Source organism: Vipera berus (genome assembly GCF_964194415.1).
Source record: "Vipera berus genome assembly, chromosome: 2".
In the NCBI taxonomy this organism is placed as follows: Eukaryota; Metazoa; Chordata; class Lepidosauria; order Squamata; family Viperidae; genus Vipera; species Vipera berus.
In genome coordinates this window covers 205,603,273-205,717,893 of record NC_138203.1, presented here as the reverse complement: position 1 = coordinate 205,717,893, position 114,621 = coordinate 205,603,273, and the positions used below count along the sequence as shown (strand labels likewise).

The 114,621-nt window shown below is 39.3% G+C and overlaps 1 protein-coding gene across 2 annotated transcripts; it reads right to left on the bottom strand.

Annotated features, from left to right (window-relative positions):
• Positions 1-20,255: 20,255 nt before the first annotated feature.
• On the bottom strand, positions 20,256-86,149 carry CNOT6 (CCR4-NOT transcription complex subunit 6). Of its 2 annotated transcripts, none has more exons than XM_081317684.1 (12): positions 85,956-86,149; positions 66,753-66,866; positions 61,521-61,707; positions 59,156-59,241; positions 58,624-58,728; positions 58,470-58,538; positions 57,525-57,682; positions 42,750-42,904; positions 40,064-40,218; positions 27,991-28,221; positions 26,331-26,533; positions 20,256-24,245 (listed from the first exon to the last, which is right to left on the bottom strand). In XM_081317684.1, exons 2-12 carry the CDS (start codon positions 66,862-66,864, stop codon positions 24,033-24,035), a joined length of 1,674 nt encoding a protein of 557 aa, XP_081173810.1. In that variant the 5' UTR covers positions 66,865-66,866; positions 85,956-86,149; the 3' UTR covers positions 20,256-24,032. The 2 variants fall into 2 exon arrangements, with proteins under 2 accessions (XP_081173810.1, XP_081173811.1); XM_081317685.1 differs by having other exon boundaries at positions 61,521-61,614.
• Positions 86,150-114,621: the final 28,472 nt, after the last annotated feature.

The following is a 114,621-nucleotide window of genomic DNA, read 5'->3' as shown; positions in this document are numbered from 1 at the left end:
CTTACCCAGTCATGCCCACCTGGCTGCAGTGAGTCGTCCCGTTCCCAGCTGGGTGACCTTGGACCAGCCACTCTTTCTCAGTCTTAGGATGGCAAATCACTTCCAAAATCTTGCCAAAAAAATTGTAGGGACTAGTCCAGGCAGTGTTCAGGCATCAAGACTGACTCAAAGGCAATTCTCTCTCTCTCTCTCTCTCTCTCTCTCTCTCTCTCTCTCTCTCTCTCTCTCTCTCTCTCTCTCTCTCTCTCTCTCTCTCTCTCTCTCTCTCTCTCTCACACACACACACACACACACACACACACACAAAACCTCTACTTTAGTCACATTTTACAATCTAGATGTTTTAACCATTTTCCAGTGACCCTTCTACGTTTACCCAGTGTTGTTCTCTTCCCTAAATTTGTTTTGGGGGATAAGACCTGAAATAGCAACACAATTTCCCTGTGATATGAGTAGGAAAGCACACTGTGAAAAATTTGGTGGAAAGAATTGTCACTTGCCAGTGAGATGGGTGGCATATAAATTTAATAAATACATAAAAATCTCAATTTGGGGGAAGGACCAGAGTGAAAAAATAAACTGTAATTCTGCTTGTAGCTACTGTACTTTCTACACTAGCTTTCAAGAGGCAAGCAATGTCTGAAAAATATTAGCATGCCATCTGGAAGCACATTAGGTTTCTGCATCTTGCCAACCATACTATTTTTACCACCACAATCCTCTTAATTGGCCATTTTCATATTTAATTAAACCATGTTTTATTGAATTAACCTAAGCTCTTCTCATGACATGTTGAACTATAAAATAATCCTATGAGTTGGATTTGCACAACATTCTAAGCTAATTACTCTGCTTTGATAACAGCACCAAAGCTCGCACCTCCTGAAATTTACGCCACTAATCCTGTGACAACCAGCAGCAATAAACAGAGACCTATGCATCCTTTGCAATGTTCATTATCAGTGAAAGATAAAGAAGCTATTGGAAATGTTCTGCCTTGGTTTTTCCACTCTGCCAAACTCCATGGTGTAACTGAGCATGCTGTCATTGCCTTGCCTTCACTGCTGCCATGCCCTACATACAAACTCTGGCTTAAGGAATGGTAAATCAGGGCATTGTCCTGAGCCAGTCCTTGCCACCCAGCCCTAGCAAGTAGAAGGGACCTTGGAGATCTTCTAGTCCAACCCCCTGCTCAAGCATGAAACTCTATACCATTTCAGACAAATGGTTGTTCTGTATCTTCTTGAAATCCTCCAATGTTGGAGCACCCACAACTTCTGGAAGTAACTCATTCCACTGATCAATTGTTCTAACTGTCAGGAAATTTTTCCTTAATTCTAGGATGGTTCTCTCCTTGATTAGTTTCCATCCATTGCTTCTCCTCCTGCCTTCAGGTACTTTGGAAAATAGATGGACCCCCTCTTCCTTGTGCAGGGGAGAATAGATTGATCCCCTCAAATGTTTTATTGGATCCCTGACTTCAGCATGAACTGTGAAAAAAGGTATCTGATCCTTCTGACACCATTAAAGTACTGTACTAAAGTACTGGGCCTGATTCTTCTTCTTCCCTCCCTCCCTCTCTCTTTCTCTCTTCCTCTCCAGCACAACATGAATATGAAAAAAGGGCTCTGTTGATGATCTTCTGGCATACTCCTATCCAGGGCTTTTTTTCTAAAAAAAAAAGGTGCCGGAACTCTCATCTTGTTATTTATTTATATAATTTTATTTATATATTTATTTATATAATTAAACAATTATATATTCAATTCTTAACATACATTTTGTTCCATATATAAATATAAAAGCATGATAGGCTCTGCATTTGTATGATGGCCAATTATCTCAGTGTGCAGAAATGTGGATAACTACAAACAATCCCCTTCATGGATTACTGCCTTGTCGTGGCGAAGGGGCTTGCGTAATTCAATGAAGCTATGAGCTATGCCGTGCAGGGCCACCCAAGATGGAAAGGTCATAGCAGAGAGTTCTGACAAAACGTGATCCACTGGAGAAGGAAATGGCAACCCACTCCAGTATCTTTGCCATGAAAGCCCTATGGACAGTACCAAAAGGCAAAACGATATGACGCTGGAAGTTGAGCCCCTCAGGTCGGAAGGCGTCCAATATGCTACTGGGGAAGAGCAGAGGGCTAGTACTAGTAGCGCCAGAAAGAATGAAGCGACTGGGCCAAAGCCGAAAGGACGCTCAGCTGTGGATGTGTCTGGTGCTGAAAGGAAAGTCCGATGCTGTAAAGATTTTTTCTCCATAGGAACCTGGAATGTAAGATCCATGAATCAAGGAAAGCTGGACGTGGTCAAACAAGAGATGACAAGACTAAACATCGACATCTTAGGTATCAGCGAACTAAAATGGACAGGAATGGGTGAATTTAATTCAGATGACCATCAGGTATACTACTGCGGACAAGAATCCCTCAGAAGAAATGGAGTAGCCTTCATAGTCAATAAAAAAGTAGGAAAAGCAATACTGGGATACAATCCTCAAAATGACAGAATGATCTCAGTTCTAATCCAAGGCAAACCATTCAATATCACAGTAGTCCAAGTCTATGCCCCAACCACCGGTGCTGAAGAGGATGAAATTGACCGGTTCTATGAAGCCCTACAGCACCTTATAGAACTAACACCCAAAAATGATGTCCTTATCGTCATGGGGGATTGGAATGCTAAAGTAGGAAGCCAAAAGATAACTGGAATAACAGGCAAGTTTGGCCTTGGAGTACAAAATGAAGCAGGGCACAGGCTGATAGAATTTTGTCAAGAGAATACGATGGTCATAGCAAACACTCTTTTCCAACAACCCAAGAGACGGCTTTACACATGGACATCACCAGACGGACAACACAGAAATCAGATTGACTATATGCTCTGCAGCCAAAGATGGAGAAGCTCTATACAGTCAGTAAAAACAAGACCAGGAGCTGACTGTGGCTCAGACCATGAGCTTCTTGTTGCAAAGTTTAGGCTTAAATTAAAGAAAGTAGGGAAAAGCGCTAGGCCAGTCAGGTATGAATTAAATCATATCCCTGCTCAATATACAGTAGAGGTGACAAATAGATTTAAGGAATTAGATCTGATAGACAGAGTGCCTGAAGAACTATGGACAGAGGTTCGCAACATTGTACAACAGGTAGCAACCAAAACCATCCCAAAGAAAAAGAAATGCAAGAAAGCAAAATGGCTGTCTGAGGAAGCTTTGCAAATAGCTGAGGAAAGGAGGGAAGCGAAAGGCAAGGGAGAAAAAGAAAGATATGCCCAATTAAATGCAGAATTCCAAAGAATAGCTAGAAGAGATAAGAATGCCTTCTTAAATGAACAGTGCAAAGAAATAGAAGAAAACAATAGAATAGGGAGGACCAGAGATCTTTTCAAGAAAATTGGAGAGATGAAAGGAACGTTTCATGCAAAAATGGGCATGATAAAGGACCAAAATGGCAGGGACCTAACAGAGGCAGAAGAGATTAAGAAGAGATGGCAAAATTACACAGAAGAACTATACAAGAATGAGCTTAACGTCCCTGACAATCGCAATGAGGTGGTCACTGACCTCGAGCCAGACATCCTAGAATGTGAAGTGAAGTGGGCCTTAGAAAAGCTGAGCAACAACAAAGCTAGTGGAGGTGACAGTATTCCAGCTGAGCTATTCAAAATCTTAAAAGACGATGCAGTAAAAGTGCTACACTCAATTTGCCAGCAAATTTGGAAAACTCAACAGTGGCCACAGGATTGGAAAAGATCAGTTTACATTCCAATTCCAAAGAAAGGCAGTGCCAAAGAATGTTCAAACTATCGCACCATAGCACTCATTTCACATGCTAGTAAAGTTATGCTTAAAATTCTACAAGCTAGACTCCAGCAGTATGTGGATCGAGAACTACCAGAAGTACAGGCAGGATTTCGAAGAGGCAGAGGAACTAGAGATCAAATTGCTAACATACGCTGGATCATGGAGAAAGCTAGAGAGTTCCAGAAAAACATCTACTTCTGCTTCATTGACTATGCTAAAGCCTTTGATTGTGTGGATCACAACAAACTCTGGCAAGTCCTTAAAGAGATGGGCATACCAGACCATCTTATTTGTCTCTTGAGAAACCTATATGCGGGCCAAGAAGCAACAGTGAGAACTGGACACGGAACCACTGATTGGTTCAAAATTGGGAAAGGAGTCCGGCAAGGCTGTATACTGTCGCCCTGCCTATTTAACTTATATGCAGAGCACATCATGAGAAAGGCAGGGCTAGATGAATCAAAAGTTGGAATTAAGATTGCCGGAAGAAACATCAACAACCTAAGATATGCAGATGATACCACTCTAATGGCAGAAAGTGAAGAGGAACTAAAGAGCCTCTTGTTGCGAGTGAAGAAGGAGAGTGCAAAACTTGGGTTGAAACTAAACATTAAGAAAACCAAGATCATGGCATCTGGCCCTCTCAATTCCTGGCAAATAGATGGGGAAGAAATGGAGGTAGTGACAGATTTTATTTTCCTGGGCTCCAAGATCACTGCAGATGGGGACTGTAGCCAAGAAATTAAAAGACGCTTGCTCCTTGGGAGGAAAGCCATGGCAAATCTAGACAGCACACTAAAAAGCAGAGACATCACCCTGTCAACAAAAGTGCGTATAGTCAAGGCTATGGTCTTCCCAGTTGCAATGTATGGCAGTGAAAGCTGGACCATAAGAAAGGCTGAGCGCCAAAGAATTGAAGCTTTGAACTCTGGTGCTGGAGAAGACTCCTGCGAGTCCCTTGGACTGCAAGGCGATCAAACCGGTCAGTCCTAGAGGAGATCAACCCTAACTTCTCTTTAGAAGGCCAGATCCTGAAGCTAAGACTCAAATACTTTGGCCACCTAATGAGAAGGAAGGACTCACTGGAGAAGAGCCTAATGCTGGGAAAGATTGAGGGCAATAGAAGAAGGGGACGACAGAGAATGAGGTGGCTGGATGGAGTCACTGAAGCAGTAGGCATGAGCTTAAATGGACTCCAGAAGATGGTAGAGGACAGGAAGGCCTGGAGGAACGTTGTCCATAGGGTCGCGATGGGTCGGACACGACTTCGCAACTAACAACAACAACAACACAAACAGAAGTTGCAACCCCTCTCCTTTTCACTGCATGGGAGTTCAGACCTGCGATGAACTGGGCTGATAGATCTAGAATCTCATATAATTATTTAGTGACAGCAGTCTATTTTATAACTCTGTAATAATATCAGACACAGGTATGTGATATGCTGTCCAATTCAAAGATTAGTTGTGGATTCAAAGAAATAAGAAATACTGTCAGACTATCTATATGGATTCTTTACTGACCCAGATCTGTGTATTTGCATAGTGTGTTTTATCAGTAACTCTGATCACAAGGAAGGAGATGCATGATTCTGCCTCCTGGCCAAGGATTTAGTTTATGAAAAATGAGCATCTGTAAACTCTAGTCTGGCTCTTAAGGCTCCACTCCATGTGGCTTGGATTTCTGTGTTAGATGGCTGCATTTCAGACACCATTCAATAATCTGATTGATACAGGCCATAAAATTAGAAACTGAACACTCCAGAAGGTAGAGGTCAACCAGTAATTTATTGTAATCTAATGTGCTGGGCAGCAGCTCTTTGTGGTCAAGTAACAGGCTGTGTGAGGAAAGGAAGGGTGGGACGATGGAAAGGGATCAACCTGCACTGCTGAGCAAGGCAAGAACTACCCTATTTTTCGGACCATAAGACACACCCAGTTTTTAGAGCAGGAAAACAAGAAAAAAAATATTCTGAACCAAATAGTACCGGTATACTAAAACAGGGCTTTTCAACCTTTTCATCCATTGCACCACTTTTAGGACAAGGCAATGTCCGAGTACCACCAGTCGCCCAGTGACTGTTCAGTTACGACGGCACTGAAAAAAGTGACTTATGACCATTTTTCACACTTATGACCATTGCAGCATCCCCAGGGTCATGTGATTTACATTCGGATGCTTGGCAATCGATTCATATTTATGATGGTCACATTGTTCCAGGGTCATGTGATTGCCTTTTGCAACCTTCTGACAAGCAAAGTTAGTGGGGAAACCAGATTCACTTAACAATCATGTTACTAATTTAATTTCTCTCCCCTTCTCTTTCTCTCCCTCTCTCCCCCTCCCTCTTTCTTTCTCTCTCCTCTCTGTCCCTCTTTCTCTCTCTCTCCCTATTTTTCTCTTTCCCTCTATTTCTCCCTCTTTCTATCTCCATTTCCCTCCCTTTCTTTCTCCTTCTCTCTCTCCCTCTCTCCCTATTTTTCTTTCCCTCTATTTCTCCCTTTCTCTCTCTCCCTCTATTTCCCTCCCTCTTCCTTTCTCCTTGTCTCTCCCTTTCTTTCTTTCTTTCTCTCCCTCTCTTTCCCTCTCCCTTTCTCTCTCTCCCTCTATTTCTCTCCCTTTCTTTCTCCTTCTCTCTCCCTCCCTTTCTCCTTCTCTCTCCCTCTTTCTCTCTCTCTATTTCTCTCTCTCCCTCCCTCTCCCATTGTCCCTTCCTTCTTTCATTCCTGCCTTTCTTCCTTCCCTCCCTCTTTGTCCTTCCCTCTCCACGTTAGAGCAGTACCTGCGGAGGCGGCTTTCTCTTGCAGAAAGCAAGCTTTAACGGAGCAAGGGAGATTGCCAGGAACGCGAATCGGCTGATCTCATGCTCCTGCAATCTCCCTCACTCGGTTTCAGCTTCCCTTGCTACAAGAGAAAGCAGGCTGAAACGAGGGAGATTGCAGCAGCGCCAGATCAGCCGATTTGCATTACTGGCAATCTCCCTCACTCCGTTTCAGCCTGCTTTCTCTTGTAGCAAAGGATCGCGCAAGAGCAGCTCCGGCTGCACAACTCAGAGCTCTCCAAGCGGCTGAGCGCTGCTTGGCATCGCCTCGACACAGCCACTTGGAGAGCTCTGAGTTGTGCAGCCGGAGCTGCTCTTGCGCGATCTGCCGTCGCTGCGCGCACAACCAGACATGATGGCGTTCCATGGGCCGCCCGCTTCACCTCCGGCTGGGCTGTCTAGGGCGGCGGCGAGAACAGCCCACCGCTCAGCCGCTGGCGGGCGCCTCCAGGGTGTAGAAGCCCGCAAACATCTTCCCGGACTACAAATAGCGGCCGGGGCAGAAGAGCCAGGGCAGCCGGGAGCCTGGCGGACACTCCTCCACTTGCCTGCCGTCGGCATCTCCCGGATGGACGCCCGCCTGCGCCGGCTAGGCCAACACACTCCACGATACTGCCGGCCGGGTGGGTGGGGCTGGCCCTGGGCAGCGGCTGCATGATGGGGGCTGCGGCGGCGCCCTGCAGCAGCCTGGTCTACAGCAAGCCAAGCCCCCTGCCTTCCCCACCATGCCAAGGAAGCTGGACACCCGCTGGGGGACTTCCTGGACATTGTGGCTATTTATGGGCTGCAGGACTGCAAGGTGTCTGACACAGACACCCTGGGCTGCCTCCCTGAGCTCCCTCCCCAGCCCCTGGGGTTCAGCTGCGCTGCCCATTTGGTCCCCCTCTAGCAACAATGCCAGCTGCAGCTCCGTGTCTGGGTTTCATCACACAAGGAAGGCACAGCCGGGAAAGACCAACGTGGATATGGTTCGGAGACACACGCTAACTACCCCCCAGGTCCAGCACTGGGTAGGCCACCAGCTGGCTGACAGGTGAGCATAAGGAAGAAGTGCACATGCACTCTGCAAAACCCACCTCCCACTCCTTGCCCTTTCTTATTTACCCAGTTGAGATGGTGCAAAGTTCCTGACAACTAGCCTTCGCTGCAGACAACTTCTTTGTGCAAAGTTTGCTGGCCGGGTTTTTTGGCAGGCTCAGCAGCAATTGGCTTTCAAAATCCAATAGAGCTCCCTCTATTGGATTTTGAAAGCCAATAGGAATTGCTACACAGCTTGTTGAAAAGTTTTTTCCCCCCAAAAAAAGGTGCCGGAACGCCATTCTGAGCATTCTATGAGAAAAAAAGCCCTGCTCCTATCCCCTGAGATGGCAAAAAGACAAGGCAGCCTTTATCAGGTGATTTTTCTTACTGCCCCCTTCCTTAGGCTGTTCCTTTCTCCCCTCCATGCTGATAAGAAGCAGCTGAGCCTGCAGAAGAAATGGGGGCAGGACAAATACTTCATAAGGAATGCCCCTCCCCTTTCTTGGATTATAAAGGTGAGGGGGGAAGAGATTCTGTTAGCATAATCTTACAATAAAGTTAGAGTTAATACTTCTGGATGTGCTTCTTGTCTAGACTACTACACAAGGCTGACACCACTCTCTAAACAAAATAAAATAAACAAAGCTATCTAAGCCCAGGAGTATTTGGAAGGCCTTCCACTTTCTATCAAAAGAAATGCTGACTCCATAAACCAGATGGTTGACTTTGGTGCTGGCTTAGCATGTTATAGAAACCTATCAATATAAATCATAGTTTATGGTTAGTATGGCATAAGTAGCCAAGTTTTGCTTAATCATGATTAAGCAAATATGGAATGAGTTATCTGAAAAAGTAGTAATTCAGACTGCAGCATGGAACATATGGAAATGGAATCTGAACCTTTTTTCATGATACTTACTTAACTATTTAATAATGTATACTTCCTCAGAAATTATATAATCTCACACAGCTCCAAAGAACACAAACCAATCATTTTGTTCTTCACACCTTTTATTAGGAGTAGACATTTCATGGATATTTTGCTAATTGTATTTTGCACATTTTTAGATTTCATTAAATCATTTTGAACAGCATAATTGAGTTTTAGAAAATGTCCAAAATAGCAGGAAGTTGATTTCTATTTTTGTGGTATTCCATATCTCTGAAATCATTTTGATGATTCTATTTATCCTCCTTCTCCTCTGTTGGAGCTGCCTCATTGTTCAGGCAAAAGTATTAAGGGTTTTGTGTGTAATTCTGAATAAAAAAGTAGTATTGGAGCAATGAAAATTCATATTACGAATCCATTATGTCTGCATTTGCAAGCATTGCTAGCTTTAAAAAGGCCACTGAGGTAATGTGATATGCACATAATGATTACAGACTCCTATCAAGAATGCAAAGAGATTCTCTAGAGTGACATTTGACTCTTCTTAGTTTAACAAACTCTCCTAGGATAAAAAAAGCATAAATAATTTCTTAGAAATAATCAAATCCAGTCTGTTCTCCTATTCTGCATACCATCACTTCCTCTCTTTAGCAAAAAGAATATCAAAGATAGGAAGATAGCGTTATGGTAGAAACAGGAGATGTTTTAAGGAGTGAGATTGAAGAAGCTGGAAAGGCAGTCTCGAGACTAGAACAATTAGCAAGTTAATTTTCCTGCATTTACTCTTAGTATATTTCCTTTTGAATAGGGGAACCATAATAGTCTTCTTCCAGTTATCACTGATGTAGCCTTTCAGGTACAATCACATTTGTAATATTTGGTTCAATTCCACTCCTGGAGACATTAACAATATTCTCATGCAGTCTTTAATATCTTTCTTTCAGCATTCTCTCACTCTAGTTTCATCCCAAATCACATCATTGCTTTTATTCTTAATTTCACCCACATTGCCGGAGGCTCCTTATTTTCATCTGCTTACATTTTCCCCCGGTCAGAATTGCTCTATATTTTCTCTGTTCTTTTTAACCATTTCTTGTAATAATAACAACAAAACAACAACAACAATAATAATAATATTGGAGGTCATCTAGTCAAACCCCTGCTCAGGCAGGAAACCCTATACCATTTCAGACAAATTGCTGTGGCTACATTCTTTTGCAGCTATCTTTTTCTCTATGCGCACCTTATATATATTACTTTTCTCTCATCCTCATTTATTGCAGTCTTTTATAGCATTTTTAATTCCTATTCCACATTTCAGAGTATCCTTTTTCATATAATATTACTTACTAGTAATATTATAATTTATATGACATTATAATTTTTTGATCAACCAAATTCGCTTTCACCAAACTAACAAAGTTGTTTAAACTCTGTTGTCAATGTTGTGCCCACCTAGAGGCACCCATTAAAGCTTTCATATAATGTTTTTTTATTTAGAAGGTGGTGTTTAGACCCTAGACTTAATCACACCTCTGCCAGCTGCAGTATTCCCAGCTAGCCTTAAGGACCATCACAATTTTACCCCATTTGGGTGAGGTGTGCTAAAAGCACAAACAAAACTCAGTTTACCTTGAGTATATTCCCTCTATTTTATGCTAGGTAGAATCTCTGATCCAAGGTCTACTTTGCAAATTAATGTAGGCTTCCCCACATCCCACCAACTCCTAGATATATGCAGGAGTACCTATACTCACTCTGGTTACCAAAACAAAAGAGATATTTTGTAAACAGTGGGGCTTGGTATATCTTCCCGTTTAATTAAGGTGGAGAAGAAGAAATGGTTGTAAAGTTCCCATTATCATAAAGCTGGCGAAATACTTTCAAGCACGGTGCCCTCAGAAGCTGAAGCCATGCAGATTTCAGACGGATTCCCACAGAGGTTTGGAGGGGGGGAAGGGCAAAAGAGGTTAAAATGAAATGCATTCCTGGGGACAATTTTAATCAGAATAGCATAAAATGGAAAGGTTGTTATGGCAGTAACATGTCAAATTTCAGAAAAGAATTGATTCAACTTTTGGAGAGTTAGGGTGCAGGAAAACATGTTCTAATCTCTGCTGCCTTTTCAGTTGGCCCCAAATGGGAAATTCCCCCAGCATCCCTATGATAAATACCCCTGATAAGATTGTTCCCGTCCATTACATACTCCCACTTCCCCTTTCTTTTTCCTGCTATATTTTTAATGGAGTGTTTGAAGGGAAAGTGCTAATAGGACCCCTGATTGTTGAACACCTTCTGTCTCTTCCTAATAGACATGGCATTTGAGGTTTCAGATATTTCACCTTATAATAGAATCATTTACTTCAAAGAGGTTGAACAGCTCTGATGAAATCCACTGTAGTAATGACTTCAGCCTTTCTCTGAGCCGATGTACTCTCTTCTCCTTTGCATGTGTATCTCCAAACAATCGTACAATTTCCTTTGCAACTGAACAATTCGCTGGTAGCAAACTTTATTCTGTGACAGCTAATAAATATTCCAATGTTTCTGATGATGGATTACAGGACATGCATTTTGACAGGGATGGCACTGTTTATTAGCCAAATGGTCTAGACATTTTCCCTTATGCTAGATTTCCTCCCATTATGAATATACACATCAATTCTGCCACCTCGTGGTAATGTAGCATTTTGCACAAGGCTATAAGTAATATACATTTTGATGAAAAAATAATTTGCCCCTTCAGTTTTTCTGAAGGGCTTGCATACTTTTACCACTGAACATCATCAGAACTTCACATAAGATCTACTGATATCTAAAGGGAAACTGAATTCTATAATTTGAATGGGACAACAAAGTATAATACGGTATCTAATGCTTTCAAACTTAGTAAGACATTTTTAGTTATTATATTTTATTTATATACTGCCATTATTTTTTATAAACAACTCAAGGTGGTAAACATGTCTAATATTAATAACACAAGCTTCTATCTTATTAATTTTGGTTTACATGTTACACAAAATCCAAACTCCTAATTTGATTTTTAGAAAACACGCAGAAATATAAAATATGAACAAACTGAATCTCATACAAATTATTAGCTTAGATATCAATATCTTAAGCAATGCCTTAAGTCCATATGCAATATTGTGTTCCCCAGGTGTAGACAGCTTTTAAAACATTGTCACTCATCAGTTTTGGATGGGTAATTAGTAAGCTGGATGTGATGCCTCCCCTTCATGGATTACTGCCTTGTCGTGGCAAAAGGGCTTGCGTAATTCAATGAAGCTATGAGCTATGCCGTGCAGGGCCACCCAAGATGGACAGGTCATAGCAGAGAGTTGTGACAAAACATGATCCACTGGAGAAGGAAATGGCAACCCACTCCAGTATCTTTGCCATGAAAACCCTATGGACAGTACCAAAAGGCAAAACGATATGACGCTGGAAGATGAGCACCTCTGGTCGGAAGACGTCCAATATGCTACTGGGGAAGAGCAGAGGGCTAGTACTAGTAGCGCCAGAAAGAATGAAGCGACTGGGCCAAAACCGAAAGGACGCTCAGCTGTGGATGTGTCTGGTGGTGAAAGGAAAGTCCGATGCTGCAAAGATTTTTTCTCCATAGGAACCTAGAATGTAAGATCCATGAATCAAGGAAAGCTGGACGTGGTCAGACAAGAGATGACAAGACTGAACATCGACATCTTAGGTATCAGCGAACTAAAATGGACAGGAATGGGTGAATTTAATTCAGATGACCATCAGGTATACTACTGCGGGCAAGAATCCCTCAGAAGAAATGGAGTAGCCTTCATAGTCAATAAAAGAGTAGGAAAAGCAATACTGGGATACAATCCTCAAAATGACAGAATGGTCTCAGTTCGAATCCAAGGCAAACCATTCAATATCACAGTAGTCCAAGTCTATGCCCCAACCACCAGTGCTGAAGAGGATGAAATTGACCGGTTCTATGAAGCCCTACAGCACCTTATAGAACTAACACCAAAAAATGATGTCCTTATCATCATGGGGGATTGGAATGCTAAAGTAGGAAGCCAAAAGATAAGCGGAATAACAGGCAAGTTTGGCCTTGGACTACAAAATGAAGCAGGACACAGGCTGATAGAATTTTGTCAAGAGAATACAATGGTGATAGCAAACAACCCAAGAGACGGCTCTACACATGGACATCACCAGACGGTCAACACAGAAATCAGATTGACTATATGCTCTGCAGCCAAAGACGGAGAAGCTCTATACAGTCAGTAAAAACAAGACCAGGAGCTGACTGTGGCTCAGACCATGAGCTTCTCATTGCAAAAATTAGGCTTAAACTGAAGAAAGTAGGGGAAAGCACTAGGCCACTCAGGTATGAATTAAATCTTATCCCTGTTGAATATACAGTAGAGGTGACAAATAGATTTAAAGAATTAGATCTGATAGACAGAGTGCCTGAAGAACTATGGACAGAGGTTCACAACATTGTAGAACAGGTAGCAACCAAAACCATCCCAAAGAAAAAGAAATGAAAGAAAGCAAAATGGCTGTCTGAGGAAGCTTGGCAAATAATTGAGGAAAGGAGGGAAGCGAAAGGCAAGGGAGAAAAAGAAAGATACGCCCAACTGAATGCAGAATTCCAGAGAATAGCTAGAAGAGATAAGAATGCCTTCTTAAATGAACAGTGCAAAGAAATAGAAGAAAAAAATAGAATAGGGAGGACCAGAGATCTTTTCAAGAAAATTGGAGAGATGAAGGGAACGTTTAATGCAAAAATGGGCATGATAAAGGACCAAAATGGCAGGGACCTAACAGAGGCAGAAGAGATTAAGAAGAGATAGCAAAATTACACAAAAGAACTATACAAGAATGAGCTTAATCACAATGAGGTGGTCACTGACCTCGAGCCAGACATCCTAGAATGTCAAGTGAAGTGAGCCTTAGAAAAGCTGAGCAACAACAAAGCCAGTGGAGGTGACAGTGTTCCAGCTGAGCTATTCAAAATCTTAAAAAGACAATGCAGTAAAAGTGCTACGCTCAATTTGCCAGCAAATTTGGAAAACTCAACAGTGGCCACAGGATTGGAAAAGATCAGTTTACATTCCAATTCCAAAGAAAGGAAGTGCCAAAGAATGTTCAAACTATCGCACCATTGCACTCATTTCTCATGCTAGTAAAGTTATGCTTAAAATCCTACAAGCTAGACTCCAGCAGTATGTGGATCGAGAACTACCAGAAGTACAGGCAGGATTTCAAAGAGGCAGAGGAACTAGAGATTAAATTGCCAACATACGCTGGATCATGGAGAAAGCTAGAGAGTTCCAGAAAAACATCTACTTCTGCTTCATTGACTATGCTAAAGACTTTGATTGTGTGGATCATAACAAACTGTGGCAAGTTCTTAAAGAGATGGGCGTACCAGACCATCTTATTTGTCTCTTGACAAACCTATATGTGGGCCAAGAAGCAACAGTGAGAACTGGACACAGAACCACTGATTGGTTCAAAATTGGGAAAGGAGTCCAGCAAGGCTGCATACTGTCGCCCTGCCTATTTAACCTATATGCAGAGCACATCATGAGAAAGGCAGGGCTAGATGAATCAAAAGTTGGAATTAAGATTGCCGGAAGAAATATCAACAACCTAAGATATGCAGATGATACCACTCTAATGGCAGAAAGTGAAGAACTAAAGAGCCTCCTGTTGCGGTTGAAGAAGGAGAGTGCAAAACTTGGGTTGAAACTTAACATTAAGAAAACCAAGATCATGGCATCTGGCCCTCTCAATTCCTGGCAAATAGATGGGGAAGAAATGGAGGTAGTATTTTCCTGGGCTCCAAGATCACTGCGCCTTTGGCATCTAGTCATGCTGGCCACATGACCACGGAGACGTCTTCGGACAAGCACTGGCTCTTCGGCTTTGAAACAGAGATGAGCACCGGTCCCTAGAGTTGGAAACGACTAGCACGCATGTGTGGGGGAACCTTTACCTTTACGTTTAAGATCACTGCAGATGGGGACTGTAGCCAAGAAATTAAAAGACGCTTGCTCCTTGGGAGGAAAGCCATGGCAAATCTAGACAGCACACTAAAAAGCAGAGACCTCACCCTGTCAACAAAAGTGCGTATAGTCAAGGCTATGGTCTTCCCAGTTGCAATGTATGGCAGTGAAAGTTGGACCATAAAAAAGGCTGAGCGCCAAAGAATTGAGGCCTTTGAACTATGGTGCTGGAGTCCCTTGGACTGCAAGGCGATCAAACTGGTCAATCCTAGAGGAGATCAACCCTGACTGCTCTTTAGAAGGCCAGATCCTGAAGCTAAAACTCAAAATACTTTGGCCACCTAATGAGAAGGAAGGACTCACTGGAGAAGAGCCTAATGCTGGGAAAGATTGAGGGCAAGAGAAGAAGGGGACGACAGAGAATGAGGTGGCTGGATGGAGTCACTGAAGCAGTAGGCGTGAGCTTAAATGGACTCCAGAAGATGGTAGAGGACAGGAAGGCCTGAAGGAACGTTGTCCATAGGGTCGGGATGGGTCGGACACGACTTCACAGCTAACGTGATGCCTATAAAACTGAATTTCAGGAAGATTAAGAGTTTGGTGAAAATGTTTGCAGCACAGACAGCTCAATAAATGATAGTACTGTCACAGGTGTTTCCATAATTAAATTATGATGGTTCCCCCTTGTTACTGGTTTTATAGCAAGATGATAAAAAATAGGGTGCAAAAATACAAAAAAGAAACAATGAAACGCCAAACCCAATTAATAAATGGCCACCACCTCCCTTATGAGGGTATTTTTAATATGATGGATAACTAACCATGGTTGGAAAATATTTGCTATTTTTTTGCCAAGTACCCTAATCTGCATTCCTCAGTGACTTTAAAAAGTAGAAATAAAATGTTAATATTCTCTTGTCTATTGATAAGGGGATTTAATACATTTTATTTTCTTGATGTGAAAAAGTATGAGGTTTTGCTAAGTATTTTAAATATTAGGCTCCTTTTTCAGAACACGCTTGGAAAAGTAAGAGTTGTGTGTTGTTGCTAGTGGATTGATTTAATAGTTCTGACGCAAATCTCGGAAGCATAATATTCCAAATTGAAGAAAATAAATACCCATATCTTTAAAATGCCAAGCATTTTTCATAACTGTTATTCTGCAGATACTTAAGGCTGTGAAAGCTAGCCCAATTATTAATTAGGAAGTGAAGCAGATTATTTATATTGTTGCTGTTGTTACAAACAATTAAACAAATACAAAAAGAACGCAATATAATTTTAAAAAACTAGAAACAATATAAAAGCCTATTTGAACGGCATTGTAAGATACATAAAAGAGCTCATATTCTCATTCATCAAATTCAGTATAGCATAACCACGAGCATAGCCACACTCCTGGGTTCCTGTCTTCAAGGTTCTTCACAAAGCCATCAGGGCAGGGCCCATCAGATCTCCAGGGGGAAGATGTTTCACTTGGTGGATGTTTGAGCAAAAAAGGCTATCTTCCTGGATCCCACCGGATGACATTCTCTGGCTCATGGGACCCGCATTATGGTCCTCCTGCCAGATCTGACGAGATGGGTAGATGTAACTTGAGAAAGGTGGTCCTTCAAGTAATTCAAATGTATACTTGCTACATTCAGATGAAGGAAAAACTTTCTTAATTTGTGAACTGAACTCTGTCCCTAATAGCTTTGATTTCTAATAATAAAACTGTTAAAATGCTATTTCATCCCATCAGGAATTGAAAAACCTTATCTGTAGTGTATGAAGCATTTTCTATTCTAACTGAAGTTGGCTCCAAGTCTAATTTGTTCATGAGTTAAATGTGATGTGATTTGCTTTGATTTTTAAGTAACGTATTCCTAGGAACAGACAATAATTTTGCTTCCCTGGATGATCTATGTCAGGACCTGGATGGAGATTGTGCATCTCCCTAGGTACTTTAACCATAATATCATACTGGATTACCTATGAGGTTTGAAGATTGAATAGAATGGCTCCCCCTTTTTCTCAGTAAATAGTTCCAGCCTATTGTAATGGGGGATGAGTAACAGGCCTGGTAGTCTATAACTTATTGAATGCCATATGTAGTCTTCAGTCCTTCTGTGCGTACCGGCATCTCGGGATATTCAGAATATTCCATCTCTTTCTATGGGGGGTATTACCCCCCGTAGATAGGGCTCGCAACTTGGGAGTCCTCCTAGATTCACAGCTTTCTTTAGATTAGAAGACCATATAGCAAATGTGACTAGAGGGGCCTTCGCCCAGGTTCGCCTGGCGCGCCAGTTGCGGCCCTATCTAGACCGGGAGGTCTTGCGCACGGTCACTCATGCACTCGTGACCTCTCGTTTGGACTACTGCAACGCTCTCTACGTGGGGCTGCCCTTGAGGACCACTCGGAGGCTTCAACTGGTACAGAATGCAGCCGCGAGAGTTGTGTTGGGAGTTTCCCGATACTCCCATGTTACACCCTTGCTCCGCGAGCTGTATTGGCTCCCAGTTGTCTTCCGTGTGAGATTCAAGGTGCTGGTAATGACCTACAAAGCCCTTCATGGCATGGGTCTGGAATACCTCAAGGAGCACCTGCGGCCGGCATCAACTTCCCTCCGCCCAGTGCGCTCCCACAGAGAGGGCCTCCTCAGGGTGCCACCGGTCAAAGAATGTCGACTGGTGGCCCCCAGGGGGAGGGCGTTCTCTGTGGGCACGCCGGATTTATGGAACCATCTTCCAGTTGAGCTCCGGATGGCACCCGACCTTCGCTCCTTCCGGCGCGATCTAAAGACCTACCTGTTTGAACAAGCCGGCCTGGCTTGATGGGTGATGGGTTTGGGTTTTATTGCTTTTTATGTATTTTAACTTATTGTTATAATTTTGGGGCATCTTGTTTAATCTCTTTTAATTTTTGTATTCTTGTCTTTTAACATGTATTGCCCTGTTCACAGCCCTGAGTCCTTCGGGAGAAGGGCGGTATACAAATAAAATTATTATTATTATTATTATTATTATTATTATTATTATTATTATTATTATTATTATTATTATTCTTTTAACATCTATATGAAACTGTTGGAGGAAATAATTTGACATGCTAGTCTGATACTAGGGTTCTGCACTGGTTACCATTTCTAATCCAGGTACAATTAAAAGTGCTGGGTTTTGCCTATAAAGGCTTTTATAACTTGGCACATGGGTAACTGCAAGATTGCTTTCTTGCATCATCATAACCTGTTAGAGCAATAAGGGAAAAATTCTTTGTGGTCCAACATCTGTGGAAGGTAAGGAGAGGTGAAACTAGAATGTGCTGTTTCTCAGGGCTATGCTGCTTAACAATTTAGCTTTTTGAGTGATGCTCTCCTACTGTACCATATTTTACTTTTCATTTTTATGCTACACACAGTAGCATCATTTTATTAGTTTTTCTTTTAACCAGACCACGATTATTATTTTTTTGGCTTATCTTGTAAATTGCCATTTTAAGACTGAATTTGTTTTTCGTAATTGTTACAAATTTTCTCATCATAGTCTAGCTCTCCTGGCCACATTTTTTATTCTGCTTTAAAAAAACCTATAGAATAGAATAGAATAGAATAGAATAGAATAGAATAGAATAGAATAGAATAGAATAGAATAGAATAGAATAGAATAGAATAGAATAGAATAGAATAGAATAGGAATAGCAGAGTTGGAAGGGACCTTGGAGGTCATCTAGTCCAACCCACAGCTGAGGCAGGAAACCCTATACCATTTCAGACAAATGGTTATCCAATCTCTTCTTAAAAACCTCCAGTGTTGGAGCATTCACAATTTCTGGAGGCAAGTTGTTCCACTGATTAATTATTCTACTGTAACTGTCAGGAAATTTCTTCTTAGTTCTAGGTTGCTTCTCTTCTTGATTAGTTTCCATCCACTTGACCTTATCACAATGCAAAATACCCCAACTTCCGAAAACAGTACCATGACAAATGGAATATTTCTGAAGAAAGAGCAGTCACTCTACACAGGAGATATTTAGAGCACTTTTGCCTCATGGGGGTTGCACCAGAGAAAAGGCATGGATACATCTTTCCATTTGTCAGAAAAATAAAAGTAGGTAACATTCCCCCTTTTAGGTTTAACTTTTAAAATACAGTACTCTTAAGTGTTCTCAAACTATAAGAATTCCAGTCCTTGTTTTAAAATCATTTTTAATATTCCCACAGATTCAATAAATATTTTTGAAGTATTTAATGCAATTTAGATCACTAGCCGGTAGCTTTTTGTATCTTTGCCACAGATCTACAGTAACTGTAGATCTCTAGAATCAGGACCCTTTTATCACTGAAATGCTCCTGTTATTTCTTGAAAAAGACAGGCACATATTTATAAGCAATCTGTTATTCTATATTTTGTTCATATTAAGTTTTAAGCTCCTTAATATTTCATTGACTTGTGTGTCTCACTGCAATAGTATACACTACCTCTGCACCCAAGTGTAGCAGGTTGGCCCTTCTGGAATATACTAAACTTTCCCTCACAATCTCTGCTGTTGGAATCACCACAATTTTGAAGTGTTGCTACTGCTTTCACACTCTGGAAGCGAGTGGAAAATCCTCCTGCTTATTATTCCTTTCATTCTCTTCTATAGCATCAGTAGTGCAAGGTGTTCGTTTTCTTCCTTGGCAGAAGGAGTCAGGATAATAAGATGCTTTAAGATTTATTGTCTAGTAACTGTTAAGGAACCAGTTTAGAATTAAAAAAGACAAAGGAGAACAAGGAAATGAGGATTCCTGTCCAAAACAGGACTGTATGCAGCAGGTACACAAAGAAAAGTGTAGTTTAATCTACGGTATAATACACATTGCTAGAAGAATCATCATTGGATCTAGTTCCATATTTTCCCAGAGGATGAATTTCTTCTGATTTTCCAATCCTCATTCCGGGATTGGACAATTGGTTTTCCCTTGGGAAAAGCAAGCCAGGAGAGGTTCCCTCTTCTTGATGGGAAGATACAATATAGGACAAAGGTCTAATAGGGTCCATTTTCCATCTTCCAAAATTAATCTGTGAAGAGCTTTCTTGCTCCTAATCGGTTGCTTACAGTTGGGCTTTGCTGGACTGCACCCACTATCTAGGTTGATAAATTTATGTTTTAATTCTTTTGTATCTGAATATTTTCCTCTTCACTGCATCATCTAGAGTTACATCCACTAAGGCTTCGGAACCACTGATTTAAATCTTCCCAGCAATGTAAACAAAATGAAATTATTTTATTAGGACTTTGACCAGCTTTACAAATAAGAGAAAGGAAACAAGATTGCCACAGCAAACCCATTAGCAAGAAATCATAAAACAATAGAACAGTACATCTAAGTCAAGGTTTTACACAGCTATATGGCTCAGTAAAGGTATTTGGCAACTTGGAATATGAGTGAAAACCTAACATGCTGTAAAAAATTACCACACAACTTAAAAAATGTAATTCCCTGTTTAAATGGCAAAAATGAAAGGCAAAATCAAACAAAATAGAAAGGCCATTTGTTTCTGATAGAAATCCAAGGATTCAAAGTGCACCCACTTGCATTTTCAGTCTCAATTGCTCTTGTCAATTAAAAGGAATTATGACCTGTCAGAGACCTTCCTTAATACAAAGATTCACCCTTACCGTAAAAACTGAACAATCAAATGAAATTAGATATATTCATACACAAATGAAATATGAAAATTAGACTTCAAGGAGATTTGAAACAGATATTGAATTTATTGGTCAGCTATGAGTAGGAAAATACATTGGTAAAGAAAAAAAAGACAACCCTGTATATAAATATAATACTAGCTAGTTAAAATTTGACCAAGAAGAAAGTTCCACTGAAGAGAACAGTAAAAGCCCTTGTTTACCATCAGACCATATTCAATTTCCCATTTATCATATTGAAGAGCTGCCTATGGACAAATGCAACATTCTTTGAGCTTAGTGCAGATGATGTGCTGGTTTTTTTTTGTTACACATATGGTAAACAAGAGTTAGTCCAGTGCATTACACGTTATACAGAAGTACTGTGAATAGAGACTATCTAAAATTTAGACACTACTTAAACATACCAAGATACCTACATTTTAAAGAAGCTTACACAACTGAAAAGTATATCAGGAGTTAACATATATGAAAATACTGTGTCAGGCTGGATGGGAAAATAAAACAGACTCACTATTATAAGCAGTAAATTTGACTTGGAAATTTGCAGTGATTAACTCTGTTGAAAAATGGTAGTGCAATTATTTTGTCTTTGAGTTCTTTGTCCTATGGATGAAGTGAGAACGTGACATCTGAACCTACTATTCTATGTTTAAGCCACAGCAAAATTCATATAATTTTATCAGAGATTTACATAAGTGGGTGCAAGTCTGCATTTTGAATGGTGAGTTTTACAATGGAGACTTGTATGTTTTAAACCCACAAATAAACAGGGACAAAATAATTACACACACATCCTCGATATTATTCTTGGTGATCTTAACATTTCAAAATCCCTAACATTTATATTTTCCATTTAAGTTCTGTAACATCTGAATGTATGCACATTTCAGAACCAAATAGACATATGTAGTTCTTTTTCTTAAACTAGGGGATAGGGACATGACACTTCATGCCCAGCAATGCTCTATGCTTTTGACTTAATATATGTGATTACATTAATAAGAAATACTGAACATATATTATGGCAACATCCAAAGCCACCTTAAGTAAATAAAGTGTTAAAGGTTACTGGAAATTAGCATTTTGTGAAGACATAGTTTATTGCATTTATTTATTAAATATCTGAATTTGATGCAGAAATGATTTAAAAATAGTATTACACTCCTTGGTGTAATTAATGTATCGTTCAGTAAAGTTGCAGAATATTTCCTTGAAGTGAGCTTCAATTCATTGCTGCAGGATCTGACCAAATGTCCACTGATGCCAAAGGGGCTCTATTGTTTCTGGTGAGATTTCATTCTTCATCTTCTTATCCAAACATAGAAAATTAAATTGAGCAGCTCAGAGACTGCAATACGTCCAGGCAAGAATAGAAGAGCACCTGAATAGGCTTCTAAGCACTGAATATGCTACCACAAATTCATACAGATATGTATTTAAGACTGAACAACTAAAGGTGAAAAAGGATTTGTAAAGCTTAAACCTTTAAGATTTACCAAGTGCACTCAAGCTCCAATTTAAATGGAAAAAAAATCAACTCCTTCCAAGAAATATAAAATGTATAAGTGCTTCCCTTCTATAAAGCTTTCTGGACATACTACTAAATAATCCAGATGATCAGGAAACAAAAGAGTTGCAAAATATGACAAGCTAAATTGGTTCCACTGTCATAGAAAATTGTCATGACATACATTACCAACACATTGTTAAGGAAAGATGAGTAAAACACCTTTTATTCACACTTTTACAAAATAACCCCAACCAAAAAATAAGAACAAAAGAACAAAAAAACCATCACTACTTATTGGATCTACTACATCAATTGTTACCAGCATTCCGATGTACTGATTATAAACTGGACATGTTTGGTATTTGAATAACTAAAAAAAAAAACAACCAAAACCCCCCCCCCAAAAAACAAAAACCCCACAACAACAACGACAAAAGAAAAAAAATCAGGTCCTAGACAAGGATTCAAGATCTCCCCTTTTTATACTGAAACTTTAAAATGTTTTAAACATGAATTCATTGCAAATTTATTGTTCTCTTCAAAACAAAATGGTTAAGCACTTCTAAGTGCAGATAATTTCCTCTTTATAAAATATTCAATTATTAAGATCCATTTTAAGTCATTATTTTCAGAATCTCAATACAAGAGCGAGCTTTTATTTCTCTGCCTGCAGTTGAAACAAAAGCAGTTTGACCAAGTTCTTTCTTTATATAAGGTAATATTGAAAGTATGCTTACTAAGGATTCGATAAAATTCCCCTTTAGAACACATTGTGTGTGTGTATACAAAAAGTGTCTTTGTATACACACATACAAAATACACACACACACACACACACACACACACACACACACACGGCTTTCAAACACTAATGGCACTATGTGGGTACACAATTTAATTTTTGTTGACACTTTACAGAAAAGGACTTGGTCACTTTTAATGATTGATCTGAAATGTTGTCTAGGGAACCTGTACTGAAAAAGCATTTCTAATTACACTGCTTCATAAAATAGAAGACGGTATACTTAATCTTCAAGGAATGGTGACTGAGGAATACAGTTAAATTGAAAAGGAATTCACATGATGGTATTTAGTGGGGGAGCGAGGCTAGGAAAGAAACAGCGGTTATGCAATAACATGGAAAGAAGCAGTGCAGGGGTATCAGAAGCTTAGAATTTGTGTACCCACCATCTGAGCATGTTCATAAAAGTGATATTCCAACGCTTCACAAAAGGAAAACAAAATAGATGCCATAGCTTATACAAAAGTATCTTCATAAAATTTTCACAAAATGTTAACATTATTTTTAAAAATAAAAGAGGATGCCCAGGTTCCCTCTGCATGCACAGGCAGTGCTAATTGAGAACAAAATCAAGCAGGCACAGTGGAGATAGGAAATTGGTGACTCAACACAGAAACTAAAGAGCTGTACACAATGTTCTGCCCAACCCACTTCTGACAGAAAAATGCTACAGTGATCATACTGATGAGTGCTATCCATCCACAAAAGCCTAATCAGACACTGCTTAGCTTCTCTGTTCCAAAAACAAGTGAAAGTTGCCACTTAAGTTAAAAGAAAGAAAGAAACGGATGCACGTTAACTATGAATTTACCAAATTCAGATTTAAAAGCGCTGTTCTCAATTTTAAAAAATGAAGTAGTACATCATGGGCTAAAAGCCCTAACAGTGCAAATCATTAGCAGAGAAAATCTGGTGCAACTTCTTTTACAAGCTGGCCTTTATAACACATGAAACAGATAAAAATTTAGCCTTAGTTTACAATACAATCATTTTCCAAATCTGATTTTTTTTTAAAGTACAAAATCTCATAAATCAGGTTTTCTGTTGTTCATATACAATCAATAAAGGCTAAATTCAAATTCTATTATTTTACAAACAAACAAGTCTGAAAAAGAAGGGAGTGAAGTATGGAAGAATGGTCTTTTGATTTTTAACTACTGGCCTCAAAAAGTAGTGCTACAGATATCTGTGCAAAAGAGAATTTATTATAGTAATTCCCTATTTTCAAGGCATGAAATATTACATTGGATAAAACAAACAGATTATTGGTAACAAATCTAAGAAAGGTGCCCATGCACCAATCCCTGTCTAACAGTATATAAAGCATGTTGGGCTCAGAATTGTGTGTCTGATAGCACCTGGCTTTTACTATTTCTTTAACAAATTATTAGATTTAAAATTAAGATCATTAAGAAAGATCCCTGTTGGCCATACCTCACTCCTCTATATTCAGATTTTACAATTTTACAAATTACACTGAGGTTGTCCTCTAAAATGTACTTGACTACCTCCTGCTAGGCAGATGGATTCCATTTACCGGGGGCAGGAAAGGCAGCACCAGCTCCAGTTGTGCAAAAAGTGAGAAGTGGTCAGAAGGAATGAGCGGGTGTGGACAGCCACTTATATTGTTCTCTATTAGCCAATGATGATCCAAAGGTCCTAAGATGCCAAGAATATTCAGCTGAGGTTTAGAGTAGAAGATGTAATCAATAATACCCTAAAAAAAGGGAAGGAGAAAGGAACTGCATAAATATTTTCACAATAAAAAACTATAGGTTTGTACAGACACATTAATTTCATCTTAAAATACCTACTGGTGTGTTTTTAGATGGCCAGCCTATGCAGACTTCTCAATACATATAAAAATGCCTGTTCCAAAATACATTTTCCTATAGTTTGAAATCAATTGCTTCCATAGACAGAACAGAAATCTTCATGCTACTGGCCTAGAAGAAGTTCAATTCTACTTCTTAGGACAGAATAAGACGGTATAAAAATACTTAGAACATAGCTCTGGCTGTGATGGTTGGGATCAGAGTGCTAAGCTATGAACAATTCTAGATAATGAAACTAGGGTGGCTGAACTAATTCCCCATTTGTCAGGCATCCTGCATAATACACTAGTACCAATAGTTCTTGAAAAATGTCAATAATTTAGCCAACATACATAGTAAGAATATTGCTTTGATCCAAAACAGTACAAAAAAACATTCATCTTATGATGCAGATACCTCGCTGAGCCAAGGATTTTTTTCCAAAATCAAAATCAATGTAAGAAAGACAAGAGACATGACAGAAGCATCAATGAGATAATAAGTAAGACTATTAGCTATAAATAGATTTCCTAATCTGGAGTTTATGTATTCAAAAAATTAATATACTCTCATCTACTTAATGGCTCTGGGCAGCTTACAAAGGTGTGATAAAAACAAACAAACAAAAAAAACATTGTAGCAGAGCCAATCTAATATGGAGGAACGATGTTTCAAAGGGTGGGTGCCACAGCAAAAAAGGCTCTCTGGCTGAGGAATTCTGGGAGTTGAAGTCCACAAGTCATAAAAGGGCCAAGTTTGAAGACTCCTGAGCTAAGAAGAATTGGCTGGGAGGGGCCCAAGAGAGACTTTTTTGCTGTGGCACCCACCCTTTGAAAAATCATTCCTCCATATTAGATTGGCTCTGGCCCTCTTGGCTTTTTGTAAAGCCTTGAAATCTTGGCTCTGTTCCATAGCCTGGTGCCTGGGCATGTAACCTATCACTTGGCTGTGTGAATGACTGGTTAGATTACGCTGACTGCTATGACTTTTTTTATATTGAACATTTTATGCATTTTGTTTTATTGCAAGCTGCCTAGAGTCACATAAAAGTGAGACACACAGCTATATAAATTGAAGAAATAACGTGCTTTGGTCATTTCTTTGTGTTCTCCCCCCCCCCCAAAAAAAACCAACTCCTCCCTTTTTGAGCATTCCACCCTATTTTTAAAAGCAAATAAAAACTCAGGTATTTTCCAAGCCCCCTCTAAGCTGTCATAATAAGAAAGCAGCTTGCTTCATCTCCTGAGGCCATCTGTTATATCTAGAGAAAGCAGAATTAATCGCTGGTGTCAGATGCATCTCTGGCAAGATAAGTGGTAAGTGCCTCTTTTGAGGCCAAGAGGAGATGAGTCACCAAAGCCAGGTCTCCCTCACCAGGCAGGAACATGTCTGATTTATCAGATGAAAATGATGAAAGATCCACACGGTCACCAATGTTGTATGATTGTTCCTTCATCAATGATGAATAAAATAGAATAACACTACTCTGCCCCTGATACTTAAGAATAAAAGCCACCCCTCTCCACTCATCATAGGTGTTTCTTCAAAATTGTTGAATCCATCTCCCATATTTAGTAACAAACATGTCTGTTCCTGGTTTAGTTTCAGTTTGTTCTCCCAAACAACCTAGAAATATCAGGATTTTATAAGATGTCCTGAATTTACAGAACAATAAAAATAAACAACGTATTAGCAACAGCTAGTTCTAATCCTGTGATGATCCTTTCCAGAAACTTCATATACATATGAAATAACAAAACCTTAGGGGACACTTCTAGATAATTACAACAGGAAATTATTTCTTTCTTTTCAATTTCCCAAACCCTACACATTCTCAGCCTGTACATGCCTAATTTTTACCATAACTGACTTCACATTTCATAATGTTTCCAGATTGGGTTTTCCACACTAAACTATATAAACCTTAAAGCAACATTAGTGCAATGGGAATTTAAGGAGTCATAATCTCTGTGTAAAATCAAGCTTACCTTGAAATCAAATGTGTAATTTGTGTAAGGCATTAAACCATTCTCATAGGCACTCTTCAACTTGAAACCATGAGTAATCCTTCCATTGGTAGTTCCATTTTTTCCATTATAACTGAAGTTAGTGAGACTTTCATTATATCTCAGTTCCTTAAAATCTTTATGATTTGTTTCTACGCCACCAGTGCTCAAATATTCAACCACACCTATTACAATGTGAATAAACAAAAGAACTATTATTAAGAAACCAAATTTGTTCATTTCATACTATTGTTCCATCATGGCCAAAGGAGAAGATTACCATACATTTTATTTTTATACTGCTTTTATTGACCAAGAAGCTGGAAATATTTACCATAGTTTTTGTTGTCTATACAACAATAAGCATTAAGTATGATTTGGACCAAATCAACTAACGTAAAGACACTGTGATGTTCTACATTTTTGTAAGCCAAAGATTAATAATACAAGCCTAACTCCACTACTGGTAGTCCATGACTTACAACCATTCATTGAGTGACCGTTTGCAGTTACAAAGGTACTGAAAAAAGTGATTATACTACTGTAGCATCCCCATGGTCACACAATCAAAATTTGGATGATTGGCAACTGGCATGTATTGTGATAGCTGCAGTGAACCAGGGTTATGTGATCACCTATTGCAATCTTCTAACAAACAAAGTCAATAGAGAAGCCAAGATGGACAGTTGTTAAGTTACCATGTTTACTAACTTAACTGTAGTAATTCACTTAACAGCTGTGACAAAAAAGGTCATAAAATGGGGCAAAACTCACTTAACAACTATTTTGCTTAGCAATGTAAATTTTGGGCTCAATTGCAATCATAAATCAAGCACTACCTATACTTAATATTCATATCAAATTTCAGTCTTCGAAATTCTTCCATTTCACCAATAGTGTAATGCTTTATTGAAGGTCAGTATTATTCCAGGGTACGTATGGGAGATTAGAAAAATATCCAGCTGGTGCAGCGAGACTGAATTGAAATTAAATTTATTAGATGTACTAGTTAAGGTGCTGGACTAGGACTTGAGAGATCTACATTCAAGTCACCCTCGGTCATGGAAGCTCATTAGGTCACTTTGGGCTAGTCATTTGATGTCACCAAATTAACTGACAATATTATTACTGTGGAGAAAACTGAAGGGAGGAATGGTATGTATGTCATTTTGAATATCTGGAGGAAAAGTGGAACAAAAATTGAATACAAACGCTAAATCCATAAAAATCTTTACACACCCATCCTCAATTAAATGCCCAATTAACTCAGAAACTGAACAAGTGATGGCCAAGCAGAGAATTTAGAGTGCTTTGGATCTCTGCTGCTCTCATAGTCTTGAATTTTGAACCATATATAACGACTTGGACACCTTTGACATTTTAATTTTGTACTCCACCCTCTGCCTTTTATTTTTTAGAAGGCACTAATTGAGCCTGAATTCAGAAGTGATCATTTCTGCACAATAGTGTGCTCAGGAATACCGTAGCAGCTTCAGGTTTCTGAAGTTCTAACAGCAAGGAATCTATCCTATACCTTTAGAGGTATTTCAGTAAATAAAATGTAAACTCTTTTAGACTGTACAAAAAAATTAATCAATAATATCATTGTTCTAATAATTAATTAGTATATGTATCTGCTTACCAGAATCTGGCAAGGAATTCAAATCTGCACACAGTACAAGTGGAATTGTTACATGTTCCCCCGAAGCACTAGGCCTGAGATTCCGTGAGGCTTTGTCAATTATGTTCTTTACTTCAGAAAGGAACATCATTGTCTGGACCAGCTTCACATCAGAATATTCTGGGTCCCAGTGCATGTGTGCATTTGCTACCAGAACCAGCTGTTTATCCATTACAGAGTGTGGCTTGCCAGCTAAAATAAAAAAAACATAACATAACAATGCGGCAAGAATGGAACTGAACTGAATGGACCTTAATGGTTAGTTCACTCTAGCCTACTTCTGGGCAACTAAATTGAGACTGTCAATGGAAATTAACCAGGATTCATTAGCCTAGCTAGCCATTTTACCTCTTAAGAAAAATTAGCTCAGTATCATTTTTTTTTAGCATTACATTACTAACACTAGAACAGGGGTGTCAAACTGCAGGCCGAATGTGTCATGCCGAAACTGCGCCCACACCACTGCTGGCAATGGAAAAAAAAGTTGCGACACGTCATGTGACATTGTGAATTTGACACCCCTGCACTAGAACAAAAAGCCATGGTGATAATCTGCACACAAATTGTGTTGCTTTAAAACAACTGCTGCTGCTATCTATAACTATGAAGCCAATACACTGTCTGCTCAGAAAATCAGAGGCAACACATATGATAATTCTGTAAATGGAAAAAAAACAAAGAAATTTAGGCCTACCCAGTAATTATACCCTCTCTAAGGGACAGTAGCAATAAAAAAGGACTATAGCATATCTTTAACCTGACTCTCATTGTTGCTTCAATTTTCTGTCTTCCAATATAACTTTTACATTTTCTCTTCATAGAGGCTCCCTACATGACCAGAAATATGAGCATATCAGATCTCTTAAGTCACACAGGGACTCCCATGAATAGACAATGGTTTCCCTTGCAGAAGAGATACCTTAATGAATAAAAAAGAAAGTGCCATGTTACTTAGAGGCAGGACTAAATGCTAATAAACTGTTCTACAAGTTTTTATTCAAGTTGCCCCTTTGTGTGAATAACTAAAGAATCTGTTGTAGAAGAGAAAACAGCAATATGTATTATTAAAAGAAGAATTTGGAAAGTTAGAATTAGAATTGCAAAGGAATCCACAAAAAAAAGACTTTAAAAAGAGAAATGGACATAATAAAACATAAATTAAATTTGTTAAGACTCACAAAAAGTGGCAGAGAAGATAAAAAGAGCGAAACAATTTTTTTTTGAAAATGCCCTTAAGCCGGGAAGATGGTTAGCTTATAAACTTAAACAACAGAAAGAAAAAAAAGATACATAATTTACTTGATGGGAAAGGTTATTTACAATATAAAAATGAGGAAATAAAGAAGATAGTTAAAAGAATTTTATAAGGAATTGTATGATAAGGAGGAGACTTCAAGAGAGAAAACTGTAAAATATCTGGAAAAAAGTAATCTTCCAAAGATTTCAGAGACATTTAAAAATATGTTAGATGAAGGGGTTACAAAGATGGAAATAACAGAGGCCATAAAGAGACAAAAAAAAATGGGAAAACACCAGGTCCAGATGGACTTCCGGCGGAGTTACCGTGTATACTTGAGTATAAGCCGACTCGAGTATAAGCTGAGACCCCCAATTTCACCCCCAAAAACTGGAAAAAGTTGTTGACTCGAGTATAAGCCGATCCGCCGTTCTGCAAGCCTCTGCCGCCAGCAGAGGCTCGATCCGCCATTTTGCAAGCCTGAATACACAGGAATACCCTGTGTGGCCTTGGCTCTCCGGGAAGCCCTGGCTGTCCGCTTCCTCGCTCCACGCTGCTATTTGGGGCCCGCGCATTCCCCCGGGCAAATCGCGGCGCCCAGCAGGCGAGGAAACACGCCCGCTCCAGTCGCCCCCCCTTCCCTCAGGAGATGCGAAGCAAGTGACCGCCCGGAGCTTACCGAGGACTTGCTTCGGTGCTTCCAGGATCGCGCGCACCTCTCCCAAGCCGCCGCCGTCCGGAGACCTGCCGAAGTTTGGGGAGGTTTGGGGAGGTGCGCGCGCACCTCCCCAAACCTCCCCAAACGTCGGCAGGTCTCCGGACCTCTGCGCCCTGCCTGCCTGCTTCTTTCCGCTGTGGAAAGAAGCAGGCAGGCAGGGCGCAGAGGAACGGAGACCCGGCGACGTTTGGGGAGGTTTGGGTGCCTCCCCAAATATCCCCAAACGTCGCCGGGTCTCCGTTCCTCTGCGCCCTGCCTGCCTGCTTCTTTCCACAGCGGAAAGAAGCAGGCAGGCAGGGGGCGGAGGAACGGAGACCCGGCGACGTTTGGGGAGGTTTGGGCGCCTCCCCAAATATCCCCAAACGTCGCCGGGTCTCCGTTCCTCTGCGCCCTGCCTGCCTGCTTCTTTCCACAGCGGAAAGAAGCAGGCAGGCAGGGGGCGGAGGAACGGAGACCCGGCGACGTTTGGGGAGGTTTGGGCGCCTCCCCAAATATCCCCAAACGTCGCCGGGTCTCCGTTCCTCTGCGCCCTGCCTGCCTGCTTCTTTCCACAGCGGAAAGAAGCAGGCAGGCAGGGGGCGGAGGAACGGAGACCCGGCGACGTTTGGGGAGGTTTGGGCGCCTCCCCAAATATCCCCAAACGTCGCCGGGTCTCCGTTCCTCTGCGCCCTGCCTGCCTGCTTCTTTCCACAGCGGAAAGAAGCAGGCAGGCAGGGGGCGGAGGAACGGAGACCCGGCGACGTTTGGGGAGGTTTGGGCGCCTCCCCAAATATCCCCAAACGTCGCCGGGTCTCCGTTCCTCTGCGCCCTGCCTGCCTGCTTCTTTCCACAGCGGAAAGAAGCAGGCAGGCAGGGGGCGGAGGAACGGAGACCCGGCGACGTTTGGGGAGGTTTGGGCGCCTCCCCAAATATCCCCAAACGTCGCCGGGTCTCCGTTCCTCTGCGCCCTGCCTGCCTGCTTCTTTCCACAGCGGAAAGAAGCAGGCAGGCAGGGGGCGGAGGAACGGAGACCCGGCGACGTTTGGGGAGGTTTGGGCGCCTCCCCAAATATCCCCAAACGTCACCGGGTCTCCGTTCCTCTGCGCCCTGCCTGCCTGCTTCTTTCCACAGCGGAAAGAAGCAGGCAGGCAGGGGGCGGAGGAACGGAGACCCGGCGACGTTTGGGGAGGTTTGGGCGCCTCCCCAAATATCCCCAAACGTCGCCGGGTCTCCGTTCCTCTGCGCCCTGCCTGCCTGCTTCTTTCCACAGCGGAAAGAAGCAGGCAGGCAGGGCTCGGAGGAACGGAGACCCGGCGACGTTTCGGGAGGTTTGGGCGCCTCCCCAAATATCCCCAAACGTCGCCGGGTCTCCGTTCCTCTGCGCCCTGCCTGCCTGCTTCTTTCCACAGCGGAAAGAAGCAGGCAGGCAGGGGGCGGAGGAACGGAGACCCGGTGACGTTTGGGGAGGTTTGGGCGCCTCCCCAAATATCCCCAAACGTCGCCGGGTCTCCGTTCCTCTGCGCCCTGCCTGCCTGCTTCTTTCCACAGCGGAAAGAAGCAGGCAGGCAGGGCTCGGAGGAACGGAGACCCGGCGACGTTTGGGGAGGTTTGGGCGCCTCCCCAAATATCCCCAAACGTCGCCGGGTCTCCGTTCCTCTGCGCCCTGCCTGCCTGCTTCTTTCCACAGCGGAAAGAAGCAGGCAGGCAGGGGGCGGAGGAACGGAGACCCGGCAACGTTTGGGGAGGTTTGGGCGCCTCCCCAAATATCCCCAAACGTCGCCGGGTCTCCGTTCCTCTGCGCCCTGCCTGCCTGCTTCTTTCCACAGCGGAAAGAAGCAGGCAGGCAGGGGGCGGAGGAACGGAGACCCGGCGACGTTTGGGGAGGTTTGGGGAGGCGCCCAAACCTCCCCAAAAGTCGCCGGGTCTCCGTTCCTCCGAGCCCTGCCTGCCTGCTTCTTTCCGCTGTGGAAAGAAGCAGGCAGGCAGGGCGCAGAGGAACGGAGACCCGGTGACGTTTGGGGAGGTTTGGGGAGGCGCCCAAACCTCCCCAAACGTCGCCGGGTCTCCGTTCCTCCGAGCCCTGCCTGCCTGCTTCTTTCCGCTGTGGAAAGAAGCAGGCAGGCAGGGCGCAGAGGAACGGAGACCCGGCGACGTTTGGGGATATTTGGGGAGGCGCCCAAACCTCCCCAAACGTCGCCGGGTCTCCGTTCCTCCGCCCCCTGCCTGCCTGCTTCTTTCCGCTGTGGAAAGAAGCAGGCAGGCAGGGCGCAGAGGAACGGAGACCCGGCGACGTTTGGGGATATTTGGGGAGGCGCCCAAACCTCCCCAAACGTTGCCGGGTCTCCGTTCCTCCGCCCCCTGCCTGCCTGCTTCTTTCCGCTGTGGAAAGAAGCAGGCAGGCAGGGCGCAGAGGAACGGAGACCCGGCAACGTTTGGGGATATTTGGGGAGGCGCCCAAACCTCCCCAAACGTCGCCGGGTCTCCGTTCCTCCGCCCCCTGCCTGCCTGCTTCTTTCCGCTGTGGAAAGAAGCAGGCAGGCAGGGCGCAGAGGAACGGAGACCCGGCGACGTTTGGGGAGGTTTGGGGAGGTGCGCGCGCACCTCCCCAAACCTCCCCAAACTTCGGCAGGTCTCCGGACGGCGGTGGCTTGGGAGAGGTGCGCGCGATCCCGGAAGCACCAAAGCCTCGGCCGCGCACAAGTCCTCGGTAAGTTTTTTTTGTTGACTGGAGTATAAGCCGAAGTGGAATTTTTCAGCCCAAAAAGTGGGCTGAAAAATTCAGCTTATACTCAAGTATATACGGTATATAAGAACATACAAGAGATATTAAGCAAACTGTTGAAAGACCTTTGCAATGGACTTTTATTAGAAGCTAAAATGCCAATGACGTGGATTGAGGCAAATATTACTTTAATACCAAAAGAAGATTTGGATTTGACCCAGATTAAGAACTATAGACCGATCTCATTGCTCAGTGTGGATTATAAAAATTTTACTTCAATAATGGCGGAGAGATTGAAAAAATATTTAGTTGAATTTATACACCCAGATCAAAATGGCTTTTTACCTAAGAGACAAATTAAAAATAACTTAAGAGTGATAACAGATGTATTAGAATACTATGAGCTACATCCAGGGAAACAAATGGCATTAATATTCTTAGACGCTCAAAAGGCATTTGATAATCTTTCATGGCAATTTATGATTCATCAATTACAAATAATGGACTTTGGACAGAATTTTATAAACATGGTAAAAACAATACATAACAAACAAACAGCCAAAGTGATTGTGAATGGAGATTGTACTGAGAGCTTTGAAATAAGGAAAGGCACAAGGCAAGGATGCCCTTTATCCCCTCTGTTATTCGTTTTCACTTTGGAAGTTTTAAATCGAAATATAAGACAAGATACAGAAATGAGAGGGTTGGGGATAAAGGGTGAAACATATAAGTTACAAGCATTTGCTGATGATTTAGTATTTATTTTGGAAGAATCCTTGGAGATCATCCCAAAATTGTGGAGGAAGATAGAACAATATGGAGAAATAGTGGGACTAAAAATAAATAAAGAAAAAACTAAGATAATAGTTAAGAATTTTATGGATAAGCAAAAAAGCCGATTTTCAGAAGCAATAGAGGTACAGATAGTGAAAAAGGTTAAATATTTGGGTACCGTATATACTTGAGTATAAGCCGAATTTTTCAGCCCACTTTTTGGGCTGAAAAATTCCACTTCGGCTTATACTCCAGTCAACAAAAAACTTACCGAGGACTTGTGCGCGGCCGAGGCTTTGGTGCTTCCGGGATCGCCCGCACCTCTCCCAAGCCACCGCCGTCCGAGACCTGCCGAAGTTTGGGGAGGTTTGGGGAGGTGCGCGCGCACCTCCCCAAACTCCGCGCCTTGCCTGCCTGCTTCTTTCCGCAGCGGAAAGAAGCAGGCAGGCAGGGCGCGGAGGAACGGAGACTTGCCGACGTTTGGGGAGGTTTGGGCGCCTCCCCAAACCTCGGCAGGTCTCCGTTCCTCCGCGCAGACCTGCCGACGTTTGGGGAGGTTTGGGCGCCTCCCCAAACCTCCCCAAACCTCGGCAGGTCTCCGTTCCTCCTGCCGACCTTTGGGGAGGTTTGGGCGCCTCCCCAAACCTCCCCAAACCTCGGCAGGTCTCCGTTCCTCCTGCCGACCTTTGGGGAGGTTTGGGCGCCTCCCCAAACCTCCCCAAACCTCGGCAGGTCTCCGTTCCTCCTGCCGACCTTTGGGGAGGTTTGGGCGCCTCCCCAAACCTCGGCAGGTCTCCGTTCCTCCGCGCAGACCTGCCAACGTTTGGGGAGGTTTGGGCGCCTCCCCAAACCTCGGCAGGTCTCCGTTCCTGTTTGGGGAGGTTTGGGCGCCTCCCCAAACCTCGGCAGGTCTCCGTTCTTCCTGCCGACCTTTGGGGAGGTTTGGGCGCCTCCCCAAACCTCCCCAAACCTCGGCAGGTCTCCGTTCCTGTTTGGGGAGGTTTGGGCGCCTCCCCAAACCTCCCCAAACCTCGGCAGGTCTCCGTTCCTCCGCGCAGACCTGCCGACGTTTGGGGAGGTTTGGGCGCCTCCCCAAACCTCCCCAAACCTCGGCAGGTCTCCGTTCCTGTTTGGGGAGGTTTGGGCGCCTCCCCAAACCTCCCCAAACCTCGGCAGGTCTCCGTTCCTCCGCGCAGACCTGCCGACGTTTGGGGAGGTTTGGGCGCCTCCCCAAACCTCCCCAAACCTCGGCAGGTCTCCGTTCCTGTTTGGGGAGGTTTGGGCGCCTCCCCAAACCTCGGCAGGTCTCCGTTCCTCCGCGCAGACCTGCCGACCTTTGGGGAGGTTTGGGCGCCTCCCCAAACGTCCCCAAACCTCGGCAGGTCTCCGTTCCTGTTTGGGGAGGTTTGGGCGCCTCCCCAAACCTCCCCAAACCTCGGCAGGTCTCCGTTCCTCCGCGCAGACCTGCCGACGTTTGGGGAGGTTTGGGCGCCTCCCCAAACCTCCCCAAACCTCGGCAGGTCTCCGTTCCTGTTTGGGGAGGTTTGGGCGCCTCCCCAAACCTCCCCAAACCTCGGCAGGTCTCCGTTCCTCCGCGCAGACCTGCCGACGTTTGGGGAGGTTTGGGCGCCTCCCCAAACCTCCCCAAACCTCGGCAGGTCTCCGTTCCTCCGCGCAGACCTGCCGACGTTTGGGGAGGTTTGGGCGCCTCCCCAAACCTCCCCAAACCTCGGCAGGTCTCCGTTCCTGTTTGGGGAGGTTTGGGCGCCTCCCCAAACCTCCCCAAACCTCGGCAGGTCTCCGTTCCTCCGCGCAGACCTGCCGACCTTTGGGGAGGTTTGGGCGCCTCCCCAAACCTCCCCAAACCTCGGCAGGTCTCCGTTCTTCCTGCTGACCTTTGGGGAGGTTTGGGCGCCTCCCCAAACCTCCCCAAACGTCGGCAGGTCTGCGCGGAGGAACGGAGACCTGCCGAGGTTTGGGGAGGTTTGGGGAGGCGCCCAAACCTCCCCAAACAGGAACGGAGACCTGCCGAGGTTTGGGGAGGTTTGGGGAGGCGCCCAAACCTCCCCAAAGGTCGGCAGGTCTGCGCGGAGGAACGGAGACCTGCCGAGGTTTGGGGAGGTTTGGGGAGGCGCCCAAACCTCCCCAAACAGGAACGGAGACCTGCCGAGGTTTGGGGAGGTTTGGGGAGGCGCCCAAACCTCCCCAAACGTCGGCAGGTCTGCGCGGAGGAACAGAGACCTGCCGAGGTTTGGGGAGGTTTGGGGAGGCGCCCAAACCTCCCCAAACAGGAACGGAGACCTGCCGAGGTTTGGGGACGTTTGGGGAGGCGCCCAAACCTCCCCAAAGGTCGGCAGGTCTGCGCGGAGGAACGGAGACCTGCCGAGGTTTGGGGAGGCGCCCAAACCTCCCCAAACAGGAACGGAGACCTGCCGAGGTTTGGGGAGGTTTGGGGAGGCGCCCAAACCTCCCCAAAGGTCGGCAGGAAGAACGGAGACCTGCCGAGGTTTGGGGAGGTTTGGGGAGGCGCCCAAACCTCCCCAAAGGTCGGCAGGAGGAACGGAGACCTGCCGAGGTTTGGGGAGGCGCCCAAACCTCCCCAAAGGTCGGCAGGAAGAACGGAGACCTGCCGAGGTTTGGGGAGGTTTGGGGAGGCGCCCAAACCTCCCCAAAGGTCGGCAGGAGGAACGGAGACCTGCCGAGGTTTGGGGAGGTTTGGGGAGGCGCCCAAACCTCCCCAAAGGTCGGCAGGAGGAACGGAGACCTGCCGAGGTTTGGGGAGGTTTGGGGAGGCGCCCAAACCTCCCCAAAGGTCGGCAGGTCTGCGCGGAGGAACGGAGACCTGCAGAGGTTTGGGGAGGTTTGGGGAGGCGCCCAAACCTCCCCAAAGGTCGGCAGGAGGAACGGAGACCTGCCGAGGTTTGGGGAGGTTTGGGGAGGCGCCCAAACCTCCCCAAAGGTCGGCAGGAGGAACGGAGACCTGCCGAGGTTTGGGGAGGCACCCAAACCTCCCCAAAGGTCGCCAGGTCTGCGCGGAGGAACGGAGACCTGCCGAGGTTTGGGGAGGCGCCCAAACCTCCCCAAAGGTCGGCAGGAGGAACGGAGACCTGCCGAGGTTTGGGGAGGTTTGGGGAGGCGCCCAAACCTCCCCAAAGGTCGGCAGGAGGAACGGAGACCTGCCGAGGTTTGGGGAGGCGCCCAAACCTCCCCAAAGGTCGGCAGGAGGAACGGAGACCTGCCGAGGTTTGGGGAGGCGCCCAAACCTCCCCAAAGGTCGGCAGGAGGAACGGAGACCTGCCGAGGTTTGGGGAGGTTTGGGGAGGCGCCCAAACCTCCCCAAAGGTCGGCAGGAGGAACGGAGACCTGCCGAGGTTTGGGGAGGCGCCCAAACCTCCCCAAAGGTCGGCAGGTCTGCGCGGAGGAACGGAGACCTGCAGAGGTTTGGGGAGGCGCCCAAACCTCCCCAAAGGTCGGCAGGAGGAACGGAGACCTGCCGAGGTTTGGGGAGGCGCCCAAACCTCCCCAAAGGTCGGCAGGAGGAACGGAGACCTGCCGAGGTTTGGGGAGGCGCCCAAACCTCCCCAAAGGTCGGCAGGAGGAACGGAGACCTGCCGAGGTTTGGGGAGGTTTGGGGAGGCGCCCAAACCTCCCCAAAGGTCGGCAGGAGGAACGGAGACCTGCCGAGGTTTGGGGAGGTTTGGGGAGGCGCCCAAACCTCCCCAAAGGTCGGCAGGTCTGCGCGGAGGAACAGAGACCTGCCGACGTTTGGGGAGGTTTGGGGAGGCGCCCAAACCTCCCCAAAGGTCGGCAGGAGGAACGGAGACCTGCCGAGGTTTGGGGAGGTTTGGGGAGGCGCCCAAACCTCCCCAAAGGTCGGCAGGTCTGCGCGGAGGAACGGAGACCTGCCGACGTTTGGGGAGGTTTGGGGAGGCGCCCAAACCTCCCCAAAGGTCGGCAGGAGGAACGGAGACCTGCCGACGAGCCGCGGCCACACAGGGTATTCCTGTGTATTCAGGCTTGCAAAATGGCGGATCGAGCCTCTGCTGGCGGCAGAGGCTTGCAGAACGGCGGATCGGCTTATACTCGAGTCAATAACTTTTTCCAGTTTTTGGGGGTGAAATTGGGGGTCTCGGCTTATACTCGAGTCGGCTTATACTCAAGTATATACGGTATATATTTATCAGTAAAATGCTCAACAACAAAAGAAGACAATTATATAAGGCTATTGAAACAAATAAAGCTAGACTTGGAAAAGTGGAAGAATTTACAATTGTCATTATTAGGAAGAATTGCTATAGTTAAAATGAATATATTGCCTAAGATTTTATTCTTATTTCAAACAATTCCGATAAAACTTGGGAAAAAATTCTTCCAAGAGTTGAATTCATTAATTTTGAAGTTTGTATGGCAAGGAAAGAAAGCTAGAATAAAGACGAAAACGTTGCAAGACGCTAAGGAAAATGCAGGTTTTGGTCTACCCGAGTGGGCTTTGATTATCAAGCATCTGTATTAACATGGGTGAAAGAATGGATAATGCTTAGGAATAAAAGATTGTTATATTTGGAGGGACATGACTTACAATTGGGGTGGCACGCTTTTCTGTGGTACGGGAAAAACAAAATTCATAAGTATTTTCAAAATCACTGTATTAGAAATGCTTTGATAACAGTATGGGAAAAAATTAAAACTAAAATATATGTAAAAATTCCAGGGTGGTTATCAACGACAGAAGCTTTCTCACACCCAAATTTGTTAGATTTTGAAAAAAATTTGGGTATATAGAGATATTTTGAATACTGATGGGACATTAAAATCGAAACAAGAGCTGGAAAATCAGGGCATTAACATGTCACGGTGGACATTGTTTCAAATACAAAATAGATATGAAAAAGATGTGAAATTGTATGGATTTTATAAAGAACAAACTGTATTTGATAAGATATTGTTAACTTCTGATGAGAAACTAATTAAGAAAATGTATAATTTTTTATTAATTTTAGAGATGGAAAGTGAACAAACTAAAGAGACAATGACAAGGTGGGCGAAAAACTTTGGTCATAATATAGAATTAGAAAAATGGCAAAATTATGGGAGAGAAATTATAAATTGACAATGTCAACTGCGTATAAAGAAAATTTATATAAAATGTTTTATAGATGGCACTTGCCACCAGCAAGATTAGCAAAAATGTTTTAAAATGTGTCAGATAAATGTTGGAAATGTAAACATAATTCAGGTACATACTATTATATCTGGTGGACATGTGATAAAGTAAAGGTCTTTTGGGGGAAAAATACATGCTTGGTTAGAAAAAATATTAGGAGAACACGTAGTATTTAATCCTGAATTTTTTTTGTTAGGTATAATATCAGAAAAGATTAATAAGCAAAATTTATATTTGGTTCTACATATTATAACGGCAGCAAGAATAACCTATGCGCGATGTTGGAAGAATGAACGAATACCATCAGAGGAAGAAGTAATTAAAAAAATACTGGAATGCGCTGAGATGGACAGACTGACTATGAGGCTAAAAGACAAAGAAGAAACAGAATATTACCAAAGCTGGAATTTATTCTACAAATGGTTAGAGGAAAGAACCAAAGAGTAGGACTTGATTATGTATTAGCATTTTATGAACCCAGGTCACATGCTGATTGAAAAATTAACATATGTATGTAGAGGGGAAAAAACAATAAAAAGCTTACTATGGGGGGGGGAAGAAACTGTTGTAGCACCACCAAAGAAATCTGTTCTGCTTTGACAGCACAAGGGATCAGCATTTTTTATAAAGCAATTCAAAAGTGTCATCGTTACATGGTTACATGAAATACTGTATATATGTCCATTTTTAATATGGAATATATGATCTAATTTTCACTAAACATTAACAAAAGATACCCCAAAATATAAAAAGATGACATGAAAAGCAAGCTGCACTAACTCATAGGAATATTCATGTTAGATTTTTACTTTCAATTTCCTGACTTCAACGGGTCTTTTGTATTGCCAAAATTAGAGGTAGAGCCACCTCTTGTGTACTAGGTAACATTATCAGTTGTAGCTTGGTCAGATAAAATATTTTTCTTTGCTACAAAAATTGAAGGTTTGCTCTTTTAGTAATGTTCAAAGCTAGGGAATTCTGATATATGAATAACAGGTTTTGTTTTTTTCACTTCCAACTAGCCATGTTGTAAATAGCAGTACAGGTAGTCCTCATTTAGTAATTGCCTTGTTTAGTGACTGTTCACAATTACAACAGTGATGAAAAAAGTTTCTAGACATTCACAGGTCTAGAAAGAAACAAAAAAAGCAAAAGATTGTAAGCACAAATGCAGTTTCATTTTAAAAAATGCTTTGCTGAATGACTGATTTGCTAGTCGCAATTGTGATTGCCAAACGAAGACTACCTGTAAAGGCCGGAAAAGTATTATAAAAATACATTTTCATTCTTAAATCAATCACAACACAGAAAGCTTCAAAGCATCACTGATTAGTCATTAATCTTTTTGTTTTTTTACAGCCTTTCTGAATGATTTTTCCCTCCCAAAATAGGGTATATGAAATGAGTCGGTCCAATCTACTACTAGATTAACACACTTACATGACATTTCTAATAACTCCTTTCGCAGTTCTAACAGCACAGCAACCCCAATGTTGTCTTTTGTCATGACTCTGTTCAGCATTGCTTCAGATCCTTCGGAGTTTGCCATGGCCAATTGGTTAAATTCAACAGTATGTTTTTGAACCAAGGTGAACCTTAAAAGAACATAGCAGAAACAAAGTATAAATTTCGTTTTTTGAAATTTATACCTGACGCATCTTATTTACTCAAGAACAGGCTTTTTAAAATATAGAAACGATACGGTGGAATGTGTCTATGTAATACAGATAATGCAATGAAGTGATAGTTAAATGTATTTAATATAGACAGAGCAATGAAATGATAGCTTATGCAATATATAAGTAAAGATCACTCAGGCTAAATTTCTGATTAGGCAAAAAAAAAAAGAGCGATTCATTGGCAGAATGAAACAAATAACCAGGTTATATGAACTGAGATGTCAGCACTTGGCTGCTAGCATTCATTTTCAATCTACAGAAATTTTCAAAGGAGTTTTATGCCAATGTATGCTGCAAATAGCCTATATATAAGGAAGTGTAGGGTTCTGCTCAAATTCAGTAAAGTTAATAAAGTAAAACAAAAAACAAGTAATGTAGTGGAAAACCAGTTCCATATTGTGGCCAATAAAACAACTTGGATATTTCAAGTACTATGAGATCATTAGGAGTTGAAGAATACACTGCTTTACTTATTCCTACTAAAAGACAACCAAACTAAATTGTAGTCTAATCCAAACTAAAAAATGCTACGTTTACACAATTGCTTTAGTTAATTGCAACAGCTGATGTATATATAGTCTTCTTTAAAAATAGAAACACTTCATTTTGCAAATAATGTTATCTTGCCTTCATTGAGAACCAAGTAAATTTTAAAATGTTACAGAATTATTTTAGTGAATCCCTGAATATAATACTTAATGAATGCCAATGCTTCAGTGCTGTACAATGCAGTAGGCTGAATATATTAATTCATTTAAAATTTACTATTTAGAGTTTCATAACCAAGATAATTTAGTGATTTGGAAATTTATTAGCTTAGCTATTATACCAAAAGTTCTTTTTATAATCTGTTGCATTTTGCCAAAAGAAATAGCATTTAAATATAAAGAATATTTCATACAGCTTATTTATTAAGATTTATAGGCTGCCTTTTGATCAGGAACTTAAAGTAGCAAACACGTTTCCTTGCATCATTTTTCCAACAATCACAACCTTCCAGGATAGATTGGACCCAAAGAATCTCCAGGGCTAAGGATGGTCTTCACCGGATCTTCCAGATCCTGATTTGATATATTTTAAACAGTACAGGTGGTCCTCGACTTACAACAGTTCATTTAGTGACCACTCAAAGTTACAATGGCACTGAAAATGTGACTTATGACCATTTTTCACACTTGATTGTGACATGATCAAAATTGAGCTACTTGGCAACTGGCATGTATTTATGATGGTTGCAGTGTCTGGAAATCATGTGATCTATTATGATTATGATTATGACCTTCTGACAAACAAAGTCAATGGGGAAAAATTCACTTAACAATCATTTCACTAACTTCACAACTGCAGCAATTCACTTGAACAACTCTGGCAAGAAAGGTCGTCAAATGGGGCAACATTCACTTAACAAATGTCTCACTTAGCAACAGAAATGTTGGGCTCAATTGTGGTCGTAAGTCAAGGACCACCCGTAAACATTGGGTTTTTATTAAAATTGACAGAAAATAAAAACCGTAACATCATAAACTTTATGTCTCATATTGTACATGTAGAGTGATGTTGACAGTGAAAGGGAAGACAACTGCTCAAGATTGGCTGGCGAGCTTACAGTAGAGAGTTTTTATATTTATTTATTTGTGTGTTTGTTTGTATCCCACCTTTATTATTTTTACAAATAATTCAAAGCGGCAAAAAAGATGCCTCAATTCATGTAACTCAAAGTTTCCACCCTACACCAGTACTCTTACGGTGCAACTTCAACACAGGTATCTAAAATGAGTATTAACATTCTTTCAGCTACAAATACACATTCATGTCAAACACAAAGAAAACAAAAAAACTGCTTTCAAACAGTATACTAAACAATTCTAAACTTCTGAAGCCATATGAAAAAAATCAATACTGACTCTTCAATAGCAATCAAATCTCCTTTCTATTAGGAAAATAATGCTGAGGAAACTGGTGTGCAAAATATCTGACGCCAACAGTTTCAAGCGCCAAACTCATTAAAATATGAAATGCTGCATCCTGAATGGAAAACAGGCTGTTTTGTATAGCTCTGAAGTATTTTGAGCTCAAATTCTGTTCTCTTGTTTGCAACATTCCCCAAACACTTGAAACTGCCCATCTCATACAACAAACAGGTATTTCATAACCTTGCGAGGGCTACTTTGCACACAACATGGGCATTTCAGATTTGAGGCAATTCAGTTTGAAATGTATTTCAGATTCTTACTTTAAAATCCACAGCCTCTTTTCTTCAGATCTCATTAATGAACAGTTCTGCTGTTAATGGCTGGGGTATTACAAGATTCTTACATCAATAACTTATAAAAAGAACTTTCAATGCAAAGTAATTAAAGCTAAAGAAATAGCTTTTGTTGCAAGAGAACAACTGACTTTGTTACACAACTTAATGCATGTGAGCCAGGGAAAAAGCATTTGCTTACTTTTCTGTCTTAAAAAATATTGCACAACCATCAACATGCTTTCTTTCTTGTTCAGACATTGTTCTAGCTCTGGATTTTGGACTAAAGAATCCATTGTACCCACGTTCTTTCAATTCTGCTAGGAAAAAACTGTAGTACTGCTCAGTTTCAACCTCCTAAAATATAAGAAAGCAGATAATTAGTTGAATACAAGATATAGTGTAATAATGTGTAATTATTACAGAGATTTGTACATCACCCAATCCAAGTTAGTTTACAACGTAATAATGAAAACATAACATTCAAAAATCCCTGAGACCCACAAAACCAAGAAAAATCACATTAACTGCAAACTGTTGACTGAAAACAGGCAAAACATTAAAATATACCTGCCTCCCAAAAGGCAGTCCAATACCAATATGAATGGCTTTGTGAAAGCAAGCTGTTCTATAAACCTGGGAATGCCATGATCAAAGACCACTTGTCAAGTACAGGAAATCGGGAATCCAGGCAGTTCAAATGGTTTATTGTAAACTAATGCTCTCTACAAGAATCTGAACTATTAACAGTCAAAGCAAATTGGTGGTAGGTAAGAGTCAATGGAATTCAAGGTGGACTCAAGACTGATGACATGCTTGACTTCTCCCACGGGCTCAATCTGGTCACCTCCTACATCGCCTCTTTATCTCCTGTAGAGACTATAAGCATGTATTCCTGGATGAATAGACAGAATGGTCTGATTCTTGCCAGAATAAATGGTTGTGAAAATACATGAAAACTGAATCATGAAGGATTTTATAGGCTGAAGACTAAAGTATGAATTGGAACTGGAAGTCTACTAGTAAACACTGAAGTTATGGAAACATCAGATGTTATAGTCCTAAAGTTACTAGATTTCACCAACTGCTGTTTTCAGCCAACTGCAGGTGCTGAATTCTCTTCAAACAGAGCCATTGTAATAGTCTAAATATAACATTATAACTTAACCTAAGCTTCAGTAACTCAGAAACTACCACAGAAGCGCCAGCCAAAGCTGGGCAAAGGCTCCCATGACCATGGCCTCCTTATTTGCTACTCAAGCAGAAGTTGAGAGTTTAGGAAATCCCTCAAGTCACAGGCCTGTTCCTCCAGATCTAGACAGATTACCCACAGTATCCAACAGATTCACTTATTTGAGGGTGGGGGTTTCTTTTTGTCCCATTCAGTCTCTAGACACCAAGTCTGAACTCCACTCCATCTCCAACTTGGGATGGTGATGCATACTGATGACTTCTCATCCAAATGGCTGACCATACCTATTCATTTTATGTAGATGTTTCAGATAGGTGAAAAAGCTGATTCCTATATTACCCCACAACACAGCAACTGTGACTGGATTATTCCTTCTCCACGATCACTGATTAGAATCACCCGCTAAGGAAAGTATGGAACTAGTAATTCAAAGCAGCATAGAGATAGGGCGATAGGCAGATGAAGGGTGGTTAGATAGAAACCGATTGCCAGAAAAAGCCAGTCAAGCCAGTTTCCTTTACATAGCCCTACTACCAGTTTAATTCATTTGCTGAGCCATCATGCTTCTTTATTTCAAGTAGATGATGTGATTCCATTTCCTCTTGTCTTTGTAAACTGTGTAATGTTGTTGGGCCTTACCTAGCTCAGATTCTAAATCAGCTGACTCAACTTACACTGTCTCCCCAGGTATACTGTCTTTAGTTAGTTACTGTGATGCAGGTTGAGGCTCAGTCAGGTCAAACTTCAGTTTCTGAATTTGAAGTTTCGGACTAATCCTCAACACTATCTTTGCTTCTAAGCCTATTTCTACAATGGGGGTGGGGGGGGTGTTTGGGATTCAGGAAATACTATAGGTGAAACTAACAGGGTGCATGTACTTTGTCTGCATGTTCCCAGGACTGCTCCTCAGGCCCATATCCTTTTCAGTCAATGAGATACAGGAGCTTTCTCCCGTATTCTCATACTCTGGCTCATTCTAGACCATGACAAGAGGTGAAGCGCACATGATCCATATCAGGAATGCAGCAGCAACTAGCAAGGATTTATTGAATACTATGTGAACGTTCAGGTACGAACAGAGCTTTGAACAGCAGGGTATTCAATTGACCATGGGCAAAATGGGAAAAGCTCCCATTGTACTGTCAGATTCTTGGAGGAGTGTTCTGAAATCTGATGATAACCAGACCAACTGAAAGAGCGGGACCAAGTTGTGTCAAGTCAGCAAAATTTTTGCATATTTCCTTGTTTGATCCTTAAGCACCTGATGCACCCCTTGAACTTCCAGTTGTGTAGATTCGAAGGGTGGCTCTAATGCTTTAAAATAGGCAAACGATAAAAAAGTTTAGCCAGTTTGGAAAATAAGGTGTTATTCATGTGGATGTATGTTACGTTTACATTGGTAGCCCATAGAATTTTTTGTTGTTAATAGCAAAGTAGTCTAGCCTTTTTACCATATACTGGATTTGGGGCTAGTGTCCCAGAAAAAGGGTTGACTTAAGAACTAGTATGCAAAAATCTGGCCAGGAACAAGCAGTTTTTCCAGTCTTCTCGGACTGAAAGAGTGACCTAAAGTTACCCCGATCATGCCCGAGGCAGAATCCGGTGCCTTTAACCATTATAGCAAACTGGCTTTCATGTGAATGGGGTTTCATGTTCCAAAATAAAATGTCTGTGCAATGCATAAAGCTAGGGAAAGTGGTTTAGGAAGTTGAGCTAATCTGTTACCAAGCCTGAGGAAGGTTTAAAATGTACCATTTTAGGAAAAAGGTCAACACTTTTGTCCAACATCTTAGGCCAGGGGTCGGCAACCTGAAAAAGCAAAAGAGCCACTGGAAACCGGTTCCATCACACATAAAAAAAGTGGGAGCTGCGCGCGTGCATCCACGCACGTGCATGCGCATAAAAAACATTTTGCGCATGCGCAAAACATTGTTTTTTGCGCATGCGCGGATACACGCACATGGTTCCACTTTTTTTTATGTGGACGCACCTGCACGCCAGCAGCGACGGGTCTCCGTGGTGACAGGCGCTGGGTTGTGGTGCCTTCAGCCCGGGCGCCGCTGGAGCCACCCCCGGGACCTCCAAACTGCCGCCCGAACACCCGTTTGGAGACCTGCTGGTGCCGGTTTAGAAAGCTGCTGCGGGCCACGGCAGCTTTTTATACCGGCACCAGCAGGTCTCCAAACCGCACCTCCGCCCGAACACCAGCAGGTCTCCAAACGGGTGTTCAGGCGGAGGTGCGCGCGCACCTCCACCCGAACACCCATTTGGAGACCTGCTGGTGCTGGTTTAGAAAGCTGCTGCGGGCCGCGGCAGCTTTCCAAACCGGCACCAGCAGGTCTCCAAACAGGTACCGCCGCTGCCCGTTCCGAGAGGTGCGTGCGCAGCTCTCCAAACCTTTGGAGTGGTGTGCGTGCACCTCCTCCCATTCGGAGTGGTGCGCGCGCACCTCCACCTGTTCCGAGAGGTGCGTGCACAGCTCTCCAAACCTTTGGAGTGGTGCGCGCGCACCTCCTCCCGTTCAGAGTGGTGCACGCGCACCTCCGCCCATTCGGAGAGGTGCGCGCGCACCGGGTGACTGGGAGCTGCAGGAGACGGCTCAAAGAGCTGCATGCGGCTACGGAGCCGCGGGTTGCCGACCCATGTCTTAGGCTTTGATAAGTCAATCATGAAGACCAGATACACTTTTCCAGAGGCTAGGTAGCATAGGTACTAGAAATAAAAGCCTTGTGCATTTCCTGGGTTGGTCTCTGGCAACAGCTAGCAGCACTTCTGAACAGCTTGTAAGTATTGAAAGTTACAGTGATCAGTTAGTTCCTACTTCAACAGGATTTTGAGCTTCTTCCAGTAAATGCCTCCAAGTGTCAAAGGCTATCTACATAGCTAAGAGTTTCTTATCCCACACACTATTTTTGATAAATTTAATTTTATTTAGTTATAGGCACAGGGAAGCAAGGTTTCTATTTTTACTGCAGCTCATAGCCGATTAACCTTTGGAGTCCTTGGAGCTCTCTCAGCTTGGTTGTTGGCTTGCAAATGTTTGTTTTTATTATTATTATTATTAGTTTTCCAATATTACAATAGTATCTTTAAAAAGCAACGTGGTGTCTGGGTTACAATAGTTCCATTTCAGACAAATACATATTATTACAGATCTCCAAATTGTTGTAACCAATACTTCCTCTCTCTTTTTTCCTTTAATACATACTATCTAAATTAACATACTTCTCATTGCTATCCATCAGTCATTTAATAGTTTTCTTATATTTGTCAATACTTTGGTATATTTTATATTTTAACATTCCATCTTTAAAACATCAAACACCTTATATATTTTTGTAGCTTTAATTTTACATTGATATTAAAATTAAATGTTTAAAATTTCTCATTTTCATATTGCTAAATAACCTCCTTTCCCTTTACACAATTTTCTCCAATACCTAGTAATGTAATACACTTCTTATTTATCTCATTTCCATATCAATATTAGTAGTACAATATTTGAATAGTAGTCATTAGAATAACAATTGCAAGGAGGAGAAAGAGGACAATATAATATTCTTGTTTCTCATTTATAGTTTCCACATCATCTGAGTTAGCTCGGGAGTTCATGGCTTCCATGACGGCCATGGACCTGACACAAGTAATTTATGGACCGACTCATGTGGGAGGCCACACCCTTGACATGGTTTTCTTATCTGGACGTTGGTTAGATGATCTTGGTGGGGGCTCCCCAATTGTTATGCCCCTGCCATGGACCGATCATCATCTCCTGCGGCTGGTCTTCCGTTTTGCTACTCCCCGCCGGGGGTGTGTGGAGCCAATTAGATGGTATCGCCCCAGGAGCTTAATGGACCCTGATAGGTTCCAGGCAGCGCTGGGGTCCCCACCTGCCTCCGTTGCTCACAACTCGGCGGATGCCTTAGTGGAAGCCTGGGAAAGGGCAGCCACTGAGGCACTTGACCAAGTTGTACCCTTGCGGCCCCTGACCCGGTGCAGATCCCAGTGAGCTCCATGGTTTTCCATGGAGCTTCGGGAGATGAAGCGTCAGAGACAGGGCCTAGAGAGCTGTTGGAGATCCAGCCGATCCGAATCCGACCGATTGCGACTAAGAACCTATATTAGGTCTTATCTCGCAGCGATAAGGGCGGCGAGGTCTAATCACTTCGCTACCCTTATCGCGTCCGGAGATAACCGCCCGGCCGCCCTGTTTAGGGTGACCCACTCCCTCCTTAATCAGGAGGTGAGGGAGGAACCCTTGCAGGGTCGTGCCGAGGAGTTTAGTCAACATCTGTCGGACAAAATTGCTCGGATTTGGACCGGTCTGGACTCTGACTGGGCAGAGTCTGACGATCAGGATGCGGGCGGTCTTGTCGATATTATCTGGGAGGAGTTTGATTCTGTGACTCCGGAGGAAGTGGACAGGATTATGGGGAGATTGAGCTCCACCACATGTTTATTGGACCCGTGCCCCTCCTGGCTGGTTTATGCGGCTCAGGAGGGGACACGAGGCTGGTTCCAGGCGGTTATATCTGCCTCTTTGAGTGAGGGTAGTTTCCCCGCCGTCTTGAAGGAGGCGGTGGTGAGACCTCTCCTCAAGAAGCCTGCCTTGGACCCAGCTGTGTTAAATAACTTTCGTCCGGTCTCCAACCTTCACTTTCTTGCGAAGGTTGTTGAGTGTGTGGTGGCGCATCAGCTCCCTCTGGTCCTGGATGAAGCGGATTATCTAGACCCGTACCAATCGGGTTTCAGGCCCGGGTACAGCACGGAGACGGCATTGGTCGCTCTGGTGATCTCTGGAGGGCCCGGGACAGGGGACATTCCTCTGTCCTAGTCCTATTAGACCTCTCAGCGGCGTTCGATACCATCGACCATGGTATCCTGCTGCGGCGTCTCAGGGGATTGGGAGTGGGAGGCACAGTTTTTCAGTGGTTCTCCTCCTATCTCCTGGGACGCTCGCAGTCGGTGTTGGCAGGGGGGCAGAGGTCGACCGCGAGGCCTCTCGCTTGTGGAGTTCCTCAGGGGTCAGTCCTCTCGCCTCTCCTGTTCAACATCTACATGAAACCGCTGGGTGAGATCATTCGTGGTTTTGGAGTTGGGTATCATCAGTACGCTGATGATACCCAACTTTTTATTTCGACCCCAAACCACCCCAGTGATGCCCTCGACGTGATGTCCCGTTGCCTGGAAGCGGTTCGGGTCTGGATGGGGAGGAACAGACTTCAACTCAACCCCGACAAGACTGAGTGGCTGTGCATACCGGCATCCCGGGATATTCAGAATATCCCATCTCTTTCTATGGGGGGTGAGCTATTACCCCCCGTAGATAGGGCTCGCAACTTGGGAGTCCTCCTAGATTCACGGCTTACTTTGGAAGATCACATAGTGGCCGTGACTAGGGGGGCCTTCGCCCAGGTTCGCCTGGTGCGCCAGTTGCGGCCCTATCTAGACCGGGATGCCCTGCGTACGGTCACTCATGCGCTCGTGACCTCTCGTTTAGACTACTGCAACGCTCTCTACATGGGGCTGCCCTTGAAGACCACTCGGAGGCTCCAACTGGTACAGAATGCAGCCGCGAGAGTCGTGTTGGGAGTCTCCCGATACTCCCATGTTACACCTCTACTCCGTGAGCTGCATTGGCTCCCAGTTGTCTTCCGAGTGAGATTCAAGGTACTGGTAATGGTGTTTAAGGCCCTACATGGCATGGGTCCGGAGTACCTTAGGGAGCACCTGCTGCTGGCATCAACTTCCCTCCGCCCTGTGCGTTCCCACAGAGAGGGCCTCCTCAGGGTGCCACCGATCAGAGAATGTCGATTGGTGGCCCCCAGGGGGAGGTCCTTCTCTGTGGGCGCCCCGGAGCTATGGAATCAGTTGCCGGTTGAGCTCCGGATGGCGCCCGACCTCCACTCCTTCCGACGCGATCTGAAAACGCATTTGTTTGGCCTGATGGGGGGTGGGTTGGGTTTTTTATTGTTCTTAATATTTGTATTTATTGTTTTTTACCTCAGGCATTATGTTTAATTCTTTTTAACTTTTGTATTTTTTGTATTTTATACATCTGCCCTGTTCACCGCCCTGAGTCCTTCGGGAGAAGGGCGGTATATAAATAAAATTAAATAAATAAAATTAAATAAATAAATAAAAATATTAAAAATTAACCAAAATTTCTTCCGTTTCAACATTTAACACATCCTCTCATGTCACTATATCCAAGTATATTAGTTACATTCTATCATTTTTAACATATATACATCTTAATCCATATCATTTAAGGAACTCAACATTTCAATGTTAGTATTCATATATCTGTGTTTTATTTTTATTTTAATTAGTATTTTTATTTACTCATCAAAACAATCTCTCGTACTCCAAGTACAATCCTGTCTATTTTGGTATTATCTATTTCAGGCCTCTTAAGAATGTCCATATTTCTTCAATCTTATTCTTGCTTTCTTCCTTTGCCATGTCATTTTTCGCTTCTTTGCCTCAGGGTCATCAAAGCATTCTTGTGTTGTTATATCATATTGAAGTGGCCCTCCAGTCTCCACTTTTGAAGGATTGAGGAGTCTGTTAACAGCACCAAATCTTCTCATTATTTTCGCCTCTTGATATAATTGTCCTGGTATGAATAAGACTTTTTTCCACCTGTTTTCCATTATAATCTTCAAAAGTCTGTATTTGTTGAATATTTAATTCTTCTGCCAATGTATTTGATTGTTCAATTTCTTCTGTTCTGTCCCAATAAAATATTAGTTGTAGTCACAGTTTGAGTTTGTTTCTTTGAGATGCTTTCTAGTTCTTTTCCAAAAGCTCTTATTTCATCACCAGCTGAAGAAGGAACTGATAAATTTGGTAAGATATTTCCCACATAGCATAGATTTGTTTTTGAAACTCTTCCATAGTGAAGTTTCACATCTGGTGTTCAAGGTTAATCTTATCTTGTTTTTCTTAAACATTTTCTTGATTTTTTTAAAGAGAAAGTCAGATTGCAATTTCAGGTTTAGCCACTGGGTGTCCCCCAAGTACTTTGAAAATTCTTTTCTTTTAATCCATTTCTTTTTTCAACTGGGAAGGTACTTAGCAGCTTATTTAGGTGAAAAGAAGAAGATTAAGGTATAAGAGAGGAATCTTACCCCTGTCTCTTCCATGCTGCTTTAATGTTGCCTGATGGTAAGTTTGACTTTGGCTGTCTGAAGCCTAGTAACTGGCCATATTACTATGGCCAGTCTTTCGTCCGCCAGTACGAAGGGAATGCAGGCACCAACAGGGGGGGTGCAGCTCCCCCATGTTTCTGCAAAAGCCCCTTCTATCTGGTCGCCCCTCCAAGGCGACTCTTCGGCCCTTTTAGGACCCCCCAGCAATGCGAAACTGGACGTGGAAGATGAGAGCCGTCCTCCAGATGTCTATGTCGGCTGACTTGGCAAACCGGAAGCCTGCTTGCAAATGTTTCATTACCTATCTAGGTAACACCATCAGTTCTTAGTGACGTTACCTAGTTGGGTAAAGAAATGTCTGCCAGCAAACAACCAAGCTCAGAGAGCACCAAGGACTCCACAATTCAACCCTGAGCTACATATATTCCCTTCTAGTTGAAATAACCTTTGTTGTGATATCAGCAACATTAGGATGCTGGAAGATAGGCTAGGTGGAGAAGAATTTATTTAGTTCTTGGAACTGGCTGGGGCATACCATCTGGATGGTGCACTTTTTCAGAGAAGGTAAGTTAAAGTAGTTGAGAGTTCTGAAAAGTTCAAAAGGAAGGTTCAGCAAATGTGAGGTCAGTGAAATTCCTAAAGGATCCAGAAACAATCATGGCTTGAGTCTGAATCTTAATAGACAGACTGATTCCTAACACTAAAGGACTCTAATAGGACTTGGGCAGGTGTGATCTCTTCACTGAAGTCTGTACAAGTTCATCAGTCAGAACAGTCTTGGTCTCGTGTCCAAGTCTGAATCTTGATTCTAAGGGTTCCAGTCAATCCACTTTACCTAGAACAATTTACAATTGAAACCCCATCAAAATTTTCCCCTAAAGGAAGTTGATTTAATATGACCAATTGAGAGAGGACCTCTTAAGGAACAGGCAATCACTTACTTCCTCTATCAAAGAGACATTAATAATATCCTGGATTCATTTCCCCGCACCTCACTCCTGGTTGCCTAAAGTATCTAAGGGTTATGGATTCATCCCACAGATGTCATAGCTCACAGCGCCAAGTATCTTATACACTTTCTTATGGTCCATAAGTTCAAAAGATAATATTGCCAAGACAGTGCTAGCTACAATATCATCTGCATACGGTCTGGGAAATACTGACAGCCTACAAATTCTTAGATCAAATACTGCTGTTGCATAGTTCACCAGCAACCGCCCCAAAGTGTGCCCAACTTCAGATATAGACACTGACATTCAGGTTACTGCCAAATTGAAATAAAATCCCTAGCAGCACAAATCTTCTATTTTTAAGTATTCTGACCATGTGAAATAATGAAACTCTGGGGCTTGTTTCTGTTTCCCCATGGTTCCAAAGTAGATGGAACAGATTTCTGTGCTGAATGCTACCTACTATTAAAAGTGCAAAAAAAAGGGGCCTATTCAATATTATTAATAGCATAAATTCCTGCAGGAAACAATGGAAATATTGCTCTTATCTAACTGAAAAATTAGATTAAATTAGAATGTACTATCAAAACTGACAGTTGTCTTTTCAAGTTCTTTAAATAAACCTCTTCAGTTAATAGGATACTGAAAGTGCTCGACTCTTTAAAATGTCTTTCAATTAATTAATCCGCACTATGATTTGTGTTTTTTTTAAAATAATCCCCTTATCTGATTTTAACAGTTACAGTTCCTTCCTCCCTACTTTCCTTCCATAGCCTTATACCACATGCAAGCTTAACAAAAGGAACTTTGTTGTCCTGATTGCTGGCTGCAGAAATAATTGAACAAGTATCATTAACTTTACAAGATATCAAAATATGCACAGCACATCCAGGTACATCAAGATTAAACAAACTAAAACACTGTCTATACGTCAAGACTACTAATATGAACATTTGTGTATAAAATACATGCACACATAAACCTTTGCATTACTTATCTGCAAAACAAATCAGAGCTCTCCCTCCTACATGAACTCTAATTTCCCCATAGCAAAGTCGCTTTTTTTTTTAATGGCAGGAACTTGGTAGGCTGCCAGGCATGAAGCTTCGAGCAGGTTTTTTCTGTCTGATCATGTGTTTAACTGTATTCCCCCCCCCCTTTGAGTCTAAAGCATAAGTAGCTAGGACATGACTGGAAGATGGCTGAAAAAAATAACCAATTAACAACACAAAACTATTGCCCAATTGTACTGCTCTGAACAGTCAAACCCCCCTAAAACTAGCTCTTGAAGCCACAAAATTTGCAATTAAACAATTTTGCACATCTCTAGTGACAACCTCTGAGGAAAATGAAGTTATATTGGGCTGTTCCAATAGACAAATTCTTCAGCAAATTGCTTTGTGTGCGTGTGGTTTTTTTAATGTTTTGGCACTATTCAAATAACTGAGAACCTAAGAATGTAGAAATATTTAAATTTCACATAAATTGCTATAAGGAAATGATATATAACTGTCCCAAAATTAAGTCATTACAACATGGTTTAAGCCAGAGGCATCCAGAACTTTCATCAAAATGACAAAAACTGTCATACTGTATGCACTATTCCTTTCATGCAACATATATACAAAAGGTCAGCGCTGGTTTCGTATCAGTGCTTCGACCCTTCCCCTAGTCCCCCCCAGATGCTTTTAGTTTAAACCAAACATGAGCCCTAAGAGTGATGGAATAACTGAAATTACATATAGACTGATGGAATAAGCCTAGCCATGAAAAGCACTGTCAGAATAGTTCTCCTGTCTAACTAGAGAACAGGTCTGCAACCCGCGGCTCCGGAGTCACACGCGGCTCTTTCAACCGTCTCCTGCGGCTCCCAGTCCTCTGCTATGTGTAGTCCAAAAAAAAAAAGTGGGACTAAAAAAGTTCAACCAATCAATTCAAATATGCAGGGTAGGTGCATATCTTGCCTTGGCTCCACTCTTCAGTCAAACCCTGTTCTGTGCATGCGCGCATGTACGCGCATGCGCACACATTTTTTTGCGGCTCCCAGTTTTTCCTTTTGTGAGGGAACCGGTTCCGAGTGGCTCTTTCACTGTTTCAGGTTGCTGAGCCCTGAACTAGAGCAAAGCAAGATACAAGAGTAGACTACAGGGTGGAAGGAAGTAGGAAGGCTGGAGGAGAAAAGGAGGAGAAATGGGAGAGGAGTGGTGAAGGAAAGAGGAGAGGAGAGGAAGAAGAGGGAAGCAGGGAAGAAAGAGAAGAAAAGGAGAAAGAAGGTAGAGAAGAGGGAAGAGAGAGAAGGAGTGTGGATACAGTGAAAGGGGAAATGGACGAGCAGCACCAAAATTTATGTGTATGTATTTATTTTATTAAAAGTATCTGATAGATAAGAATGTAAAAAGAATGTATGTTAATACTTGATAAAATATTACGGTATATTTATTGATATGTATGAGGGAGAGTTGGAAAAAATTAAAAAAACTTTCAAAAAAAAAAGAGTAGACTACTGTAGGAATATATATAGTCCTCATTTGCATTCATTTAGTGACCATTGGCAATTACAATAGCACTGAAAAAAATTGTTTGTTACAAATTTAGAACGCAGCTGTTTTTTTCTTCAAATCTTTCATCCTTACCTAGCTCATGTACCTGATGTTATTGGTTTACAAATGATGAGATCATGTCAGAGGAGTACTGAGAAGGAAGCAGAAATTAAGCACGCAGCTAAACAGAAAGGGACTGCCTAGAAGGTTGTGCCGTTTTTAAAAATTTCTTTCCAATGGGCAAATTAAAGTTTATGTAAATGGTAAATGCTTTGCTGAGTCTTTCTCTGCATGAAGGTAACTCAAATATGCGTTTGCATATTTTTTTTAAAATTCCATTTATATCCCACTCTTCTCCGAAGACTCAGGGCGGCTTACAAGCTTAGCAGTAGCCTTCATTCTATGTATATGCCTGCTTATTAGGGCTTTCACACACCCCTCCAAGCGGCATTATTACAAAGTCAGCTTATTGCCCCCAACAATCTGGGTCCTCATTTTACCTACCTCGGAAGGATGGAAGGCTGAGTCAACCTTGAGCCTGGTGGGACTCGAACCTGCACTAATTGCAGGCAGCTGGTGTTACTTAAGGAGGCATTAGCCCACTGCTCCACCAAGGCTATTGCTAGTGATATTGAGCTAGTGTAAATGCAAAAAAGACTACTACTCCAGTAGAGTGTTGGTTTGTTAAGCTTGGGTACATTTGAGCAACCTGTGCATGCTCTTTTGCCTCCCTGCTATATTGGGGTTCCAAAATATTTAAAAACGCCAGAACAGAGACAATGTTCTTTGGTGGCCTGCAGTGAGCTTTTCTTTTCTGTGTTGCTAGGCTTCTGCCCAGTTTAATTTTTCTTGACTTGAGCCCTATATATGTGTGACTATTCTTTGTCTTGTTGTGAGCTTTTCATTATTTCTTGCTGGCAAAAGAATAGCTTATTTTATGGCGCTGTGCAATCTCTCTTTCCCTAATCGACATACCTTTGTATGAGAATTATTAAGGGCACTGCTAAGTTGCAGTGCAATAATTTCAAAGCAATTTTTGTAATATCAAAACAATGCATCATAGACAATACAACATATCTGTACTGGGTAACCAGGCTTCTTCTGGTCTTTCCAGAGGTACAGTAGGCCTGCTTAAAGAACTAAATGTTTAACTGGGTGCCGATAGACTGTCAATGAGCGATTAGCTCCCTTTGTTCTCTGCGAGCTGGCTGTATGTCTCAGGGGTTTATTTAACAATACAAAGATGACACTCTCTGCCGTGAAGAGGAGGTTCCAATTCAATCTGCTTTAATATGGGCCTCTTTTGTACTAAGCTTGAAATGAAGCACTATCTATCTAAAGCACACAGGTGCAGATCTAATTAAACTAATTGCAATAATAACTGACTGAATAGTCTAAAACTTCAAAAAGGTAAGGGTATCAGTCAGCGATAGAATAACTATTGAAATGAAAAATAAAATTGGAAGATAAATATATTAGAGAAGGAAGAACAATACAATGTACAAAAACAATTAATACATAGGATTTGTAACATCTTATGGTAGTCCCTAACTAAACTATCTTTGCAAAAAAATTATTTTGTTAGTTCAGCCAATCAAGAATTTAGTTTAGAGTCCACTGAACTTACAAAAGATCAAGTTGAATGGCAGCTAGACCCCAAAATTCATGAGCTCAATTCTAAGCAATTCTTTTTGATTTTGTTGTTGTTAGTTGCGAAGTCGTGTCCGACCCATCGCGACCCTATGGACAACATTCCTCCAGGCTTTCCTGTCCTCTACCATCTTCTGGAGTCCATTTAAGCTCATGCCTACTGCTTCAGTGACTCCATCCATCCACCTCATTCTCTGTCGTCCCGTTCTTCTATTGCCCTCAATCTTTCCCAGCATTAGGCTCTTCTCCAGTGTGTCCTTCCTTCTCATTAGGTGGCCAAAGTATTTGAGTTTTAGCTTCAGGATCTGGCCTTCTAAAGAGCAGTCAGGGTTGATCTCCTCTAGGACTGACCGGTTTGATCGCCTTGCAGTCCAAGGGACTCGCAGGAGTCTTCTCCAGCACCAGAGTTCAAAGGCCTCAATTCTTTTTGATTTAGCACATTACTAACTGCAATAATTTGTATTTGTTCACTGCTAGTGATGCATCAAGTACTTGAATATACAAATATACAGCTATAAAAGCTTGTATACTTATGGAGCAGCATATCGGCCTTTGACAATGAGCATTTTTCAAGATTAGAAAAATCCAGACCGATAAAGAATAGCTCTTAAGAAACTTGAGACCCATAATATGTAGTTTCCTCAATAAACTAGGAGACAAAGAAGTATCATAAAGGAGAGTTATTATTTATGCCAGAATTCTAGTGGTAAGTGCATCACATAAAAGATAAGATTAAAAATATTAACTACCTATCCAAAAATCTGTTCATAATAGTAAGAAAAAAACTAGGTCACAATGAAATAACTACACATTTGAAGAAAAGACAGGATTAGAAATCTAGACAATTTTTGCCCATTTAATTACTCTTTAGAAAGCATCCAATTTATATCTATTGATGGACACTTTAAACTCATGAGATGACAAGCTATAATATAACATAAACCCATGAGATGACATGCTATAATAGAATATAAACTCATGAGATGACAAGCTACATTTAACACAAAAAACAAATTAGCATTTCCCTGGCTTGGTGAAGTGTGTGCTAGCCAGCCGGGTTGACTCTAAATCTTGTTTTCTGCTTCAAGGCCCATGTAATCCCTAGCAGAGAAGCTCTGCAACTTTTTTTTCAATACATCTGTTAGTTTGGCACATCATCTGTGACCATGTAGCCCATCCTTAAAACAGATGGGAAGGCAACTGAATCACAACAGATGAATGATAAATCAGGAAATGACTTTCATGTGCCTCTCACTATGGGGTGGGGGTAGAAAATATTTAAGCTTCATAGTTCTTGTTTACTATTGCTCTATTCATTTGTCTGTGATTACCTCCAAAGAGTTCACAAGCAGAAACTAAGGGCTCATTTTAGTGATAAAAGCAGTCAGGGGATATTACAGATGACAAAAATGCATTGTAACATGTATATACACAGCATTAACAGGTTTAAAAGGTGATTATCGTATTATAGAAGGAAATACAGTTTCTTACCTGAAGACTTATGATGTCAGCATTACAACTCAAAATTTCCTGCATTATAGCTTTTTTCCTGTATTCCCAGTTCAGTGCCCATGATGGGCAGTATCCATATAGCTGCCGAGTAGCATATTTATCACACAGAACATTGTAACACATGACAGAGAACAGAGCTAGAGACAAAAAAAAGTTTCACCTAGACCATTTCAATAAATAAATAAATAAATATTCTAATAAATATAATTGTAAATATTTTTTTTCTAAATTTTACTCGTTTGTATTTGAAAATCAAGTATTCCTGGATATCAAACAGACAGCAAACCTTCTGCCCCTACACACATTGATGCTTCTCCCGCCCATCTTTAAATCTCACATTACTGTGTTTTCATTGTTTATTTCATTGTTTCATTATTTTACTACTATTATGTCTACACTTCTTCTTTTTTCTCTGTTTTTTATTGTTGTAAGCTTCCAAGGTGAAGTAGGCAGGACATAACCAAACAAATACTAAATTATGGAATACAGTTCATATTCTATGTTTTGGTTTAACTGTTGACTAAACCTTCTAAGTTAATTACTTTATATCATAGCTTTTATGAATTGTTATTTTAAAACATCATCAATTTTTTTAATCAGAAGATAATATTTTTTTTTAATCTAAGTAAAAGCACACATAAACATACACCAACCCCCTTTGGCATTTAAATTTCTACTGTTACACAAATGTCTTTAGAAGAAATTGCAAAATTTTGCAAAATATTTTTTTCTAACAGCCAATCCAAGGTCACTTTATATTAAGAACTAAAGGAAAGTTTTCTAGAAAAAAGGTAAGTAAAATAATTGAAGTTTTATTTCATGATTAACCTCAAGCTACCAAATGCATATGCATCTCTAAAATGGAAGAACACGACTGAAGAAATTGCTTAAGCGAAGCTATTAAAAAGATCACTTCACCATTACCTGTTGGCCTTGTCCTATCAGGTTCTTGCAGCATAATCCAAGATCTGGGAGGAGGCTGTTCTGTTGAAACTAATGAGGAAAACAAAAATATCTCAATAATAAAATAGTATTTATGATAAAGAACACATATATGTATTTGGAAAGTACTACTTACTTCTTTTTGCAGTACCTGCCAGATTATCAAGCAAATAATTCAGTAGCCTTCTTGTTCCATCTGGTTCCTGATAAAGATTCAGAATATCCTGTGTAAGTGGGTTTCCTGTAGAAATGTTTAGACAAAAGGAAGAATGAAAGCTCAACAACACAGATTTAAGTGTTTCATTATTACAGCTAGTATCTGGGAAATTCAGTTCAAAATACCAGAAGTAATTACTGAAAACCTGAGGTTCTCACTTCATAAAATTATCAGTAAACCAGATTGGATTCAGCAAAGGGGGCGGGGGGGGGGGGGAGAGAAGAAATTCAAACACTACTTTTTGTTCAGGCAAAAAAAAAATAAGACTGATTTAGTGCCCTAAAAAGGGAAAATCTTAAAACAGAAATAGAATGCAGTACAAAGATATTTACGAATATAATTTAAAGCTGCTTGAATCTGGTCTTATTTAATATCAGACAGAAAGTGATGGATGCTGGAAATAAAACAAAATTAAAAAATGGAGAAAAAGTACAAAAGGAAAAATGCATACCTTTCAAACCCAAGGTCTGTAACTGGAACAGTTTTCCCAGCTCAAATGGTAGAACTCGTAACAGGTTGTTATTTAAATGGAGTTCCCTGGTGTTAAGTCACATAAAGACAAAAGTGGTATGATAATATAGTTAATTAAACTAAACATTTCAGTGAAAAATAGAAACAATATTAAAGCACACAGCAAAAAGACAAGAAGCTTGAACCATAATGATTAGAAATATTGGACACTACAGAATATAATGATTAATAAAATAATACTAAACATGATGAGTTAAAACAAACCCGCTAGTGTTCTAAACATAATCCTATTAAACTATTAAGAAAGTAAAACAATGAACCAATAATTCCTAAGCCAGCATTACTAATCAAAATTATTTAAGGAGCTAATACATTAAATAGTTCTTAAATGGTAGCCAAAAGACAATGAGTAGCTTAAGGTCAACTCAGAGGATTTCGTGACTGAGTGGGACTTTGAATTCCGATCTCCTAGTGCTAATCTAATGAACACACATTATAACTCAAAAATTCTTATTCAAAACTGTATGAAATTAGTTTTGGTCACCACAATGTAGTTTTGGTCACCACGATGTAAAAAAGATGTCGAGTGCAGAGAAGAGCAACAAAGATGAATAGCGGACTGGAGGCTAAAACATATAAGGAATGGTTGCTGGAATTGGGTATGTCTAGTTTAATGTAAAGAAGGACAAGGGGGGACATGATAGCAGTTTTCCAATATCTCAGGGGCTGCCGCAAAGAAGAGGGAGTCAAGCTATTCTCCAAAGCACCTGAAGGCAGGACAAAAAGCAATGGATGGAAACTAATCAAGGAGAAAAGCAGTCTAGAACTAAGGAGAAATTTTCTGTCAGTTAGAACAATTAACCAGTTGAACAAACTGCCTCCAGAAGCCGTGAATGCTCCAACACTGGAAGTTTTTAAGAAGAGACTGGACAGCCATTTGTCTGAAATAGTATAGGGTTTCCTCCATGAGCAGGTGGTTGGACTAGACCTCCAAGGTCCCTTCCAACTCTATTATTGTTGTTGTTGTTGGTGGTGGTGTTAAAATTCATAAACATCATTCCTTACTTTAAAAGGAGTAAATTAGATCTTTACACAAAACCAGAATATTTAACTCGTTTTTCACCCATTGCTTTACTTCAGACATGTCAAACTCGCGACGTCACGTGACGTTGCACAATGTATCGAAGCCTTTTTGCCATTGCCAGCAATGGGGTGGGCGCGGCTTCTGGATGACACATCCGGCCGGTGAACCGGCAGTTTGACACTCCTTCTCTACTTGAAGGAACAACATTATTTGTATCCATTTATAGACTACTAAGTCTCATTTCATTTATCTGTTTGTAACCTTAAGTTAGTCAAATGGTGCGTGATATCACAACAATTTTTGAATCAAGGTACCTAAAATCCTCCTTTACGTTAAAGAATGCTTTAAAAATCTAACTCCTGTGGAATTCAAATTTCTACAGTGTTCAGATCAATTTTATTTGCAAAACTGTGACCACTGCAGGGTTTTTGTGGTCATGAGATTATGATTTCCAATGCCCTCTGTCAGCTTCTCACAAGCAAAGTCAATGGGAAAGCCAGCAGAGGCTTGGACATCACTCTCATTCCCACCATTTTGCCCACCTGTGCCCATTCTGTTTATCTATTTAGGTAAGAACTTTAGGACTTGCTATTAAAGTTTGTTTGCCATTGCAATTATTTTTGTATGTACGCTATATATGATAAGATCATAGGATCATCATCCAGCACTGGGGTAAAAAAAAATTGGTCAGCCTAAAATGTCATTCTGGTCACATTACCCTACCTTTCTCTCAAAGGATTAGCCCAGTGGATCACAAGGTTATCTAGTACTGTTTGAAAAGGAAAAGACTGAACTCATTTTTATCCCAAGTATTCCAATTAAATTCATTCCAAGCAACAATAACATTGTAAGTGATTTAATATATATATATATTCAGTATTGATGGAACATGTTGCATCCAGACTTTTATTACAGAACCAACCGAAATCAAGTAGGGCTAATTACTACTGCACTGCTCATAGTGCAACCTGCAACACAGCTCCAAAGATAAAACAGGAAAAAACAAAACTAGGTATTATGTGGATAGATAGTGGATAGGACTATATTTGTGGACATGTGCATCAATAAAGATAACTAACTGGGGAAGATTAGTAAGCACAAGGAAACTGAAATCTCCAAAAAAAATACAAATGCTTTAGCTTTGACTCGATGTATATTTTCATGGCAATTGAACTTGAAGCTTTCTGCAAAATCACAATGCAAGACGACAAAGAATCTGAAATGATTTCACAATAGTCTTGCTAATAAAACTATCATTTACCTGAGTGACACCATGTTTCCGAGCTCAGCTGGTAAACTGCGAATCTTATTAGATGACAGATCCAAATATATCAGATTATGAAGCTTGGCAATATCTGAAGGAATACGGGATAAGGAATTGTCACTGAGATGCAAAGCTGTCAAGTGGGTCAGTGACCACAAGGATGAACTCAAGCTTCTGACTTTTCCTAAAAAACAAAAAGGATACGGCTATTTTAGATCACTTCCACTTCTAAAACTTGAGGCAAAGTGGCCTCCAGATGTTATTAATTGACAAGCTCTAGCTTCCTTTACCATTGGCTAGGCTAGTTGAGGCTGCTGAGAACTGTAGTTCAGCAGTGCTCGGAGCAATCAAATGATTTTTCAAAGCAAAATTACAAAGGAAAGCAAATTTGAGCATAAAATTTTAAGTGGGCATGTCATACCTGGTTAACACAGCCCCAGGAGGTAATAAAAAAAATATTTTTTTAAAAAAAGTAAAAGACGTTTGTTGTTTACATACAGGCAGTCCACAACTCGCAACCACAACTGAGCCCAACATTTCTGTTGCTAAGTGAGAGTTTTGTTAAGTGAGTTTTGCCCTATTTCACAACCTTGCTTGTCACAGTTGTTAAGTGAATCACTGTGGTTGTGAAGTTAGTAACAGGGTTGTTAAGTAAATCTGATCTCCCCACTGACTTCATTGGTCAGGTGAAAAAAAAAGTGATCACATGACCCCAGGACACTGCAACCGTCATAAATATGAGTCAGTTGCCAAGCATCTGGATTTTGATTGCATAAGAATGGAGATGCTCACTTTTTTCAGTATTGTTGTAACTCAGGTCACGAAACAAACTCAAACAAACTCAAGGACTACCTGTATTAGCTGCCCAGAGTTGCCCTTTGGAAGTTACCCTGTCTCACTTAGTAACAGAAATCCTGAGCTCAATTGTGGTTGTAAGTTAAGGACTACTTGTATTACAAATGAGTATATCACATGTCTCCAGTTCACTGGTACAGCACCCAACATGGATAGATGAAAAGAAGGTTTACTCCAGTTCCCAAAGAAATGCATATTGAACATTTTGCTAGTCACAAGCATGTGCCTATACTTTGACATGGTCATTTATATATTCCATATCAGAATTTCAGGTTTGCTGGATAACAACCGGTAGCTAGCATCAAAAAGGTCACTGAGCTTTTCAAACTGATTTTTCTGAAACATCCAAAAAGAAATGGAAACACTTGGCTTAAGATGGCACAGTAGTCAGAGACAATGGTATAACAGTACTTTCCTGATTCGTCACCCTAGAGGTAAGGAAAACATTAGAAACGACTGTAGAGAGTTCAATTCGATTGGTGGCCCCCAGGGGGAGAGCCTTCTCTGTGGGCGCACCAGACCTATGGAACCGCTTGCCGGTTGAGCTCCGGACGGCCCCCGACCTTCGCTCCTTCCGGCGCGACCTCAAAACCTTCCTTTTTGAACAATCCGGCCTGGCCTGATGGGATGGGGTTGGGTTTTAAAAATTGGTCTTAACTTTTAATGTGTATTAATTTATTTACGGGCATTGCTGTTTAATTACTTTTTAATTTTTGTATCCTGTTTTTATTATGTATTGCCCTGTTCACCGCCCTGAGTCCTTCGGGAGAAGGGCGGTATACAAATTAAATTATTATTATTATTAATTACAATCACTTGGAAAAACTAATGAGTCACAAAGAAATGGTACAAAAAGGGCATATTAAACCCAATTCTCCATGGATGGAAAGTGGCAGTAGCACAACTGCCAGCTGGAGATGTTGGACTAGAGGTGGCTGTTCTAAGGAGAGATAGGGTGTGCAATACCATCACGATCTCTCCTGTTGCTGGCTGAGAAAAGGGTCAGCGCTAACTGGAGTGGTAATCAGCAAAAACAGATAATTACCAAAAAATCATCACTCTGCCTTCCTCAATCAGAGAGTTCTACTGAATGCTATTTTCCCCTGACAAAATGAGCCCTCGATATACAACAATTCATTTAGTGACTATTTGAAATTACAATAGCACTGGAAAAAAATGACCATTTTTCACCCTTATGACCGTTGCGGCATCCCCATGGTCACGCAATCAAAATTCAGATGCTGGGCAACTGGTATGTACGGTTGTGACGGTTAGAGTGTCTCAGGGTCATGTGAAAGTCAATGGGGAAGCCAGATTCACTTAACAACCGTGGAACTAACTTAACAACTGCAGTGGCAAGTAAGATCATACGATGGGGCAAAACTCACTTAACAACCATCTTACTTAGCAATGGAAATTTTGCTCTCAATTGTTGTGGTCATAAGTCGAGAGCCACTTGTATTTGGAAAGGGTCTGCAAATAAAATTACTGAATGTAATGCCCTGGAAAGGCAGGCAGGCAGTTTATTAGAAAACTATGAAAGTATGAATAAAGAAGAATAAACAGAAAACAAATAATGAAATATTAAATGTTAAATCTTTAGAGAGGAAAAGCTTGAATATCAAAGAATTTAAATGCAAAATTACTGTGATACTAAAAACATAGTAACTAAAACTACTCTTCTTCCTAGAAGATGGAAGTACTGTGAATGGAAGAAGCACAGATTCCTTAATATTTAATCCTGGTAACTAGTGGGAAAGATTTTTATATTAAGTAGAAATAGCTCAAGAACATTCAGTAGCTCAAGAACATTCAGCATGATTTCTGCAAAGGGAAGTTTCTTCAACACACTTTTCTAATTTTTTTTTATCACTAACAACCCTGTGGATAAAAGGAATCCAGCAAATATTAGGAGCCAAATCCAGAGATTACATGAAAACAAAGAATCCAAAGAAATAAACAAACAGAAACACTACAATTCATTTCAGAAGTATTAAACAAAAAGATAGGTAACTTAATTCATATTTTTAGAATAAGCCGAAACAAAATAGTGGCATAGGAAATAACTTGTGGCATTCTAGAAGTTACTCATTAGTAACCTCCATGATCCCTATGAAGGCTAGGGAATGACAGATGCTAGGAGCTGTGTTTAAGCAATATCTGGTACAAGCTTTGTAGGAAAACACAGTATACAGATGACATTTGTGCAAAGGTATAAAAAAATTAGGATCTAGAGACTTTCAGTAAGATCAGAAGAGAATCACCCTCTCTGCAAAAAAAAAAGCATTCTTCACTAACTTGGTTGCTTTTTAAAAGGAATTAAATTCTTGGATGATAAATGTATAAAGAAAATGGAAAATCTACAAGCAGAAATGTAAGCCTTGGAGTACTGTAGGGCTTAATATCCTGTAGAGAGACAGATGGGTCATTGCTAGATAACCTGTTTATCTGACTGAACAGGGCTTTCACTAAAGTATATTAGGGAAGGTCAACATAAAATATCAAAAGATGGGATGCCTTTTTCTGCTCTCTTTGTCCTCTAGCTAAGATACTGAACAAAAGCACTTATGATTCAGAATTTTCTAGAAGCAATGTCAAAGACTGTCAGTAAGAAACCATTTCCACAGCACACATTTCTCTCTTTATCGTCCTCCAATTTTCCACTTTCATTCAATACAAGTTATTTTTATTCTTGCTTTAACATATAAATAACAGAAGATGACAATGGGGGCATTCACTAATATCTATTTTGTTTCTCCTGTGAAGTAGGTGGAGGGAGGGAACAAAGCAGGACTGGATCAGACCCAGAGTTTTTTTTATAGTTATACCATATGCAAGCTCCAATAAGATTTATACATAATGTTTGGAATTATAAAGATAGTCCTCGACTTACAAAAATTGGGACCAACATTTCCATTAAGTGATGAGGTCATAATGTGTGACATCATGTGACTACATCACTTATGTGGCAATCCCAGAATTCCCAGTCACCACTGCAGCTCTGGACACGTGGGTCATTAAGCAGAAAGCAAAGGGACTACCAGGTAAGGAGGGAAGGAGTGTGCAGGCCATGCATGAGTTTGGGGTGGGGGTGGGAGAGGCAATGCAGTGTGAACTCAGGAGGCCAGCAAAAAAGCATGCGGAGTAAGTGCATTTATGCAAGTGAGAGAGAGGCTGGGGAAAGAATACTGTGTGGCTTTTCTTAGAAGGGGCATTGTCTTACCTGAATGCCTTTTCTCAGCATGATGATGGAGAATCCACAGATGGGGTCACGACTTAGTCTCTAGGGCAGAAAGGCAAGATCAACCCATCTGTGGATTCACCACTCGTCATGCTGGAGAACCACAGGGCGGTGTGAAGATGCAGCCACCTCTGGAAGCTTTGGCTGTTCCAATCCAGCCCAGCACATACCCACTACACTCTGGGAAACCCCAGTGGTTGAAAGCTTAGTGCAACAGGCTGCTCACAGGACTTTTTGACCCACCACAGCTCTCGGGCTCAAGAAGCAGCAGCCCAGTGCAAAGCCAAGTCCAGCAGTGTAGTGCAAGGGGCTTCTTAGCATTCCATGGCCCTGGGGTTAGAAGAAGCCTCTGAGCTGTAACACAGCACGAAGTTGTAGCTGTCCCAGCCCATTCCCAGATGCCCTTGCCTCTGCACTCTGAGGTTCCTGCCACCCTGTGCTCCATCATGCCACCTGACCTATGGACCTCTTGTTCCCACTGCTGTTAAGATGTGCCTAGGCTGGTCCTTTGCAAGGCAGCTGCTGGACACAGGCGGCCATGTTCTCCAGGTCTTGTAAGGAAACCACCATTTGTAATCTAGGGAAGAAAGTCTTATGCAGCCAGCAGCTGCTTTGCAAAGGAACTGGTCAGACAAGCTTAGTAAGCATGGGGGGGGGAATAGAAAAGGAAAAGGTCAGCTAAGGACAACAGGGACCATAGAGTGCAGGGTGTCAAAAGGGCCTAGATAAGGGGGGAAAGAGGCAGTTGGGGAAGCTGAAGCAAACTGGTGGTCTTAAGTGTGGGAAGGCTGAATTCTGTGAAGTGCCTGAATTCTGATCACTTGACCTTGAGGACACTGCAATGGCCATAACTTTGGGGACCAATTGTAAGTCCTTACATTCAGTGCCACCATAACTAAGGGTCATAAGTTGAGGATTACCTATATTCTTTAATAAAGTACAGTAGCCTGTTTAATCCAGGTGAAGAATTTAATTCCAAGTTTGAAATTAATATGAGCATATTACATTCATTTCAAACTACATTAAATTTTAATACGTTTACTATAACTGATGTTATCATGAAGAGGTCAGACTTGTCAATAACTAATCCAAAATCAATTTTTTGCCATGGACCCACAATTTTTTTCTCTTACCACTTATTTCCAACTCTGCCCAGTGTGATTTTTTCCCATTGGCTGCTTCTTCTGAGGACATAATTGTGTACATCCTCCGTGGATCAGGTGGATCGTACTTTTCTTTGGGCATTCCTGAAAAAAAAATGCATAGTGCTGAATCCGAACTGTTTATACAAAAACAAACTTTGTGAGAAGTATTTCAAAAGCATGTGGCCTATGTCAGGGTCATTCCATGTTTTTATTAAGGCAATGATCACTATTATTTTCAGTCAGGAAAAGTGGCATCAGTCATGACAATGTACAGATAACAGCTAATGTTCCATAAAAATCAGTTACAAAAGTTACATTCAACATCAGATCTACTAATTTAATAATTTGGCATATATTTCCCTGTACAATAAATTCCAAATTTCCCCAGCCCTTTGACCGACAGTTTCCGAAAGCTAAAAAAAAGGGAGTCGTCACATATCAAATCCATAACGTAACAATTTCTAGTGTATGATGACAAATTGTACACAGGTGTTTTAAAATTTTAGGCTTTAAAAGACCTAAGAAGTAAAGCAATGAAGATCAGCTCAATAAGAATAAGTTAAAAATCATGTAAGACCCATGCAAGAACCCTGTAGATATCTGTGTGTATACAATATTTTACATTGGTTTGTGCTATTTAATGCTATTGTTTTCATTATTTCACATTTCAAATGTTTTCATTTTGCTTTGTCTTTATTTTTTTAATTTGTCAAAATGTGGGTTTGGGATGAATTAGAACTTTAACAACAGCAAACAATCTTATTTAGTTTCATAAATATATTCCTATTAACAATCTAAATACGTGGTAACGAACAGAATATTTCAGTAAATTGTTTGTAAGAAACTTTCATAGATTAAATTTCCAACAGTAAAACTAGCCATAGAGAGTCAAGTGGATGAAGAGTTCTGAGCTTTGCATTTTATAAACCAAACTAAAAACAAAATGCTAAGGTTTATAATTTCCAAATCACTATTATATGTTCTTCTTCAATGGAAAAAAATAAGGTATTTTTCTTAGATGTCTTTGACAACTTCTAAGAAAAACAGATTCAGGCTGTTCTTTCCAAGTCTACACAGGAAGAAAATATATGCTATATTATGTGTTTCAAGTCACACACAAACATTTCTGTATTTCCAAGTACCTACTAGATTTAGAAGCCACTTTGAAGCTGATCTCATGAATTCTAATAGAAGAATCTGTTTCTATGAAAGAACACCGCCTATGTAACTAAAAAGGTTTCTAAACATACCTTTATAAATCAGTCGCAATAAGTCTTTTTAACAAGGCTACATGGCTGAAAGCATTCAGTTTAGAGGGAAAATGAAACACTCTCATATATTATATAAGTGCTAAAAGAATTCAAGGTAGGGGCTAACAGCCTGCTCTGCTCTTAAATTCTTTAGCACTATGAAAGCACAGCAAGGAAAGATTTCAGAAAGCTCAGAATGAAAGACAAAAGATCTAATCTAGAGTAATCAAAATTATTGGTAAAATAAATGATATCAGTTAATTCTAGTATTGTCCACGCAGCTCTCTTTCTTTTGTTAATTAATGCATTCTGCTTCAGAGTTAATACTAATATTAAATTGCTCCATTTCATCTCCTTAATCCTGCTAGTTTTAATGTCATTCTTAACATAGGCCTGCTGTGACCCATCAAACAGAACAGAGTCGCAGGCATATCCTGTGCCTCATCAGGGGGTTGCTAAACCTATTACCTTTGGCTGCCTGGGATTGCTGACACTACCAGGCCTTAATATTTGACTGGTGATTGGGACTGGGTTTGATGAATTGCATATTATGAAGAATTTCTGTCCTATAGGTAATTAATGAGCTTGTTCCTTCATTTTGGTAAGAAAGAAATTGTTCCAAAATTCAAATGCATATTGAAGGTTATCAAAACCCTCAAGATAATATGTATTGATTCATTTTTGTAATTTGCAATACTACTTATATTTTGTGATTCTGAGAGTTGATTTGCTCTACTGGTTAAGGCAATGGGCTAAAAACCAAGAGACTGTTGAGTTCTAGGCAAGAAAGCTGCCCGGGTGACTTTGGACCAGTCATTATCGCCCAGCCCATGACATCAGACTCAGGCAACAAGCTGATTGGTCAATTCCAGTTGCAACCAATGAATCAACAGTTAGTTGATCTGAAAAAAGTGGTCTCTGTATTTGTGGGGAAAAACTAGGAAGAAAAGTTTTTGTGATTCTATACTTTCTGTATTTGTATTTTTCATCTTTTTTCCCCTTTCTTCCAACTGTGCTGTCAACCCTTAACACTAGTTCTGAATGTTCTACAGCTCAAACTGTGAAAATATACTTCTGAAAATGGGAATTTCCTTTCACTGCTTGCAGAATAAAGCAGTTTGTCCTCTTTTATTTCTATTTTACAACTGCCTCAACAAATGAAGCTGAAGGGTTGCAGCAGAATGGCTGAAGGTCTCCTTTATTAAAAGTCTCCTGCATTATGTAAATTAGAAAAAAAACTCTTGACATGCTCATATTATTACTGCAATATATAAATAGCAAACAGAAAGTTTTCTTCAGTTTAAATTTTGCAGTACTGCGTTCTGTTGTTCGAAACAATCTACCTGTAGCCTTTGCATCTTAGCGGTTGAAGATAAATCCATAAATATAAATTTATAAATTTAGTTACATAGATGATAAAAAGGAGGAGAGGGGGAGAGGGAAGGAAGGAGGGAGAGAATGAATGAATTAGCTTTTCAGGTACACCTTGCTGGCTTATTTTTTCTGAAGCAGCATAAAAAAACTCTCCAAGAATGCTAGGGTGTGGTATGAGAGCTTAAAAATGAAGACCAACCCTGCTGCTAGTTAAATGTATTACCTAAGAGTGCTTTGTAAATATTAAATTTTAATTCTAAGATCTTACAGATCTGCACACTTGCTTCTCTGACTGCTGCTCTAACTAAATGGAGTATAGATAAGAAAAAGCTATGAATCATAACTGATATTATCCGCATATGATTGATAAATATGTGGTTTACTTTTCAGTCTATCATCAGGAAAATTTAAATCCATGTGACATGGATTTAAATTACCAAACTGTGCTTTCAATGAAAGTGCCAAATGTGACAGCATATTAAGCAATTTACTCCACAGCCAAAATTTATAACATAAATTGCCATTTGCAAGCCATTTATTTCAAACAATTCTATACCACTAACCGTTAACATTAATTAATAAATAAACATATAATATTTAATACTTTATATGTTGGAACCTATGAGGTTGGGAACGTAAAACATCATCATCCAATATCACAGTAGAGCCAGGAAGTAATAAGCAAAGGGATGATTGAAAATGTCAGTATGAAATTTTATTGACAATATGACATTCCCTTTACCAACTGGCAGAGAATATTTTTCTACTCTCTTACCATGGGATGTCTGTTATATGCTTTATAATTTCTTTCCTAAGCTATATATTTATTGTCATTATTTATGTTAATTTAGTAATTCAACAGAATTTTACATGTGAAAAATAGTTTATATATATATATATATATATATATATATATATATATATATATATATATATATATATATATATATATATATATATATATATATATATATATATATATATATATATATATATATATATATATAGTATTAATATAGTATATATTATTTAATAACAATAGCAGTTTGCATTCCTATAGTGATTTTAGATAAGGGCTTCCTTCTAAAAGGCTCAGATAATTTTAAAAAAATTAGTCAAGTCAAAAAAAAATCCATCCTAATATATCCAATGACCTTATTTACAGCAGTTATATAAAATGTTGCTGCATAAAATCAGAATTTATTCTCTAGGGTATTCTCAACTTCTTTTTCAGATATCAAGTCCACGAGGAATGCAGTTATCCTTACATTTTAGATGCCTACATTCTCAAATGCAAATTGATCTAATCTGTGTCAAATCTAAATTGTGGAACAAATATAAATCTCAGCACAGATGGGTAAAAAAGGAAAAGGCTTTTGTTCTGGTGGGTGTAACTTGTATCCATCAGTAAAACAAGTGACAGAATAAAAATTAAATTCTTGCATTCATCAATTTATGACCCCCAATCCCATTTTTCAGCTAACTGGCTAAACCTGATATATATTCTGACACGTCCAATACAATATTTCTTTTTAAAAAAAATGCCTGTGCAAATGAAGTTAAAGCTCTGTACTTTTAATTAGATTAAAAAATAATAGCAATTATTCTGGTGTTAAATTTAATTTTCTGTAGACAGGTAAAGGTATAGATTAGTTGTTTGCCTTTTCCAGTTAACCTTCTTTAAAAAAGGAAGAAGGGAAGGAAGAAGCAAGTGTTATAACTCTCATAATCATTCCCTACCATCCACACCACACTGAATGACAACTCAATTTACATGGATCCTGAAAACTACTGAAATGGGGAAAATCTCAGACACTGATAGAAGTTTTGTATGCTCTCCTTGTACTTTTTTACTTTTATAACTCTGTTTCATATTCCATTTTTTCAGGCATATAAAGTAATAGATAAATCAACAAGATTGTAATAAAACAAATCCTGAAGTGTGTGTGTGTGTGTGTGTGTGTGTGTGTGTACAGAACAGATTAAAAATCTCTATGAATCAGTTCAAATATCCCTAAATGAAAGAGGAAAGAATTCTCTCCCCCCACCCCGATCTCTTTTTCTGTAGCCCCTGTGTATCTATGAATTTGCTCCAGAGCATTTCAACACCCTTTGGAAAAAAATTCAGATAGAGGAAAGGGTCATAAACAAAAAGGAGAAATTGCAAATGTGAACTCATGGAAGCCTCCACAAAATCAAAAGCTTTCTGTAAATGAATTATAGGTAGTCGACTTACGGCCATAATTGGACCCAAAATTTCTGCTGTTAAGTGAGACATTTGTTAAGTGAATTTTGCCCTGTTTTAAGATTTCTCTTGCCAGTTGTTAAGCGACTAACTGTAGTTGTTAAGTTAGTAAAAGGGTTGTGAAGAAAATCTGGCTTCCCCATTGATTTTGCTTGTCAAAAGGTCACAAAAGGTGATCACATGAACTTGGGATACAAGCAAGGGTCGTAAGTATGAACCAGTTGTCAAGCATCTGAACTTTGATTACATGATCATGGGGATGCTACAAAGGTCGTAAGTGTGAAAAATGGTCATATGTCACTTTTTTCAGTGATGTTGTAACTTTGAACTGTCACTAAATGAACTGTTGTAAGTCGAGGACTACCAGCACTTGATAAAATACATGTAAAATGGTGGGAAAACTATAAAAATATAGCTATATCTATTTTAAGCTCAGAAAAGCAAATGTATTATATTTCTAGCACCTTGTACCCACCCCAATATATGATCAATGCTATCAACCTCAAGAAACCACTAGAATGAGCACAGAGGATAGAGCGTATAACCTGCCCTGGGAGGCTTCACAGCAAAAATTACAGGCCATTCTCCTATGCTTATGATTCACTGGATTAGGGTTAACAAATGAGGCTTAATTTGAGTGGTCTGAGGCTCAACAACAAAAGGTTGTCCGTGCCCAAAAAAATAAAAACACATAGGGCTAGACTGAAAAGTTGTCTCTTAAGTACCTAGCATTTATGCAATTACTGGATTCTGTTTTAAATTTAATGAATATGAAGACAGGTTTTTCTAAATTGGGTGCAAAATACCACATAATACAGAAGCAGTAAAAATAGCTGCAACAAAATCCTTTTTACAAGATTTTAATTTTTAAGGCAAGAAATCAAAACAGAGACCATTTACATTTCATTATCTAAAATGTAGTCAGAGTAGCTGATATTTCTTTAATTGTCTATGTTTGAATAGCCCACTATATAATTTGATACATAGTGAAATCATGTGACATAACTGGGATTCAGATTTTATCAATTTGCATGTTTACTGCTGTAATATTTCACTAACATTGACTTGTTAGGCAATGTGATTTGTTGTTTCAAAAAACAAAAAGCAACTTTGATTAAATCCAAGACTACATGTCTCTCTATGTAATTTCTTCACAACTCTCTTACTTTCCATCCTAACAGGAAGCAAAACAGACTGATTAGTTCACTTGTAGGACTTCCTGTACTTTGTAGTTTCTGTTGCAGATCTGACTTTGGAGAACTGAACAACATTAGCTATCTATATATTTATGTATTTCTTTAACTATATCATCTAGGAAAAAAATCATGAAGCTATGCACTTCAGACATTAAATCTGGCTTTTAAAATCTTCAGGTTATTAAAAACCGATAGACATTTGTGGATTATCTGTTTCACGACATAAACAAATTCCCTTTTTCATTTCATTTCAGACTTTACAAATCATGTATCCGTAAACATGATTAAACAGCCATATTAATGTAGCCAAATAAGTTTTTTGTATTTTTCATTTTCTGCCTAATTTTAATATAATTTTTTCTTCCTTTACTCAATTTTGTAACTTACTAAATGATTCCACATCATCACAATTTCTAGATATCTTCTACTAGCAAGATTCATCCATACACTCAGGTGAAGTTTTTTTTAACACAATTCCACATTTCTGATCTACAAAATATACAGGAAAGTTCACATAATGTGGTTAAATCCCTTCAAGTATTGAGCTACCTGAAAACTCAAGTACTTAAAATCTTCAATTGTATTTTAGATTTACATATTTACATGTTACAGTACTATTTATTCAGTTGTTTGTATATTCTAAACAATCACCAATTCGTAGATCTAAATTAGATGGAAGAAATACTAAAATTTTTCACTATAAAGTTAAAAGAAGTATTATTAATGACCCTGTTTCATAAATTCAGTCAATTTAATAAGGCCTCATCCATATCAGATATTCAGTAAGCAATGAGGTGAGTTTAACTCTTATTTTATCTTATTCTGTATACACAAACTAAAATGGATGAGGAAACTGAAAAATAACAGGAAAAAACAAAAAAAAACTTATTAGTTTTTGGAAGTTCACTAGCCAGGATTGCCCTAAAAACAAATCATAGTTAAATTGCAATGTACAGTATCAGAAGCATAAGGAAGATTAATAGATACCAGGATATATGTAATTCAATGCACCAAGAATCAGAAGAAGAAGAAGAAGAAGAAGAAGAAGAAGAAGAAGAAGAAGAAGAAGAAGAAGAAGAAGAAGAAGAAGAAGAAGAAGAAGAAGAAGAAGAAGAAGTAGTTTGAAGGGACCTTGAAGGTCTTCTAGTCCAACCCCCTGCTCAGGCAGGAAACCCTATACCATTTCAGACAAATGGCTGGCCAGTCTCTTCTTAAAAACTTCCAGGGTTGGAACATTCACAGCTTCTGGAGGCAGGCTGTTCCACTGGTTAATTGTTCTAACTGTCAGGAAATTTCTCCTTAGTTCTAGGTTGCTTCTCTCTTTGGTTAGTTTCCATCGGTTGCCTCTCATCCTGCCCTCAGGTGCTCCGGAGAACAACCTGACTCCCTCTTCTTTGTGGCAACTCCTGAGATATTGGAAGACTGCTATCATGTCACCCCCTAGTCCTTCTCTTCATTAAACTAGACATACCCAGTTCCAGCAACCCTTCCTTATATTTTTTTAGCCTCCAGTCCCCTAATTCATCTTTGTTGCTCTTCTCTGTACAATTTCTAGAGTCTCAACATCTTTTTTTACATCGTGGTAACCCTATTTTAGGTTATAATAAATCATGATTGATTAAATATAGTCTTAATTCTGGTCATTGCAGTCCCAAGAGTATGACAATTCCAGTTTGGTGAAAGTTGTATTTGGAAATATCTCCCAAATATGCAACCACTATATTTTAAATAAATTAGCTCTATGTCAGCAAATTTCAGATGTAAATACTAAATTCCAAAGCAAGTACAATATAGACATATGCTTGCAAAGAGAAACAAAGAGCTCATTCAAACAGCTCAGCAAATTCCTAGCTATCTTCAATTTTAAAAATAGATGCAATGATTGAGAGACATTAGATGTTTAGCACCCATTAACTTTTTATGAAAGTGATTCTTATGTGCTATCATAAAGCTCTTATTTGTTCACTTTAGTAAGTCCAAACAGAATCCTATTAGAGCACTAGCTTCCTGAAAAGAAACTTTTTTAAAATGTAATAGAGACACTGGGAATGTTATACCATATAATAGCCTGGAATGAATGTTTTAAAAGATATATTTTTGAAAATAATTATTTGCTTTGAATATAAAGAATGAAGATGTCAAGCATCAAGTCTCTAAACGTGCAGGCTTAGCTGCTTGGTATCTTAGGTATATTTACAGTATCCTATGATTTTTCAAACAAAGATTTTCTCACTGATGTCCTATCACCCAAATGATGTAAAGCTTCCAATTTTACAGAATATTTACCAGTAAAAGTGTGCTAGAATATTAAGGAAATTTCACACTTCTCTGGAGTTTACATCCCCTGATGTTAGATTTGCAGTCTAATCCACACTGGAAACTGCATAGGTCTGATCACTAGAATTTCAAAACATATTAAGAAGGAGAGAAAACCCAGTTAGAGTAATGTTCTTATTTGGAATAAAAGGAATTTGAGCAAATATGCTAAAAAGTGGACACCTTAAGAGCTTATACTGTCTTAAGGCAGAATATTTGAATTCCTATCATTTTTACTGCTAAATACCAAACGTTTTCAAATAATTCATATTTATTGGTAAAGTAATTTAAGCCTTCTTAGAAAATAAACTATATATACTCAGATATTTGAAAGTCAAGATCACCATCTCTAACATTTTCAAGAAGTGGAACTCACTAGGATGCACTATTTTTACAATAAAGCCTGTTGAATTAAAATTATGTAATGCTTCATTTTCTTTTTAGTTCTTAAATCAGAGTTAAAATCCTGTTGTTATGAGCCTTATAATTCAATCACTTAATGATCTCATTTGTGAGGAGGAGATTGCATTATTCCAGATAAAATACTTAACACAATATGGATATTGATGTTAGCAATGAAGAAAGAAAAATGAATTGGATCACTAAGATGTGGAAGAATAGGACCATGAGCTGGATCCAAGGCAAACAAGAAAAGGAAATGGAGGTGATACAGAATGCCTGAAATAGCAATCCGATTTGCACAACATATTAGGCCATAAGTTATCTTGGTTTAGCATGGTATGTGAACCTCATTGTTGGTAAAATGTAATTTATGGCTTAACAATAACCTTCCCAAACTGTGGCTTATACATTAAATCATGGGTTAGGCAAACCATGCTTTGCATATGTAAATCTAGTCAAAACCTTCACACAATAACAGAAGCCAAAAACTAGCAAACCACCTTATAAATTAGCATGATGCATGAACTCAGCATGATGCATTAGGCAGCCTGTCTAGATGAGGTAAAAAACAATGATTTCTCTAGGAACCATAAAGTTCCTTCTGTCATTTTTAACTTTAAATCTCACCAGGTCACTTAGGAAAACAGTTAACAAGAAAGGTGGAAATACCAAACAAGTGATAAGTTGAATTGATCTATTACACATTAGATCAATAGGTGAACCAATCCAACTTTGGCACATCAGATCATGCAGTAGCCTAGTAAGAGGTTGAGAGCTGAAACCAAGAATTCATATATGGCAACAATACAAAGAACACAGGGTGAAACAAGAATTAGCTTCTTGGGTCAGTCATTATATGGCATATGTAATTTCTAATATGCAAACATGTGTAGAATGCAAGTATTTCAGATAACAATATAGACAGTTCATCCTAACAGCTCTCCTATACCAACATTCTTTGAAATGTGCTTCTTAAGTTTCATCACTGCTATTCACTACACCCCATACTATCCTATCCTTAGATTAGCATCTGATATCTGCTAAAATAGCTTTTCTTTCTCTGTCTCTACCTTCCCCAGTTGCATAATACAGTACTCATCTGGCAATTGTTCACATTCTCAAATGCATTTTCTCTGAAAACTATTTTAAGTTTCTTATCATTTTACATATCACAAAAAATATAATGCTACGAGGAAAATTAGCATATTATTCTACATACACTGACTGCATTCTCAGTCTTTAAAAGTGTTAATATATAAGAAGAAATTCTTTTAATCAAAACAGGGTTGTTGTTTTTTCTTAGTGTGTTTCTTGCTTGGTTATACAGGTGACTTGACTTGCATTGTGCCCATTTTCAGTGAAGCTTATCTATGCATGGTGCAATGAGGAATTTTGATTCAGCCAGCTTAATGCAGTGCCTGACACCAACTGGGATGAGAGGGAGTAACTATGCCAAGATCATCCAGCTGGCTTCCATGCCTAAGGGAGGAGTAGAACCTGTCTTTATATCAAGCACATTAACCATTATGCCATGCTAGGTCTCATGTTTCCAATCAGAATATTAGGAGGAACTGGGTCTACAAAAACAAATAGATTTTCTTAACACAGTTACCCACTGAAAAAGCACAGGGAGTATGTCAATATAGGAGATTCCTAAAAAGAAAAACACTTTTCTATTCCATTAGACATAAAAAACTTGTGCCTTTATTTCTATAGATAGAACTTTTGAATACAGTTTCCCAAAGATCAAAAAGTTGCATGGAACTTAGATAAATTCTATGGGACCACATCTCCTTGAAAACTAGTTTTCTTTAATTAGACCTGCAAAAACAGGTTGCCAAACAATCTAAAACAATTATAAACTATAGAACTAGAAGATGGTTTGACCATGAGTATGTGATGTCTAAAAGTGCTCTAGTCAGTGTTTGTAAATTGTTTCAACAATACAATGTACAAATATCTTTCATCAAGTTAGGAGTCAAGCTGGAAATTAGTCTGGAACTTTTACAAAGGACAAGAGGGCAAGGTCTGATACCACACCCCCTTGAATGCCATTGAACTTTATCTAGTCTGGCCCAGATGCAAATCATCAGTCTGTGAAGATTTCTGTAAAATAGGCATGAGCAATAAAGTACTGTTTATTGAACTCTTTACTTATTAAACTCTTCATGTGTGGATCTGGTTGTTCACACCTGACATTTGCTGATTTTTAATTGGCATTTTATTTGATTTCAAGGCCTCTCCTATGGGCCAAACTCAAATGTTTTGGTATTGTCTTGAGATTACTGTTTCTCAGAGAGAGATTATACAATGACTCCGGGATTAGACTATAACATCTAAGCCAATTTCAGCACACAGAAATGTTGGGCATTGATGTATCATTGTGCCTACCCTATTTAATATATGCATGAACCCATTGCTAAGGAACTCTAAGACCCAGATTTTCATCCCCCCAGAACTGCACATGTGAATGTTCTTTAGTATTTAATGCAGATGATGCAGTCATTATTTCCCCATTGCAGCTGGCCTTAAACACACTCTTAACACCTTAGTGTGCTACTACAGGGAATATCAATTTGTGATTAACTGCTAGAAGACCAAAATAACAGTCTTTGCTAAAACATTTTGGAATCTCCACTGGATACCAGAAGGCCAAGAGACTGAGCAGGAGAATGTTTTTGAATACTTAGGTATGATCTTCAAGACATAGGATCATGGAGTGAATATTAGCCATTCTATAGTTCTTTTAAACTAAAGATAAAGAATGTATCCCTGTGGCTATAAAACTATTAACAGCTAAATCTCTGGCTCAGCTGCTTTATAGTTACCAGCTAAGTCCTTACCCCAAATTATAGCTAAATGGAAATGGTGCAAACTAAGTTTATCAGAATTCTGTTCCATGTCTCAAAATACATATCTAAAAGTAGGTTAAGAGCTTGGTTATTAATTATTAATTACTGGGTCAAGTGCCACTATGTTCCAGTGGCTTCCATTGATTCCATCCATCCTATCTTTAAACTACATGATCAAAAAATCCGTCTTCCCTGTGGCTTTTCTTATGAATTCTCACATCTTTTTAAATTTATTCAGACTAAGAAAGTAATTAGAGAATGGCTCCTGGACATTATCAGAATAAGAAAGATCTTATTCCTAAATCTATATAAGTTCAGTTTAATTATTTCAGAGGGTAATCAGCCAATTATATAAATTCATTAATCTCCCATCATAATTAAAGTTCTTTTTAAGAGCCAAATTCAACAGCTCTATGTGGGAAATTTAATAAAATTATATGCCTAGCTCAATCAACTCTTGTGATGAGGGTTCAACTGAACCCATCTTGCATGTACTGTTACACTATGATATTCAAAGAAGTCTAATCTTTCCTCTGTCATCCTATGTTCCAGGTTGGCCTGAGGAATTTTAAGGCAGTTTTCTTCTGTTATATAGAAAATTCCAACCAAATGGACTTGTAACTAAGTTTTGTATTATAGCCGTGCATGTGCATAAACAACTGGTCACCAACTTATGTTAGTAATTATTTTTATATTTGTATCTTATAATTCTCGTAGATGCTGTGATTTATATTTTTTTTAAAAAAATTAATAGGATGATTTATGCCTTTGGTTAAATTATAAGTTGAATCCCTTATGAGATCTAATTTTCATTCAAGAATTTTAGTTTAAGAATATGCACTGTTGTATCACTTGTTTACTCATAACATATTTGTACACTTAGTTTTATTGCACTCTCTCTCTCCCACTTTTTAAAATTTGGATTGATCATCAACTGAAATAAATTATTAAATAAATCTTGGTCTTTAAGAAGAAAACTTCACCAAAATGCAAGCGTTTTTTGGATAAACTACAAAAATAAACAGTATTTTTTTTAAAAAAAAAATACAGAAATCCTGAATTTGGTTAAAGATAACAATACCTTTCGATACAATGGTACATAGTAATATGACTTAGGTCTATGAGGCCTAGCCTATTGTAATTTAAGATGGTAAAACACTGAAGATTTTTTTTTACTATTGTGGTTTATGTGGAATCTTTGACATTATATTTCCAATAATTAGCTGAAATGGAAAAGAAAACTAAAACAGAAAAGTGTAAATAGAAATTTTGGACATAATGAAAACCAGTTAACAGAAATAGATCAGCCATGTGTTAAGAAGACATGACATTCCACAAGTCAAGCTGGCTTTCACTAGCTTCAATGAACCTACATAAAAATGGCTCCATGGTAGAGATCATGTAACACTGAAAAGTTTAGTTCAAAAAGAAGGAGAACATATTATATTGAAGCCCCTAAATCTTAGAAGAAAAGAGCATACTATACATATTCAAGCATACAATCATTTCCAATCATAAGTAGTAGAAACAAATGATAGAAAATGAGGAACTGATACTTGAGTAAACAGATGTTGTGTTAATAAACAAGAAAGCTATATTCAGTGCACAACATAAGTGAATGTAGTTTTCTAGCAAAATACAGCCCCAGTTAAGCTTCTTTCCAGACCTAATTATGTTATAAGTGGACTGTGCTTCAAGCAATTAAGAGAGACAAATAGTATTGGTAGGTAAGCGGATGCTGGACAACAGATTGTCCACATGGGCATTTGTGTTTGTGCACCTATTACAAAAACAAAACTGGGTAAATGAAATTAGCATTTGGTTTAAGACTCATGTAACAACTGATTTTTTTTCAGAGTAATTAAGAAACTTCATATTGTACCATGCAATTTCTCTCTTAAAGAAGAGAATATTTCCCCCATTCAAATTCTGTATTAACGAATGTGATTTATTATACCTGTGATTCTGAAACCTTGTTACACACACATTATAAAATATCCTAATCATACAATTTATTACTGGTGTCAATAGACAATATAGAGAAGCAAGGATGAGTTAGTGACTTCTCAATTAATTTGACTTCTCCTGCAGCAAATACCAGTGCTACACATTTTTTTTGCAATTTATGTAAATACAGCAAAACACAACAGCTACTGTATTAGAGTTCTGGGGTTCAGTAACCTAGGTGCCATGCAACAATTTTAACAACTGACCCCTACATTGTAGAAAAGACTTTATATTGCATAAAAAGATGCAATTCCTGTAATCTATTATGTCTGTAGACTACCAGGGATTACAATATTAAAACAGAGTTCTACACTGTCCATTAGTTTTACTTTCAGTGACAGCAGGAAAAACCTTGTTTGTTAAATGTTTAATTATATCAGACCATGATTCATTTTGCCAAGGAAAAATGTTTTACTTATTTGTGGTTTTACATTAGTGCAGATTCTGCAAGGCATTTAAATAAAAATGCAAGCTGTTTTCTATTCAGTATTAGCATAAGCGATTCCCTAAGCTTTACATAAACTTTGCTATATCAGTTTATATGAGGAAATAAAACTGAAAAAATAGGGATTCAAATGACTAATTTCTTATCGTGTATCCAAATGCAAGTGTATGAGGAAAAACTGACTTAGAATCCTAGCGTTACATGATAGCAATGTTCCAATATCTCAGGGGTGGCCACATAAAAGAGGGAGTCAAGCTATCCTCCAAAGCATCTCAAGGCAAGACAAGAAGCAATGGATGGAAACTAATCGAGGAGAGAAACAATCTAGAACTAAGGAAAAATTTCCTGTTAGAACAATTAATCAGTGGAACAACTTGTGAATGCTCCAACACCGGAAGTTTTTAAGAAGAGATTGGACAACCATTTGTCTGAAATGATATAGGTTTCCTGCCTGAGCAGGGGGTTGGACTAGAACAGAGGTCCCTAACCTTTAGGACATCAGGGACCGGTTAAGTGGAGACAGGGATTTTCTGCGGACTGGAGGGGGTGTGGTTTTGTGTGCTGCCTGCATCCTGCAGATGGGGCTTTGCTTGTTTGTGCGGACTGATTGCTGGCATGCCGTGGCCTGGTACCGGTCCACAGACTGGGGGTTGGGGACCCCTAGACTAGAAGACCTCCAAGGTCCCTTCCAACTCTGTTAATTCTGTTATTCTGTAACCAGATTGTCTGGAGTATTTTAAGCAGAATGCTCTGACAATATAAGCTAATGTAACTTTTTGCACCAAGAAATTGTGTGGCTGTTAGATTTGCGTTATATGTGAATCACATCACTATAAATGTGTAAACTATAGATTAAATGCAACATATGACTCACTCTCCTGGCTGCAATAAATGTTTCATCTAGTTGAGCGAGATTACTAAAAGAGGGCTGGAATGCTTTGCCCCTGACGGTTCATTGTGTTTCTGTTTAAATGAGGTAAAACCAAAATCTCATTCATCACAGAAAATAGAAGAGTTCAGGCAATAGTATGAAGCATTTCATCCATCCCTATTTACCAATCTGCTATGTTTCCATTTTGGGCATAGATGATGTAAAAGTCGAATGTATTTATTTGTCTAAGTAAGACCCATGGAGTTGGTAGCAAAGCTTACACAGGATTATGCCTTTCCTCTGCTACCAGCATGAGGTATTGCTATATTAAACACACAGATAGTGAATTTTGGGGGCACATATAAATATAGTAACTGCTGGTCTTGCATGAACAAACTTTTTTAAAAAATTCAATACTGTACAAAGATGTAGCAGTTTGTGAGAAAGGGAAGCTGCACTCTTCCTTCCATCTTGCTTTGTAATTTATGATGCCTGAGTAAGATAGTACTTAAAATCATTGGTTAAGGAAAGAACAAAAAGGTTCACAATGGAAGCCGGACCAAAGGAAGGAGGTCTGGTTTTTATTCATGAGAAAAAATGTTTTTTTCTGTAAATATACTGCAAATAGCAAGAAAAAGACCTGCAAAAGAAGTGTGATCACTTCAACTCATCACCACTAGTGAAAGCCTCTTCCAGGTACAAGTGTAAATCGCCACATACTGTTCCTTCCTATCCTATGGGATGTTTCACTAGACTAATTTTTATTCATAAATGTTGACAAAGAACAGACCAAAAGTTCCATACATCTATCATTACCAAAACAAAATAAGGAGTTATAGTTTGAAGGCCAGTAACTTTATAAAATTGAAAATCATCCTATTGTTCTGCCATTTAGTTCAACTGTTACAACTGCAGTTCATAACATCATGCCCCATACTCATATCAGCTAAAATAACCTTTTGCACATACGCTTATGGATTTCATGAACAAATGTACACCCCGTCAGTGCAGCATCTACAAAACAAAAATTAAAATGTACAAAATCACACAACTTGCATTGGCCACATAGTAATTGGAATATGATCCTCCAAATCCTGCATTCGGAAACTGAATCTCAACATATGGCTATGGCATTTAAACCATATCTATTTCACATTCAATGAACAAAATTTAATATAGACAAATTCATTTCTTTTAGGAACATTCTGTATTGCCAACTTAACTAACTTTTCCACCACAGAAAATTATCATACAATAGTGTCACTGAGTTTAGTTTTTCTTTTACAATAAGAACTGCAAAAGTTTATCATTATGTAAACTATAATCTCAAGGAATCAAAATAGACAAAATGAAGACATAAAATACTAAAAAAGGTTATTTTTGTATTTATTTTAATATGTCCTTTCTCAATGATTCATACATTTAACAGCTGAACTTATCATGAGTGTTCAAAAGTTCAAGAACATGATACATATCAGTCACCTTTATAAAAATGAACTGATCCAAGATTTAGATGAAAAAGAAATAAAGCTTTAACCTACATGTAGATGATTTCAAGAATAATATGAATAAATCTCAAGAGGAGCTTTATTTCTAGCAGCACACTCCAGAGTCCATTCAAATCAATAGGGAGAACACAAGGCGAATGGGTAATTCTGTAAAATTACCCTAGTGAAAATGTTGATAAATCCCCAATTATGACATTTGCTCTAGCATAAAAACAAATGCAAAATACAATACAATCACCAATGCAAACCTTTCCTACAAAAGATTAATCCTCTTGAGTTTTAAGTTAGTTATCAACCTGATCACATAATTTTGAAATGTATCAAATGCTGCCAAAATATATAACTATTTAGAACACAGTTCACATCTTCATTGGAATTTAACACATTCACATGAACACAAAGAATTAAGAGTATAATCATATCATTACCTAGTTTATTAAGATAATATTGAAAAATCCTGAAATGATCCAGATATTAACATTTCCAATATTTTGGAAAATGTTATCAACTCTCTTGCCACACACCAGATAAGATTAATAATTAGACTGTTGCAACAGACAACAGGTAACTTATTCATAAGTTATCACAAAAGTTTATTAGCAAACATTTACAGATTAAATTCTTACATATTCAAAATGGCCAATATGAAAATAACACTGCATATGGAAATATCACATAAAACATGGCTTCCAAAAGTGCAATTTACTATTTTTGTTGCCCAAGTAGGCTTTTCCTTTATTCCCAACCATAAGTAAGTTCAGGTTTCTCAGCAACATACTAGCTGTTTACTAAACAACCTTCTCTACTCAAAGAACAGCCTTATTTGTATACCCTAGCCTTGATCATTTGCATTTCAATTCTTCAGTTTACCCCTATATGTGGGGTTTGCTGTCTCAGTAGGCCAGCTGTCTTTCTACACATAAACTCAACTCCTGGCCTTGTTTTACTTCATTGGCTAGCATAGCTGCCAATCATTTCAGCTAATGCTCTTTCCTTTCTATTTCAGACTTTTGTCACATCCGTATTATCAGCTAGCTGCTAGGCCTTTCAGCAACACATAGTGCAAGCAAGCTTCAATTTATCATAAACTAGGGATCCTGTTCCTAGCAATCAGGCTTATTTGTCTATATATTTCATTAAAGTCGTAATATTTGTTTGTTTTTTTTGAGATGGCAGAGAAAAGAGACACTGTTTTAGTGGTGGAATCCCTCTTTTCCTTTACTTATTCCTAAATAGCCCCAAAGAGTTCCAGCCTTCCGTTTTGTTAAACCAGTTTCATCTCGTATCATTATTTCCTTCTTTCTTTCTTTTTTTAGTATATACGGATACTAAAAGGATATTGGAACAAGCGTCCCTCTTTTTGGCAGACCAAGTTACTAAGGAGCTTCCTAAACCTAAGAAAACGTCAAGGGAAAAGCTTCTATTTCCCCCCTCCCCCTCCGCCCCAACCACCCCAGCTCTTGTCAACAAGGACTGAGCACGTCACTTCCTCCAGAACCTTCCCATAGCTTCCAGGAAGGCTCACCCGCCCCTTTTAGTGTAAAACACCCATCCTCTTTCGCAGAATCAAACTTTTTTTCTTCTTAGGGACTCGGGACAGTTCCTGCCAACCCCTTAGACGGCTCCTCGCCTCCCCTAAAAAAAAGCCCAGCTTTCTGGATCCATTCTGTCAGCTCTAAAGCTCCCATATCGCCATCACCACCACTGCTCTCTCTCTCACACACACACACACACACACTCACGCATACACATACACACCCCCCGTAAAGATTTAGAGCAGGGGTCTTCAAACTTGGCCCTTTTATGACTTGTGGACTTCAACTCCCAGAATTCCTCAGCCAGCTTCGCTGGCTGAGGAATTCTGGGAGTTGAAGTCCACAAGTCATAAAAGGGCCAAGTTTGAAGACCCCTGATTTAGAGACCTCGTACACAACCCTCCCCCGACGGCGATAGATAGATCCCTTTCCAGCGAATGCTCACCAAGCCCGTTTCCTTCCGGGAGTGCTGGAAGCCCCCCACCCACCCCACGGCCGAAGCCGCCCCCCCCTCCATCTTCTTCAGAATTCCTCACCAACCGCTCCGCCCAGTTAATGCCCCTCACCCTCTCCCGGCTGGCTGGCTGGCTGGGGGGGGGGAATCCCGCGTTCGCTCCATTCCCATCCCCTCTCCCCCTCTTTTCCTCCCCGGAGAACAACACCTCTCTTACTCTCCGGAGTAGTAATTCTCGCTTCCTCTTCTTCCCCACCCGCACTTACTATTACGCTGGCTCTCCCGGGCCCCACGAATACACACACACACACACACACCCCTCCTCGGACCAGCGGGCGCTCACCGTCTGCTGCCCTGACCTCCAACAGCACCCATCGTTCCCCACCCCCGACATCCCCCGTCCCACGGTCGGTTTCCTCGCTCCTTCCCCAGCTCTGGGATATCGGCGCCGCTCTCCCTTCCCCCCCCCACCCCACCACCACCACCACCCCCCCCGCAGCAGATCTTTCTGCCTCCCAGCAGACTCACTTCGGCAGTCATTAACTCAGCGGAGCCCTTGACCGTTTCCCTCCTGCTCTGTTGCCCACCTCCGCCCCCTCCCGTCTGTCCCCAGGCCAGCGCCCCCCCCCCGCGCGCCCGATCGATCCTCCGGGGGGGGGGACGGAGGGAGGGAGCGGAATAGCCTCGCCGGCGCCTCCCCCTCCCTCGCCTCCCCCCCCCTCCAGCTCCCCCGTACCTGTAACTGCAGCATCCCCGTCTCTGAGCTGCCGGCCTGGCTCTTTGTTTCCTGCCGCGGGCCGGACAGGAGAACTGGCTCCCCCCGCCTCCTTCGCCTCCTCCTCCTCCTTTTCCTCCTCCGCCTCCTTCTCACACTCATTGAAAGCAAACAAGCATCATGGCGGCAGAGGCGACGACTTGCACGGGGAGCGCCTAAGCCCGGCCCCCATCGCTCGGCTCGGCCGCCCACTCCTCGTCGCGATTGGACGGCCGGCGCGAGGCAGGCTCGGCGCGGGGGGGGGGGGGGCTATGTCTGCGCCGAGCCAGAGGGACGCGGGCGGAGACGGGGCGGGCTGGCCCTTCTTTAGAGGGAACCCGGGGAAGAAGTCGCGTCCGCAGCGCCGCCGGAGAGGAGCGGGGCCGAGTCGAGGCATTTGCCCGTCGCGGGAGAGAACTCCGCGGGGCTCAGTAGTGCAGGTGTGGGGCCCGAATGGTTGGAGAGACTGTCAATCAGGATATCTCAGGGCTGTATTGAGTAGACTTGGAAACTCTGGCCTATAGACGCAGGGGCAATAATATTTACTTACTCTAGTCTAGCAAGCAGGAGGCGTGTAATTCACTTGCCAACGGTTGCAGTAATGGGAGCCAGATTATTTATTTATTTATTTATTTATTTATTTATTTATTTATTTATTTATTTATTTATTTATTTATTCATTCATTCATTCATTCATTCATTCATTCATTCGGTTTCTATAGATTAGATGGTTTTGAAAAAGACTGATTAGGAGGATGAGTGACCGTAGTTTGTGCCTTCAATCATTGGCAGCATGCCTTAAACAGTAGTTGCTGCGAAGTGAGCTGCCAGGGGACTGTCACTCCTGCACCAAATCAGCAAATCTTGTAAAGGTCTCCCCAGATATTAGGTTTTTAAAAATCCAGGAAGAAAATGATGATTAATTATTGTATAGGTAGTCCTCCATTTACAACAGTTCATTTACTGACCAGAGTTACAACAGCACTGAAAAAGTGACATTTTCCCCATACTTATGACCACTGCAGTATCCCCATGGTCACATGGTCAAAATTCAGATCCTTGACAACTGACTCATATTCAGGATAGTTAATTGGGATCATCCCCTTTTGTGACCTGACAAGCAAAGTCAATGAGGAAGCTACATTCATTTCATTTCATTTCATTTCATTTATTGGATTTCTATACCGCCCTTCTCCCTAGGGACTCAGGGCGGTTATTCACTTAATAACTGTTATTAACATCTGCAGTGATTCACTTAACAATGTTCCATGGAAGGTCATAAAATGGGGCAAAATTAACTGTCCCAGCAACCGACATTTTTTGCTCAGTGGAGGGTTACCTATATTTACTCACTTAGTTGGAAAAATATTAAAACCATTAATTTCTTTTAATGTAACCGAGATGACTGTCTCAATGTTTATCTTAACATTTTTAAAAGAAAATTTAAGAAGACTAAAAATATAAATGTAAATGTTTGGGGACTTGTTTTAAAAACCATTATTGTGCAACTTTTCATTAAAAATGGAACTAAATTTCTTATTGTATTAAAAAACCAAATGTAGATATTTCATAATTTATGAATTATTAGTATTATTATTATTAATGTTCCTTACTTAATCCAGTAACTGGAAAAATCAGAGTCCTTTTTAAAAAAATCTTATCTGTGTAATTGTTTACATTATGCTACAAGTACGGTAAATTCAACTGTAAGGTCAATAGTATGCAACATAATTTCTAGTTTTCTGAATTTGGAGATTGTACTGTTCAGAGTTTTGAAAATACTGAATTTATTTCATTTAAGCATTTTAGTTGGACCTTGTTGTTAGAAGATGTCATACATTTATGGGATAGAGTGGGTATTGCAAGGTAATACTAGAAGGCTTTTTAATTGAAAAGTACCTGGTACCTGTGAATCTATTTTGTTGCATATATTTACTGAAATAATGCAAATATTTTTGTATGTAATTAGTGGAAGGAATAGGTCTCTGGTTTATACACTGAATAGAATCTGACTAATTGCCTTTTCAAGTAAAATTAATCTTGTCAAACCTTACCAAAAGAATAATCTTTACTGGTCTTGTGATCTTGCTTGGTAATGTGTTAATGCACTTACTAATTACTTATTAGTAATAATGGTTATCCTACTTGGGATATGTAAAAGATACAGAAAAACCTAACCCTTTGCTATCATCTAGTGGTTTTCTTAGCTTTTTCCACCAACTTAATCAAGCCGCTATCCTCATCAGGAAACTAATTATCAAAAGGAAAAATACGCATACAGTATTAGAAATATAATGTAACCTCAAATTTAGTTATCAGCAAAATAAAATAAAGGACAAGGTATGAAAAATTATGGTGATTCTGTTATAAATAGAAAACTTCAAAAGAATTTCAACAACATGATCCTTAATTCAACTGTTGATAATTACATGTATCAATAAATTTTTACTGCAAATCTATAATTACAATATTGCATAATCATTCTTTTAGCCAGTTCTCATCCCTAAAAATCTGTAGTTCTTGATTCCAAATCAAATGTCAATCCTTCCCAAGAAGAGAATATACATATTTAATACAAAGTGCTTTTGCTAGTCTTATTTCCACTCAAAATATAGCAAACTGATAGTGTTTCTGTACCAATTCCTGAGTTACCTCCAATAGTAAGAGAATTGCAACTAATCCTTACAGTATTAAATATGTTTTAAGATAACAAATATACAGAAAGCATTCTTTGCTATATTAGCTTCATATTAAGGTTACAGGAAGCTACTTTAATTCCTTAAAGCAACCCTTCACTGACATTTAACCTCTTTCTTCCAGAGAACATGTAAATAATATTAGAACTATTTCCTGTAAAAAGGTTACTGATTTATTTACTTCCTTGATTTAAGAATGTTCAAACTTTTCTTTCTGCTGCTTTAGACTTCTATGATTTTCCCTTCTTTGAATGATTGTCATTAGTACTACTACTCTTCTCTTTTAAGTACAGTATTATGTTTAATTTGCTGTAGTGTTATTTAAAAAGAAACTCAAAAATGAAAAGTAAGAAATAATATGGACATCTCTATATCATAACCGGGGATCAAACTACACTTAAGCAAAACCTCTCTTTTTTCTTAAGTAACTGACAGAAAATTAGATCAAAGCTGAGAATCTCATGCCATATCTTTGCAGATCCTCCTACATGAAACCTCTTTCTCCCTGCAATAGAAGGAGTGTGGATTTGTGAAGGGACTAAGATCATGAAGCCACTAGGGGTGAAGATAATTTAACTCAAGTATGTCCAATCTGTGACCCATGGCCTGCATGTGGCCCTGGACAGTTAGTAATGCAACCCCACAATATAATTAAAAATATTAACTAGAAGAAGTTTGTTATTTATATACATACATAAAATTTATTATATATTTTATATGTAGCCCAAGACAATTCCTGTTCACTTAATGTGGCTCAGGCAAGCCAAAAGATTGGACAACCTTGATTTAACCTTTGATCTGGGTTTTATTCTTCACCTTGGCATAAATCTAAAATAATTTCTGTCTTATTCTATTGCCCTCACATCTTTAACATGAAACGATTATTACATAATATAGTTTAATATAAGCTTCATTCTAGACCTTGCTTATAGATGTATGTTAGTTTTATAAATGTGTTTTAACTCTCGTAAATTTTATTTTGTTTATCATCTGTTAAGATAGAATATATATATTCATATTCATTTATGGAGCATAGAGTCTGTCACCACAATTAACTGAATTGAATTGATTGGCCAGCATGAGAAAATCAGTATTTAAATGTTATTGTTTTCCTGTTAGGGATGAAAGCAAGATTGTGTGTACTTATTTAGAAATTTTATATGGCTACCTTTCTTATACCTATCTTACATGATAATGTAAGACATGAAATTCTAGGCAGCTCACATTGGAATCCAATAAAACAATAAAGGTAATCAACTAAACCATACAACACCATCATATATCCCTACCATAACACCACAACTTTCCAACAACTCAATATACATTTGCTGGGCTCACTTCCATACTAATATGTTTCTTTTAGAACGTATCCTCTGTCAACTGGGGAGAGCATGCTTGGGACTACTGAAATGTGTCAATCAGAAGTGTGGAAGCAGGAAAAAAGCTCCTTCCCTAATGCTGAAGCTCATAGTTAAAACCAATTATGAAACTGGAGAAAGAAAATTGAAGAATGATGAGAGGTGCTAAATGTGTGACACAATTTAGTAGTATTAAGAGTGTAACTTGGGAAGAAATGGACTTGAAGAAAAGGAAACAAGTACAAATCCTGTATGAAGATTATGAGAGGATCTATTAATTTCCACATAGGAAAGAGCATATGAAAGCTCTTTAAAACAGTAAAAATAATTATGCACTATAGAAGTCAATGTGGTTATAATAATCAAAAGTATGGAAAAGGTTTGATAAAATGAAAAAGGCTGAGGAAGATAAAAAATTGTATATAATAGAATGTAGCGAATGAAATTGAGAGAAAGATACAATTTACTCAGAAAAGGTGTTTTATACAATGCAATCACAGAAGAGAAATTGTTAAAGTTAAAAGAAATGTAGAGATTTTTATATAAATTAAAAATAGATTGGGAAGTATGAAAAAGGCTAAACAAAGTGGATTATTTCAATTATTCTCTTTGTAACGTCTGGATCCTACCTAATTAATTTTAATTTAATTTTAATTTATTAATATTTCTATACCGCCCTTCTCCCGGAGGACTCAGGGCGGTGTACAGGGCAAGAATAAAATACAGAAATTTACAAAAACTAAAAGATAATTAAATGCATGCCCGATTAAAATACAATTGATACATAGTAAAAACCCCAATAAAAATGATAAAAACCCCACCAATCCCCCCTCAGGCCAGGCCGGCTTGCTCGAACAAGTATGTTTTCAGATCGCGGCGAAAGGAGCGCAGATCGGGCGCCGTCCGGAGCTCAACCGGTAACTGGTTCCATAGCTCCGGGGCGCCCACAGAGAAGGATCTCCCCCTGGGGGCCACCAGTCGGCATTCTCTGACCGGTGGCACCCTGAGGAGGCCCTCTCTGTGGGAACGCACAGGGCGCAGGGAGCTTGATGCCGGCAGCAGATGTTCCCTGAGGTACTCCGGCCCCATGCCATGGAGGGCTTTGAACACCATTACTAGCACCTTGAATCTCACCCGGAAGACAACTGGCAACCAATGCAGCTCACGGAGCAGAGGTGTCACATGGGAGTATCGGGAGACTCCCAACACAACCCTCGCGGCTGCATTCTGTACCAGTTGGAGCCTCCGGGTGGTCCTCAAGGGAAGCCCCATGTAGAGAGCGTTGCAGTAGTCTAGACGAGAGGTCACGAGCGCGTGAGTGACCGTGCATAAATCATCCCGGCTTAGATAGGGCCGCAACTGGCGCACCAGGCGAACCTGGGCGAAAGCCCCCCTAGTCACAGCCACCATGTGATCTTCCAAGGTAAGCCGCGAATCTAGGAGGACTCCCAAGTTGCGAGCCCTATCTACGGGGGGTAATAATTCACCCCCCATAGAAAGAGATGGAATATCCGAATAGACCCGGGATGAAGGTATGCAAAGCCACTCGGTCTTGTCGGGGTTGAGTTGAAGTCTGTTCCTCCCCATCCAGACCCGAACCGCCTCCAGGCAACGGGACATCACGTTGAGGGCATCACTGGGGTGGTTTGGGGTAGAAAGAAAAAGCTGGGTATCATCAGCGTACTGATGATACCCAACTCCAAAGCCACGAATGATCTCACCCAGCGGTTTCATATAGATGTTGAACAGGAGAGGCGAGAGAACCGACCCCTGAGGAACTCCACAAACGAGAGACCTCGCGGTCGACCTCTGCCCTCCTGTCAACACCGACTGCGAGCGTCCCTGGAGATAGGAGGAGAACCACTGTAAAACCGTGCCTCCCACTCCCAATCCCCTGAGACGCCGCAGCAGGATACCATGGTCGATGGTATCGAAAGCCGCTGAGAGGTCTAATAGGACTAGAACAGAGGAATGACCCCTGTCCCGAGCCCTCCAGAGATCATTCACCAGCGCGACCAATGCCGTCTCCGTGCTGTGCCCGGGCCTGAAACCCGATTGGTACGGGTCTAGATAATCCGCTTCATCCAGGACCAAAGGGAGCTGATGCGCCACCACACTCTCAACAACCTTCGCAAGAAAGCGAAGGTTGGAGACCGGACGAAAGTTGTTCAATAGAGCTGGGTCCAAGGCAGGCTTCTTGAGGAGGGGCCTCACCACCGCCTCTTTCAAGACGGCAGGGAAGCTGCCCTCACTCAAAGAAGCTGATATAACTGCCTGGAACCAGCTGCGTGTCCTCTCCCGGGCTGCATAAACCAGCCAGGAAGGGCACGGGTCCAATAAACATGTGGTGGAGCTCAGTCTCCCCATAATCCTGTCCACTTCCTCCGGAGTTACAGAATCAAACTCCTCCCAAGTGATATCGACAAGACCACCCGCGTCCTGATCGCCAGACTCTGCCCAGTCAGAGTCCAGACCGGTCCGAATCCGAGTGATTTTGTCCGACAGATAATTGTTAAACTCCTCGGCACGACCCTGCAAGGGTTCCTCCCTCACCTCCTGATTAAGGAGGGAGCGAGTCACCCTAAACAGAGCGGCCGGGCGATTATCTGCGGACGCGATAAGGGTAGCGAAGTGATTAGACCTCGCCACCCTTATCGCAGCGAGATAAGACCTAATATGGGTTCTTAGTCGCAATCGGTCGGATTCGGATCGGCTGGACCTCCAACCGCTCTCTAGGCCCCGTCTCCGGCGCTTCATCTCCCGGAGCTCCGCGGAAAACCATGGAGCTCGACGGGATCTGCATCGGGTCAGGGGCCGCAAGGGTACAACTCGGTCAAGAGCCTCAGTGGCTGCCCTTTCCCAAGCTTCCACTAAGGCATCTGCCGAGCTGTGAGTGGGGGAGGCAGGTGGGGACCCCAGCGCTGCCTGGAATCTCGCGGAATCCATTAAGCGTCTGGGGCGGTACCATCTAACCATCTAATTAAAATGAAATCTGAAATCTGAACAAAATAATACAGATTTAGGAATTAATAACACAACGAGCACTTGATACTATTCACATACAACCACTTTTTCAGACAGTTTTAATTAAGGGCCCAGGTTGGGGAAAAGGAAAAAGAAATGTACAATTGGAATACTGCACTTGCTCCATTATTAAAGTGTTGAAGAAACCTATTTGGATTGAATGTAATAATAATGCATTTTTTACACAGGAGAACATTCTGGGGGAATTGTATCCATTTTAAATGTTAACTACAAAACAACTAGTAGCTAAAAACATATCCAAAATAGTGTTGATAACTATATTTTTCTTTAATCTTATTAATAATGACTTGTGTGGTTTATCACAGGGTTTGTTGAATGTCTTCCTCAATGTTCCTTATAATATGCTGCCTAAATATTTCCAGATGTTTTGATTTCTTCATTTCAAAGCAAATTAGAAAAATTTGTATGCAGTATATGTTACAGAAAGCTAGAACTGTAAGCATCTATAAGCCACTTATCATTGCTTAAATTCAGTCACCAAGAGGGTCTGAATCACTACCTTCAAAGTTAATTCTATGAAGTTTTGTAGATTCTCATTTCCTCAAAGGCGTATATCCCTAAAATTACTCCCAAACCTGTAGCTCACTTATGTTGTTCTGCAACTCCTACCACTGTAGGTAGTTTGGAATAGCAAATTACAATGTGTGTGTATGTTGGGAAAGCAACTGAGATCAAAGTGTGCCATTCCATACACAGAAGATGATTGGAGTTGTTAATGAAGTAGCTTTATATTGCAACCCAGTAAGTTTTGTGGGAGGTTAAAATATGCAGCCTTAAAGATAACAACATAGAAGAATTAGGGGAAAAATCAAAATTCAAAAATTCAAAATAAGGCATAATATTTGTTAGTCAAAAACATAAAATCTGATGTCATTTTATCTTGTAGCTTATATTTCATCTTTTACCAAATTTGTGCAGCTTGCGTAGGGGTAAACATACACAGGATGCAGTAAGCAGAGAAAAACTGTAGTAATAGTGTGAGAATGAATGATAGAGAAAACTCTTAACAAAAACAGGTACAGAAAATTATCCTGCTTGGAGAGTCTGCTGGCTTCACTTCAGTGTTCTATTTGCTCTCTTACATCCTGATTACTGCGTAGCTTTTCCAACCTCAAGGCTAGATTTAGAGATGATGAAGCCCTCAGCTTAAGTGAAGCTGTAGAAGCTTTATTGGCAGATACTAACAGAAAATAAAGTTATGTAACATCTGAACTTGGCAAGAATGTCCTGCAGATGCATAACAACTCTGTGATAAAAGCCCTCTTTGAACAGAAAGTATGAAGGCACACAGAAACCAAGCATATCTTAATCAAATAATAGGAATCGCGTGAGTCGTACAGGAGTGCTTAATTTATGGTATTGTTCATACACTGAAAGTATAATAAAAGGATAACAAATGAGAAAAATAATGGACATTTTGAGAGGCCCCTTCAGACTGTGAAACTCTAGGCTATAGTGTAATCCTTATGTCTAAATCTGGGCAATCTAGTTTCCTTTAGCTTTGCTTGGATTATCATTTTTACCCAGCTCAGTGAAGAGGTTTCTGATTTCTTCATGTATGAGATCTATAGTTTCACTAGGAGTGGAGAATGAGTTTTGTCTCTCCTAAAACAGCAATGTTGCACCTTCCACCATTTTTGCTGTAGATTTTCTTTTTGCTGTAGATTTGAAGTTGTATATTTAAAGCTATTATGAGTGATCTGAAAGTTGGCATACCTCTTCTTTTTCTAGTGGCAGAATTTTTTCAGCTTGCATTATATAATTACGTATAGAATTGAAACTGTTTTCTGTAGCAGCACATTATACTTTATACTTTTTCTGTTGTATTTTATTTTTTAAGCATTTTATTTTTTTAATTAAAAGTTTATGCCAAGGACTAAATATTAGGATGATAGACACTGTAGTAACCAATAGCCATATATTATTGCTAAAGGTAAATGCTGGATTCTCAAAAGGTAAAGACCTATTAACTGGTGGGTTAGGAGCAATTATTGGTTCACAAATAAATGGTCTCCTAGCTCTGAAATTAATAAAGCAAATTGCCCTAGGTTTTAAATCTAAAGATATCCAAAGCACATATCACAGTACTCGATTAAATACTACTTTTGCATAACTTCATAGACCTATGTAGTTGCCCAGATTAGAAAAGGAAAACCCAATTGGGACGGTGTGGGTGTGGGAGTCTTAAAGAAACTGTATTTTCTCCTGGGTTCACTTAACAACAGGAAGAGACATTATGAATTTAAGGAGGTACAAAGAAGAGTGTACATCCCAAACCAGTGTTTTCTCTATAAATCTGGATCATTGTTGAACTCCATACTGTATTTTGTATATATCACCTCAGAGTAGAAATGTACTCTATATTTGTCTAGTTTAATGAAGAATAGAAGTAAACATCCAAATGCCATCTTTTATAACGCTTCTTCACAGAGATTCCAGTGTGTGCCACTAGAGGCTACTGTTTTCCTTTTCACAAAAACAAGCATCTTTGCTCATTTTATTATTTATTGTTGAACCAGTCAATACAGGGAAAAAATGAAATAGATTTAATTTCATTTTAAAAGAAATTCAAGGGTGAGAAATGTGGATTTAAATTAAGAACTTATCCTGGTTTTTATTTTCTGACTGGATGATCCATAGTCATTGCGATGTTTGATAATAACCTTTTCCTAAGATTATTCTCATGCAGCATTTAAAAATGCCTTTGAAATGTGAAAGTTGTCATTTCACTTCAGTTTCAGATGCTGGACCCTGCATGTCATCGCAGTGTATTAGAATATGTAAAATAGAAAAATTAATTAGGACATTAAGACAAGTTTAGAATTGGATATTTTCTACAAAAGGATTTTTAACACTGCATAGTGATTAATCACAGTTCTGTCATGGTTTAAAGATGCAGAAAGACTCCAATTTGGTCCTGACGTTACCAGTTGAAAGGTTGCGTGGTAAATAGGGAATAGCTTGAATTACATAGACAAATGGACTGATAATATAAAAAAAGTATATCTTCACATGAAATACAAACAAACTGTTTGCCACAATACAGCTTAATTTAATGACAGTGGAGCCCTTGGTGTTCTTTCAGCTATATTTGCATTACTTGACTAGGTAAGATCATCAGTACACTGTTACATGCTGCTGATGTTTCCTAGTTGGGTAATAAAACAGCAATATACATTTTATTCTATTGATAATTTAATACAATAGCTGTTTGTTAGCCTGGTGATAATGTTTCTGCTAAAGTTTATATGGAGATGATATTTGTCATGGTACAATATTTTGATTATATGCTAATGCAGTGCCTTGAATAGAGGTAAATCTGGAGGTCCTCTGGGGTAATGATAAAATCCAGCTATCATATGTCTGCATTTATGGGTTATTCAATCTGATCAGATTATGTGATCAAGGTTTATTCACAGAAGAGCATGATTGCTTTGGGGACTCTGACTGAACTTTGGAAATATTTTGGTAGCAGACTGCAGAGTACAAAACCAAAACTGCGTCATGATCTTCTGTGAATAAGACAGAAGTGTCGCAATTGCATTATTTCTATAGCAACCTGGGCTATAATAAAGCAAACAAATTTTAAGAAAACTAGCAAAGTTAACTATTTAGAAACAATTTTTAAAAGTTGCATAAATGAAAGGTAGTAATGATTAATAATAAAAGAAAGAACATCTGTTAACTACTGATGATTCCCATCTGTTGGGAATGTTAAATAGCAATGTTAAATATGTAGTGTTAAGATCAAATTAATGAACCTTCAGTATTTATATTCTGCACAATAACAATAGAAATGAAATTATGAATTAAGTTCAGTAGTCACACTATTGAAAACTTTAAAAATCTCAGAATTAGACAAATAGTAACCTTTAATTTGATGCCAAAGATATTATGAGAGCAAAGCCTCATCTCTCATAATGACATAGTATCTATTTCCCCAAAATTCTATGTACGAAGGAGGAGGAGGAAATTTTGAAATTCAGATAGAACATATGCATACCTGAAAGAAGCAGAAGATAACTTAAATATATATTTACTTTATTCAGATATTTTTAGTAAATGTCTTTTATTATTTTTTTCCAAATTCCTAACAAATTAAATCTTAACCAGTGTTGTTTTTACATTTCATATTACTGTGCTTCATAAAATCTGGTCAGTACAAGCATTCAGAGCAGATGGTAAAACTAAGAATCCCTCTCAACTCCAAATACAGGAAGTCCTCGACTTATGATCACAACTGAGTCCAAAATTTTTGTTGCTAAGTGAGACATTTATTAAGTGAGTTTTGCCCCATTTTATAACCTTTTTGCCACAGCTGTTGGCAAACTGAATCAGGCTTCCCAAGTGACTTTGCCTGTCAGAAGGTCACAAAAGATGATCATATGATCCCAGGACACAGCAACAGTCATAAATATGAACCATTGCCAAGTGTCTGAATTTTTATCACAGGTACAGGGAGATGCTCCAAAGGTCATAACTCTGAAAAATGTTCATAAGCCACTTATTTCAGTGTTGTTGTAACATTGAATAATCACCAAATGAACTGTTGTAAATCGAGGACTACCTGTATACTGAGATTGAGTTGGCCAACACTGGCTTAATCATAAGAATGTCGGACATTCTATAGAGCTTGAAAAATGGGAAAAGTTATGGGACAGAAATATTAAGACTAACTAAAGCTGTATCATATAAAGAAAATTTGTATAAAATGTTCTATAGATGGCACATGACACCAGTGAGATTAGTGAAAATGTTTAAAAATACCTCAAATGTTTGTTGGAAATGTAGTCAAAGACCTGGTACTTATTATCATATCTGGTGGACATCTCCTAAAGCTAAAAGATTTTGGTTTAAGATACATTTATGGTTGAAGAAGATGATTAAAAAACAAATAGAATATAAACCAGAATTGTTCCTGCTCGGAATGATAGGTTCTAACTATGACAAGGAGAGCACTTATTTAATATTACATGTATTAACAGCAGCGAGAATTATCTATGCTCAATACTGGAAAAATGAAAAATTATCCACTGAAGAAGTATTAATAAAGAAAATACTAGATTGTGCCGAAATGGATAGATTAACCTTAGAGATTAATGAGAAAGAGGATTCAGTTTACTATAGAACTTGGGCTAAATTTTATCAATGGCTAGATAACTGAATTAGAGAGAAAGGAAGGTGATATGTATTTTTGAATGTATTCTAGTAAGAAAAATATTATGGATTGAAAACTTAATATTTTTATTACAATTTACTATATTTATTATTGCTATCAATCATTAACTCTAATATTCTCATTTATATATATGTACCCAGACAACCTGCTGTTTGCCAAACATTGAATGTTATCGGGGGAAACCCAATCCCTATCCCAACCTTCCCTGTATTCCAACCCCAATCCCCACCCCTCCTTTCTCCTTCCCATCCTTATAAAAACCAATAAAACATTTTTTTAAAAAGAAAAGAATCACTCTGATCCTCTACCTGCTTCCACTTTGGGAGAAATCATGGAATTCAATACTTAACTCCCTTCTTCATCAGGTTTATATAAATACTCAATCCCCACCTCCCCCACCTCTTTGCACATTGCCTCTGAAAAAAACAGAATTTGGGCTAGAATCTTTTTGAAGGTCATGTATCAAAACAGGAATTCTATCTTCCCTGACTTGGAGAATGAAAATCTGTTCTGAATTACACACTTTACCTCATGATCCAAGATTCAACTAAGTCCAATGTAATTCAAATGTTTTTTGAACTGAGTACAGTCAATAAAAAATTGGGAGATATATAGCAAAGAAGTATTTTCCTCAACTAAATAGCAAGAATAAAATATGTTTGTTTTGAAAACCATCTTCCTTTTTCCCCTTGTAATTAATTTGCTTGCAATTTGTAATAAAATTTGTTTCTTGAGAAAACCATATTTAAAATCTATAGTTGGAAGGATCATTTAGGATACATATGTAATGTTTCTTGGGCAATAGCTATATGGTCTTTTATATGAGACCTATTTGTATTGGGGCTGGGCAGTATTTCAGATTTGTCAAATGAGATTGAAAAATACATATAGGGATGTAAAAATAGACTTCATTATGAATAAAAGGCAAAAATGTATGTCAGAGATGATAATCACTGTCATAAGTTGTGGGTACTTATGAAAATAGAATATGTTGGTGATAGCTGCATATTACATTACAGTGAGTAGTGATAACCAGGAATAAGTTTGGGGGAAACTACACCATTCTGAATATGATCTGGGGGAGAATTTATTCTGCTAGATGACAGGAATTGAACCATTAATGGGAACAAGATGAGTTTTAAAAAAGTGATTGGGTCATTTGGAGACCTGAGAATGAATGAGAATAGTAGCTGACGAGATTCTATTCTATTCTATTCTATTCTATTCTATTCTATTCTATTCTATTCTATTCTATTCTATTCTATTCTATTCTATTCTATTCTACCCTGCCCTACCCTACCCTACCCTACCCTACCCTACCTTGTGTGCTATTCAATAAATGTAATGAATAGAAATTTAAAATCACTGATTGTGATTTGATGATTTTTCATGAAAAACTGAGAGAATTAAGAGAAATACACCAATAGAAAATAATCATAAGTAAAAGTCATGTGGAAGCTGCTTAAAATAGAACAGAAAAATGTGTTACAGAGTATTACAGAAGTATATAGATTTTCAGTAATGGGTGGTACAAAATGTATTTTTGGTGGAATGATGGGATGGTGAAGTGGCTCAGATTAAAAAAAATGCATTTAAAAGAATGATAAAAAATCAGAAGAAGATACTATGTGTATAGAAAAAAAGATAGTTAAAGAATGTCATCAAAGAGCAAGAAACATTTAAGATTAAAAGATGCAAAAAATATAGAGTAACTTTGAGGTTTATATTTAAATTAAAAAATATTTGGAAGTGGTAAAGTGTGCTAACCATGGAGTCTTCAGCAGAATGAGCTTAATTAAAAACAAAAGTGATGAAATTATTTGGAAAGAAAAAGAAGTGAGGGAAAGCTAGAAAGAGTGTTTTGGAGATTCGTATGGGGATGACATTGATACATTGAAGAATATAATTCTAGCAAATGTTATAAATGTTAAAGAGTCCAAGAAAAATTGTGAAAAAGTAATAAAAGTGCTGTCAGAATGGTACAGCAGCAGAAGTTGATTTCTCACTGTATTTGTTACTTCTTTTTTGCCCTTTGCATCATGTTGTTTAACCCAAAAGGGAATAGTGTGATCTAAATGTATGTATGGGTACAGTTACATAGTTTAAATACACTTTCTAATTATAGCAGTGAATTAGTTTAACTTCTCACATTGTCTTGAAAGAAAACCATATACTTCTTAGATTCTGAATGACTCCTTGATCTCTTAATGTGGTGGATGCACAACAGGCAACCCTCCAGATATTGCTGAATCTCTGAATTGGCATTCAGAAATAGTTGGAAGGCTGCCTATTATTATGTATCCAATAAATACAAAAATTAGCAATACCAGAAATTTTATCTGGCATAGTTATTTGCTGTGTTTATTAGATTAATTATGCTTTAAAAAAAAGGCTGCTGTCTGATTTCCTGGGATTTCAGGACTCAGATCTATAAGCTTGGCTGAGGATAAAAGTAACAATAAAGCAATGGTAAATCACTTACATATTCATGCCACAAATCTACATGTCCCTGTGATCACTAGAACTGAGTTCAATTCAGGGAGACTTTATTTACATATATTTTAAAACTTGACATGGTTTGTGGGAGTTTGTAGCTTTTACCTTTTTTGTTGAGTTCGGTTAGTTGGTTTTTTTTAAAAAAAATAGTCTCTTTTTCAAACTGAAACTCTGAGGAGAGAAAAAAGGATCAATTTGATATAAGATGTTCACTGTTAAATATTGGAACTTTTTTCCAGCCTTGAAGAAAGCATGAGAGGAGATCCTAGAAAGAGAGAAGAAAGTACTTCCAAGTAATGCTTAAGAAACTATTTGTAAAAATCTAGATACAATAGTGTTTGGTGGTGGAAGAGGACATGGTGTGGCTTGGAAAGACTTGTGTCAGAAACAGAAGTGGTTGTGGCTGAAAGTTCTCTGGAATTTCTCCACCAAAGGAAGGCTGGAAAGAGGGAAATAGAAGAGACTCTACCAACTTTCCTCCGATTAGGGAGTACAGTGCTCTTTCAGAATTTATGGGCCTGTTTTATATAAAACGACAGTGTAAAGCAAAAACTGAAAAAAGGCAAGCTTCCATGTGTTGGGAAAGTGAATTCTGAGGAATCATAAAAGTGAAAAGACAAGATTGGTTTTTAAAAAAATGTTCTAAGATCTGTGGGCCAAACATGTGTCCTTAGTCACAGGGGTGTTTCTTATTTCAAAGAGGAACAAATTCTGTCATTACAAATTGCTGTCTAGCAGAAAGAAGCGTTTGTCTCATATTACTGTGTACGTTTTAATGTTTACTATACACATAATCCTACACAGTGTTCTGCATGTTAAACGATGCACAGGATTATATGCCAAGCCCCATCTGATGCTAGTCTCAGGACTCAACCCAAGAAGCAGTTGGGCTCTTGTTCTCTCCTGTTACAGAATTCCACTCTTTCATTAGCCACAACGATTTGCATTGCTCTGGAAAATGTACTTAGATAACAGTATAGTACAAGTAGGAAATTCCTGGTAAATATTGTATTACTCAAAAACTTGCTAGGTGTTCTCAACTAGGCATTATGTGGAATATACAGTATGTGAAGTTGCCTTAGCTGTATTTTTTTAATGCTCTGTTAATAGGTGATACTTCTCTTAACGGGAATATGCTTTTGGAAATGTCAACAAAAACTAGGCTCCCTGCTTGTTCCCAAGCATAGTTCAAAGAACCCATTAATCCTGGAAAGCCTTATGACTGGGCTCCTGGAAGTCTAGCTCCTTACTCAAATCATGTGACCATGTTCAACTATCATGTCTTTTTCCATCAAAAGCTATGGAAGAAAAGTATTTTCATAGTACCTGTAAGAGTCTTCCCTGGAGGTTCTTTCAAGGTGTCAATTAGTCAAAGTTACTTTTATTTATTAAATTGGACTCTAGATATTTTGACCACTCTCTTGAAATTGCTTTGAATTGGTGCTTTCTACTGCTTTATCGATCTGTGTTGGATTTCATTTCTGTACTATTTGGCTTTAAATTTCCCAGGCAGTTTCCACTGAAGCAATAAAGTTTTTCTCACACTTCATAATTTCATTTATTCATTTCTTCTCATAAAAGGTTTAAGAAGTAAGTTAGGCTGTCATTATTTAGTGTCCAAAAGTCTTCTAGCAAACTAGGATTGCTGGAATCTAGCTGAACTGGGATTTAAACTTCAGCCTCTCCATCTTAATCCCAGTATTTCCGATGTCAGCACCCATGTGAGGATAGAGTTACACCCAAGACCTATTGTGTGATTTCTCTTCTCGTATAATTTGATTTTTGAAAGAAAAAATTCATTCACAGACAGAATTTATCTCTTTGGACTGAAAGGCAGCGCCTGCTTTAAGACTGATTGATGGGCTCAGTTGAATGCATTGGAATCTTCTGAGATTTATCCCTAAGGGCCAGGGTTCAAACTCTCACTGAAGGATTATCTGCACTGATGTGATGCTTGGCACAATCCTGACTGGCTTGTATGTATCTTGGCTAAGTTTGCATGGATAAACATATTTAAAAAAACATGATTAGCAGCTACTGACTTCATCCTTGCAGCCTTCACCACACCCCCTTTTTTTCTCCCAACACACAGATAGAAATACTACTGCTAAAAGGCTTTAGATGAAATCTGTCACATTCATAACAAATGCAAACTATGCACCATTTGCTTTTTTACATAATAATTGTTATTCTGCAATAATAGTATCACTCATATTATGCAATAAAGATAAAGCCTGCTACAAATGCTCTTTCATTTTATCAGGAGCAGTACAGATAAAAGGGGTTTGTTTTCAGCAGATCTTTGCACTTCTAGTCTTACCTACAGTACTGGGAATTCATGTAGTTTCTTATCCTGCATGGCTCCTGAGCCAGGACAAGATCACTGGCTGAGGAACAATACAAGATGATTGACATCAAATTGGAATCTACTTAGTAATTTTTTGGGATGAATGTTCAGCAATACAGTCCTACACATTTTAAATTTCTGAAGTAAAATTAATCAGTATAATGATGTGAATATTATGTATTGTATAGTGTTGTCATTATTTATTTTAATTTATAAGTGAATGCAAGTATTCAGTGATAATCATATTAAGTGTATATAGATTTTAATAAATGTAGCAGTCTTTTTGATGTGCTTAATACAATCCCATTTACTTGATTAACTTTATTTTTAATCATGAAATAAAACTACAAACAAATATAAAAAAATGTTGATAAACAGTGGGGAAAAGGGGTATATTAATTAATTATATTAGGTGATTGAAAGTAAACTAAATGTGACCAAAAATGAGAGGAGGCTAATAATATTCAAAGAATATTCTAATTGTTCAAGGTCTAGTTACCATAGTTTAAATATTGCTGCTACAAATGTTTGATATGAGATTTCTGGCATATAACAAAAGTGTATCTTAAATCATTTTTTTCAGTGTATAAGATTAGAGTTTATGAATCCCTTTGCTGAGGCAAAAGATAATAAAATCTGGATGGATATCTTAAACACATTTTAGAAAATTAATATACAATCTCTTTTTAAAAAAAAATCCTCTGATATATGCCACGAAAGGAGAATTTATTTATGTATTAATTTGCAAGATTTATTTGGTCATCCATCTTGTAAAACACAACTTTGGGTGGCTTAGAACAATAATAAGACCAAAACCAAGTACTGTAAACTGGGCACTTACTTCTCTAGAATAATTTGATTCCAACCTGGCCTTTGAGTCTACCAAGGGTGTACTATCACCATGGTAATTCAACCAGTTGAATTAGGGTACCAGTTGACTTCTTTTGTTCTTTCAACCTTTTCTACCATTATGAACTTCTCCGGAGAGCTGGGTCTTTGCATAATGTGCCCCAAATGCAATAATCTGAACTTGGTCATTTGTGCCTTGAGTGAGAATTCTGATTGATTTGTTCTATGATCCATTTCTTTGCTTTCTTGAGTATAAATGGTATTCTCAACACCAAGTTCAAAAGTGTCAATGCTTTATCCTGCTTGTTCAAAGACTGACTTTTGCCACCATAGAATGTCAAAATAAAATCATTTCCAGTCTTTGCCATAGACATGCAATGGCATCTAAATATCTTTTCACTACTCTACCATGGGTAGCTTGAGGCACATTTCTTGACTGTGGTTCATTTACTGTTGATAGTCGATCTTAGAAGATATGCAGTACCTTAGTGTCTTAATGTGGGACGCGGTGGCTCAGTGGGTTAGGACGCTGAGCTTGTCGATCAGAAGGTCGGCAGTTTGGCGGGTCGAATCCTGAGTGCCGTGTAACTGAGCGCCTGTTACTCGTCCTAGCTTCTGCCAACCTAGCAGTTCGAAAGCATGTAAAAATGCAAGTAGAAAAATAGGGACCACTACGGTGGGAAGGTAACAGCGTTCTGTGCGCCTTTGGCATCTAGTCATGCCAGCCACATGACCACGGAGACGTCCTCGGACAAGCGATGGCTCTTCAGCTTTGAAATGGAGATGAGCACCGGCCCCTAGAGTCAGAAACGACTAGCACACATGTGCAGGGGAACCTTTACCTTTACCTTAATTATTAATTATCAATTAACTTTTGTCTTAATTATCAATTCTAAAACTGAGTTTTGTATGTGTTGTCATTACTTTGGTCTTGTTCATATTTAATATAGTCCTCTATACAGATAGTTCTCAACTTACAATAGTTCATTTAGTGACCACTCAAAGTTACAACAGCACTGAAAAAAGTGACATGATCATTTTTCACACTTACAAATACTGTAGCATCCTCATGGTTATGTGATCAAAATTCAGCCGCTTGGCAACTGATTCATGTTTATGATGGTTGCAGTGCCCTGGGGACATGTTATCATCTTTTGTAACCTTCTGACAAGCAAAGTCAATGGGGAAACAGATTCACTTAACAGCTGTGTTACTAATTTGAAAACTACAGTGATCCACTTAACAAATGTAGTAAGAAAAGTTGCAAAGTGGGGCAAAACTCACTTAACAAATTTCTTGCTTAGCAGCATAAATTTTGAGCTCATTTGTGGTCATAAGTTGAGAACTACCTGTATTGTCTATCTTATGCTAGATAGTCCAAGATTACAGGACAAAGAAGGAAGGTATTCAGGATGCATTATGAACCCTAATTGTTCTTATTTGTGGTTGACTCTTCTTTTGCATACAGAGGAGTTCATTTCAAAGCTATTCCAAACAGGTCTTGCTTCTTCACATCTATTGTTTTATTTCCTCATTCACAGGCTCTTTCATGTGGCACATTTTGCAATAGTCTTTGCTTCCATAATACCAGCTAAATGCTAGAATTAATGATGTAGGTTTCCCAAATAAGTGCTTTGCTGCCAACTATTCATAGTGTCCCAACAAAACCACAAACAGAGTTTCCTTAAAGGATGGATAGATTTACAAGCATACTTGATGACAGAGTGTTTAGTCAAGGATTTGAACTAACCGTGTCTATCTATTCATGCAGCATAATGTCTTGTTCTTGCAATGTGTGATCGCATCCAAAATAAAGAATGTATTTTATATATTCCAATTTGTATAGTACTTACTTTAACTGATTTTTATTAACTGCTTGTTAACCCTTAAAGGCACATTTTTAAAATGTACATCTTATCTGAATCTAGCATGGCAAAACAACACCCAGGTTTGATTCAGATGTGCAATCTGGTCTGATAAATAAAATATTTATTTTTAAAAAATAAATAAAATATTTAATCAAACATTTAAATGAATTGCCATCTTTTAAAAAATCTTGCAACTTTATTCACTGACTGTGCTTCAGTGCTATAGTACTACAGTATAGGTTTCTAGTTCTTCTGTTACTCATTGTGGGAGAAGGTTGCTTTATTAAATATACATTTCTTTGATCCAGTAAAAGGCTCTTTTTACATTCTTTGGAATCTTGCTGCATCTGGCCAATTGAATGATAGTTTCTGTAAGACTTTTGTTGCCAATTATGTAGAAATGCATAAACCAGAGAGGATTTAATTTTAAAGTTATCTGTTCTATTTCACTCCCCTTCACCTCCCTGTTCCCAATGAAATCTGCACTGTTTTAAATTTGCAAAGCATACACACTTGGTGTGTGAATTATACACCATAGCATTATGAATTTCCATTCTCTCCTCAGGCAAAGGATGGCAGGGGACAAAAAGAAGTGCAAAGGGTTTGAGGAAAGAGAAAATTTGGCACATGGTTGATCTGTACTTTCGAGTTTGTTATTCTTCAGACACTTCTAACTCTGTGACCATGTAGACATCATGGTACCCGGAATGTAATTAACTGAGTTTTTGAGTTGTTGTTAGCTCTTCCTTGTATTATTTGTGATAATATCTGATCACCTTGTCTTCAGTTCCCTTCATTTTTTCCAACCATAAGGGTTTTCCCCAGTGATTCTTGATTTTGCATTATATGTCCAAAATGTTTAAATTTAGCTGCCAGTGAGCAGTTTCACTTTATCTTTGTTGTTGTTAATTGTGAAGTCGTGTCCAACCCATCGTGACCTCATGGGGGTTGAACAATTAATTTGGGGGAATGGGGTGGGGTTCCAGGATATTCTGAACACTTTTATCTAGCATCCAAATGCACAGGTTTTTTTCCTTTATGTTGTGTAGCCGGTTCTTTGCAGGTATTGAACAAGATGGGAGGTTCAAACAGCAACTGGCTTTATTGAATTTTTTTTCTTGGCCTATTTGCATTGACATATTCTTACTATTTTTTAAATATTGAGCAACAAACTGGCTTTTGCAGTCTCATCTTAAATCTTAGATACTTCTAAACACTGAAGTATTATCACTAGCATTATGAGATTAGTGTTTTCCCCCCAACAATTTCAGTTCCAATTTCTAATATTTCTAGTGCATTTCTCATATATTCAGCATATAAGTTTAATAAAAGAGATAGTTTGCAAATTTGGCACGCTCTTTTTCCAGTTGTAAACAATTTAATTGTTCCATAACCATTCTAACTGCTGTTTTATTTGATCGACAGATAATATATCTACGCTTTAAAGGATATCCACTTAAAAATTTATTGCAATCTATATAGCCAACAAGCTTAATATAAGCAAATGTAGACATCTTTTTGGAAGTGTCTTGGCATTTCTGTTGTCCATCAGAAGCTTGTATGAAGTTAGGTATCCCATCCTCTTCTGAATCCAGCTTATATATCTAGCAGTATTGCTAGCAGCATGTATTGCTGAAGTCTGTATTGTAAAATCTTGAGCATTATCTTGCTAGCATGTAAGAAAAATGTCATTTCATTTCAAATTTTAGAATGAGTTAGAATAGAATAGAGCTGGAAGGGATATTGGAGGTCTTCTAGTCCAGCCCCCCCTCCTCTGCTCAAGCAGGAGAACCTATACCATCTCAGACAAGTGACTGTCCCATCTCTTCTTAAAAATATCGAGTGATGAAGCGCTCATGATTTCTGGAGGAAAGCTGTTCCACTGGTTAATTGTCCTCACTGTAAGGAACTTTCTTCTTCATTCCAGGTTGCTTCTCCCTTTGATCAGTTTCCAACCATTGTTTCTTGTCCTGCCCTCTGGTGCTTTGGAGAATAATTTGACACCTTCTTCCTTGTGGCAGCCTCTCAAATACTGGAATACTGCTATCATGTCACCCCTAATAAACAAACAAACAAATAAATAAATTTCTTTATTTATTGTGATTTATATGGCTCCCACCTCACAAATGCAACTGGGTGGCTAACAATGTTTTAAAAACCATATATCAAAGGGTAAAACCTACACGGTGGATGAAACCACTCACCACTTCATACAAGATTACTACAAAAGCTAGCAATAAGCAAACACAGCTGCACAGAAGTGTTTTCTCCTTTATTTTAATGGTGACCACCTTTTTCTTCAAATGGCAGATGATTAACTCAGAGGCTTAATATCCCAGCTTTATGAGATTCATAAACATTAGGTGAAATATTCTTCCATTCTAGATATGGCTAGGGCAATAAAGTACGGAAAGAGTGAAAGGAGAAGATGGAGCTGTTACATTTCCTTTATAATGGGCTACAGTTTCCTCTCTAGTTTTCTCTTTCAGTTTAGGGAGGCCAGATAATACTTGTTCCTAGGAATATGTCCTCACTACTGCTCTTAAGTGTCATGCTGGCTAGGAAAAGTAGTCCCAACACATCTGGAATGAATTGGATTGGGGAAAATGGATATTAGTCAGTTAAAGGAACAATTCTGATAAACTGAAACAGACCTTGAGTGGATTTATAATAATGAAAATGTTTACATTTGTCTTATTCAGTGCCTCTTATTTTTACCCCTTACGCTCACTTCATTAAGTGGTGGGAGGAGGGGAAGGGGTGCAGTTGACCTCAGACATGGAATAATGCTTCTGATAGGCCCTGTGAAATAGAGTGGATTTATTTAACTTCTGTATGTGTTTATTTTAATCTGTGATTATGGTTAGACATTTATTACTGAGCAATTTCCAAGTGTGTGCATGAGAGTAAAGGGAAAAGAGAGAGAGGGAGGGAGAGGCTTCAGGAAGTTCAGCATCTGGAAACAATTGCTCTCTCATGATGGAGTCATTCTATATTGACATGGATTCTGAAGATAAAAAGTTTTAGAGCTGACTCCTCTAAATATTTTATTCCTGTTTCAGAGTATCTCTGAAAAGAAACCTTTTGACAATCTTGCCTCAATCATTGGGCATAAAATGTCAATTGGCCACACTAATGAATGGGCTGGCCATAATATAATTATATAAAGTTCAGACCTGTCTTCATCAGTGATGGTTATTTTTGTAAAAGCATCATTTTGTATATTCTAAGAAATAAGGTCAACCCTCCAATTAATCCTTGAATAATGCAAATAAATGAACAAAAAGAATTAAAAATTGCAAAATAATTAAAAAGCTTCAGATTTTCCTTTCCACACTGACTTTATGGAAATATCAATACCAAATAGCAGCACTGATCATGGAACAATATTATCTAAAAGACAATAAAGAGAAAGCTTACTGAGAACTGAGCTATTACTATATAGATTAGACTATGGACTGAACATTCATCAGATGCTATTAAACAGAAGGCAGTTTTTCAAATGCTTACTGTAAATCTTATAGGATCTTCTTGATTTAGGCTTAAAAATTGCAGTGTTTCAAGTCACATAATAGATAACCTGGCTGCCACATCTGGATCTGTGTTTTTTAACGCTCTTCAAGAGCGGACCCTGTATTCCAGTAATGTAAATTGGGACCAGATCTTTCTTTCATAGGCAGGGATGCAACTAGTGCAAAAATTGAAGCTGACCATAGACTGGCCTGATTCTCACTGCCATCTGACTATTCATATCAGAATTGAATTCCACAAACTGCTGGATTCCTAAGGAAAAAAAAATCAACTTTCTGGATCCATTTTCAACTTCCAATCCTGGGCAGGCCTATCCAGAAAGACATCTTATTCATCCACACTGTATTGATCTATGTCTAATTGTTTACTGTATCCAGACAATGACTCAAGACCCTAAAAGATCTTGAATTATATATATGCCGCCTAAAATGCAGTTCTATAACACTATAGAATAGGATGATATTTCCTAGCAACTTTGTGTAAATTTATTAAAACCATAAGAATGAAAACAAAGCCAAGAATGCTACTGGCCAATGGGGCCAAGCAATAATACCCCCTGATCACTTTTGAGGAATGGCCAATTATGAAGCTATAAATGTGACATCTTGAACACCCACCAATCTTCCTCTATAAAGCCGAATGAATTAGGACCAATCTGCATACCAGACAAAATAAATTCTCTGCCTTAGAAAGGATATAGGAAAAAAGCTAGGCCCAATTCGTTGATTCTTCTAACTTTTCACTAGACCAGGTAGTTAATAAAATGCTTTGCTCTGAGACCTCTTCAAGCAGACACCCTCATTATTTTGAGAGGACATCAAAGTAAGGCATAAGGATGACAGCTATTCTGAAAACTGCATCAAAAATTTGAATACCTCATAGAAAGGTATCTAAGAAGTGGCCAAATTCCCCAGTAGCTCATTCTGAATAGAGCTTAAACAAAGTCATTCTTAGAGGCAATTAAACAAGAGAGTCACCTATTCTGGTACTGTACCTAAGGGCTCTCAATATCAGGCAGTAAGATGTTCTTAAAAGCCCAAGAGGGCTCTTTTCCTGGTGGAGAATATATCAATCCAAATGTCTGATTTGAAGTAGATCTTCACTATGCGTGCCATTCAATGTATAGATATAATATATAGAGACATAAGAACACACTGAAAGATAACCTCATTTTTTATGAGTGGTTAAAGGATTTGTTCATTCATATCTAGATTAGATTATGCTGCCATAGTATGTGCAAAGGGAACTTTTTTTTCTATATGAGAGCAAAATATTTATCATCAGGTTGAAGATCTCTAATTTTTTTATTTTACCCCCCCCCCCAAAATCCTTTTTCTAAATTTATATCAAAAATGCCACTCGGAACTTTGCCACATTCCATGTCCTAAAACATGTGAGGGTTCCAAATTTCTTCAGCTCTAAATGATTTGTTATGCAGTAGAGTATGACTCATCTCCATTCCCAAAACTCTGAATTCTCATTTCCCAGCCACAAACACCACCCATTTTGTCTGGCAAGGAAATCATCCAGAAACCATAATATTTCTTTTAAAAAAAATCTATTAAGGAAAAATATGTACAACAGGTTCTTCTGGATTTTTTGTTAACAAAAGAAGACCTGTGCTAGGCAGCCCTCCTCCCTGCGGTAACATCTATCTTTCTTAAAATCATGCTTAGGAGAATCACTCCTCCGAAAATATTTAGACTTCAATCTGCAGTGCTATTTGGAACCATGCTTCATACCTATCCTTGAGCCTGCATTTTTTTTCTAACAATCAAATGGCTCAGTTGCTGTCTGTTCAGTTGGGAGGGATCAAATTTGGCATGGTTAAATTCCTCTCTAGCATCAATAGGTAACACCAAAAAGAAAAGAAAAACTCAAATTATATAAGGGTAAGACAAAGTACTGCTTATCCATTTCTGATGCCCAGGCTATCTATTACTATGAAAGAAAATCTTCACAAAATTCAGAACTAAAGTTTATGAACTATACCTTCTTTTCAGGGAACATTTATTTATATTGCTTTACCGCAGCTGAATTCAGGTTTCAGTGGATATGATTTTAATGAAAATGTGTTTCATTCATTCATTCATTAGGATATTAGTGAAATCCACTTTTTAAAAAGTCTTAACATCTTGATTTGAAGAAAAGTTTCTCAAATGACCAAATGGTATCTCTATACTATGAATAATATCTGAATAGTAATTGTATCAGTATGATTGAATTAGGTCTGCAGCTTTTAAAAAATTAATTCTGGAAAAAAACAGAAATTAGTATCCACTACAATATTCAGTTAAAATATATTGTATCCTCAAGCAACATTGAAGGATAAGTGGGTTAATAAAATAGGAATGTATTTTTAAATGCTTTGTTTCCATCTCCCAGACTCCCTTTGCTTCTTCACACTCTATCTCTGACACCTGTTTTGCAGTAGGTGTTTGGAGTTTGCAATGTCAGAGGTGCCTCATCTGACATTGAACCTCTAGCTCTGACTTACTAGCAATGAAAAGATCAAAAATCCTATATTGAAATAATTTCTGTACCATCCCTTGGCTTTCTTATATCCTCCTCCCAGCAATCTATGGTTGCTGGATATATTTTTTGGGGGAGGCACAAAATTCCCTCAGAATTTCTCCTAAATATTTTCTGTATTCCTGAATCCAGTGGTAGCTCTCCTTTGCATGAATAGCTAAGTAAAAGCTGCTGCTGTAAGAACCGAGTTTACTATAAAATATATATACCGTGGGCTGATAAACAGTGTCATTTTGTGATCTCGGTGCCATGGACATCTGCAGGCAGGCAAATGATGAAGCATGCATTGTGACATTGCAACACAAATTCTATTTTATATTGCATTGTGACATTGTAACAGGCATGGCATTTGAATTGTAAGGTCCCACTGCATTTTTTTCCATTTTGACAAAATTTAAGCTTGCTAAAGATAACTGAAATATAAGAATTCCACAATCTCATCCTGAGCTCTTATGAGAAACTTCAGCTAATGTTTATGTATATGACCACTGTGTATCCATCCATTTATCCATCCATGATATATATAAATGAGAACTGCAATTAAATGTTGCAAAGCAAAGATGCTTGTGGTTTTGATTCCAGCCACTCCATCCTTCCTCTCTTCGTTTTTATGTTCAGTATTTCTGTTTAGTATTTATTGTCAACACTATACCGGACTGTTCTATAAGATTCTTTAATTCCAGAGATTTTTGGAAAGGGCTTTGTACTTCAGTAAATGACAGAATTTTTGCAAGTTAGTAGATCTTTATCTAGTGTCTGGGTTATGCTTTTTGGCTACATAAGTATTTTAGCTAAGTTAATTAAATTGCTAATACTATAATTTGTGGAAAATATAAGGGATTTAGAATCTTAGGAAATTAACAATAATTGTTACCAGGAAAATTTCTGCTTTTGCAACAGTGAATTATTATATACCCATTAAGTACATTTTAATTCATTTTGTTTAAAAGCTTTTAGTTAATATTTTTTATTGTTGTGCCAGAAAGTTGAAATAATGTAATATTGACTTAAATTGACCCACTATGGAAGTTCTTAATCAGGCTTTGTAGTTTTAAGCAACTGTCTAGATTTTTTGATGGAAAGACTACAAAATTGAGCAATACTAAACCACATAAAGAATTTCCACATGAGCAACTTCAGGACTTTTTTTCTTTTGCATGTATGTGACTCTCTTCCTTCTAATGTATTAAATCTGTTCAGTTGCAATTTACTGGTTTAGAGAGGTGTTTTACCAGTGTGTGCATGAACCATGATTCCATTGGTGTTAGTACTGGAAGAGAATATATCACTTATTTTTAATAACTAGTTGTTAGCCTACATATCAGATAAAATGAAAGAATCTTGCAGGTTTGTATAATGAAACATTTTCACTGCAAATAAACAATAAATTTATCATTTTAAACCATTTTTAAAAGGAAGGATGAAATTGCTTTCTTTTGCCTAATTCCTGAAATCTGGGTTTTATTTTTGAGACAGCCACTGTTTCTCATTCAACCTTTAGTTAGGATTTGCTCTTTAGAATAGTAACTGTGGAAAACTCTGACTTTCCTGTGGGCTCTTGCAGATGGAATGAAACTGAGTTTTGATATCTATCCAGCTTTGGATATGCAAGCTATGAAAAAGCCAAACTATTACCTTTCTACTTCCTGTATACTGTATTTGTGTGTTTGTTTGTGTGTGTGTGTGTGTGTGTGTGTGTGTGTGTGTGTGTGTGTGTAATTGGATGCCATCATTGCCGCTTTTCCCTAAAGGACTTATTTGCAAGTAAAAGTGCTTTGAGTTGGACAGCACAACTTGGAACTGTAGCATGAAGGGATGGTTCCCCCATTTCCTCAGTTAGACATTGTAACAGCCTGACAAAAGAAATATATTTCAATTTGTTGGAAGAAAAAGAAAACATTAAAATGAGATGAAAACTAGGGAAAGGAAAGAGGGTGAGGGCTGCCTAGAGTAATTATAGCTGTATAAAATCTAGCCTGGATTTTACAGTGTTTTGTTTTTATTTTTGCTGGCTATAAATATATTAGCCAAGGCAAAGCTAAATGTTAAAAATCAAACTGAGTGCCATATTCTGACAGAATCAAAATTGTTGTACGATGTATGAATAGCAATACTGATAATTTTTACTCTGCTATTGAATCACCAGGCAATTAAACTGAAGGAATGTTTGACTGACTGCTATTGTTATGTTTTGTTAATGAGAATACATAGAAGCACATGTATTTGCACAAATATAAACACAAGATTCCTAACACTTAATTGCTGCTCAGAGTAAGTTTATGTAATAATTTTGACGTGTCACTAACATTGTTTTTTCATAGTTACAGGCTTCCGGATAAACAAAAATGGAGTGGTGAACTCAAGATTCAGTCACATCAAAAGCAAGCATTTGACTTTCAATACATTATGAATCAGTGACACTGGTATAAAGTAAATTCTTCAATGTTTTGAACTTTCTGTTCCATAACAAGATGATATTCTAAAAAAAATAAGATATTCTTATTATATTCTATGCAAATTTGTGTAACATTTTTAAATAGGAATTGGCCCACTTTGGAATTGAACCGAATTAAAGTCACCAAAATTAAGCCTAATGGTTTCTGTAAGGAGGATTTGCCAGGCATATGGCAGCATGAATGTAAATTGAAAAGAAAAGGGGGAGTGGGAGAGAGAATTAGACTTTTTACTTCCCAGAAAAAGATTGCTAGTTGTACTTAAGGAAGAAACAAAATTAGCAAAATTGTGAC

Coding starts and splice junctions, on each gene's coding strand:
- CNOT6 (XM_081317684.1), bottom strand. CDS start 66,864: ATGCCCAAAGAAAAGTACGATCCACCTGATCCACGGAGGATGTACACA. Junction 58,539..58,623: donor GGCAGGTACTGCAAAAAGAA/GTAAGTAGTACT, acceptor TTTCCTCATTAG/TTTCAACAGAACAGCCTCCT. Junction 40,219..42,749: donor ATATTTTTTAAGACAGAAAA/GTAAGCAAATGC, acceptor TGTTCTTTTAAG/GTTCACCTTGGTTCAAAAAC.